Source organism: Drosophila gunungcola, unplaced genomic scaffold (assembly GCF_025200985.1).
Source record: "Drosophila gunungcola strain Sukarami unplaced genomic scaffold, Dgunungcola_SK_2 000063F, whole genome shotgun sequence".
NCBI classification, from domain to species: Eukaryota; Metazoa; Arthropoda; class Insecta; order Diptera; family Drosophilidae; genus Drosophila; species Drosophila gunungcola.
In genome coordinates, this window is record NW_026453226.1 from 212,650 (window position 1) to 356,828 (window position 144,179).

At 37.9% G+C, this 144,179-nt stretch overlaps 2 protein-coding genes and 5 long non-coding RNA genes across 9 annotated transcripts; 4 read left to right on the forward strand and 3 right to left on the reverse strand.

The window, feature by feature from the left end:
- Positions 1–29,235: 29,235 nt before the first annotated feature.
- LOC128264273 (serine/threonine-protein kinase GA29083) lies at positions 29,236–47,700 on the reverse strand. The gene is made up of 6 exons (XM_052999683.1): positions 47,473–47,700; positions 31,452–32,097; positions 30,366–31,392; positions 30,150–30,295; positions 29,931–30,080; positions 29,236–29,863 (listed from the first exon to the last, which is right to left on the reverse strand). The coding sequence occupies exons 2-6, from the start codon at positions 32,094–32,096 to the stop codon at positions 29,585–29,587; spliced, it is 2,247 nt and encodes a 748-aa protein (XP_052855643.1). The 5' UTR covers position 32,097; positions 47,473–47,700; the 3' UTR covers positions 29,236–29,584.
- LOC128264282 (uncharacterized) lies at positions 46,069–48,982 on the forward strand. Its single transcript, XR_008268706.1, has 2 exons — positions 46,069–46,668; positions 47,898–48,982. It is a non-coding gene; the product is annotated as an uncharacterized LOC128264282 (long non-coding RNA).
- A 13,153-nt stretch (positions 48,983–62,135) lies between these two features.
- Positions 62,136–62,502, forward strand: LOC128264281 (uncharacterized). Its single transcript, XR_008268705.1, has 2 exons — positions 62,136–62,190; positions 62,291–62,502. It is a non-coding gene; the product is annotated as an uncharacterized LOC128264281 (long non-coding RNA).
- Positions 62,503–83,175: 20,673 nt separating this feature from the next.
- LOC128264278 (uncharacterized) lies at positions 83,176–85,541 on the forward strand. 3 transcript variants are annotated; one of them, XR_008268700.1, is made up of 5 exons: positions 83,176–83,190; positions 83,454–83,758; positions 83,868–84,180; positions 84,246–84,643; positions 84,840–85,541. It is a non-coding gene; the product is annotated as an uncharacterized LOC128264278 (long non-coding RNA). The 3 variants fall into 3 exon arrangements; XR_008268701.1 differs by lacking the exon at positions 84,840–85,541 and having other exon boundaries at positions 83,868–84,065; positions 84,119–84,180; positions 84,246–84,784; XR_008268702.1 differs by lacking the exon at positions 84,840–85,541 and having other exon boundaries at positions 83,879–84,180; positions 84,246–84,784.
- On the reverse strand, positions 83,777–84,894 carry LOC128264279 (uncharacterized). Its single transcript, XR_008268703.1, has 2 exons — positions 84,764–84,894; positions 83,777–84,705 (listed from the first exon to the last, which is right to left on the reverse strand). It is a non-coding gene; the product is annotated as an uncharacterized LOC128264279 (long non-coding RNA).
- Positions 85,542–88,963: 3,422 nt separating the features above from the next.
- On the forward strand, positions 88,964–89,771 carry LOC128264275 (60S ribosomal protein L21). Its single transcript, XM_052999684.1, has 2 exons — positions 88,964–89,108; positions 89,189–89,771. The coding sequence occupies exon 2, from the start codon at positions 89,207–89,209 to the stop codon at positions 89,684–89,686; it is 480 nt and encodes a 159-aa protein (XP_052855644.1). The 5' UTR covers positions 88,964–89,108; positions 89,189–89,206; the 3' UTR covers positions 89,687–89,771.
- Positions 89,772–106,375: 16,604 nt separating this feature from the next.
- On the reverse strand, positions 106,376–108,437 carry LOC128264280 (uncharacterized). The gene is made up of 3 exons (XR_008268704.1): positions 108,257–108,437; positions 106,594–106,748; positions 106,376–106,529 (listed from the first exon to the last, which is right to left on the reverse strand). It is a non-coding gene; the product is annotated as an uncharacterized LOC128264280 (long non-coding RNA).
- Positions 108,438–144,179: the final 35,742 nt, after the last annotated feature.

Here is a 144,179-nt window from a genome sequence, read left to right on the forward strand (position 1 = left end):
ATGATTGCTCAATTTATTTGACAATATATCGACAATTTTTAAATTGCCAAAGTTTTCCAGCCTTGAACTACAGCCTTTGGGGGCCTCATCGACACGGTCACAGCTCTTTTTGACTCCTTTCTGTCTTTTGGGGATGACAGACGCATAATAATAAATTAAGTAATGATTAATTACTCATCTTTTAGTAATGAGCAAGGTCGATGCAAAAACTAAATAAAAATGGGAAGAACAGTTCGAATGCACTTTGCTTCCACTTTGGGGCGAATTTGAAGCGGCACTGAACAGGCGATACCAACACAGCGCCGAACATCAAATTGGGATTTGAGCTTCCTTCGCAGAAAAGATTCGACTTCGTAAAAAGAGAGACTCCAAATTACAGGAGGGAACGTGTGCATGAGCATGCGAGGCATTGGTAGGATTAATGCCCAAGCTACAAATAAAATACACACGATTGTGAAGTCGGGAGTAACTTTGGCAAATTCATTTATCCCCCAAAAAAAGGTATGCTTTTTTTTGGACTTTTATTAGTTGACCAGCTTTAGCAGGGGCCTGAGATTCCTGTTTTACAAAACACAAATCTCGGCTGGACAATGTCAGAAAAATGTTTCTGTAAATAAAATAAAGCCTAAAAAATGGTACATTTCAGGTGATTGGGAGAACCATTGGAGTCAAATGACTAAACTTTGCAGAAATGTTGGTATATAGAGGACTCCTGGGCAGCACTTTGTTAATTCGAATGCCGATCAAATCTGACCCAAACCCTCTTACTTCTTGTCGCTAGAAAGTAATTTTGTTAAAGAACCCTTCGCTGAAGAGGATATATCTTGAATTAATGGAGGAATATGTTTCAATGGGTATTTTTAATACAAAAATTTTAAACGAGAATGAAATTAAAGAAATTTACAATCAAGAAAAACAATCTGACCTAATGGACATATCAACTTTTAAAATTTTATTAAATAATGATTTACTTGTAGTTTACATAAAATATCCCATGATTAACGGTAAATGTGAACTTTACAAACCAAAGCTATTGCAAAATCCGATGGAAAATTATTAATAAATAATGATGTTGCCATATTTTTTTTTAATATTTATACTTTATATAAAATACAGAAATTTTATTTTTGTAACCAAAAAACAATGGCCAGAACCAGAAATCAGTACAAACCAAAAAAAAATTTTAAAAGAAGAAAATACAAACCAAGAAGAAATTTTAAAAGAAGAAAATACAAACCAATAAGAAACTTTTAAGACAAAAGATACAGACCAAGACCAATGTATTTTCTTCAAAAATAAGAGAACGCTTAAAAGAAACTCATAATGAATCGGGACGATCCATTTTAGAAGGGGGAGAGTTAACCAACCCGTGAAATCGGGCCGCTTATGGAATTAATTAACAATTTTCAAAATTCAACTTAAGCGATCTTTGCCTATGCCATTGCATTGCCTTTGTCTTTGACCATGCCTTTGGCTTTGGAGTCCGCTCTTGGTTTCCCTGCCAAGATAAACAAACCAAACTTAAAGTAAACATAAGCTTCCGTTTAAAGCCCAATCAATTGCGTTCCAAGTTCAAACTATTGCGATCCAAGCCCAAACAAATTTCATCGGTCAGCATATTTGATTTTCACAATAGGATACCATGATTTCACCCTAAGCTTATATTCCAAACAGAAGGAAAAGTTCTTGAAGCCCAAAGAAAAGCTGCTGGCCGAGGCTGGATAAGATTTTAGAATTAAGCCGGCAGTCCATTTGGATCAAGAAAGAGATCGGAAAATAAGAATTCGAATGTAAGAAATAAAGTGTCTTGAATTAATGAAATAAAATAAAAGGTTTAACACCAAGTTATATAAAATAAAAAATATATTTTTTAACAAAATTTCCCCTGACAAACTTATTTTGAATTCCTTTATTATCACACCAAGCTAACCTTTCATCCAAACCATTTTGCCAGGGGTTTAACACGACGCAATGACCTTCCAGCGCAGCAATAGTTTACTGCAAGATAGCTTTATCATTTACGAATTATTGTTAGTCTCCCTAAGGAGAATTTTTTTAATAAATAAAATGTAAATGTAAACAAAAAAATCCTTGGAATTCAGTGGAATCTATGTCGCGATGTGATGTTTATCAAAATAACTGATTTTAAACTCAGCTCTGATCCAACAAATCGAGAATTGCTATCGCAACTTTCCAAGATTTATGATTCCCTCGGCCTTCCAGCGCCCTCTACAGTAATACTCAAACTCGTCGTTCAAGAAAGTTGTACGGCTGTTACGCACTGGGACAACCCGATTCCCGAAGCCTTAAACTCACGCTGGAGAGCATTAGTTAAGGATTTTTCCTTGCATCGTTGATGCACCATTTCAAGAAATCCAATTGCACGGATTCGCCGACGCATCCATGCGCGCGTAAGGGGCGGTCGTCTACAGTCTTGTCGCAATTGCGAACAGGTTCCATATAACTCCAATTTCCGCCAAAACATGAGCGTCACCTATAAAAGCAGAATTAAACGCTGCCCTTCTTTTTACGCGATTTCTTACTATTATCAAGACGTCATTAACAATACAACACTAGCTGCTGGACGGACTCAGAGATAGTGCTCCACTGGCTGGCTGCAACACCATGGCACTGGATAACATACGTCTGCAACAGAACGACTGAGAACAAGAACGAATACCCAAGTAACTGCTGAAGCCATGTCCGTTCTGAGGACAATCCTGCCGACTGCGAGTTTCGCGGACTTTAGCCATCCAAGCTTCTCGGGCATAAACTTTAGTGGCAGGGCCGCCCATGTTGGCTGACCAAGCCTCAATACGATTGGCCGCCGTCGACTAGCAAGCATCAACACCGATGAACGTGCATCAAAACCTATCACTCTACATACCTTTTCTGGTTAATGTATCGACAACAAGATTTCATCATGGACGCGTATTTTAGGAGTAACTATCTATTGTTATCGCTTCATCGTACGCCTTTGTCTACTGCAAAGGCCTGCTTCTGAGAACCTCAGTTTAATGAAGCTGCTGGCAGCACGTTGCTTACTTCTCCGGCAAATTCAAAAGGAGTATACACAGCTCAAAAATGGACGCCAGCTAAACGCAAAATCACAGCTGATTCGATGAGAATATAATGCGTGTTGGTGGACGAATTGAGAAGTCGTCTCTTAGCTACAACGCCAAGCATCCTATTCTTCAACGAACAGGCACAAGTAACCAGATCTACATATACCTCGATTTCAGCCGCTGCTTGTAACATACCGGCTTGGATTATGCTGACCCAATCTCGATCAAAGAAACAAGTGATCACTCACCACGGATTGTTAGGCGTGCTTCGCTTCGGGGGAATAGTAAAGACGGAGTTCGATCTATCAAGTTGCACATGAAGCGGATAATGGGATCGGCAGCCTTAACCTTCGAACAACTTTAAACAGTTTTAATACAGATTGAAGCCCTACTGATCTCCTTTAATCTCTGCTCATCGGGGGATCTTTGGATCCGCTTACTCCTGCACTGCTCTACCGTAACCATCCCGTTCATATGTTCCTATCAACCGCTTAGAACGATGGAATCAACTGCAAGCAATGGTCCAAGGCTTTTGGAAACGTTGGCATACGTAATTCCTCAACTCGTATCATGAGCGTACCAAATGGCAACAGCAAAACGAGAACTTGAAAGTCGACACCCTGCTCGTACTCAAGGAACCCCATTTACCGCCATCCAAATGGATTCTAGCACGTATTACGGAAGTGCACACCGGCCAAGACGACAAGGTCCGGGTTGTTACAGTAAAAACCGTTCAAACGTCCAATAACCAAAATGGCTGCCTTACCCCTTTCAGGGTTTCCGGTATGTTTGGGAACCCGACACCCTATACGTTTACTTTGTTTATCTTATATTACAAGCGCGGTTCGATGCGTTATCTATCATTGTATTATATTATATCCACACACACACGAGCGAACGAAGCGCAGCTTATTTCGTATGTCTATGTAAGAGCTTAGACCAAATGCATTGTCTTAGTCAGTACCTTTCCATTTATCTCAAAACAATACCAGATTATTTTTCTATGACTCTGCCTATTTTTGCTACCAACGCAATTACAGCGCAGCGCGTGTTTCAAACTATTTAATTTGGAATGTTCGGTGCATGCAAATAAAAATCAAACAAAACAGTTACGCTATTGGCGTATTTCAAGTCACTGCGGAAAATTACTCCAAGGTCCTGAATAGCCTGAAGCGGGTGCACGATAATGATTGCTCAATTTATTTGACAATATATCGACAATTTTTAAATTGCCAAAGTTTTCCAGCCTTGAACTACAGCCTTTGGGGGCCTCATCGACACGGTCACAGCTCTTTTTGACTCCTTTCTGTCTTTTGGGGAAGACAGACGCATAATAATAAATTAAGTAATGATTAATTACTCATCTTTTAGTAATGAGCAAGGTCGATGCAAAAACTAAATAAAAATGGGAAGAACAGTTCGAATGCACTTTGCTTCCACTTTGGGGCGAATTTGAAGCGGCACTGAACAGGCGATACCAACACAGCGCCGAACATCAAATTGGGATTTGAGCTTCCTTCGCAGAAAAGATTCGACTTCGTAAAAAGAGAGACTCCAAATTACAGGAGGGAACGTGTGCATGAGCATGCGAGGCATTGGTAGGATTAATGCCCAAGCTAAAAATAAAATACACACGATTGTGAAGTCGGGAGTAACTTTGGCAAATTCATTTATCCCCCAAAAAAAGGTATGCTTTTTTTTGGACTTTTATTAGTTGACCAGCTTTAGCAGGGGCCTGAGATTCCTGTTTTACAAAACACAAATCTCGGCTGGACAATGTCAGAAAAATGTTTCTGTAAATAAAATAAAGCCTAAAAAATGGTACATTTCAGGTGATTGGGAGAACCATTGGAGTCAAATGACTAAACTTTGCAGAAATGTTGGTATATAGAGGACTCCTGGGCAGCACTTTGTTAATTCGAATGCCGATCAAATCTGACCCAAACCCTCTTACTTCTTGTCGCTAGAAAGTAATTTTGTCAAAGAACCCTTCGCTGAAGAGGATATATCTTGAATTAATGGAGGAATATGTTTCAATGGGTATTTTTAATACAAAAATTTTAAACGAGAATGAAATTAAAGAAATTTACAATCAAGAAAAACAATCTGACCTAATGGACATATCAACTTTTAAAATTTTATTAAATAATGATTTACTTGTAGTTTACATAAAATATCCCATGATTAACGGTAAATGTGAACTTTACAAACCAAAGCTATTGCAAAATCCGATGGAAAATTATTAATAAATAATGATGTTGCCATATTTTTTTTTAATATTTATACTTTATATAAAATACAGAAATTTTATTTTTGTAACCAAAAAACAATGGCCAGAACCAGAAATCAGTACAAACCAAAAAAAAATTTTAAAAGAAGAAAATACAAACCAAGAAGAAATTTTAAAAGAAGAAAATACAAACCAATAAGAAACTTTTAAGACAAAAGATACAGACCAAGACCAATGTATTTTCTTCAAAAATAAGAGAACGCTTAAAAGAAACTCATAATGAATCGGGACGATCCATTTTAGAAGGGGGAGAGTTAACCAGCCCGTGAAATCGGGCCGCTTATGGAATTAATTAACAATTTTCAAAATTCAACTTAAGCGATCTTTGCCTATGCCATTGCATTGCCTTTGTCTTTGACCATGCCTTTGGCTTTGGAGTCCGCTCTTGGTTTCCCTGCCAAGATAAACAAACCAAACTTAAAGTAAACATAAGCTTCCGTTTAAAGCCCAATCAATTGCGTTCCAAGTTCAAACTATTGCGATCCAAGCCCAAACAAATTTCATCGGTCAGCATATTTGATTTTCACAATAGGATACCATGATTTCACCCTAAGCTTATATTCCAAACAGAAGGAAAAGTTCTTGAAGCCCAAAGAAAAGCTGCTGGCCGAGGCTGGATAAGATTTTAGAATTAAGCCGGCAGTCCATTTGGATCAAGAAAGAGATCGGAAAATAAGAATTCGAATGTAAGAAATAAAGTGTCTTGAATTAATGAAATAAAATAAAAGGTTTAACACCAAGTTATATAAAATAAAAAATATATTTTTTAACAAAATTTCCCCTGACAAACTTATTTTGAATTCCTTTATTATCACACCAAGCTAACCTTTCATCCAAACCATTTTGCCAGGGGTTTAACACGACGCAATGACCTTCCAGCGCAGCAATAGTTTACTGCAAGATAGCTTTATCATTTACGAATTATTGTTAGTCTCCCTAAGGAGAATTTTTTTAATAAATAAAATGTAAATGTAAGCAAAAAAATCCTTGGAATTCAGTGGAATCTATGTCGCGATGTGATGTTTATCAAAATAACTGATTTTAAACTCAGCTCTGATCCAACAAATCGAGAATTGCTATCGCAACTTTCCAAGATTTATGATTCCCTCGGCCTTCCAGCGCCCTCTACAGTAATACTCAAACTCGTCGTTCAAGAAAGTTGTACGGCTGTTACGCACTGGGACAACCCGATTCCCGAAGCCTTAAACTCACGCTGGAGAGCATTAGTTAAGGATTTTTCCTTGCATCGTTGATGCACCATTTCAAGAAATCCAATTGCACGGATTCGCCGACGCATCCATGCGCGCGTAAGGGGCGGTCGTCTACAGTCTTGTCGCAATTGCGAACAGGTTCCATATAACTCCAATTTCCGCCAAAACATGAGCGTCACCTATAAAAGCAGAATTAAACGCTGCCCTTCTTTTTACGCGATTTCTTACTATTATCAAGACGTCATTAACAATACAACACTAGCTGCTGGACGGACTCAGAGATAGTGCTCCACTGGCTGGCTGCAACACCATGGCACTGGATAACATACGTCTGCAACAGAACGACTGAGAACAAGAACGAATACCCAAGTAACTGCTGAAGCCATGTCCGTTCTGAGGACAATCCTGCCGACTGCGAGTTTCGCGGACTTTAGCCATCCAAGCTTCTCGGGCATAAACTTTAGTGGCAGGGCCGCCCATGTTGGCTGACCAAGCCTCAATACGATTGGCCGCCGTCGACTAGCAAGCATCAACACCGATGAACGTGCATCAAAACCTATCACTCTACATACCTTTTCTGGTTAATGTATCGACAACAAGATTTCATCATGGACGCGTATTTTAGGAGTAACTATCTATTGTTATCGCTTCATCGTACGCCTTTGTCTACTGCAAAGGCCTGCTTCTGAGAACCTCAGTTTAATGAAGCTGCTGGCAGCACGTTGCTTACTTCTCCGGCAAATTCAAAAGGAGTATACACAGCTCAAAAATGGACGCCAGCTAAACGCAAAATCACAGCTGATTCGATGAGAATATAATGCGTGTTGGTGGACGAATTGAGAAGTCGTCTCTTAGCTACAACGCCAAGCATCCTATTCTTCAACGAACAGGCACAAGTAACCAGATCTACATATACCTCGATTTCAGCCGCTGCTTGTAACATACCGGCTTGGATTATGCTGACCCAATCTCGATCAAAGAAACAAGTGATGACTCACCACGGATTGTTAGGCGTGCTTCGCTTCGGGGGAATAGTAAAGACGGAGTTCGATCTATCAAGTTGCACATGAAGCGCCATCCAAATGGATTCTAGCACGTATTACGGAAGTGCACACCGGCCAAGACGACAACCGTTCAAACGTCCAATAACCAAAATGGCTGCCTTACCCCTTTCAGGGTTTCCGGTATGTTTGGGAACCCGACACCCTATACGTTTACTTTGTTTATCTTATATTACAAGCGCGGTTCGATGCGTTATCTATCATTGTATTATATTATATCCACACACACACGAGCGAACGAAGCGCAGCTTATTTCGTATGTCTATGTAAGAGCTTAGACCAAGTGCATTGTCTTAGTCAGTACCTTTCCATTTATCTCGAAACAATAACAGATTATTTTTCTTTAACTCTGCCTATTTTTGCTACCAACGCAATTACAGCGCAGCGCGTGTTTCAAACTATTTAATTTGGAATGTTCGGTGAATGCAAATAAAAATCAAACAAAACAGTTACGCTATTGGCGTATTTCAAGTCACTGCGGAAAATTACTCCAAGGTCCTGAATAGCCTGAAGCGGGTGCACGATAATGATTGCTCAATTTATTTGACAATATATCGACAATTTTTAAATTGCCAAAGTTTTCCAGCCTTGAACTACAGCCTTTGGGGGCCTCATCGACACGGTCACAGCTCTTTTTGACTCCTTTCTGTCTTTTGGGGATGACAGACGCATAATAATAAATTAAGTAATGATTAATTACTCATCATTTAGTAATGAGCAAGGTCGATGCAAAAACTAAATAAAAATGGGAAGAACAGTTCGAATGCACTTTGCTTCCACTTTGGGGCGAATTTGAAGCGGCACTGAACAGGCGATACCAACACAGCGCCGAACATCAAATTGGGATTTGAGCTTCCTTCGCAGAAAAGATTCGACTTCGTAAAAAGAGAGACTCCAAATTACAGGAGGGAACGTGTGCATGAGCATGCGAGGCATTGGTAGGATTAATGCCCAAGCTACAAATAAAATACACACGATTGTGAAGTCGGGAGGAACTTTGGCAAATTCATTTATCCCCCAAAAAAAGGTATGCTTTTTTTTGGACTTTTATTAGTTGACCAGCTTTAGCAGGGGCCTGAGATTCCTATTTTACAAAACACAAATCTCGGCTGGACAATGTCAGAAAAATGTTTCTGTAAATAAAATAAAGCCTAAAAAATGGTACATTTCAGGTGATTGGGAGAACCGTTGGAGTCAAATGACTAAACTTTGCAGAAATGTTGGTATATAGAGGATTCCTGGGCAGCACTTTGTTAATTCGAATGCCGATCAAATCAGACCCAAATCCCTTTACTTCTTGTCGCTAGAAAGTAATTTTGTCAAAGGACCCTTCGCTGAAGAGGATATATCTTGAATTAATGGAGGAATATGTTTCAATGGGCCATATTGTATTTTTAATACAAAAATTTTAAACGAGAATGAAATTAAAGAAATTTACAATCATGAAAAACAATCTGACCTAATGGACTTGTAGTTAACATAAAATATCCCATGATTAACGGTAAATGTGACCTTTACAAAACAAAGCTATTGCAAAATCCGATGGAAAATTATTAATAAATAATGATGTTGCCATTTATATTTTTAATATTTATACTTTATATAAAATACAGAAATTTTATTTTTGTAACCAAAAAACAATGGCCAGAACCAGAAATCAGTACAAACCAAAAAAAATTTTAAAAGAAGAAAATACAAACCAAGAAGAAATTTTAAAAGAAGAAAATACAAACCAAGAAGAAACTTTTAAGGAAAAAGATACAGACCAAGACCAATGTATTTTTTCAAAACTAAGAGAACGCTTAAAAGAAACTCATAATGAATCGGGACAATCCATTTTAGAAGGGGGAGAGTTAACCCACCCGTGAAATCGGGCCGCTTATGGAATTAATTAACAGTTTTCAAAATTCAATTTAAGCGATCTTTGCCTATGCCATTGCATTGCCTTTGTCTTTGACTATGCCTTTGGCTTTGGAGTCCGCTCTTGGTTTCCCTGCCAAGATAAACAAACCAAACTTAAAGTAAACATAAGCTTCCATTTAAAGCCCAATCAATTGCGTTCCAAGTTCAAACTATTGCGATCCAAGCCTTAACAAATTGCATCGGTCAGCATATTTGAATTTCACAATAGGATACCACGATTTCACCCTAAGCTTATATTCCAAACAGAAGGAAAAGTTCTTGAAGCCCAAAGAAAAGCTGCTGGCCGAGGTTGGATAAGATTTTACAATTAAGCCGGCAGTCCATTTGGATCAAGAAAGAGATCGGAAAATAAGAATTCGAATGTAAGAAATAAAGTGTCTTGAATTAATGAAATAAAATAAAAGGTTTAACACCAAGTTATATAAAATAAAAAATATATTTTTTAACAAAATTTCCCCTGACAAACTTATTTTGAATTCCTTTATTATCACCCCAAGCTAACCTTTCATCCAAACCATTTTGCCAGGGGCTTAACACGAGTTCTCAACCGAACCCGCCTACAACGCAATGACCTTCCAGCGCAGCAATAGTTGACTGCAAGATAGCTTTATCATTTACGAATTATTGTTAGTCTCCCTAAAGAGAATTTTTTTAATAAATGAAATGTAAATGTAAACAAAAAAATCCTTGGAATTCAGTGGAATCTATGTCGTGATGTGATGTTTATCAAAATAACTGATTTTAAACTCAGCTCTGATCCAACAAATCGAGAATTGCTATCGCAACTTTCCAAGATTTTTGATCCCCTCGGCCTTCCAGCGCCCTCTACAGTAATACTCAAACTCGTCGTTCAAGAAAGTTGTACGGCTGTTACGCACTGGGACAACCCGATTCCCCAAGCCTTAAACTCACGCTGGAGAGCATTAGTTAAGGATTTTTCCTTGCATCGTTGATGCACCATTTCAAGAAATCCAATTGCACGGATTCGCCGACGCATCCATGCGCGCGTAAGGGGCGGTCGTCTACAGTCTTGTCGCAATTGCGAACAGGCTCCATATAACTCCAATTTCCGCCAAAACACGAGTGTCACCTATAAAAGCAGAATTAAACGCTGCCCTACTTTTTACGCGATTTCTTACTATTATCAAGACGTCATTAACAATACAACACTAGCTGCTGGACGGACTCAGAGATAGTGCTCCACTGGCTGGCTGCACCACCATGGCACTGGATAACATACGTCTGCAACAGAACGACTGAGAACAAGAACGAATACCCAAGTAACTGCTGAAGCCATGTCCGTTCTGAGGACAATCCTGCCGACTGCGAGTTTCGAGGACTTTAGCCATCCAAGCTTCTCGGGCATAAACTTTAGTGGCAGGGCCGCCCATGTTGGCTGACCAAGCCTCAATACGATTGGCCGCCGTCGACTAGCAAGCATCAACACCGATGAACGTGCATCAAAACCTATCACTCTACATACCTTTTCTGGTTAATGTATCGACAACAAGATTTCATCATGGACGCGTATTTTAGGAGTAACTATCTATTGTTATCGCTTCATCGTACGCCTTTGTCTACTGCAAAGGCCTGCTTCTGAGAACCTCAGTTTAATGAAGCTGCTGGCAGCACGTTGCTTACTTCTCCGGCATATTCAAAAGGAGTATACACAGCTCAAAAATGGACGCCAGCTAAACGAAAAATCACAGCTGATTCGATGAGAATATAATGCGTGTTGGTGGACGAATTGAGAAGTCGTCTCTTAGCTACAACGCCAAGCATCCTATTCTTCAACGAACAGGCACAAGTAACCAGATCTACATATACCTCGATTTCAAGCAAGCCGCTGCTTGTAAAATACCGGCTTGGATTATGCTGACCCAATCTCGATCAAAGAAACAAGTGATCACACACCACGGATTGTTAGGCGTGCTTCGCTTCGGGGGAATAGTAAAGACGGAGTTCGATCTATCAAGTTGCACATGAAGCGGATAATGGGATCGGCAGCCTTAACCTTCGAACAACTTTAAACAGTTTTAATACAGATTGAAGCCCTACTGATCTCCTTTAATCTCTGCTCATCGGGGGATCTTTGGATACGCTTACTCCTGCACTGCTCTACCGTAACCACCCCGTTCATATGTTCCTATTAACCGCTTAGAACGATGGACTCAACTGCAAGCAATGGTCCAAGGCTTTTGGAAACGTTGGCATACGGAATTCCTCAACTCGTAGCATGAGCGTACCAAATGGCAACTGCAAAACGAGAACTTGAAAGTCGTACTTAAGGAAACCCATTTACCGCCATCCAAATGGATTCTTGCACGTATTACGGAAGTGCACACCGGCCAAGACGACAAGGTCCGGGTTGTTACAGTAAAAACCGTTCAAACGTCCAATAACCAAAATGGCTGCCTTACCCCTTTCAGGGGTTCCGGTATGTTTGGGAACCAGACACCCTATACGTTTACTTTGTTTATCTTATATTACAAGCGCGGTTCGATGCGTTATCTATCGTTGTATTATATTATATCCACACACACACGAGCGAACGAAGCGCAGCTTATTTCGTCTGTCTATGTAAGAGCTTAGACCAAATGCATTGTCTTAGTCAGTACCTTTCCATTTATCTCAAAACAATACCAGATTATTTTTCTATGACTCTGCCTATTTTTGCTACCAACGCAATTACAGCGCAGCGCGTGTTTCAAACTATTTAATTTGGAATGTTCGGTGAATGCAAATCAAACAAAACAGTTACGCTATTGGCGTATTTCAAGTCACTGCGGAAATTTACTCCAAGGTCTTGGATAGCCTGAAGCGGGTGCACGATAATGATTGCTCAATTTATTTGACAATATATCGACAATTTTTAATGAGCAAGGTCGATGCAAAAACTAAATAAAAATGGGAAGAACAGTTCGAATGCACTTTGCTTCCACTTTGGGGCGAATTTGAAGCGGCACTGAACAGGCGATACCAACACAGCGCCGAACATCAAATTGGGATTTGAGCTTCCTTCGCAGAAAAGATTCGACTTCGTAAAAAGAGAGACTCCAAATTACAGGAGGGAACGTGTGCATGAGCATGCGAGGCATTGGTAGGATTAATGCCCAAGCTACAAATAAAATACACACGATTGTGAAGTCGGGAGTAACTTTGGCAAATTCATTTATCCCCCAAAAAAAGGTATGCTTTTTTTTTGGACTTTTATTAGTTGACCAGCTTTAGCAGGGGCTGGACAATGTCAGAAAAATGTTTCTGTAAATAAAATAAAGGCTAAAAAATGGTACATTTCAGGTGATTGGGAGAACCGTTGGAGTCAAATGACTAAACTTTGCAGAAATGTTGGTATATAGAGGATTCCTGGGCAGCACTTTGTTAATTCGAATGCCGATCAAATCTGACCCAAATCCCTTTACTTCTTGTCGCTAGAAAGTAACTTTGTCAAGGACCCTTCGCTGAAGAGGATATATCTTGAATTAATGGAGGAATATGTTTCAATGGGCCATATTATATTTTTAATACAAAAATTTTAAACGAGAATGAAATTAAAGAAATTTACAATCATGAAAAACATTCTGACCTAATGGACTTGTAGTTAACATAAAATATCCCATGATTAACGGTAAATGTGACCTTTACAAAACAAAGCTATTGCAAAATCCGATGGAAAATTATTAATAAATAATGATGTTGCCATTTATATTTTTAATATTTATACTTTATATAAAATACAGAAATTTTATTTTTGTAACCAAAAAACAATGGCCAGAACCAGAAATCAGTACAAACCAAAAAAAAATTTTAAAAGAAGAAAATACAAACCAAGAAGAAATTTTAAAAGAAGAAAATACAAACCAAGAAGAAACTTTTAAGGAAAAAGATACAGACCAAGACCAATGTATTTTTTCAAAACTAAGAGAACGCTTAAAAGAAACTCATAATGAATCGGGACAATCCATTTTAGAAGGGGGAGAGTTAACCCACCCGTGAAATCGGGCCGCTTATGGAATTGATTAACAGTTTTCAAAATTCAATTTAAGCGATCTTTGCCTATGCCATTGCATTGCCTTTGTCTTTGACCATGCCTTTGGCTTTGGAGTCCGCTCTTGGTTTCCCTGCCAAGATAAACAAACCAAACTTAAAGTAAACATAAGCTTCCATTTAAAGCCCAATCAATTGCGTTCCAAGTTCAAACTATTGCGATCCAAGCCTTAACAAATTGCATCGGTCAGCATATTTGAATTTCACAATAGGATACCATGATTTCACCCTAAGCTTATATTCCAAACAGAAGGAAAAGTTCTTGAAGCCCAAAGAAAAGCTGCTGGCCGAGGTTGGATAAGATTTTAGAATTAAGCCGGCAGTCCATTTGGATCAAGAAAGAGATCGGAAAATAAGAATTCGAATGTAAGAAATAAAGTGTCTTGAATTAATGAAATAAAATAAAAGGTTTAACACCAAGTTATATAAAATAAAAAATATATTTTTTAACAAAATTTCCCCTGACAAACTTATTTTGAATTCCTTTATTATCACCCCAAGCTAACCTTTCATCCAAACCATTTTGCCAGGGGCTTAACACGAGTTCTCAACCGAACCCGCCTACAACGCAATGACCTTCCAGCGCAGCAATAGTTGACTGCAAGATAGCTTTATCATTTACGAATTATTGTTAGTCTCCCTAAAGAGAATTTTTTTAATAAATGAAATGTAAATGTAAACAAAAAAATCCTTGGAATTCAGTGGAATCTATGTCGTGATGTGATGTTTATCAAAATAACTGATTTTAAACTCAGCTCTGATCCAACAAATCGAGAATTGCTATCGCAACTTTCCAAGATTTTTGATCCCCTCGGCCTTCCAGCGCCCTCTACAGTAATACTCAAACTCGTCGTTCAAGAAAGTTGTACGGCTGTTACGCACTGGGACAACCCGATTCCCGAAGCCTTAAACTCACGCTGGAGAGCATTAGTTAAGGATTTTTCCTTGCATCGTTGATGCACCATTTCAAGAAATCCAATTGCACGGATTCGCCGACGCATCCATGCGCGCGTAAGGGGCGGTCGTCTACAGTCTTGTCGCAATTGCGAACAAACATGAGCGTCACCTATAAAAGCAGAATTAAACGCTGCCCTTCTTTTTACGCGATTTCTTACTATTATCAAGACGTCATTAACAACACAACACTAGCTGCTGGACGGACTCAGAGATAGTGCTCCACTGGCTGGCTGCACCACCATGTCACTGGATAACATACGTCTGCAACAGAACGACTGAGAACAAGAACGAATACCCAAGTAACTGCTGAAGCCATGTCCGTTCTGAGGACAATCCTGCCGACTGCGAGTTTCGCGGACTTTAGCCATCCAAGCTTCTCGGGCATAAGCTTTAGTGGCAGGGCCGCCCATGTTGGCTGACCAAGCCTCAATACGATTGATACGTGCATCAAAACCTATCACTCTACATACCTTTCTGGTTAATGTATCGACAACAAGATTTCATCATGGACGCGTATTTTAGGAGTAACTATCTATTGTTATCGCTTCATCGTACGCCTTTGTCTACTGCAAAGGCCTGCTTCTGAGAACCTCAGTTTAATGAAGCTGATGGCAGCACGTTGCTTACTTCTCCGGCAAATTCAAAAGGAGTATACACAGCTCAAAAATGGACGCCAGCTAAACGCAAAATCACAGCTGATTCGATGAGAATATAATGCGTGTTGGTGGACGAATTGAGAAGTCGTCTCTTAACTACAACGCCAAGCATCCTATTCTTCAACGAACAGGCACAAGTAACCAGATCTACATATACCTCGATTTCAAGCAAGCCGCTGCTTGTAACATACCGGCTTGGATTATGCTGACCCAATCTCGATCAAAGAAACAAGTGATCACTCACCACGGATTGTTAGGCGTGCTTCGCTTCGGGGGAATAGTAAAGACGGAGTTCGATCTATCAAGTTGCACATGAAGCGGATAATGGGATCGGCAGCCTTAACCTTCGAACAACTTTAAACAGTTTTAATACAGATTGAAGCCCTACTGATCTCCTTTAATCTCTGCTCATCGGGGGATCTTTGGATCCGCTTACTCCTGCACTGCTCTACCGTAACCATCCCGTTCATATGTTCCTATCAACCGCTTAGAACGATGGAATCAACTGCAAGCAATGGTCCAAGGCTTTTGGAAACGTTGGCATACGTAATTCCTCAACTCGTATCATGAGCGTACCAAATGGCAACTGCAAAACGAGAACTTGAAAGTCGACACCCTGCTCGTACTCAAGGAACCCCATTTACCGCCATCCAAATGGATTCTAGCACGTATTACGGAAGTGCACACCGGCCAAGACGACAAGGTCCGGGTTGTTACAGTAAAAACCGTTCAAACGTCCAATAACCAAAATGGCTGCCTTACCCCTTTCAGGGTTTCCGGTATGTTTGGGAACCCGACACCCTATACGTTTACTTTGTTTATCTTATATTACAAGCGCGGTTCGATGCGTTATCTATCATTGTATTATATTATATCCACACACACACGAGCGAAAGAAGCGCAGCTTATTTCGTATGTCTATGTAAGAGCTTAGACCAAATGCATTGTCTTAGTCAGTACCTTTCCATTTATCTCAAAACAATAACAGATTATTTTTCTATGACTCTGCCTATTTTTGCTACCAACGCAATTACAGCGCAGCGCGTGTTTTAAACTATTTAATTTGGAATGTTCGGTGAATGCAAATAAAAATCAAACAAAACAGTTACGCTGTTGGCGTATTTCAAGTCACTGCGGAAAATTACTCCAAGGTCCTGAATAGCCTGAAGCGGGTGCACGATAATGATTGCTCAATTTATTTGACAATATATCGACAATTTTTAAATTGCCAAAGTTTTCCAGCCTCGAACTACAGCCTTTGGGGGCCTCATCGACACGGTCACAGCTCTTTTTGACTCCTTTCTGTCTTTTGGGGATGACAGACGCATAATAATAAATTAAGTAATGATTAATTACTCATCATTTAGTAATGAGCAAGGTCGATGCAAAAACTAAATAAAAATGGGAAGAACAGTTCGAATGCACTTTGCTTCCACTTTGGGGCGAATTTGAAGCGGCACTGAACAGGCGATACCAACACAGCGCCGAACATCAAATTGGGATTTGAGCTTCCTTCGCAGAAAAGATTCGTCTTCGTAAAAAGAGAGACTCCAAATTACAGGAGGGAACGTGTGCATGAGCATGCGAGGCATTGGTAGGATTAATGCCCAAGCTACAAATAAAATACACACGATTGTGAAGTCGGGAGTAACTTTGGCAAATTCATTTATCCCCCAAAAAAAGGTATGCTTTTTTTGGACTTTTATTAGTTGACCAGCTTTAGCAGGGGCCTGAGATTCCTATTTTACAAAACACAAATCTCGGCTGGACAATGTCAGAAAAATGTTTCTGTAAATAAAATAAAGGCTAAAAAATGGTACATTTCAGGTGATTGGGAGAACCGTTGGAGTCAAATGACTAAACTTTGCAGAAATGTTGGTATATAGAGGATTCCTGGGCAGCACTTTGTTAATTCGAATGCCGATCAAATCTGACCCAAATCCCTTTACTTCTTGTCGCTAGAAAGTAATTTTGTCAAAGGACCATTCGCTGAAGAGGATATATCTTGAATTAATGGAGGAATATGTTTCAATGGGCCATATTGTATTTTTAATACAAAAACTTTAAACGAGAATGAAATTAAAGAAATTTACAATCATGAAAAACAATCTGACCTAATGGACTTGTAGTAAACATAAAATATCCCATGATTAACGGTAAATGTGACCTTTACAAAACAAAGCTATTGCAAAATCCGATGGAAATTATTAATAAATAATGATGTTGCCATATTTTTTTTTAATATTTATACTTTATATAAAATACAGAAATTTTATTTTTGTAACCAAAAAAACAATGGCCAGAACCAGAAATCAGTACAAACCAAAAAAAAATTTTAAAAGAAGAAAATACAAGCCAAGAAATTTTAAAAGAAGAAAATACAAACCAAGAAGAAACTTTTAAGGAAAAAGATACAGACCAAGACCAATGTTTTTTTTTCAAAACTAAGAGAACGCTTAAAAGAAACTCATAATGAATCGGGACGATCCATTTTAGAAGGGGGAAAGTTAACCAACCCGTGAAACCGGGCCGCTTATGGAATTAATTAACAATTTTCAAAATTCAATTTAAGCGATCTTTGCCTATGCCATTGCATTGCCTTTGTCTTTGCCCATGCCTTTGGCTTTGGAGTCCGCTCTTGGTTTCCCTGCCAAGATAAACAAACCAAACTTAAAGTAAACATAAGCTTCCGTTTAAAGCCCAATCAATTGCGTTCCAAGTTCAAACTATTGCGATCCAAGCCCAAACAAATTTCATCGATCAATAGGATACCATGATTTCACCCTAAGCTTATATTCCAAACAGAAGGAAAAGTTCTTGAAGCCTAAAGAAAAGCTGCTGGCCGAGGTTGGATAAGATTTAAGAATTAAGCCGGCAGTCCATTTGGATCAAGAAAGAGATCGGAAAATAAGAATTCGAATGTAAGAAATAAAGTGTCTTGAATTAATGAAATAAAATAAAAGGTTTAACACCAAGTTATATAAAATAAAAAATATATTTTTTAACAAAATTTCCCCTGACAAACTTATTTTGAATTCCTTTATTATCACACCAAGCTAACCTTTCATCCAAACCATTTTGCCAGGGGTTTAACACGACGCAATGACCTTCCAGCGCAGCAATAGTTTACTGCAAGATAGCTTTATCATTTACGAATTATTGTTAGTCTCCCTAAGGAGAACTTTTTTAATAAATAAAATGTAAATGTAAACAAAAAAATCCTTGGAATTCAGTGGAATCTATGTCGCGATGTGATGTTTATCAAAATAACTGATTTTAAACTCAGCTATGATCCAACAAATCGAGAATTGCTATCGCAACTTTCCAAGATTTATGATTCCCTCGGCCTTCCAGCGCCCTCTACAGTAATACTCAAGCTCGTCGTTCAAGAAAGTTGTACGGCTGTTACGCACTGGGACAACCCGATTCCCGAAGCCTTAAACTCACGCTGGAGAGCATTAGTTAAGGATTTTTCCTTGCATCGTTGATGCACCATTTCAAGAAATCCAATTGCACGGATTCGCCGACGCATCCATGCGCGCGTAAGGGGCGGTCGTCTACAGTCTTGTCGCAATTGCGAACAAACATGAGCGTCACCTATAAAAGCAGAATTAAACGCTGCCCTTCTTTTTACGCGATTTCTTACTATTATCAAGACGTCATTAACAACACAACACTAGCTGCTGGACGGACTCAGAGATAGTGCTCCACTGGCTGGCTGCACCACCATGGCACTGGATAACATACGTCTGCAACAGAACGACTGAGAACAAGAACGAATACCCAAGTAACTGCTGAAGCCATGTCCGTTCTGAGGACAATCCTGCCGACTGCGAGTTTCGCGGACTTTAGCCATCCAAGCTTCTCGGGCATAAACTTTAGTGGCAGGGCCGCCCATGTTGGCTGACCAAGCCTCAATACGATTGATACGTGCATCAAAACCTATCACTCTACATACCTTTCTGGTTAATGTATCGACAACAAGATTTCATCATGGACGCGTATTTTAGGAGTAACTATCTATTGTTATCGCTTCATCGTACGCCTTTGTCTACTGCAAAGGCCTGCTTCTGAGAACCTCAGTTTAATGAAGCTGCTGGCAGCACGTTGCTTACTTCTCCGGCAAATTCAAAAGGAGTATACACAGCTCAAAAATGGACGCCAGCTAAACGCAAAATCACAGCTGATTCGATGAGAATATAATGCGTGTTGGTGGACGAATTGAGAAGTCGTCTCTTAACTACAACGCCAAGCATCCTATTCTTCAACGAACAGGCACAAGTAACCAGATCTACATATACCTCGATTTCAAGCAAGCCGCTGCTTGTAACATACCGGCTTGGATTATGCTGACCCAATCTCGATCAAAGAAACAAGTGATCACTCACCACGGATTGTTAGGCGTGCTTCGCTTCGGGGGAATAGTAAAGACGGAGTTCGATCTATCAAGTTGCACATGAAGCGGATAATGGGATCGGCAGCCTTAACCTTCGAACAACTTTAAACAGTTTTAATACAGATTGAAGCCCTACTGATCTCCTTTAATCTCTGCTCATCGGGGGATCTTTGGATCCGCTTACTCCTGCACTGCTCTACCGTAACCATCCCGTTCATATGTTCCTATCAACCGCTTAGAACGATGGAATCAACTGCAAGCAATGGTCCAAGGCTTTTGGAAACGTTGGCATACGTAATTCCTCAACTCGTATCATGAGCGTACCAAATGGCAACTGCAAAACGAGAACTTGAAAGTCGACACCCTGCTCGTACTCAAGGAACCCCATTTACCGCCATCCAAATGGATTCTAGCACGTATTACGGAAGTGCACACCGGCCAAGACGACAAGGTCCGGGTTGTTACAGTAAAAACCGTTCAAACGTCCAATAACCAAAATGGCTGCCTTACCCCTTTCAGGGTTTCCGGTATGTTTGGGAACCCGACACCCTATACGTTTACTTTGTTTATCTTATATTACAAGCGCGGTTCGATGCGTTTTCTATCATTGTATTATATTATATCCACACACACACGAGCGAAAGAAGCGCAGCTTATTTCGTATGTCTATGTAAGAGCTTAGACCAAATGCATTGTCTTAGTCAGTACCTTTCCATTTATCTCAAAACAATAACAGATTATTTTTCTATGACTCTGCCTATTTTTGCTACCAACGCAATTACAGCGCAGCGCGTGTTTTAAACTATTTAATTTGGAATGTTCGGTGAATGCAAATAAAAATCAAACAAAACAGTTACGCTGTTGGCGTATTTCAAGTCACTGCGGAAAATTACTCCAAGGTCCTGAATAGCCTGAAGCGGGTGCACGATAATGATTGCTCAATTTATTTGACAATATATCGACAATTTTTAAATTGCCAAAGTTTTCCAGCCTCGAACTACAGCCTTTGGGGGCCTCATCGACACGGTCACAGCTCTTTTTGACTCCTTTCTGTCTTTTGGGGATGACAGAAGCATAATAATAAATTAAGTAATGATTAATTACTCATCATTTAGTAATGATCAAGGTCGATGCAAAAACTAAATAAAAATGGGAAGAACAGTTCGAATGCACTTTGCTTCCACTTTGGGGCGAATTTGAAGCGGCACTGAACAGGCGATACCAACACAGCGCCGAACATCAAATTGGGATTTGAGCTTCCTTCGCAGAAAAGATTCGACTTCGTAAAAAGAGAGACTCCAAATTACAGGAGGGAACGTGTGCATGAGCATGCGAGGCATTGGTAGGATTAATGCCCAAGCTACAAATAAAATACACACGATTGTGAAGTCGGGAGTAACTTTGGCAAATTCATTTATCCCCCAAAAAAAGGTATGCTTTTTTTTGGACTTTTATTAGTTGACCAGCTTTAGCAGGGGCCTGAGATTCCTATTTTACAAAACACAAATCTCGGCTGGACAATGTCAGAAAAATGTTTCTGTAAATAAAATAAAGGCTAAAAAATGGTACATTTCAGGTGATTGGGAGAACCGTTGGAGTCAAATGACTAAACTTTGCAGAAATGTTGGTATATAGAGGATTCCTGGGCAGCACTTTGTTAATTCGAATGCCGATCAAATCTGACCCAAATCCCTTTACTTCTTGTCGCTAGAAAGTAATTTTGTCAAAGGACCATTCGCTGAAGAGGATATATCTTGAATTAATGGAGGAATATGTTTCAATGGGCCATATTGTATTTTTAATACAAAAACTTTAAACGAGAATGAAATTAAAGAAATTTACAATCATGAAAAACAATCTGACCTAATGGACTTGTAGTTAACATAAAATATCCCATGATTAACGGTAAATGTGACCTTTACAAACCAAAGCTATTGCAAAATCCGATGGAAAATTATTAATAAATAATGATGTTGCCATATTTTTTTTTAATATTTATACTTTATATAAAATACAGAAATTTTATTTTTGTAACCAAAAAAACAATGGCCAGAACCAGAAATCAGTACAAACCAAAAAAAAAATGTTAAAAGAAGAAAATACAAGCCAAGAAATTTTAAAAGAAGAAAATACAAACCAAGAAGAAACTTTTAAGGAAAAAGATACAGACCAAGACCAATGTTTTTTTTTCAAAACTAAGAGAACGCTTAAAAGAAACTCATAATGAATCGGGACGATCCATTTTAGAAGGGGGAAAGTTAACCAACCCGTGAAACCGGGCCGCTTATGGAATTAATTAACAATTTTCAAAATTCAATTTAAGCGATCTTTGCCTATGCCATTGCATTGCCTTTGTCTTTGCCCATGCCTTTGGCTTTGGAGTCCGCTCTTGGTTTCCCTGCCAAGATAAACAAACCAAACTTAAAGTAAACATAAGCTTCCGTTTAAAGCCCAATCAATTGCGTTCCAAGTTCAAACTATTGCGATCCAAGCCCAAACAAATTGCATCGGTCAGCATATTTGAATTTCACAATAGGATACCATGATTTCATCCAAAGCTTATATTCCAAACAAAAGGAAAAGTTCTTGAAGCCCAAAGAAAAGCTGCTGGCCGAGGTTGGATAAGATTTTAGAATTAAGCCGGCAGTCCATTTGGATCAAGAAAGAGGTCGGAAAATAAGAATTCGAATGTAAGAAATAAAGTGTCTTGAATTAATGAAATAAAATAAAAGGTTTAACACCAAGTTATATAAAATAAAAAAATAGTTGACTGCAAGATAGCTTTATTATTTACGAATTATTGTTAGTCTCCCTAAGGAGAATTTAAATAAAATGTAAATGTAAGCAAACAAATCATTGGAATTTAGTGGAATCTATGTCGCGATGTGATGTTTATCAAAATAACTGATTTTAAACTCAGCTCTGATCCAACAAATCGAGAATTGCTACCGCAACTTTCCAAGATTTATGATCCCCTCGGCCTTCCAGCGCCCTCTACAGTAATACTCAAACTCGTCGTTCAAGAAAGTTGTACGGCTGTTACGCACTGGGACAACCCGATTCCCGAAGCCTTAAACTCACGCTGGAGAGCATTAGTTAAGGATTTTTCCTTGCATCGTTGATGCACCATTTCAAGAAATCCAATTGCACGGATTCGCCGACGCATCCATGCGCGCGTAAGGGGCGGTCGTCTACAGTCTTGTCGCAATTGCGAACAGGCTCCATATAACTCCAATTTCCGCCAAAACACGAGTGTCACCTATAAAAGCAGAATTAAACGCTGCCCTTCTTTTTACGCGATTTCTTACTATTATCAAGACGTCATTAACAATATAACACTAGCTGCTGGACGGACTCAGAGATAGTGCTCCACTGGCTGGCTGCACCATTATGGCACTGGATAACATACGTCTGCAACAGAACGACTGAGAACAAGAACGAATACCCAAGTAACTGCTGAAGCCATGTCCGTTCTGAGGACAATCCTGCCGACTGCGAGTTTCGCGGAATTTAGCCATCCAAGCTTCTCGGGCATAAACTTTAGTGGCAGGGCCGCCCATGTTGGCTGACCAAGCCTCAATACGATTGGCCGCCGTCGACTAGCAAGCATCAACACCGATGAACGTGCATCAAAACCTATCACTCTACATACTTTTTCTGGTTAATGTATCGACAACAAGATTTCATCATGGACGCGTATTTAAGGAGTAACTATCTATTTTTATCGCTTCATCGAACGCCTTTGTCTACTGCAAAGGCCTGCTTCTGAGAACCTCAGTTCAATGAAGCTGCTGGCAGCACGTTGCTAACTTCTCCGGCATATTCAAAAGAAGTATACACAGCTCAAAAATGGACGCCAGCTAAACGCAAAATCACAGCTGATTCGATGAGAATATAATGCGTGTTGGTGGACGAATTGAGAAGTCGTCTCTTAGCTACAACGCCAAGCATCCTATTCTTCAACGAACAGGCACAAGTAACCAGATCTACATATACCTCGATTTCAAGCAAGCCGCTGCTTGTAACATACCGGCTTGGATTATGCTGACCCAATCTCGATCAAAGAAACAAGTGATCACACACCACGGATTGTTAAGGCGTGCTTCCCTTCGGGGGAATAGTAAAGACGGAGTTCGATCTATCAAGTTGCACATGAATCGGATAATGGGATCGGCAGCCTTAACCTTCGAACAACTTTAAACAGTTTTTATACAGATTGAAGACCTACTGACCTCCTTTAATCTCTGCTCATCGGGGGATCTTTGGATATGCTTACTCCTGCACTGCTCTACCGTAACCACCCCGTTCAGATGTTCCTATCAACCGCTTAGAACGATGGACTCAACTGCAAGCAATGGTCCAAGGCTTTTGGAAACGTTGGCATACGGAATTTCTCAACTCGTAGCATAAGCGTACCAAATGGCAACTGGAAAACGAGAACTTGAAAGTCAAAACCCTGCTCGTACTTAAGGAACCCCATTTACCGCCATCCAAATGGATTCTAGCACGTATTACGGAAGTGCACACCGGCCAAGACGACAAGGTCCGGGTTGTTACAGTAAAAACCGTTCAAACGTCCAATAACCAAAATGGCTGTCTTACCCCTTTCAGGGGTTCCGGTATGTTTGGGAACCAGACACCCTCTACGTTTACTTTGTTTATCTTATATTCCTAGCGCGGTTCGATGCGTTATCTATCATTGTATTATATTATATCCACACACACACGAGCGATTGAAGCGCAGCTTATTTCGTGTGTATATGTAAGAGCTTTGACCAAATGCATTGCCTTAATCAGTACCTTTCCATTTATCTCACAACAATAACAGACTATTCTTCTATGACTTTGCCTATTTTTATGGCCTATGACTCTGCCTATTTTTGCTACCAACGCAATTACAGCGCAGCGCGTGTTTCAAACTATTTAATTTGAAATGTTCGGTGAATGCAAATAAAAATCAAACAAAACAGTTACGCTATTGGCGTATTTCAAGTCACTGCGGGAAAATAACCCAAGGTCCTGGATAGCCTGAAGCGGGTGTACGAAAATGATTGCCCAATTTATTTGACAATATATCGACAATTTTTAAATTGTCAAAATCCTCCAGCCTTGAGCTACACGGTCACAGCTCTTTTTGACTCCTTGCTGTCTATTGGGGATGACAGATGCATAATAATAAATTAAGTACTAATAATTTAGTAATGAGCAAGGTCGATGCATAAACTAAATTAAAATGGGAAGAACAGTTCGAATGCACTTTGCTTCCACTTTGGGACGAATTTGAAGCGGCACTGAATAGGCGATACCAACACATCGCCGAACATCAAATTGGGATTTGAGCTTCCTAGGCAGAAAAGATTCGACTACGCAAAAAGAGAGACTCCAAATTACAGAAGAGGACGTGTGCATGAGCATGCGAGGCATTGTTAAGATTAATGCCCAAGCTACAAATAAAATACACACGATTGTGAAGTCGGGAGTAGCTTTGGCAAATTCATTCATCACCTAAAAATATGTATGCTTTTTTTTGGCTTTTTTTAGTTGACCAGCTTTAGCAGGGGCCTGAGATTCACATTTTACAAAACACAAATCAGAAAAATGTTTCTGTAAATAAAATAAAGGCTAAAAAATGGTACATTTCAGGTGATTGGGAGAACCGTTGGATTCAAATGACAAAACTTTGCAGAAATGTTGGTATATAGAGGACTCCTGAGCAGCACTTTGTTAATTCGAATGCCGATCAAATCTGACCCAAATCCTCTTACTTCTTGTCGCTAGAAAGTAATTTTGTCAAAGGACCCTTTGCTGAAGAGGATATATCTTGAATTAATGGAGGAATATGTTTCAATGGGCCATATATCTTCCACAAATGACAAAACTCCAAATACACCGCACTATTTCATTCCGCACCAATGTGTTCTACGGCCTTAAAGTACCTCCACCAAATTAAAAGTAGTTTTTTATGCATCGTGCCGTAGATCGACGCAGCAAGCGTTGAACAACATTTTGAGGCCCAACTATTCAAGAGGAGCCTGTACTCCCGCCAAGTAATGGCGGACCAAGCTGCCTGAAACTTTCAGCTTATAGTATGGAGACGAGATTCTTCTGAGTCTCTGAAGATCTTTAAGTTAAATACCGTAACATATGGAACTGCCCCAACTTTTTGGCAAATTGGTGTTTTATGCGGCTAGGAGAAATGGCGAAAGCATCCAAAAGCCGCAAAGATCTATGGGTCTATGGCTTCGAAAGTTATATTGAGAAAAGTCGCTGCCGATGCAACTGCTAAAATCGTCGGAAGCAAAGCTTCTGCAGCTGCCGAAAATTAGGGTATAGCGATGCGTCCACACAGATACGCAAGACCCTATGGTTTTGCTGTAAAGGCAGCAGATCTTGACAATCGTGTCAGGTCATTGCTAAATTATCCCATTAAGAATTTTGTCCTATGGACACATTCCAAGATAACTTTACTCTGGATTAAACCCAATCCTTAGTCGTTTTCGGAGAAAGCAATTTGGCGACACGTTACAACGAAAGTTAACACAGCAGACTTTGTGTCCCGTAGATGTGACATTGGGGAACAGCGTCTATTTGGTTCGATTGGCCTTCTATCTTGCTCTACTCAGAAATTAATTGGCTCGACATTTCGAACTGCCGGCAAGTCGTGTTGATGAAATTACATAAATTGGCGCTAGCTCTCGTCTCTCTAGTCAGCCCAGAGCCAAAGTATATGCTTCAGAAAATAAAGTCGTCTTCGTCGCACCTGAATCTTCTGAGAGTTTTTGTGTGGGTTTCAGGCTTTATTCAAAGGTGCAGATAAAAGTAATTCGCCAAGACTACTTAATTTTGCTTTTCAGAAAGTTTCACGAGATCACTGTCGACATATGTAAAACTCGGAAAATAAACCGGTTTTAATGAATATTTAAAAGATAAACCCTTGTGTTTAGGAGAATTAATTAGATTGGTGTTCAATGGAATTGCTACAAGTTGTCTTTTATTGAACGCTCATTTCCCGTGCGAAGCTAAATTCTAGTTGTTGCTGTCAAAAAGATCACAGTTCGTTAGATTATACGTTGACACGTTAAGAATTAAGTCTTCTGCGAAAGAAAAAATTGCATTCGGTTTAAGAAAAGGATGCGAGTTCACAAAGCACATGTTCCTTCGAACGGTAGGCCAAGACCTCTTGACCGCGGTGGAGCTCGGAACTCTGCTCACCCTCGGCATCTGCTCATCGGCAGCGGCACCATCGCACAGTGGTCGGTCTTGTATGGGAGCCGCTGCCATAAATACTTCTAGAAGGACTATCACTTTGAAACTTGTACCAAAAATCTAGAAAAATTTTATAAATATATGGGTCAAGAATTGGCCAGATCGTACCACTATATCCTATAGCTTTGATAGGAACAATCGAGAAAAAAAAAATTACAATTTTTTGGTTTTTACATTTTTTGTTTAGTTCTTGAAAATTTAGTAATAGTTTAATATTCACGAGTTTCGGTTTTAATATTATTAAAATCGGACAACTATATCATATAGATTTCATTGATACGACACAGAACAGAACGCAATCGTGAAAATTGGCACTCCTAAGGAAATAATAAGCTATTATTTTAAAGAAAAGAATATAAACATAGAACATAACACAAAAGTAACAACAAACAACAATACGAACCAACAAACGGTAACAAACTACAACAAACAGAAGCACGTCTTTTTTAAAAAATTGAGGTAAGGTTACCTTTTTGCATAATTGCAAGCCGTACGGCAACTTTCGGCCTTTGAATTAAACATTCTTATATTCTTAAAATGCTTAAGACTGTTACACAAAAAAAAAATCGTTTGTGCCAAATAATGGGATCACAACTAAAATTTTAACAAACACAGAAAAGACAAACCAAGAAAGCTCACAATTATTTACTCAATACAATATGGATTTACACAAAAAACCACACATACTACATTTACTTTTTGTTGTAAAATGGAAGTTAATACCTTTATTTAAAATATTAAGCACTTTCATAGCACTAAAACTTGTTTTTAAAAAGCTTAAACAATTTTTCAAGGAGAGCTTCCCTTACACGTTGCTTGCGCTGAAATACCCAATGAATATCATGCTCTCTCTTTCGATGCTATTCTTGAAGAGGACAGATAAAGCAAAACAAAAAGATGAATAAATTCAAAAAAGCTAGAAAATTACAAATAAGAATTGGTACATTTAAAATCAAAATTTGGACTTTGATTTTTTTATTTATGGCCTATGGAACCGACCACTGTGCATAGGTGCTTGCGATGGCGCAGTGTCTCTTGTCTCAGGTTCTGACAGCGATGGTCCTCCAGACTTCAGCAGAGAACCAAGTAGCACCAGGAGGAGCCAAACATTGGCGAGGGAGCTTTATCGTCGTCGCCAAAGACAACCTTCCGCCCCAACGGTGGATGATCGGTCGAGTGGTAGCGGTGCACGCCCGCGCTAATGGAAAGGTTCGGGTGACGGACTTACGGACGCAGGATGAAAAGTAACGGCGAGCCCATCGTGCACTTTGCCCGTGCTGTCCTTTCAGAATTCATTCGAATCCACTCTGTCTCTCGCCCTTCAGCTTAAGCAGAAATTTAGCTTGGTGGTTAAAGTTCTAAATTTTAATTGACGTCACCGCATATTTAAAAAACATAGTTCGTGCATGAAGAGCAGCGGAGAGCAAACATAATATGACATTTCATTTGGGTATGTAATTTTTTGGAGGATCTTGTCAATGCGTGTATGGTAGATTTTGTGGATATAAATTTGTAAGCCATGGTAATTAATGTTAATAACTAATTTAATTTTGGCCAATTTTAAACAACTGTTTTTGTCAGAAATAAAAAGGTTCCTGCTTAACATTGGCCGACGTGAAAGTTTATGATCCTTTCAACCTGCCTCAAGTTTTTTGGCAGTGTAAAGGGTCTAAGGCAGTCCCCTGCTACACGCTAGAATTCTTCTTCGGAGTGGAAATAACTTTGCCTGAATCTTTTTCCTCCTAGTATCTTTTCCCCCTGGGTAAAACCACAGCTATTATAAGGCAACTTACACACAATTTACAGACTATTACCTGGCTGTTGCACTTAGTTTTAAGTAGGGAAAATATTCCTTATATAAAAGAGATAACTGCTAATTGTCCGTTCTAGACAAAAAGTTTTTTTCCCAAGTTTTACTGCCAAAGGTCTAGTCACGGTTTTCCCGAATGTGTTTTTGTCTGTGCTTTTAGTGCACTTTATTCATAAAATTTATTAATCAAATCAGAAACAACAAATAAAAATGGTTAATTTTTTTGTTACATCCCAAACCTTTACTTATCGCAAAAAGTTTTGCAAATGCTTGAGAAAATAGCTAGTGAGGTGTACAATAAATCGAGCGGTAGTTTTTGAAGTTTTAAAAGGCAGTAATTAACAAAAAAATATGTTCAAGAAAGAAATTATTTGCATATAAACGATTCTCAAAATATTTTAAAACTGAAAATATTTTTCTTTGAAAAGAATTTTTGGCTTAAAGTTTCCGTGAGGTTTCTTTTGACATTTAGCAGAGTAGTTATAGATGGATCAAAAACTCCGCGAGAAAATGTTGGAAAGTAAGGATCCTATGTCCAAAACATTTTAATTAAAAAAAAAATAATATTCACCCTTTTTCTTTATTTATTCATTAATAAAAATATGAACTGAAAACATTAGAAGAGCGATACAATAATTTATGTACTTATACATGTACCATATAAATATTTTAAAATAAAATATGATGGAAACCACCGTAAAAGGTGTGAATATTGGAATAGTAGAAATGCTCGTTTTCATTTTCTTCAGTGTTGTTCTATGGTCGTGTTTAGATTGTGGTATCCGCTATACGACTATCATAACGTATTGTCTTAGAGAATAGCGTTCTAAGATACATGATACAAAATTACTTGCGTCTAAAAGGTCAAGGGGAGTATAATAAACACTCCACACGACTACGATTCATCTATTATAATCGTTGCAAACGTTTTCATTTCCCATCGTCCAATAATGATCAAGGATGTCCTCGCTTGTGAACCGAACGTCCGGATCCGACTGAAGCATATTGGCGATTAAATCGCGCACGCCGTCGCCTATATCTGACCAGTAGGGATCGGGAAACTCATAAATTCCCGATATAATAGCGTCAAAGAGAGGTTCCTGTTGGTTGTCAAGCGCCACAAATGGCGGGAACCCGCACAGCAATATATACAAAATGATACCAGCGGCCCAAACGTCGATCTTTTGGGAGCAGAAACGAAAAAAATTTAGCAAACTATTTCCCGTTCAATAGCTATTTATTTCCCACCTTTAAGCCATATCCGACTTCTAACAATATCTCTGGTGCTACATATGTGGGAGTACCACAGACAGCAAATAGAGGTTCGGTTACCTCACACGCCAATCCAAAATCAGCTAGCTTAAGTTCAAGAACGTTTCCATGTTCATCTAATTCAACCTGAAAAAATAAATGATTTTAATTATAATTCGCATCATAGATAATTATTTGTAATTGCAAGTGTCTTACTAGGAGGTTCTCCGGCTTAATATCTCGGTGTACAATGCCCATGGAATGTAGGTAAGACGTGGCGGAGCCCAAATGCCTAATCATAATCCGCGACTGACTTTCTGAAAACCGCGTCACCTGGGTAATTGCATCGAATAGATCGCCACCTAAAATTAATTTAGTTAGAACATACTTTTGCTGGAAAATGCTGTACAAAAATTCTGGCTTTTAACATACCACTAACATACTCCAGAACCAAATACATATTTGTATGTTGGCCCACGTCCATTATTAGTGATATTATATGCGGATGATCTAATTTTTTCATGACTCGAACTTCGGCATCAATGTAGTGCTCCTTGCCCTTACACTTGCTTTTATCTATAATTTTCAGGGCGTAGGGATGGCCCGTTTGGCGATCTTTGATTTTGAGCACAATGGCAAAGTTACCATCGCCAATAATTTCTCCCAGAGTGTAAAGGTCCCGAATATTAGCTGGCAAATCATCGACCTCTACGCCAGTTATTTTTAGTAAGGCCTGCTGCTCATCATCTTTAAGCGCGGGAGCTGCTTTGAACGACTCCGAAACTACCAACGGAGGATACACCTTTTTGCTTTTGACAGGCATCTTGGGCTTTGGTCCCTTGCATGTGGTCCCCGCGGTGCGCAGGGTCTTACGTATGACATTGATAGCACGTTGCTCGTCACCCTCAAGCTTAAAATCCTCCGCTGTGTTAATACGCTCTGTGCCATACGCAAAAAATACGTAATCCGGCCCAAAAAAATCAGCGAGTTGGACTACTGGTGACCCTGAAAGGGTAAATACCTTTCTCACATAACCTGTATCTAGGCGAACCACTTGCGTGATGGCGGTCAGGACGTGATCGAAGCTTGGACTGTTACGCTTGTTTAGCAACAAGCGCATGATGCGTCGTGGCTTAGTGCCATTCCGTATAAGCGTAACGATACGTGGATGAACCACAGTGTCAAGCTCGCTGAATCGGGAGGCAATCAACGGACTTCCATTGGCCGCTCCTCCAGCATAAGCTGCAGCTGACCCATTGCTGGAGAGTGATCCGTTCTTAAGGGGTGAGGAAGGTCGATGAAATTTAGCCAGCCGCTGATTGTTCGAGCGACTAGTGTTGGCCAGCGTCAGATTGGCCAAAGCCTGGGAACTAGTGTTATATTCTACCTTCTTAAAATTCTCGTTATTACAGGAACAAACGTAACTCTGACCGTCCTCCAACTCATCGAAAGTGGTAACCTGCCAAGGCAAAATCATAAAATTCCCTGCGAGCTATGATATTACCGAGCAGTACTCACCTTCTTTCCACACATGCTATAGATGGAGCGAACTGCACCTGGTATCTTCACGTTCTCCTCGAGCAACCGGGTAAGATCTTCGTAGAGACTTTCAAAGGATCGATACCGTTCGTTAGAGACAGGAATTGTTACGCCCGGATAAAAGCGATCACCGTTGCGGTAGAATTTAATCCGATGCGCCTTGCGTGTCGGCGTGCGGCTACTCGAGATGCGCTTCTTAATTTGGGCGATGTTGGGTACAACGGCCAAGCATGTCGTCGAAGCAGAGCCAGTGGCGGCGCCACTTCCAATGATGTTCATTCCAGGCGTGACCGATGTGTTTGAGGAGGCACAACTTAGCGAGCCGTTTGATTTTTCCATTATCTCACTGTCTGTTAGAGAGCCAAGAAAGTTCTTATGGTCATTGAACTCCTTATCGACCTCCGAGATTGAACTCTTAAGGCTATTACGGCTATTGAAGTCTACCTGCCGCTTTTGCTGTGGATTCAGCTGCTCGAAGAAAGTGGTTTCGCCGGCGGCAACTTTGGCCACTCTCTTCTTTGGCGTAAGGTTGGGAGATGATGTTGCAGAAACAGATGCTTGGAGGGAAGAGACCACGGTGGTGGTGCAACGCAGGTTATTCACCTTTACTGTCTGTAATTCCATGCTGGGAGGAATAGAAGAACAAGGGATAAGCAAATATTGTATGCGCGTGTTCATTACAAAATTATTGGTGCTTTTAGCTGAATACCCTTTTTGATTAATTTCTTAATTTTTTTTTTTGTTTCTGTGTTGTTTTTGAAATGGTTTTTCCCTCGAACTAACTGTCAAGCTACGAATTTTACTTGTACTTGCAGTATTGGGTTTTTAATTGAACAGCTAAACGTTTTATTAAAACTGTCAAGAAATATATACAGGGGTGGTCAAATGAAAAATGCTTATAAATTGTGTAAATATTTATGATTATCCCTGTATACTAGCAAGTTTAATAAAAGCGTTTATTGTATTCCTTCGAAAGTATAAATATTCATAATCAGGATAATCAGCAGTGCCGATCGAGAAATACTCAATAACGTCACATCACAGCTAGAAAATAGGTCCTCTCTGTTGATTTCAATACAAATAGAATTGAACTGAAGGCCATCTAATAGTGCCATATTTATTTAACTATTATCTGATAGCTTTCGTTTCTTATTTTGCTTTTATTGATTCTTTTCATTTTTAAATAAAAATAAAATACAACATATATATAAGAACGGGACGGATCGGACGACTATGTTTTAATAAAAAAAAATAACATAATTTTGTTTAAATTTATACGAATATATCTTGCGATGTAGAACTATACTTCAGGTTTAATTTCCAAACAAAAAGATATCCATTTCTCAACAAATTTCAAAATAACTTCTGAAACAACACTGGCTTACAAATTCTAACCAACAAATTCCTCCAGAGATCAATCGTTGATTTTCGGCGCAGTTGGATTAGGTGTAAAAAACGTTTTTCACCTGTTTTCATGCATAATTTGGTTATATATCGAGTTTTGCAGAAACGATTCGGTTCATCGGCAGCGTATTTTAATAAAAATATAAAGTTCTTTATCTTTCATATACAAGTTATAAAGATTGGTGTCCTTACATAGATGCTAGGATTTGGAGTGGCCGGAATTTAAATAAACTTGCGCTGCGTCAGAACTTCGAGAATCTACATGTCAAAAACCAAATCCCTAACATTTATAGTTCGCCGTTCATACGGACGGACAGACAGCCGGACATGGCTAGATCGCCTCGGCTATCCCAGACTATATTTATTTAACATACTTTTTAACAAATACAATAAACTCTACGAGTATACAAATTCTCATGGACTCGATTGTTTTCACTGCCGAATCTTGGTCACTCTGCGTGCGTGCGGCATATTACTGTCGCAGGGCTTATAAAAAATTATAAAAACCCTATTTAGATTTTTTTACTGTACTTCTCGGCATTTAGCTCCCCTACACTGCGTGCGTTCGGTATATTACTCGTTTGGTTTTTTTAGATTAATAAACAAATAAATAATATTAATAAAAATAAATATTTAACAAAAATAAATACAAATAAACGCAATGGCAAACAAGTATATCTAAGAGCTTAAGCACGAACGAGATGTTTGCATGAAAAGTATTAACCGAACGTATCGCTATTTAAAATACGCTAAATTATCTGTGAATCCGTTTGAGCTTGAGTGTCGATTAGAGATTCTAAGTACGCACATTGAAAATGCTTCACTTTTTCAAAACCAAATAGAAGTGAAAGATATAAAAGATGTATATGCGAAAAGTTGGAAGAGAATACCGTATTGACAAACACACTTAGAATTTAAAAATTCTATAAGCTTTTTGAAACTTTCGTTGACAAAGACGACACATTACACGATATTGAACAATTCAATCATTTAATTTTGTGTTTAGCTGGAGACGCTTTAGGAACAGTTAGTGCCTTGCAAGTCACTGCGGAAAATTATCCCAAACTCCTTGCTAGCCCTAAAGTGGTGTACGCTAATGATTGTCTAATTATTTTTTTGACAACATATCGACACTTTTTAATTTGCAAAAAAAATGTTCAGCCTTCAGCTACAGCATGACTCCTTGCTGCCTATTGGGGATGATAGACGCATTACTAATGCTATTTTAATACATCTGGTAAAAAGCATGGTCGATGCATGAACTAAAAGAAAATGGGAAGAACAGTTAGATTATACTTCGCTTTCACTTTGGAGCGAATGTGAGGCGGCCCTTAACAGGCGATACCAACACATGGTAGCGGAAGAGGCTTCCAAGCCCAACACTGTTCAGCAGACCCAATCTAACCCTAAGAAGAATGGAAATAGGAGTCTTTCGTTTGTCGCTGCCAGGAACGACTCTGTTCAATGCGTGTATTGCAACTCAGCTGAACATCAGATTGGAAACTGCGCTTCCTTCGCAGCCCTAACAGTTCAGCAAAGATTCGATTTCGCTAAAAGAGCACCCTTATGAATGAACTGTTTAAGAAATGGTCAAACGGACAAAAATGCAAATCGAGCAGATGTACAGAGTGCAATTCCTCACATCACACGTTGCTACACATATATTCGCCAAACACAAATCTCGCGTTGCCACCCCCTTCTCAGTCCACGCTCATGCAGGAGACTCCATTCACTTCGCATGTTTTGCATGCCACTGCATCGGATCGAGTCATTCTTGGAACTGCTGTTGTGAGCGTTCAAACTAAAAGTGGCGAGTTTGTATAAGCTCGAGCGTTGCTTAACTCTGGTTCACAAATAAATTTTGTGACCGATGAGCTCGCTCAGAGGCTCAAAATTACAAGAGAGGACGTGCCCAAGCCACAAAAAAAATACACACGATTGTGAAGTCGCGAGTAGGGAACAGCCAGTTGTCGTCCGATTTTTGAATCATGAAAAATATTTCTGGTTGTCATCCGGATCAAGCGGTGAATACCAGCGGGTGGAGGGTGCCTGAAAATATTCAGTTGGCAGATCCATTCTTTTTCAAGCCCCAAAAATAAATATGCTTTTCGGCGCTGATACGTTCTTTGAACTTTTATCTATTGGCCAGATAAAGCAGGGGTCTGAACTCCCCATCTTACAAAAGACAGTTCTCGGCTGGATAGTGTCAGGGAGATGTGCATTTGAAAAAAAAGTAAAGACTGAAAAAATTGTACATCTCAGCTGCCAGGAGGAAGCGTTGGAGTCAATTGGCACAACCCTGCAGAAATTTTGGTCTGTGCCGCCCAAGGGTAAAGTCCATACTCCTCGCCCGGCAGACTTTCGGTTTGTTTGCCGTTCAAATCGGACCCAAATACTCTTGGTTCATCATACGAAGTTTCAAAACGTAGATTTTTGTCGCTAGAAAGGAAATTGTCATTGAATTCATGGAGGAATATGTTTCAATGGGCCAATGACAAAATTCCGAATACTACGCACTTTGGCTACAAAGTACTTCAACTAAGTTGAGAGTAGTTTTCGATGCATCGATCCATACTTCCCCGCAGGTAGCGTTGAATGACATCTTGATGGTAAGCCCAACTATCCAAGTGGAGCTGTACTCGACTCTTCTTCGGTTAAGAATGCATAAGTTTGCTCTTGCGACCGACATCAAAAAGATGTATCGCCAAGTGATGGTGGACGAAGCTGACCGAAGCTTTCAGCTCATTGTATGCAGACGTGATCTTGTCGAGTCCCTGAAAATCTTTAAGTTAAACAGTTACATATGGAACTTCGTCAGAACCCTTTTTGGCGATTCGGTCTTTAATGTGGCTAGGAGAGATGGCGCAAGCAACTCATCCCAAAACCGAAAAGATTATTCAGAATGATTTTTATGTTAACAATTTGTTGAATTGCGCCAGGAGCAAGTTTTGAATTGGAAAAGTGGTTTTTAAACTGCCCAGAGTTATCCGCATCTGATAGGGCTGTAATGCCACTTATGGCATAACTGAGACCCTTAGCGTGGTTTGGTTTCCGGTTAACGATTACATTCAATTTCGGTCGGATGACTCTTTCCAGGATCTTCCCGCGACAAAGACAATGATGTTGTTACAGGAACTGTGTGTCGCTGACGCTTCCATGCGAGCGTACGGAGCGTGCATCTACGTTCGTACTCTAACTTCTGAAGGTTTGAAAGTGTCGAAAGTAGCTCTCCTCAAGACGAAAACTTTGCCTCGCCTTGAGCTGTGTGCAGCTCACCTTTTAGCAGATCTCTATTATCGTGTCAGACCATTGCTAAATTTTCCCACTGAGAATGCTTTCCTGTGGACAGACTCCGAGATCACTTTACACTGGATCAAAACCAATCCCTCGTCGTTATCGGTTTTGCAGAAAGGTGTCAAAGTATTTCGCCTAGAGAACTGGATTTCGCTTTTGAGAAAATTGTTGAAGCTATCAAATTTCAATAATTCAGGGACGACATAAGAAAAATTCTGAAAAAAACAGGTAGCAACGAATATTCAAAAGCTAAACCTTTTTAATCAGCAAAATAAATTAGATTGGTGTTCCTCGACATTGCTCCGTGTTGGGGGTCGGTTATTATATGCTCCTTGTCCCGTTGTTGCTGTCTAAAAGCTACAGTTCGTCAGATCCTATGTGTCATATCTGCACGTTACGAATTGTCACGCTGGACCACGAGCTCACGTAAGTCGTCTGCGCTAGAAAATATGATTAGTTAATTCTCAAGAAGTCTGCCAACAAACAGTTCGGTCGTGCATGCGCTGCAGCAGATAGACTTCGAGCTCTCCGCCCGTTCAATATCTGTGGCGTTGATTTTTGTGGTCCCTTCAGCAAGCCACCGTACAAGTCGTACGTGGCCTTGGTCGTCTGTTTTGCGACCAAAGCGGTCCACTCAGAATTAGTGCCTGACCTAACCACTGATGCGTTATTGCTGGCGTTTCAAAAGTTCGTGAGTCGTCGCGGGATTCCGGCCCTGAGTTCCGAGCCCGTCTGGAGAGGTATCGAAATACTCGCAGCAAAAAAGGATGAGAGTTTGGGTTTATACCGCCCTGAGCACCGCACTTCGGCGGACTATGGGAGCCTGGAGTGAAGTCTACAAAGCACCTGTTCCTTCGGACGGTAGGCTAAGACCACTTGACCGCGGAGGAGCTCGGAACTCCTCTCACCAGCGTGGAGGCCGTGCTCAACTTCAGGCCCCTTGCAGCTCTAAGCAACCACCCGAACGATCGGGGCCCCCTCTGGCCCCACCATCAGCGGCGCTCCCGGACCAGATCAGCCTGACCTGCTTGCGACGATGGCGAGGCGTCACAGGCATAGGTTTTGCCAGCAAGGGTCCCGGGAGTCCATCTCCAGCCTCCAGAAGAGGTCCAAGTGGCACCAGTGGGAGCCCAACATCGTCGCGGGAAAGCTTGTTGTCGTCGCCGGACAACCTTCCGCCCCAGCGTGGAGGATAGGCTACGTGGTAACGGTGCACTTAGCGCTATTATTTGAATCTAAACTGAAGTTACTAGTTGTAGGGCGAGAGCAGGAGCCAATAAAGCTTTTCTTCGTTCGCTCTTGCGAAATCGCCCCGTCTCTTGCCACCTTAGCATAATATAGGTTCTAAGAGAAATCGTTGGAATATTAAATTTAGTGATCATTTGAACTCCTTCCAAGCCACCCCTTTTCGTCGTCGATTTTCGCTATTTTTCTGCAAACACAAGTTTCGCGTTTCGTTTTTTAAAACAAAACAGTATTACATTTTCAAGTACAATAAACTAAATGTGGCAAATTTAAAAAAATACAATCATCAAAGATATATTTTTTTTTAATTTTGTAAAAAGATTGATAAAAATAAATGTTTTTTCATTTTTAATTTAAAAAAAGATCAGTTACTATAAACATTTTCATTCCAATTGAAAGTGCAGATGAACGACAATTTATAGTTCTTTCCTTAAATTGCTTTAAAATTATTTATTACATTTATTATTTATTAATTTCCTTAAAAAACTAAAACAATATCAAAGGCGTTTTAAGCCTCATTTTGTTTGTTGTTGTATTCAGCAAAATAATTAATTAAAAGAAAAGATGTCCTATGCTTTACATTTACATTTTTACATTTTCCCACTACTATTATTAACACCGCAGCTGTATATATAATTGTATTATATTATTTCTGTATTTCTGAAAAAATGCAGACAAATAGCATCCTTTTTTTGCCCGCAAAAGAAATATATGGGACCCGTTATGTTATGTGAGCTTATAAGCCCAACCACAATTTTGATCTCCCTTACATATCAGTAACTTTAATTTGACCGTACTTCATATTTCATATAGTCTTTGAAGTTTGTACTAATTAAGCATCAGGAAATGGTTCCAAGTAATAGATTATCAGGGTAAAATGTTTGTGTTTCATATTACATGCATACAATTCAAGCTGCGCGTGCCATGAGAAAAGTAAAGTTTTCGGACCGCAGAAGTTACAGATACATGCATATACATATGTACACGTATTTCTGAAAAAATGCATACATTTGCAAACAAAAATTACAACAATTACATTCCACATATCGGTTACCATAATTTTAATGTATTTTTATTACTTACGCTTACATTACTATACCCTTGCAGAGGGTATTATAATTTCAGTCAGAAATTTGCAACGCAGTGAAGGAGGCATTTCCGACCCTATAAAGTATATATATTCTTGATCAGCATCACTAGGCGAGTCGATCTAGCCATGTCCGTCTGTCCGTCCGTCTGTCCGTCCGTTTCTTCGCAAACTAATCTCTCAGTTTTAAAGCTATTTGCATGAAACTTTCCCAAAAGTTGTCTTTCTATTGCAGGTATTATATAAGTCGGAACGCTTGCTAGAGATGATCTACAATAGTTGCCACCAGACTAGTCCTCTGGTTTTCCAATATGCTGACTATTGTTTATTGAACTCGATCTTCGGACAGATCTTGTGAGTTTGGAGCTGTACGCTGACGCACAGGTTTGAGACGACAATGTATTTGGGCTTAACCTTGGGAGATTAGACGTGTTTTGTGCATAACTCGAACTATTATAGGTTGGTGGTCGTGTTCTGGGTATGGTACCAGTTCGTGAGCTACCAGTTTTTGCTGCAGTTGGATCTTGATTAAGTACCTCCGACCGGGTGCAATGCTGACGGCATAAGAGACATGTCTCAATGTCTTTTAGCCAAGTTAGTGAGCACAATTTGTGAAATTGGTGTCTACAAGGTGTTATATGTTCAGATTCACTGTTGACCTCATTGCAAATAGGACAAAATTTTTTTTATTGGCTGATGTCAAGGCTGCTAAGTTTTCAACGCTAAGCCTTACAGATAAGTCTTGCCCCAATTTTGAATTTTGTTTTTTTTTGTATTTGTATTTTTCTTCTATTTTTTTTTATTTAATAATACAATATTTATATTTTTTTATTGCAAGAATTTATAGCCTTGCTCAAGCTGAACTTTTTTTTATATATGTCAAAATTCTTAATTTTTTTGTTTGTGTGTGTGTAGGACCTATCCTTAAGTAACGTAACCCATTGTATTCTATATTTTATGAGTACATATTATTTTCTTCGTGTATTTGTCGAAAAATTTATTGAAAATTAAGATTGAACTTAATTTTTTGTAAAAGAGGATCATGCGCAAAAAATTTGAGAATGAACGTTTTCAATTTAACAAGATATTTAAAATTATGTTAAGCCATCATATGCGACAGCGATATATTTCGACGGAATCTAATTTTAAATACATTTGTTACTTAAATATTTCACATAGTCTATTTCTGTAGTTTTATTTAATTTATTCTGCCTATTCCAAGTTGCGTAGACTGTATGTAACTTTAGAATCTAATGTAAATGCTTGGTTGGGTACTAGTAAACGGGGGAAAAATATAAAATATATTTTGTTAAAAGCCTTAGCTCCAATTTGGGCGGCAATTCTGTAACGGACCTTTTCTTAATTTCATTCTTTGAAGTACTCAGGTCAAAGGGTGTCAGGCTATGCAAAGGGAAGAGGGAGTGGTTCAGATTTGAAGTATTGTATTGTATTGTATTTTATTGTACGTTTAAGCTTAGAGTTATACATGAGAGTTCAAACGAATTTGGGCATCTTTTGTTTTTTCGAAAAAAACATTTTTAATAGGTGGGAAAACGTTTTTTTTCGGACAATGCTGTTTAAAAGCCGTCGGCATACGTTTTTTGTTAAAAAATCATATTTTTAAGATGTGGGCAAACGATTTTTTTTCATGATAACATATTTTCTAAAGTTTTTACTTTTTCAAAATTCTAAAAGGTGGGAAAATGTGGGCAAACAATTATCTTGCGATTACAAAATAAAAAAGTCAACTTATTGGTTTTCGAAAATTTACGAGCTTCTCATATTTTCTAACCTGCTCAAGAGTTGGACATTTCGCGCACTTCCCTGCAACGGATTTTTACCAAAGACCTCCGTCTAAGACCTCCGTATAAGATTAAGTTGGTTCAGCAGCTTAAGGCGCATGACCGTCCAATGCGTTTTCGGTTCGCGGAATGGAGCGCTTAGTCGAAGGTGACCATTTCTACCGAAAAATCGTGTTTTATGATGAGGCCCATTTCCACCTCGGTTATGTTAATAAGCAAAACTGTCGCATTTGTGGTTCCGAAAATCCACACGTCGTCTTGGAGAAGCCAATGCATCGACATATGGTTTCAGCAGGACGGCGCTAAGTGCCACACAGCCAACGTCACAATCGATCTTTTGCGCGGTACGTTCGAAAATCGCATAACCAGCCGAAACGGCGATGACAACTGGCCACTTCGCAGCTGCGATTTGACCCCGTTGGACTATTTTTTGTGGGGTGCCGTCAAGGATAAGTGTTACGCCAACCACCCAGAGACGATTGACGACCTTAAGCACGAGATTGAAGTCGCCACAAAAACAAATCCTAGGAGCATTGACAAAGCATGCTCATGAGAATGAAGTTTCAATAACAATTCACATGGATTATACAATTTTAAACAAATATTATTAAAACTCTAATAGTAAGTACAGATTTATAAGAAAAACCGAGTTCCCTCCCACAATGCAGTTAAGCTAAGCTTAATTTATTAAAAAAAAACACCAGTACTTAAAATGGGTTATGAGCCAAACTGATCTCAACGAATTCAATGAACACAGAAAAGGAAGTTTTAATATAGTTATTGACGCGCTGTCACAACTGCCAGTCAGGGAAATCAGTGAACTAGATGTTGTTTTACCAGTAATCGATTTATAACTTTTTTTTTAATACTTTTTTCCCCAATATCAATTCACGAACTGTGCCCCGATCGTACGTCTATATCCTATAGCTCCCATAGGAACAATCGTATATAACTTGCAAGAATTGAAGATACTTCGCGCAATAAAAGCAATTCATATGAATATTTCCAAATCGTATTTTTTTTCTGCATACCTTGATCAGGGTAAAACAATGGGGTGAAATCGCTTAAAATTTTATACTTTTCAGGACATTTCGCAAAGTATTAAAACTTCGGCTTGCCGAAGCTAGGTTCCATCCTCGTTTAAGCTTAAATCGCGTTGCTCACATTAAAATGATAAAAAAAAAACCCTTTTTGTGATTAGCTCGAAAAATTAGGTCACGAGTTATGATGTTCACCGCAAACCAACTTTTTTTCAAGGCGCCTCCGAAGATCCACGGTCACCGGCTTTCATTTCTCTGAAAATTATTACTTACATTCTTTAAAAGTTATTATACAACTTTCAACTTTTTTAAGAAAAATAATGAAAAATAAACCGTGAATGATTACGACCTTTACATGTATGTTGACATAGATATAAAGATTTTATTCTGAAAGTTAAGATGAATAAATTTTGTTCAAGTAAATATATTGGGGTACACATCAACATACTTTAGGGTTTACATAAATTTAATATACTGAAGAGTGTAACAAGGTAGGGCGATTAATAAAGAGCACTAACACCAAGCTCTCAAAACAATACGCATGAACATAACTTAAAAAAAATTAGCATCTGGCTAGGTTAGCACAATTATCTCATGTAATTTCGTTAGCAAGTTTAGATAAAAGTTCCCCCCAATCCGACATAGTCCTAGCCGAAAACGTCCCAGTGCTAAACTTTATTAAATCAGCAAATCTTGGCGCGAGAATCATTACAAAAATTAAGACAAAATTTAAAACAAAGAAGAAAACGAGTAATAAAAAAGATGTGAAAATGCGTTAAACGTTTTCTGTTTTTACTTAAACAATAATTTTAATATTTCTACTTAAACAATAAAGGAAGAAAACTTCGTCTAGTTAATGTTTATAGGCATACTCTTGAAGCTATTGCCAAAATTTAATGTTCTTTTAATATTCGATTTACATATATGCGTGTATGTTTAAAAACAATGTCTATGACGTTTTTTAGCTTAGTTATTCGATCGTTCCTACGGGGTAAAAGAATTGACCACGAGAGCGCCAAAACTTTTTGTAGAACAGTTCAAATTGAATTTAACTTTAAAAAAAATTCTGGTTTTTATACCCTTGCAGAGGGTATTATAATTTCAGTCAGAAGTTTGCAACGCAGTGAAGGAGACGTTTCCGACCCTATAAAGTATATATATTCTTGATCAGCATCACTAGTAGAGTCGTTCTACCCATGTCCGTCTGTCCGTCCGTCTGTCCGTCTGTCCGTCTGTCCGTCCGTCTGTCCGTCCGTCTGTCCGTCTGTCCGTCCGTTTATATGCAAACTAGTCTCTCAGTTTTAAAGCTATCTGCATGAAACTTTCCCAAAAGTTGTCTTTCTATTGCAGGTAGTATATAAGTCGGAACGAGCCGGATCGGACGACTATAGCATATAGCTCCCATAGGAACAATCGGAAAAATAAATGAAAAAAAATTATAACTTTGCTGTTTTTTAATTTTTTGTTTAGTTCTTCGACATATAGCAATGTTTAATTATTTCAGAATTATGGTATAAATTTTATCAAAATCGGACGTCTATAGCATATAGCTCCCAAAGAAATAATAAAAATATATAAAATAACTATCTAATAATTGAGCTGCAAATCATCATAGTTTCAATGTTTTTTTTTAGCACATACTCAAGTAAATCATAATTTAAATGTTTTCAAAGTATTTAATTAATGCAATAGCTGCAAGGGTATATGAACTTCGGCTTGCCGAAGTTTGCTTTCCATCTTGTTTTGGTAGTGATTTTGTGGATTTTTTGAATATTAAATTAACTGAATCGCATACAATTATGGATCCACCATTGGGCAGTTGACATAATTTTAAATGATAAGTTAATATATTAGAATGTATGCAAGAAAATAAGCTAATTTACAAAATTGCATGAGATTTTTTAACTTTGTGGGCTCAGATCTCAATATGCCTTCTTATTTGGAAACTTATCGGTGAAACCTGTTACGAGTCTAAAATTTCCCCAAAAATCCCGATGCAGGACCAGCTAAGTGCAACAGTAAACGCTGGACGTTAAATCCTCACGAGGTCGAACGGCAAACAAAACGACTTTGATAAGTTGAAACGCCAAACGACGGTAGGTCTACAAGGCTGAGAGTACAACGTTGAGATCCGACGGTGCTAGGTCGTGCTTATATCGAACTTAAGGAGTCATTGAGTGGAGGCAGAACTCTATTCTACCTGTAAGGCGAACCATCTTGCCGACGAAATTTAGACCGAACTTTGTTCCACCTGCTGGCCGATACATTTTGCCTGGGACGCCGCATTTAGGTGACTAGGGTATAAGGCAGAACGTACTTTTACCTAAGTATATGCTAATTAAATTGACTTCTGAATTTCTATTTTTGTCAACTCGATTTAAGAATCATGTTGATTAGAGGTGTAGGGCGTAAGTTGGAAAGGTCTTGGGCGAGAATGGCCCGAGTTCGAATCCTGCTTGAATGCCTTATTTCAATTTGAAATTTTTTTGCTTTACTTTTTTAGATGATATTTTTAATGACGTATTATAGGTGCTCGGATTTTGAAAAACTGACTTCATAGTAAATAATGCTTGCTATTTTTGAAGGTTAAGTTCAATGAAATTTTTAACTTTGTTTGCAGAATTTGTTATTATTAAATCAGGATGCCATCACCGTTTTATAATATTTTCTTTTTTGTCGAATATTCTGCGGCATAAATAAACTTATATTTTACTTCTTTCTTTTTTTTATAAGTTTTTGTTTTTTTTTTACTATTATTTGTTTTTTTTTAATTTAATATTAGAAATTTATTTTTATTTAACCAGAAACATAAATATAAAAAAAAACATAAAACACACATACATACAAAATTAACAAAAAAAAATATAACAAAAACAAACATAAAATTAAAAAACATCAAAATATAAACAAATAAAAATAAAACAAAAAAAAAACCATTAAAATTAAAAACAAAACAAAAAAACCAAACAAAAAACATAAAAATAAAAACAAATGAAAAAAACATAAAATTTAAAAAATTTAAGGGAACACAAAAAAAAAACAAAAATCCAAATTTAAAATAAAACAAAAAAATGTATAAAAGCAATTAAAAAATCAAAGAGACAAACAAAATAAAAAAAAAAACATTTATATGAAAATTTTTTTGAAAAAACTTGTCTAATGCCAGTTTTAAACCCACGCCGTTTTGCTTAATAAACGTCACCATCAAAAATCCACGGTGAAACTTCAATCAGATGTTTGCAACGCAGTGAAGGAGACATCTCCGACCCTATAAAGTATATATATTCTTGATCAGCATCACTAGGGGAGTCGATCTAGCAATGTCCGTCTGTCCGTCTATCCGTCCGTCTGTCCGTCCGTTTCTACGCAAACTAGTCTCTCAGTTTTAAAGCTATCTGCATGAAACTAGTTCGACTATTCTAGTGATGCTGATCAAGAATTATAGGGTCGGAAATGTCTCCTTCACGTCGTTGCAAACTTCTGACTGAAATTATAATATCCTCTGCAAGGGTATAAAAACAGTGGAGTCAATTGCATAAATCAATTAGCACGCTCGGGTAATACATACAAATCGTTTCTACATATACAGTAAAATCACAGCTTACTTAAACCAAACACCATCCAAAACTTAAACGACCTATAAAATCTAAACCGAACCGGCTCACTTTGGGATAAATTCTCGCTTTTTTGGCATAAAAGCTAATTCTCGAGGTTTCTATATAAAAAAAGCAATACTATTTAATTTTAATATCAATAAATATAAAAAAAAATTTTACGCGCTACGTACTATTATTTTTCATAATCGCTAGAATAATTAATGGCCTCATAGTAAAAGAGGCGCCTTTTTTACTCCACTATTTTTGACGACGTACAAAGTTTTCCAAAATTAATAAAATATACAAAATATGGAAAACCTTGACGTTGGTTGTGTGTTTTAACACTAGCTAAATTTTGTCGTAACTGTTTGTTTTTTCTAATTATTACTGGTTTGGTATTTATACATTTTAGCCGAAAATTAACAAAAGTTAATTTTGATCTGTTAAGTTTTAGGTTAGAATCCACGCGAATCAACGCAAGGTTTTAATGTAAATGTATTGACAAAATAGGAAAGAATCATGTGCTATTGTTCCATTTTAACCCATAAAAAAAACAATTAAAAGCTATTTACTTGTTTATTTACTCAGCGTTGCTGGACGTCTGGACAAGCACGCACAACAATATCCTCTTAAAAGAGTTGTAGCGACCATTCACTCAGGCACCCGCTGATTCAAAAACAGCTGATCGGCCTACTAGAAGTAAACAAACCTTAATAGAAGCATATAACACAAAATTCAATTTTACTGCCAAACAAAATGGATATTAACGCAAAACTTAATACAATTTGGACATTCGCAAGTGGAAAGTTTTTCCTCTGCTAATGATTTATCCGATGATGTTGGCCTATAATCCATCCATTAATTTCTGCTGGATTTTCACAAAAATATGAGTGCTTTCCGCGCCAATTGTAGGTAGTCCAGCTTTTTGCCCCGCAGGTCAAATGAAAGCCAATACCTTCCTATTTTTCCATGTTATAGAGTTGGCATTTGGTATTTTAATTACCGAATTAATTGCCAAAATGCATCTCCAAAAAATCACAAAATAGCCAATCAAAAATAATCTAAATACTTAAAAAATACTGAGTCACAACGGAATGTACAGCATACTACTCGCAACAGCGAGTATATATATATAACACCTGTTTTTTATTTTCACTTTTGATGAACCTGCAAAAAGTTCTGCTGCCAAGTTTTAAATATTTTTTTATTAATTTCAATCAATTTTTTATTGATCATGTATCTTTAAATTAAAAAAATATTATATTCAAACATCAAAAAATTTCATGAACCATACCATGGATGAGTTCAGCTCGCCTGTATACTAGCTGAATGCGTCTTATAATGCATTGAATCCCGCAAATATTATGACAAATGATGGGGCTATAAAGAACATAATTGATTATAGGCTTATGACACCACATTGCTGGCCTCATTCATTCCTAATTTTAATTTTTTTTAACTATACGATTTTAGGTAAGTGCGAGCAGGAAAAAGGTATGACGATTCCAATGAATGAAGAAAATTGACAGAACCCGATACCCGATAGTAAAAAATACTAGACTGAGTTGGGTAAAAAAATGCCATTTGATAAAATACCACCAGGGCCGATATATCACTGGACAAACTTGCATTTAAAAGTAAAATTTTGCTCATTCATTGGAGTTGACGAAAAAACGGATGGAAAAGCGAGACTTAAGTGTATACGAACTATTTTTTTACCATTTAAAGGTAACAACTGAAAACCGTTAAACGGTCAAATGAGCGGGATAAACAAAATATAATAAACAAAACAACAAAGTTTGAATACTATACAAATAACAAGAAAGAAAGCAAACTTCGGCAAGCCGAAGTTCATATACCCTTGCAGCTATTGCAAGAATTAAATACTTTTGAAAACATTAAAATTATGATTTACTTACGTATATGTTGAAAAACATTGAAGCTATGATAATATGCAGCTCAATTATTAGATAGTTATTTTATACATTTGTATTTTTTCTATGGGAGCTATATGATATAGTCGCCTAGTGATGCTGATCAAGAATATATATACTTTATAGGGTCGGAAATGTCTCCTTCATTGCGGTTCAAACTTCTAACTGAAATTATAATACCCTCCGCAAGGGTATAAAAATGTTGCTAGCAACGATTATGCGGTTATATTAATATCAGGTTTCTACCAACTTGTTTCGCTCTAATATTTATATGTACATGTTAAAAAATCTTGCGTATCAAAAGCTTTTAGATAAGTTATATGATCGTGGTTTTTATTTATTTTTTGGAATCTGAGTAGCGAATTTAAATGAGTAGTTTATTGGGTCAACACGGCAGTTTTTATACACTCATCCAAGTTAATAAATGGTTCCCTGTTTTTGTTGTCTGCTTATTTGTTCTATCTCCAGCAGCTGCGGGTACTATATTCGAAAACTTAAAGTAAGGCAGTCAGAGGGCCGCGGATGAAAGCTGAAGCACGAATATTTATAAATTGCAAGTTACTGGCAAAATCAAATAGAAAGCCGTCATCGTTCATACCCTGTTTTTGCACATTCATATGTATGAATTTGGGCTACTTCCGTGCACCACGCTGCTTGCGCCACTTTCAGATCACAAATTATTGGCAAACCACGGGTTCAAAACGGGAAATTGGCAAACAGCGTTCCATTAAGCAAATTTAAGTTTTTTAGTTAAAATGGTTTGCGACATTTTGCAATGAAGCAAACAAACTTTTAGTAAAATTTGAAACTGTCGATTCTGTGTGACCACCTATCGCTTACATTTGTTTCCAAGCACTTATAAAAAAAGGTGCGTCAAGCTATCGTCGGTGATTTAGTGGCGATAATGGAATTGTGGAAATTAAAACTGGTTGAATAGCCTTGCATAGGGTAGTATAATTTGGTAAAGCCTAATACTCAGATGGACTAACAGTTTCACTAGCAAAAAAACTTTACTCTTTCTAGTGAGATCGAAGTTTTCCGAGTTGAAATCGGAAGGTGGATGTGCTCTGTGGAAACCGGAGTTTCACTTTTTTCAAAAATCACAACGGTTTTTCAAGGATGGACTGCGTGGAATGAGGGTCGCATAAGCTAGTCCGTTGAAGTCCGTAAATTTTAACGGCGGACTAACTGGGAAATTTTGGAACGCCAAAACCCTATGGACCATCCCTTCAAAGGATGGTGGAAGGTGGATGGATCTCTGTGGAAATAGCCTATAAATCAGCTTTTGTTGTTGTTTAGCGAGCGGATGGTGCCTGCATACCCTACCGACGATTGATTTTAAGGAGAGCGGGTAGAAACAAAAACATCTGCTGGCTTTTGTTTTGTATACACTTTTTAGGGCACTTGTTTTGAATGTTATGTTTAGTGATCTTTGGTTGAGTGATTTGGTTAGTGATTTGGAGTGTAATTTTAGTTGTCTTTAACAATTTTAACTGTCTTTAAAAAATTCGTTATAATCCAAGATAATGGTACAATTAAAATTATTATCATTTAAAAAAATATTTAAACAAAATATGAGGATGTTTGCATTTGTTCCATTTACCTTCACAAAAATATAAAAAAGTATTTCATTATTTATTTCTTGCATTGCCAAAAATCAGCATCCCTCATAGAAATAGCAAAGGAAAAAGACAACAAGTTACACTGCCAATCATAAAAACAGATATCAACCATAGATCATTAAACAAAACATTCAAAACAAGTGCTCCAAGAAGTGTAAACAAAACAAAAGCCAAGCAGCTGTTTTTGTTTCTGCCCGCTCCCCTAAAAAACAATCGTAGGTAGGTAGGGTATGCAAGCAACATCTGCTCGCAAAACAACAACAAAAGCTGATTTTGTTTGAAGTTTTCTCAACCACTCAAGAGCAGTCGGTGTTTAAAGTGGCACGACTGCGATATGCCCTGTTCCCATCTCAGCAGACTGATTTCTATTAATTCGAAAACATACATGTATGCAAAACATTTTACTGCTACCACTGATAGGAACTTGTAAACAAAAATAAGATGCATGTTGAAATATTACAAAATATATTATAACATAACGGAGAAGGAGTATTTTCTTGATCTGCCACTTCGGTTGCGCAGTAAGTCCCGATCGCGCCAAGAGCCAAACTCAAACTGACCACCGCTTAAAATACCAGAGCTCATCTTCTTGCAACTTCTTGCTCTCCGGTTCTCTCTCTCTCTCTCTCTCTCTCTCTCTCTCTCTCTTGGGCGACCGGGCCTCACTCGACGACTACGCCTCTCTTTAAGAGTTTTGGCAATACCGTCGCGCCACGAGTAGAGCAGGAGGGATCTCACTCTCTCAACGAGATGGAATTCCTAGAATCCGTGATTTACCAGGAACCAATGTCTTACCAGGAACCAGCTACGTATACTTAGCTACAACCAAATCTGACCGCCAAATAACTTTTGCGTTCATCGAATTCAAACACTTCTGAGAACTTCCACACGGCCTTTTTGACCTGCACACATCCTAATGCATGCGTGATCATGACCCAATAAGCTTTACAACAACTATTCCTTTCAATTATTTATTGACAACAGCTTCCAATCTAAATCATTCACATATTTCATAAACATACAACCGATAACAGCGTTATATATATCTCAACAACATTCATTTTCACAATTTATCTTTATTTTCAATTGGACACCAACTCGTCCTCCTGACTCCCGCCACGTATCCACGCAGGATCATGGTGCAGTCTCACACAATTGTGCTCGCATCCTCATAGGATTTACACATACGCTCCCGCCAAGCATCCCCACAGGATCATGGTGCAGCCGTATATGCCCCCGCCACGCATTCACACAGGATCGTGGTGCAGTCTCACACAATTGTTCTCGCCAAGCATCCTCATAGTATTTACACATACGCTCCCGCCAAGCATCCCCACAGGATCATGGTGCAGCCGTATATACATATATTAGCCTGATTCCATTGGCGCATTAAAACGCATTTAGCCTAATGCGCATTTATTTACACAGGGAATCCCATAAGGCTAAATGCCGCATTAAAAATAAATGCGATTATTAAATGCGATTAAAAACCATTCGCCACGAACGTTTTTAGAAAAAAAAAAACCGAAAAATACCAATATTTAACGATTTTTTGTTTGTGCCACCACTACAATAGCTGTTTTCTATATGAAGGTTGGCGCAATTTTAGATGTTTTTTGAATATAAAATCTATTTTTTATAAATATGACTGAAACCTAGAGCGCACGCTGGAAATTCTGCTCACAGTACCACAATGCATTACTGCTGGATCTCTGGCAGGAAATAACTCCCACATAAACGGGGATCCTTGCCTTTATTAGAAACTGAGGTGGTCTCCATTGCAAACCCGTCATAACAAAGCAATCAGCTTCTCTTCCTTGTCGTCCAAGTTGGAAAATGCCTCGGTCGCATTATGGATGTCCTGCTGATTATTACAGAGTTTAGTAAACTCACTCATGTTCATTAATTTTAATTAATTTCTTTTGGATTTGCCAAAATTCAAAAGTAAACAAACCCAGATCAGCTGTTCGTGCCACTCACATGTCGGAGTATCATTAGCTAAATGCAGGCACAATCAGGCACATTTAAAAAGTCCACTAATGCGGCAATGGAATCAGGCTATAACTTATCTTTCCAAAAATCTTGCCTCTTCGGAGCTAATTATTTTCATCAATCGTACTATCAAATTCTTCATCTATTTCTGCAAGTATTTGTGTATCCGGTAAAGACCGTAAATGTTCGTGTGCATATTTATGCTGCCGTGTACTAGTTTTTAAATGGCACCTTAAATATTGGATCTAGCTTCGTTTGATTTCTCTCTTCATTTTTAATCAAAAGATAGTCACCAACCCGGTGCTTTACAATCTTTGCTTTGTTTTCATCAAATCTCTTTTTATCGTAATAAGCGTTCCGATCAATTTTTTTTTTTGGCTTGCGCTCTAATTATGTCCCTATCTATTACCTCCTCTTCTTCTGCCGATCATTATTTCCAAAGTACTTACTTTGGTGACTCGTACTATTAATAACTAACTGGACTTTTTATAGCGCATCTTGCCAGAGGCGCTGGCTTGTTTCGACCGCAGTAAGCGTAATTTTAAGCGTACTCATTACGCGATAGTTTGGATAGTTTGCATGTAATGCAATTTTCTACAAAACCCCTAACAAATTTTGACATGTGGGCAAACCTATAGTGCGCATAAACTTTATCTAATATCTTCTCCAAACCCAAGTGCATCACACCTTCGTGTACGTCGTTTATTACAGCCCATCTGTAAGCTCTGAATATTACGGACAGACAACGTGTTCTTTCGTTGCGTTGGATTTGGGATTGCAACAAGATTTATCCCCATTGCTCATCTCGATTTTCAGCCAGCTGAACCCCAAAGCCAATTACATTTTAGCCATAAATATCGAGTGCATGCATTTATGTACCTTTTCTCAACTCATAAGTTTTTACTAAATCTTCTTCTAATTCGTCATTACGTAGCTATTCGATAATTTCAGAAACTTCTGGATCTCGCTGTTGCTCGGCGAGTAGCCAGTTGTCGGAGACCTCAGTTAAATTTATGAGCTTCTCGACTACATTTTCTAATTGGGAATCTTTTTCGACGGATAGAGGATTCCGAGACAGAAAATCGGCATGAGCCACTCCTTCCCCTTTCCTATACTCAATGCGAAACTGAAAAGCCTGCAAGTACCCCAACCACAGGTGTACCCAAGGCGTCAATGTTGTCTTGGAACGGCTCGCCCTCAATGAATCGCAGTCCGTAAAAATCACAATTCGAGTCCCTGCTTATAATGCCTGAAATTTTTAATACGTTCAACACTGCAAGAGTTTCTAACTCGTATTAATGGTATTTGGACTCGACTGGAGTTGTGCATTTACTATAATACTAGATTACATACGGCTTTTTATCTATTCGGTGCATCAAAATGGAACCCTAACCAACCATACTTGCATTTGTATGCAACTGGAGAGGGTGTTTGGGATCGAAGATGGTTAATACTGGAGAACTAGTCAAAATTTCTATTAGTTTCTGTCTTAGTTGTTCATGTTCGTTTTTCAATTTTCCATATTCTTGCATTTTTGAGAAGTTAGTAAAAATATTGGTTCTAACAACTCTGAAAATTTTGGCACAAACTACCGGAAGTAGGAAGCCAATCCTATGAACTGCCTTAACTGCGGTACCGTCTGAGGAGGTGGTAGTTCCACAAGTGCTTTTATTTTGCGACCATTTGGTCGTATTTCTGCCGCACTAACTTCATACCCTAGGTAATTTATTTTCTGTGTGAGGAATGTACACTTGTTTATGTTAAATGAAAAACCGGCTTAAGATTTAAGGACTTCATCTAATCTTTCCATTGCCTGATCTTTCGTTTCTGCAACTATCAAAACGTCGTCAATGTAAACAATAACATAGGTATGGGCTGATAGTTAACTATTAATTATTGCACGTTGAAACACCGGTGGCGCGTTTTTTAACCCAAATGGCATGGCGAGAAATACATAACGTGATAACGTATTTGTGTTTAGTTCCCTGTAGTCTACGCATAAACGATCTGAACGGTTCTTCTTCTTGACCACCATTATCGGACTAGCAAAAGGGGAACTACTAGGGCGTATAACTTTTGCGTATTTCCCTAACATTAGCCTTTTCTTTTTCATATGGGTCCATATGGGCGACGCTGAACAGTCTTATGGGCCGTATGCTGAGCAGCGCTGTTGTTACTCGTGTGTGTGGAATGTCCACTATATTTGATTTTGAATATTTTCCTAATATTTCACTTAATTTTTCAATAACAATATTTCAACAAAAAGTTCCTTTATATTAACATTACAAATTATCTGTTCTATGCTCCACACCGGTTCGTTTCCGATGCCCCTTAAACCTGACGCTTGCCTTGTAACTTCGCTGCTACATTTTCCTTTACAAGAGAACATTCAGCGACTGAATCAAAACAAAATATAATTGACTCACCAAATTGTTTCAAAATTCCCTTTGGTTTTATGGCCACCATGTTCACTCTTTTGTTAAGCTCGACTTCCTTGAGATTATGGCGATTCCGTGGGCATTCCAAAGCATAGTGCCTAAACTCCCCACATTTGAAGCAGGTCCTGTTGTTGACTGCGCGTTGTTGTTGTCCTAGAGTTGAGGTGGTCCGGTGTCTCTCGTCCGTTCGCCTTTTTTGACATTCTTATGGCCAGTGATGACACTTCACTAAAGATGGCAGCTTCAGTTTCTTCCTTTCGACTTCGTTTCCAAATTATTCGTTGCGTTTTATATAAGCATACGCCTTTAATTGTTGCTGCAGATCGTTCCGGGTTTTAACAGCGCCCGTAAACATTGACTTTAAAAGGCGAGCATCCAAGTTTGAAAGGTGCGTCAAAACGATGAATTCGGTGATTTGAATTTGGACATAAGCGACGTCACCAGGAGACTTCCATTTTCGGGTAAATTCACTGCTGGTTTTGGACGCCCATTAAAGATGTTCATAAATGTCGCTGCCGCGGTCTCGATACCAACAAATCTTTGCACAAACAAACATGCCGCTGAAACAAATTTGCGCCAACCACTGAGAAGCACTTCCTTGCATAGCTCTGCTGTGTGCCATGACAAGAGCACTGCCTTGTAATATGTTTTCAGCAAACATTAATGCAACTGTATTGCACCACGCACTTGCATCCGCCCGCACTATCAGGGACATATTTCGGCAATGATATGGAATTCGTTTTAACTTCCTTAATGGCTCTCGCGGTGTGTTCATTGATTTCACAAGTTCCAACAAGGCACGATTTTGAGCTTCTAATGCAGCTATAACACTTTCATTGTTAATACGCACGTATTCTAAGGGTGCCAAGTTTAAAAAGCAGCAAAAGACCAAATATTCCAGATGCGTCGAAATGAAATAAACGTACACATGAGAATCCCAGTCGGAAAAAACATGCTTCCAGGATGTGTTCTTTTACGCTTCCTTTGCATGCGAAAAACACATTCCAGATCCCTGAAAGCTCCCTTTCCTTTTTGTTCGAGACGGGACAAGAAGCAATCCTTCTTTTAGAACCGATCTAAGAACGAATCTTAATACGTTCCATTGGAAGGTAGTTCCAACTTCGGAAACGCTCGGCTTTCCCTTCCAGTTCTACAGCGCACTGTTAGAATGAAATTAGAAACGTTCCTCGGGGACCTTCCTGGATAGCTTCCAAATCAAGCATTGGGTTACACATCTTAAGAATGAATATTGATCCCTTCCTCAAGAACACATTTAGAATGATTCCAAAACATGCCTTCTAATAGTCTTATCCAAGAATGCAAATACTATCGTTCCCAAAAAAGCTATTGGGAACCTTTCGATTTTTAGATTTTAATTTTTGTTTATTAAATTTTTTATATAAATATTTGATTTAAAATTTATTGTTTACTCCGGGTCGTTTTTTTCTTCTCTCTTCCTTTTTGCTATACTTTTAGCCTAGTAAGTTTTGTTCTTAACCCTAGTGAAGGCCAGTCAAAGATCTTTTATGTGGTTGGTGAAGCGGTAGCCGTCCCTCCTTTGTGACTCTGAAAATATAATAGTGAGAATATATAATATAAAATATAATAATGAGAAGGAAATATGCAATTTTTTTAAAATATGATTGCAAGTTTGTAAAACTCTTACCGATTAATGCTTCATTTGAATGTAGGACGCAAAACCTTCCCTGTCCCTAGTACCGCCATAATTAAAGTCCATTATCAAACTTGGACTTAATATCCTAATAAAAATCTAGATTTTCCGAATTCAAAATTTGAAAAAAGTGCATTACGTTGATCTCTAGTAACATTATTATTATGGTACCACTCTAATAATTTTTCACGGAGATTCGGTTTGCATTATTAAGATCATAGGTTTCATATTAAAAAAAATAGTTTGATGCACTTTTATCCGATTCGGGTTCACATAAATTTGGGCATTCATTTCCAGAATTATTATCTGTATCAAAAGTAAGAGCTCTAGCAGCCGATTGATAAAGCTCTTCCTTTTGTTTTTTCGTTAAACGGTGAATATTTGACCGCGACATTCCCGTCATTTTAAATTATATTAGTTTTGTTTATTTTGTAAAATATTTTTTTTCAATTAAACTACTACATTTTTTATTTATGTAATGTCTAATTATTTAAATTTATGTTTATTTTTCTTAAAATTTTGTTCACTTAATTTGAGTTCTTAGGGCCACCCTAATAAAACACAACGTGTATGTAGATGTAAGTCCACCCTAGGTGGAAGTAAAAGGAAGAGAGAAAAAAGAGAGCACACAAATAAACGAAACGAGTTCACAAAACAAAAAATTTAATTTTATAAAATATATATAAATTACCTTTGGTTTTGAAATAGTTTTTCTGGAATTAAACGAAAATAATATTTAAAACGCATTAATTAAATTAAAACTCAAGTCTTATTGCAGTGTACGCTCAAAAAAATAATTCTTTTTATTTGTTTGTACGCGGTCAATCACCCCCAGTTCGACTGACCTCTTGAACGTAACGAGCGAGAGAGCGCGCTCTTGTTCTCCCGCGCTACCATCGATGTCTATAAAGCCAAAAAGTGCCGAGTGTACTCCAATGCATGTATGCACTGACCAACGCTTATCAGCAATAAGTAGCACAGCAGTGTCTTTAACCACTGCAACGGTAACAACAAAAACAACAACAACAGCAGCAACGGTATCGACCAACCGTTTATTATCATCACCAGCAACTTCGCCATCGATAAACAAACCCGTAGCCAACACAAAAACGGCGTTCGCTGCGCTGCCCGAAAAATACACAATAAGCAACGAAAATAAAAGGCCGGCTGTGCAGACGGGTATGGATCGCTACATCCAAATCAAAAGAAAGCTGAGCCCCCCAAATTCTAAGCGAAAAATAACCCGTGCCAATTATAATTCAGCTGAGACTGAAACGCCCATTAATACAAACAGATTTAAAATTTTGGAAGACGCTACTGACTAAGAGGTTGGCGAAGCTACCGAAGCTGAGAAGAAGAAACCGAAGCCCCCCCCCAATATACATCCGGGAGAAAAGCTGCAATGCACTTGTTAACAAAATAATTGAGCTTATTGGAAAAGATAACTTCCATATAATTCCCCTTGTGAAGGGCAGCATACAAGAAACAAAAGTTCAAACGAAGAACCAAGACAATTACCGAGTGTTGTCTAAATATCTTAATGACAAGAAAAAGAACTTCTACACGTACCAACTTAAAAGCAGCAAGGGTCTGCAAGTTGTACTTAAAGGAATTGAATCCGATGTAACACCTGAAGAAGTAAAAAATGCACTACAAGACAAAGGTTTTAACACTAAGACAGTCTTCAATATCTTGAACAGGGATAGGAAACCGCAACCACTCTTCAAGATAGAGCCCGAACCGGAAACTAAGCCCCTTAATAGAAACGAAGTGCACCCCATATACAAACTTCAGTTCCTTCTCCACCGTAGAATCACAGTAGAGCAACCACATAAGCGCAATGGGCCGGTACAATGTACGAACTGCCAAGAATATGGCCATACAAAGTCATACTGCACACTACGCCCAGTGTGTGAAGTTTGTGGAGACCTTCATGACTCAGCACTCTGCCCAGCGAGCAAAAACGACTCCAATGTAAAAAAGTGCGGCAACTGTGGCGGCAATCATACAGCCAACTACAGAGGTTGCCCAATATACAAGGAGCTAAAAAGTCGCATCCATCAACGAGGAACCACTGCCCGCTCCCACAACGCACAGCTCACAGCATCAAAATCAAACCCTGAAGTTTTTTTTTCGACTGCACCCAGCTCCTCACTAGGACCCGTAACCCTCAACAAAAATGTGACATTTGCACGCGCTCTAAAATTAGGACTGGCTCCTCCTGTATCTAAAACTTCATTTCCACAAGCAGCATGTCTAGAACACAACATGACTCAACAACGTCAAGTTCGGAGCAGACACAAAGCAACTTTGAAGCAATGATAGTTAGCCTGCAACAAAGCCTAATGGAGTTTATGTCGTTTATGCGCACAACTATGCAAGATTTAATGCGAAACCAAAATCTTCTGATTCAAATGCTGGTCTCACAACAACCAAAATAATGACGTCCCTACGAATTTCTACGTGGAACGCTAACGGCGTCTCACAGCACAAACTTGAGTTATCTCAATTTCTACTCGACAATCACATCGATGTAATGCTACTTTCAGAAACACACCTTACAAACAGATACAATTTTCAAATAAGAGGCTACTCATTCTATGGAACAAATCATCCGGACGGTAAAGCACATGGTGGGACTGGCATTCTAATCAGAAGTCGTATTAAGCACCACTATTATAACAAAACTGCTAAAAACTATCTACAGGCCACATCTATAAGCATACAACTGATTACCGGCAACCAACTAATTCTAGCCGCCGTATACTGCCCCCCTCGTTTCAATATAACCGAATATGAGTTTTTGCAGTTCTTCAACACATTAGGTGACCATTTTATAGCAGCAGGAGACTACAATGCCAAACACACACACTGGGGTTCTCGCCTCGTGACTCCAAAAGGGAAGCAGCTTTACAATGCAATCATAAAATCCAACAACAAGCTTGACTATGTCTCTTCTGGTAGACCAACATACTGGCCGACAGACCCAAAGAAACTACCCGATCTTATTGACTTAGCGATAACCAAAAATATTCCCAAAAATCTTATAAGCGCCGAATGCCTTTCGGATCTTTCATCTGATCACTCGCCGGTCTTATTTCATCTTCTCCAACAACCAGGAACATTAGAACCTGACCTCACAAAAAACCAACTGGCTCAAGTTTAGAAAATATATTAGCTCACATATTGAGCTATGTTCTCGCCTCAACGACGAAGCTGACATAGACAGCTTTGTACTCGTCACTGCGGCTCGAGTTTCCACACCCCAAACCTCAAATATTCAATGCAAGCAAAAGAAGACAAATCTACAAATCGAACAGCTTGTCCTAGAAAAGCGGCGCTTACGTCGGGAGTGGCAATTCTTTAGATCGCCATCTGCTAGGCAGAACTTGAAATACGCCTCACGGCAACTAACTAAAGCTCTAAAACAAGAAGAATCATATGCCCAGCGCCGTTATATAGAGCAACTGTCATCAACTTGCTCAAAACACTCACTTTGGAGAGCCCACCCATCTCTTAGCTCACCGAAAGAAACCGTGATGCCTATTAGAAACCCCTCAGGCGGCTGGGCGCGCAGCGATAAAGATAGAGCCAGCACATTCGCCGACCACCTTAAAAATGTCTTTCAACCAAATCCTGCCACCAATGCATTCACTCTGCCGACTTTTGCATATGACACCCAGCTTCACCATGAGCCAATCGAGTTTCGCCCATTGGAAATCGTTAGCATCATCAAAAACCATATGAACCCGAAAAAATCTCCAGGCTGCGACCTCATTACCCCTAAAATGATCACGGAGCTTCCATATTGTGCCGTTCGCACCATTACACATCTCTTCAATGCCATCGCTAAACATGGCCACTTTCCAAAAAGATGGAAAAAGTCAATTATTATAATGATTTCGAAGCCAGGAAAAGACCCCACAATCCCCACATCGTACAGACCTATAAGCCTACTATCATGCTTATCTAAACTCTTTGAAAAATGCATATTGACTCGGATAAACACATATCTACGAATCCAGAATGGAATTCCATCACAACAATTCGGATTTCGAGAAAAACACGGAACGATTGAGCAGGTCAACCGAATAACATCAGAAATTCGAAACGCGTTCGAAAAACGTGAGTACTGCACCGCCATATTTCTGGACGTCTCTCAAGCGTTTGATAGAGTTTGGCTAGAAGGCCTAATGTACAAGATCAAGACAATGCTTCCCAGCAACACTCACAAACTTTTAGAGTCTTATCTACACGACAGAAAATTTGCTGTGAGATGTAACACTGCCATATCTGACGATTTTTCTATTTTGGCTGGAGTCCCCCAAGGTAGCGTGCTCGGGCCAACATTATATGTCCTCTACACAGCAGACATCCCGACAAGCAGTCGACTGACAACATCTACTTTTGCTGATGATACAGCTATACTCAGCCGTTCAAAATGTCCAATACAAGCAACTGCGCAACTAGCTCTTCACTTGGCCGACGTTGAAAAATGGCTATATGATTGGCGAATTAAAGTAAATGAACAAAAATGCAAGCACGTTACTTTCACCCTGAATAGGCAAAACTGCCCACCCCTCACATTAAATAACACCCTGCTTCCGCAATCAAACGAAGTAACGTATCTAGGAGTACATCTCGACAGAAGACTCACATGGCGCCGGCACATTGAAGCCAAAAGAACACACTTAAAGTTGAAAGCCAGTAGCCTACACTGGCTCATCAACGCTCGATCTTCCCTTAGCTTAGACTACAAAGTCCTGCTGTACAATTCAGTACTAAAGCCTATATGGACGTACGGCTCCCAGTTATGGGGGTATGCTAGCAATAGCAACATCGACATAATCCAGAGGGCTCAATCAAAAATCCTGAGAACGATCACCGGGGTACGTTCGCAACGAAAACATACATCGTGACTTGAACATCCCACCAGTCAAAGCAGTTATCGCAGAACAAAAGGATAAGTACCTCACCAAGCTATCTTTGCACCCCAACCACCTTGCAAGAGGTCTAACAAGGTTGTGCAACCAATCCCGTCTTCGTCGCAAATTACAGTCCACTGTTAGTTAATGTTTAACTTTTAAGATTCGAAAACTTATTGTTAGTCTCAAAGCTAAGAGAAGATTCAATAAATAAAGCAAAGTTAAAAAAAAATAAAAAAAAAATTTGTTTGATTAACAGCCACACACAGTTTTAGGAACAATTTGTTAACATATGTTTTGACCGTACACTGTTTTTAATACTGTTAATAAGTGTTTATAAATTTAATATTTTTTTTGGCACAGGTACACATCACTTATTGTTTTAATTAATCCATTGTTTGGCTCATGTTATTTTATTAACAGTATTGGAACTCCTATTTAGTTTGTTTATATCAACATACCTACTTGAAAATTAAAACCGCAAAGAATATATTAATTTCACAAATCACAGAGGCACCAGCTATTTCAAATGAAAATCAAAATGCAAGTGGCGAGAAATGCAAAAGAAACGAAAAAGACCGCGCGCATTTTTGCATTTTCCCTTTTTTTCTTGTCGTTTGCTTTTTAGAGTACCGTTTTGTCCGGTTACTCCTTGTGAATACAGTGGCGGAGGAAACTATAGCGCCGGCAATGTAAAATAATAATTTAAAACAAAATCACGCTTTGAAAAAAAATCATGTAATCGTGTATATATTATTACCTTAAATTAAAATATATAAAAAACTGATTCAAATTAATAATTTTCTAATACAATATAAAATATATTAAATATTATTATTAATAAAATTAAATATTAATATTTTTTACAGGCTTTACAGGCTTTTTTATGCATTATAGTAGAAGGGACGATTTCACAAATACTCTTTAGAATGCATAAACAATGCTTCTTTATAGCTTCTTACATTCTTTTTCACTTGCAAAGCATGCATGAAAGAAAGGTCTTTTTCGTTTCTTTTGCATTTCTCGCCACTTGCATTTTTATTTTCAATTGAAATAGCTGGTGCCTCTGTGATTTGTGAAATTAATATATTCTTTGCGGTTTTAATTTTCAAGTAAGGAGTTCCAATACTGTTAATAAAATAACATGAACCAAACACTGGATAAATTTAAACAATAAGTGATGTGTATCTGTGCCAAAAATATATTAAATGTATAAACACTTATTAACAATCTTATGTACAGTGTACGATCATAACAAATACTAATAATGTGAACGAAAAAACATGAACAAAAACTGGTTTTATTTAAAAACATGTAAAGTCTACCTGTGCCAAAAAAATATTAAATTTATAAACACTTATTAACAGTCTTAAAAACAGTGTTCGGTCAAAACAATTGTAAACAAATTGTTCCTAAAATCGTGTGTGGCTGTTAATCAAACAATAAAAAGAATTATTTTTTTGAGCGTACACTGCAATAAGACTTGAGTTTTATTTTATAATAAATACCTATCCATAAATTGTGCTAAATTAATTAATGCGTTTTAAATATTATTTTCGTTTAATTGCAGAAAAACTATTTCAATAAAAATTTATATATATTTCAAAAATTTAAATTTTTTGTTTTGTGAACTCGTTTTGTTTATTTGTGTGCTCTCTTTTTTCTCTATTCATTTTACTTCTACCTAGGGTGGACTTACATCTACATACAAGTAGTGTTTTTTAGGGTGGACCTAAGAACACAAATTAAGTGAACAAAAATGTAAGAAAAATAAACATAAATTTAAATAATTAGACATTACATAATTAAAAAATTTAATTGAAAAAAGATGTTTTACAAAATAAACACATATGATACCTATGAATCTCCTATACTGGGCAGCCGAAACAGGCTGGCCCTCAGATGGATTCCGGGACATAAGGATATATCCGGAAATAAACTTGCCGATAAAATGGCAAAACTAGGAGCCGAACAGCCCCTGGTAGGCCCAGAGCCCTACTGTGGCATAGGGAGGCACACTATAAAAGAATACCTTAGGAAAGTGGAAGGCGCCATGAGACAAGAACACTGGAGAAATACCCCAGGCCTAAGGCAAGCCAAAACTCAAATAAATAACTATAACAAGAAGAGGTTCAAGGAACTTATTCAACTGGGGAAAAATTCACTTAGGATTGCTACCGGATTACTAACCGGGCACTGTAGACTGAAAAGTCACCTAGGTAAGATGGGAATAACCAGCAGTAGAACTTGCAGATTCTGCGACAAAGAGGACGAAACCTCTAGACAAATCATTGCAGACTGTCCGGCGTTAGCAAGTATAAGATGTAAAATCTTAGGAACCAGAACTCTTACACCTGAGCTCCTAGGAAGAATCAACCCACTAAAACTCCTCGACTTTATTCGAGGAAGCGGGTTGATATCTGAGCTGTAGGCTCTGAATGGGGGTACAATAGATCTTATAGGTCGCGGTACACTGGACACCCCGATATTAATAATAATAATAATAATATGAATCTCCTTGAAAAATTATTAGAATGGTACCATAATAATAATGTTACAAGAGATCAGAGATCTTAAGTCCAAGTTTGATAATTGAGCTAAATTATGACGGTACTAGGGACAGGGAAGGTTTTTCGTCCTACATTCATTTAAATGAAACATTATTCGGTAAGTGTTTTACAAACTTACAATCTTATTTTAATAAAATTACATATTTCCTTCTCATTATTATATTTTATATTATATTTTCTCATTATTATATTTTCAGAGTCACAAAGAAGAGACGGTTACCGCTTCACAGACCATATTAAAGACCTTCGACTGGCCTTCACTAGGGCCAAAAATAAAACTTATAAGGCTAAAAGTATGGCCAAAAAGATGAGAGAGGACGAAAACGGCCAGGAGTAATACAATAAGTTTTAAAGCATGTTTATATTAAAAAAAAATTAAATAAATAAAAATTGGAATTGAAAAAAGAAACGGTTCCCAATAGCTTTTTTGGGAACGATAATATTTGCATTCTTGGGTAAGACTATTAAAATGCATGTTTTGGAATCATTCTGAATGTGTTCTTGTGGAACAGATGATCGATACTGTACACGTGGCCTTGTTAGCTTCGAAAACAAAAGTCGCTATTCTAAATTCAATTTCGATTTCACGTAGGGAACTACGGCCGCAATTGCAGGAGTGCGTGTGGCAAAATATGAACACATCGTTCCAAAGGCCAAAGTTTTTTTTAAAGCCTCAACATGAAAGGCCGAAATTTAATTGCGATATTTTTGAACTCGACTGTTCTTAATGTAAATGAAAAATACTTTTCTGGATAACCTACTGCTAAAAATAAAGTGAAACGTTCATACGATATGAACCTTTACGAGGATGCCAAAATACTACCAAGAAAAAGCTATATAACATTTTTGGTTGTCAAGAACATGTGTCATGAAACTGTTCCAAAACTAAGCGCCCTTTATAAGTCGGTACGCAGATCATGTCCAAATGCAAGAGAGGTGCTGCAGTTCCAGAGCCTCCACAAATGGCTCCAATACCGGCAGCAAGGTTTTCCAGCTACTATAAACGCTTCACATGCATTAAACAACTCCTGTTGGCAGACATAAGGAAAAAAACGGGGAAGCCAAGCAATAGTTTACCCAATTAAAATATTTTTTCAAAAATGTTGATTGTTTTCGCAGAACATTTTGCCAAAACAGTGCAAGCTTCTTACAAATATAGTTAATTCATAAAAAAATTTTAAGACACTCTTAATTTAAAAACAATTAGAATAAATATATTGCTGCCTATTATGTATTATGTATTATGTATTATGTATTATGGGTCTATTTTGATTGCTCTCTCATCTGAGTTGATTGCTCTCTCATCTAAGCGCAATCGTTCCTATGAAATCTATAGGATATTGTGGAACAATCTGGCCAATTTTTTTAACCAATTTTTAAAATCATTTTTTTCAATTTTTGGTAAAAGTTGTTTAGTAATATCACATCTTGAAGTATTTATAGCCGCGGCTCCATACAAGCCCGACAATGGGTCGAAAAGTTACCGTGTTTACCGCTAGGGACGGCCAAGTTTGAAGCGTTTCTATACCAACAAGCCGAGGCATCATGGAGGGACCTGCCACTAAAATAGGATATCAGTACAGAAGTTGGCAAATGATGATGAGGAGTGGATCATGTACGGAATTGTTGTTACCAAAATTAGATTTTAGTTTTTTAATTTATGTTTTCTTGCAACAGTAAATTAAGGGCCTAGATGGTTTGCTTCATTGCGTCCGTGTCTAGAGGCAGTTTTCTTTTTACATAGGTTTTGTATAGGCAGATAGAGATAAGGACAAAGTGCGTCAAAGTGCATCATTCTATAAAATTTTGATTTTTACCGATGTTTTTTCGATGTTTATTATATTCTATCGTGGGAAACTATCAACACTAACGACCGAAAACAACAACAAAAATAGGTAAAAAAAGACGGGAGGATTTTCCTTGACAAAACAAAACAAAGAACAGCTGTCAAGACGCAATGAAGCACGTCTGTCAAATGTAACAGCCTATTCTGCTTCATTGCGTCTAATCCGAAATCGATAGGAGACGTGCGTGAGTATAACTTGGCTATAAGTTGATAATGTATCGGGAAAGAAGTCATCGATTAATTGCCGACACTAGGAGGTTATTCGGAAAAGAAAAACAAGAAGCAATTTTTTTCCGCTTGCTTATATTCCTTAACTGTGAATTTTATAATAAATTGTTTAAAAATAAAATGAAAATTAATAAAAACACGGAAATTCTCCGGTAAGACGCATCATTGTATTATTTTTACTGAGACATTTTCTTTTCACTCTTTAAACCTAGTATTCAGATCAGAAAACCGTTTCGCTAGGGGAAAACTTTATTGTTTCAAGAGTGACCAAAGTTGCGTGAGTTCATCGGAACTGGAAGTGCTACGGTCTTAATGTCGTATTATTTATTTTCTATATGTATAAATTAGTTTAATTTTTGATCCGGTGGGTGATGAGTGCCGTCGGTATCAGGAAGTTCCTTTTCTTCCTCTCAGGCGAACGGTATGTCCGCTGTTGATTGCTGGCCGGCTGGCCGAAGGTGTCCCAATGCTTAATTATGATGATTACGTTGGAGGGGTGATTGCCCCTCTTACCTGCTGATCTATGGACTCAGACAGTGAATAAATTATACGCAGTTAACGACTGTTGGTCGGAGTTGAGTTTACGAGCGATGGCTTTTTATTATTTGAATGTCAAATCAGAACTAAAACTTAAAGCTAACATAATTGAACTTCATAGCGGCCACTCCAATGGGCAGTGCTTGCCGGCTATGCACGAGCATCCGGCCAGACGCTGTGTCAGCAGTTTGGCCGGCGCGATGTTTACGTAAACTGTGGTCAACAACTTTGGTTTTGCTGGCCACAGTTAACTACTCCCCCTTTTAAGTTAAGGCCGCCCTCGGCCGATCCTAAATTCGCAATCACTTCTTTTATTTGGATGACAGATCTTTTTGCCCTACTAAGGCGCTGGTAAGTAAGACCAATGCAGATGAGCGCACAGCACATTGTTCCTACAATAATTGCTGCGAGATGCATTTGGTTGTCGTCAATCTCGTCTCGGAACTCCTTGATAAACTCCAAGTTTCGTTCACTCAAGCGGTGAAGGTACGGGAGGCTGAGAACATCTTGGTGGGCAGTGATGTTCAACAGAGGGGAGCTGGCTGCCCCTGGAGTTATCTTCTGGGCGTTAGCGTGATTGATGAAGAGGGTTTCATTTATCATGGCCTGTTTATCGAAGGTGATGAGGTGAGTGCCATGTATCCAGACTTCTGTCCCATTATCCACTCGAACATTGGCAGACCTGTCGTTGATGATTACGATCCCTTAGTCCACATATGTGATTGGGTGCAGGTAGCTCTGTTGTGTTTGGCAATGCGCCATCCCACCAGCATGCAGTTCTTTGGCGCATGAACTCTCTGCCAAACGGCAGAATGTGGCTCCCGGTGACACGGAGCAGTTTTTAATGGCGTGAATTTCTCCGCCGCATTCCGCTATAATGTTGTCTGTTATCTGCAGCATTGTCTCACCACGAGCGACTGGAAAAATAGTTTTTTTTTTGAATGCTAATTTTATTTTAGGAAATTTTATGATAAAATTTAACACGTTAAAGGACTGCAGAACCTTCACGGACGAAACGGGCAAAAGATCCCCTATGGGAGTGTTGGTTGGTTCCTCAAGCAAAACTGATTTTAAGTCTTCGTGGTCTAAAATGTTTGGACTAACAATATTAATTTTGACAAGGGTTATTGCAAGCATTAAATTCTGTAATTTCATCATCAACATTCTGTTTCTAGCAAGTAGTGTCTCATATAGGTGTCCAGTGTCTACTTGTGAATTTTTGGCGGATCTCAGAATTTGATTAACGGTCGATGTTAGCTGATTAATTTGATTTTGAATTTTAGTGTTTATTTGAATTTGCCTATTGCTTGACTCAACTAACTTCATTTCGGTGAATCTGATTTTCTCTAAATCACCGGCGTCCGGTGTCCCTGCTACGACCTTTAGCGCTGACCCTAAGAAATCTAGACTCCTAGCTACTCGATGATGAATGCCCAACGACTCTAGCAAGTCCTGGAGGTGGGCGGTATCTACGCTTAGAAGCTTTTTCATGTGGGATAGTGGAAACATGTTTATCATGTTGTCTGTTTCTTCCACCACGCGCGCATACTCCGAGAGGTTCGCTGTGTGAGTGACAAACGCGAACTCTATCCACACTAGTATTTGGCCGTCAACGATGGGGATATACTTGGCCTGGGAATAATCAGTTATGTAAGCCGACGCCAAGGATAGGAAAAAATAAGGTATGAGTCCGAACCTGTGGAATTGAACTTTAGCTATTTTTTTGTTCATCGAGAGGTATCCCACCATCAATAAAATAAACTTTAACTAAAAGGCATGCCGGTGGCAATGAAACTTATGGCTAGTACGAATTTGCGCCAAGTGGCTTAAAAGTGTAATAAAAATGGTTAAAGAAGGACATTATCTGATTGTACTATTTAAGATTGTCCTTGTGGACCACCCTCCCCTTAATGAGGACCGTGGTCCCCAGGTCCGCTTCTACAGTTTTTCTCCTCGCACAAGGGTGTAAGTTTATTTCCTAGCCTTTTGTTGGACTTTACGAAAACTTTTTCTCCAACTTCGAAGACCCTATTCTGCCGAGTCGCGTTCTCCCTGTTTCTTAGCGCGTCCTGTGCGTTTTTTATCTTTTCCCGGACTTCTGTTTGTAAGTCGTCCGAGTTCGCCTGCACCACATAAGCTGGTCTTTTGTCAATGACCGTGTGGATTGATTTGTTGTACCTGGTAGTGGCTAATAGAATTATTTCCACGGTGTCGGTTATTCCGGTGTCGATTTTTAAACATCGTCTGAGTTCCGATAGGGTACTATGGAACCGCTCTACCTGCCCGTTTGAAACACTATGTAGAGGCGGTGCATTTGCAATGCTAACGCCAAAATGATTATTGAGCAAGGTTGAGATTGTCTGCGACTTCAACGACGGTTCGTTGTCGCAATAGATTACTCTAGCTTTTGGAAAATAATTCATCAGCTGAAGTAAAGCTGGTTTAAGATCCTCAATGGTCCTTGAGTGGACGTGTTGCACGACAGCAAATTTCGAGAATTTGTCGATGCAAGTGAGAAAATATTTCCTGTCGGTGGAGTATATGTCTATGTGCAATATTTCTCCTATATGAGAGGGGATTGGTGTCTCACCCAGCTCCTGTTTTTTTGGATGTCTGTCGTATTTGGCTCTCGCGCATGTCTTACAGTTTGAGACGATTTCGCTGGCCAATTTTGCCATCTTCGGGAAGTAGTACTCGGAGAGCACTTGCTTCACATTTTCCTGGGCCGATTTATGGGTCCTATTATGCTCAGCTGTGATAATTTCTCGTCTCTCATCAACTGCAAAAATGTCTGTTACTCGGTTTTTGCAGTGCCAGAATTTTGTTACTGGAAATTGTCGAACCAGTTGGTCCTGTATCATGGCCAACGCGTTTACGCCATTAGGAACGATAATATCTGCGATTTCTCTGAGCAATGATTCTTTGCAAGAGAAGCTAACTAAGAGACGCCTTTTGTTCCCAAACAGTATGAAGCTGCGTTTCAATGGGGAGCGCGCCTCTTCGAGAACCAATTGGTTCTGGAAGCAATTCAGTGGTTTGTCCGTAAAATCAATGGTGTGGGTCAGGGAGAGTTCGCTGTGTATCGTGGCTATGCATGATTCAGCTTCCTGCTCATCCATGGTATTGAGTTGTTGTCTGGACAGCGCGTCCGCGACCAAGTTCTCTTTGCCAGGCTTATAAAAAATACGCGCACCTGACTCATCGATGCGCGCCTTCCACCTCTTGATTTTAGCGTTCGGATTTGACTCCGAGACCGCAAAGGTCAAGGGCTGATGATCAGTAAAGATATTTATGTCTTTTACTGCGTACAGATAGTGCCGTAATTTGGCTAATGCCCAAATAATAGCTAACAATTCCCTTTCATTTGTAGCATAATTTCGCTGTGTATCGTGGCTATGCATGATTCAGCTTCCTGCTCATCCATGGTATTGAGTTGTTGTCTGGACAGCGCGTCCGCGACCAAGTTCTCTTTGCCAGGCTTATAAAAAATACGCGCACCTGACTCATCGATGCGCGCCTTCCACCTCTTGATTTTAGCGTTCGGATTTGACTCCGAGACCGCAAAGGTCAAGGGCTGATGATCAGTAAAGATATTTATGTCTTTTACTGCGTACAGATAGTGCCGTAATTTGGCTAATGCCCAAATAATAGCTAACAATTCCCTTTCATTTGTAGCATAATTTCTTTCCCTGTCTTTCAATGTCCTTGAGATTATTGTGATAGGACGACCCTCTTGGGACAATACCGCGCCAATGCCATAGGCCGATGCATCTGTCGTTAGATCAAATGCTTTTTTAAAGTCGGGGTATCTTAGCATGACGTCTTCAGATGCCAAGATATTTCGCAGCTTCTGAAACGCTTGTTGCTGCGCCTCAGAGAACTGGACCGAAATGTTCCGTGACCTATGTATACTAACCGTTCCGTTTTCCCCTTTCAAGATTTCCAAAATGGGTCCCTTATGAAACATCTGTAGTAGCTCGCCAGGCAAAGGAATGATCTGACTTCAAACACGGATTTTGGTTCCGGGAAGTCTTTAATGGCTTTGACCTTCTCTGGGTCAGTTGTTGCACCATTGCTGGTGACTATGAATCCCAAGAAGCCTACGGTTTTTTTTAAGAAGCGTGATTTTTCTACAGACACCCTCATGTTTGCTTCGTAGAGGGTCTTTAGAACCCAATCTACGTGTGTGACATGTGATTCTTCATTTTCAGAAAAAATAATCACATCATCCACGTATACGTGACAAAATTTGCCGATTTGCTCTCGCAAAATGTCGTCGATTGTCCTTTGAAAAATTCTGGCAGCATTTTTCAGACCAAAAGGGAGTCTGCGAAATTCATATTTCCCTCCGTTTACCGAAAATGAAGTTTTTTCGCGATCACGCTCTGCGAGCATGATCTGGTGGTATCCTGACTTAAGGTCCAAAGTTGTAAAATATTTGGCCTTGCCTAGGTTTCCCAATATCATGGAGATATTTGGCATGGGGTACTTGTCAGGTACCGTTCTTTCATTTAGCTTGCGAAAGTCAATTATTAGTCGCATGTTTTTGTTGCCCATTTCATCAGTGCCCTTCTTGTCCACTACCCATATTGGGTTGTTGTACGGAGACACTGATTTTTGGATTATGCCCAATAGATTTTGGATTTCCTTGTTAACAAAATCGGCCGCACCCATGGGGTACGGATACAGTTTTGCATAAATAGGTTCTTCATCCATTGTTCTTATTGTGGCTACTACCGAAGTGTTATATGGTAGTGCCTCATTGGGGTCTGCAAATGCCCTTTTTCTGCTTTTAAGCATTTTTATAAAGGCATCTTTGATTGCAGGGGGTGCATCAGAGCAATCTACGTTAATAAAATTGACATCAGCACAGGTATGGAAGGAAATTTCTTCGACTTCCGTACCCCATTTAAGACTCCCAGATTTTAAGCAAAGCGATGCCCCAGCCTGTGTTAACAGGTCGAGGCCGATTATCCCATCTAACGTTGATAGGTCCGACAGAATAAAGAATGTTGCTTTTATATTGAAAATTGAGACAAGGCATTTCTGTGTTATTTTGTGTTGCGCAATGGATTGAATGAATATTGAAAGGGGCTTCTACCGGGCGGACGCCTTTTAGCCCCTTGTAAGGTCTAATAAAGTTTTTAGACGCGCCCGTGTCTATGAGGAATTTCATGGAAGCCCCCTCTACTCTTCGTCTGAGGACGGGTAGCAGGGATTTCCCCCTAAAAAATTGATGGCATCCGAATCATAATCTTCAATGGCATCGTCATCAACTTTTGCCGCTGCACTGGAGGCTGCGCTAGAAAAATTTTTGTCGACTTGCTCGCTCATTGAGCGACATGATTAACTCTTTGTCTTTTAATAGGGCCTGAACGGCCGGACGTAGCCGGTCTCCCGTTTTGGTAAGCCTGTGCTTGGGTCGGTTGTACAAATTTAGAAATGGATGAGTCAACAACCATTGGCTCCGGAGTATTATTTTGCGGTGCAGAATGCACTTGGGCCGTATGTGGTTTGCTAAAGTGCGGGTTTTTACCGGCACCAAACTGCTGATTAGGCTGCGGGAAAGGCTTGTCCTGTTGACGATCTTGTGGCTTTGGATTTTGCCGACGATCTTTGTCCTCCTGGCTTCTTGCAAACGTAGTTGCGAAAATATACCTTTCGTGGTTCGATTCCACATCTTGTGCCAGGGCCAAGGCCGATGGCATGTCTTTCGGCTTTGCCGAGAAGAGCACATCCGTGAGGTTTCGCTTGAGGCCTGAAATGAACACGCGTAAAGCGTCGTCGCGGAATTTGGCGCACAAAATTGTTGCCATTGACGTGTCATACGACATATTGACTTTATTTGTCAATAAGGTAAGTTTTTTCTCAACCTCATCGTAATACTGTAGAAGGGTCATGCCATTCTGTCTTAGGGTTCCCAGCTCTTGTTCAATGACATGCATTGGTCGCTTGTCACTGAACGTGCAGTCAAGACGACTTATTATCGCGTCGAAATTTAGTAGCGTCGGCAGGGCCCCTAATCTTACTTCTAATGGTGATAACTGCCTGGTAGTGGCGCGAGCTACCATCATACCGTCTGAAAATATGGTAAGCGGCACCCGCAAATTCGGGCAAGCATTTTACAGCATCTAAAGGTTCGCTACATTGTATATTATCATCTATTTGAATAGCCGTGTATGTTTTTATTTCTGCGGCCGTTGCTGGTGAAGTATTTATTGCTACCAGCCAACTCCTCGATTTGTTGTCTTAACCCCTGCTCTCTTATGTGGTTCTGAGCGGCCTGTTCTGTTAGGGCATTATTAACCGCTGCCTGTATAACGGACCTAAGTTGCTCGGGATCCATGACGTCTGTAGGAGGGACGGTTGGCTTGCGTTTTGGGGTTGAGGCGTGGACTTGCCCTATACTCTCTGTTCCTATATTGGAGAAACGGATCACTCATGTGCAGTTGAATTTAACTGCACAGAAACCCGTGCACGTAAGCAAAAGCGCTGCATAAACAAAGACAAATTCGAAAGACTTTGGGGGTCGTATTTCCTTTCAACATGCAACAATGTCTGCAGAGTGAGAGAATGTGCCGCCGCTGTATAAAATTATATTTAGTACACAGTGAGAAAATAAAATCACCGAAATGGCAGGCGAATAAGCGATGCGCCGTTACACAGAAAGAAAAATTATGGGGCATAATTTTAATTAATAAATTTATTATTTTGTTAAATAATTTCGCATTGAAAATTTCCTCCACCGTACATAATAAAAAAAAACTTAACTGTGGCTGTCAAATTCTAAATTATAAAATTCTAAATACCGAGATTTTCCCAAAATTCACTTCACACTCGTTTATTTATTTATTTGATTTTTTTTTTTTTTTTTTTACAATAATTAAATGAGCAGAATTAAATGCTTGTTTTTCTTGAGACAGTGGTCCGAATTATATAGATAACTTTGATTGAAGACATAAAAGTTTTGGCCGAAGGGCCCATTTACATGTTTTGTGAATTTTGTGTCTTTTTGCAGCTACGTTTTTCCCGCGCCGCCGTCACTTTTAATTTCCAAGCTTTAGTTTTATTCGGTCGGGTAATTTGTTACCACTAGTTGAGCGCCAATTAGTTTAATTGTTGATCCGAGCGTTTCCGAAGTTGAAACTACCTTCCAATGGAACGCATTAAGACTCGTTCTTAGATCGGTTCTAAAAGAAGGCTTGCTTTTTGTCCCGTCTCGAACAAAAAGGAAAGGGAGCTTTCAGGGATCTGGAATGCGTTTTTCGCATGCAAAGGAAGCGTAAAAGAACGCATCCTGGAAGCGTGTTTTTTCCGACTGGGTGGGAATGCATGATCACCCATACATACAAAGATTAATTCCAATTTCATTCACGTACAGATGATCGATACTGTACACGTGGCCTTGTTAGCTTCGAAAACAAAAGTCGCTACTCTAAATTCAATTTCGATTTCACGTAGGGAACTACGGCCGCAATTGCAGGAGTGCGTATGGCAAAATGTGAACACATCGTTCCAAAGGCCAAAGTTTGAAGCGTTTCTATACCAACAAGCCGAGGTATCATGGAGGGACCTGCCACTAAAATAGGATATCAGTACAGAAGTTGGCAAATGATGATGAGGAATGGATCATGTACGGAATTGTTGTTACCAAAATTAGATTTTAGTTTTTTAATTTATGTTTTCTTGCAACAGTAAATTAAGGGCCTAGATGGTTTGCTTCATTGCGTCTGTGTCTAGAGGCAGTTTTCTTTTTACATAGGTTTTGTATAGGCAGATAGAGATAAGGACAAAGTGCGTCAAAGTGCATCATTCTATAAAATTTTGATTTTTACCGATGTTTTTTCGATGTTTATTATATTCTATCGTGGGAAACTATCAACACTAACGACCGAAAACAACAACAAAAATAGGTAAAAAAAGACGGGAGGATTTTCCTTGACAAAACAAAACAAAGAACAGCTGTCCAGACGCAATGAAGCACGTCTGTCAAATGTAACAGCCTATTCTGCTTCATTGCGTCTAATCCGAAATCGATAGGAGACGTGCGTGAGTATAACTTGGCTATAAGTTGATAATGTATCGGGAAAGAAGTCATCGATTAATTGCCGACACTAGGAGGTTATTCGGAAAAGAAAAAACAAGAAGCAATTTTTTACCGCTTGCTTATATTCCTTAACTGTGAATTTTATAATAAATTGCTTAAAAATAAAATGAAAATTAATAAAAACACGGAAATTCTCCGGTAAGACGCATCATTGTATTATTTTCACTGAGACATTTTCTTTTCACTCTTTAAACCTAGTATTCAGATCAGAAAACCGTTTCGCTAGGGGAAAACTTTATTGTTTCAAAAGTGACCAAAGTTGCGTGAGTTCATCGGAACTGGAAGTGCTACGGTCTTAATGTCGTATTATTTATTTTCTATATGTATAAATTAGTTTAATTGTTGATCCGGTGGGTGATGAGTCGCCGTCGGTATCAGGAAGTTCCTTTTCTTCCTCTCAGGCGAACGGTATGTCCGCTGTTGATTGCTGGCCGGCTGGCCGAAGGTGTCCCAATGCTGAATTATGATGATTACGTTGGATCTATGGACTCAGACAGTGAATAAATTATACGCAGTTAACGACTGTTGGTCGGAGTTGAGTTTACGAGCGATGGCTTTTTATTATTTGAAAGTCAAATTAGAACTAAAACTTAAAGCTAACATAATTGAACTTCATAGCGGCCACTCCAATGGGCAGTGCTTGCCGGCTATGCACGAGCATCCGGCCAGACGCTGTGTCAGCAGTTTGGCCGGCGCGATGTTTACGTAAACTGTGGTCAACAACTTTGATTTTGCTGGCTGTAGCCATATGTATATGTTACTGTTAAATTATAACTAAAATCTCTATAAATGTTTGTAGCTATTTCTGGAACTCTTTTCACAAAAGGGAAAGAGACTTTATAGCCTGATTCCATTGGCGCATTAAATCGTATTTAGCCTAATACTTATTTATTTACAGAGGGAATCCCATAAGGCTAAATTTCGCATTTAAAATAAATGCGATAAATGCGATGCAAATTCTGCCCGCAGTTCCAAAATACAATACTGCTGGATCTCTGGCAGCAAATAACTCCCACATATACGGGGATCCTTGCCCTTTCTAGAAACTGTGGTGGTCTCCATTGCAAACCCGTCAAACAACACCATCAGCTTCTCTTCCTTGTCGTCCAAGTTGGCAAATGCCTCGGTCGCATAATGAATGTTCTGCTGAGCATTAAAGAGTTGAGTAAACTCACTTATATTCATTATTTTAAATTCGTTTCTTTTGGATTTGCCAAAATTGAAAAGTAAACAAACCCAGATTAGCTCTTCATGTCACTCACATGTCGGAGTAGCATTAGCTAAATGATATTGCGGCAATGGAATCAGGCACATTTAAAAAGTCCATTCCTATCGGTTTTTCTAAGTTTTTTTCGTTCACATTTTTATGTGAGAAATACTCTGTTTTGCCAACATCAACTACCATAGATTAAATTATTTATACTTTTCGCTTGGGCCTAACGAATGTTCACCCAGAGTTCATTTCATGCTAGCAACACAATGTTTTTTACGGCGAAAAAAGACCGTGACGAAAAATGTTCGGTAGTTATCTGTAAAATGGATTTGTCGGACTGAGTACTGGGCTTTAATCAAAGACAAAATTTTTAATTCTTATTTTATTGAGTGACAACCAATCAGGATTACGAAAAAAACGAAGCTGAACTGCTACTATAAAAATTTACGAAGATGTCTGAAAGAATGTGGATAAAAGCTATGTCACTATTTTAACTTTGCTTGATCATAGCAAGGCTTTTGAAACAATAAATCATAACATAATCTGTTCTAAGCTAAGTAACTTGTATAGTTTTTCAACCTCCGCAACCAGTCCCATTAGGTCATGTTTATCTGATCGAGTGCAAGCCGTAGTATCTGAATCAAGAATGTAAATTTTCTTAAAACCTACTCGTGGTGTGCCCCTTTTGTTTTCCGTCTACATAAATGACCTACCAAATAACTTGCCTGTGTGTGGTGTACATTGTACGCCAATGACGTGCAAATACATGTAAGTCGACCGCTAACAGAAATTAACAACTTATAGCATCTTGTAATGCTGAACTTGAAAAAATAAGAATCTGGGCTTGAGATAAATCGAACCAACTCCAAAAGAATGGTTACATATATACGAGATTTAGATACAAGACAGCTGCCATCAACTATGAAAGATGGTTCAGTTATAAGTTTTATTGACCAAGCCACCAGTTTAGGCATTATTTTCAACAAATCACTTTCTTGGCATCATCACATTAACATGGCCTCCGACAGAACATACGGCATTTTGAGGCAGTTAGCGTACACGAAAGCGTTTCTGGCAATTAATAAAAAAATTTCTAGTAGCCAGATATATTATTCTACCTTCCTTGCTGTACGGTATAGATGTCTTTGGTCATTGCCATTCCTCTGGCCAGATAAAGCTGTTGGTTGCCTTTAACGCAAGATATACAGTGGCGAACTAAAGTCTACATACGACCCCTTTTCTTGGAGTTTAGCCAGCTCTGTAGAGTTTCCAGTAAAATTAATGATGCAGTCTTGTTTTTAATTTAATTATAAAACAAAAACCAAAATATCGTCTTTAACAATAACTTTCGAAGCTATTAACCAAAAACTGAAAAAAGGCTCTGACAAAAGTGAACATACGATCTATGAAGTAATATTGATATTTTATCACCAATTTATAAATTATTAAATTCTAAATACCGAGATTTTCCCAAAATTCACTTCACACTCGTTTATTTATTTATTTGATTTTTTTTTTTTTTTTTTTACAATAATTAAATGAGCAGAATTAAATGCTTGTTTTTCTTGAGACAGTGGTCCGAATTATATAGATAACTTTGATTGAAGACATAAAAGTTTTGGCCGAAGCGCCCACTTACATGTTTGTGAATTTTGTGTCTTTTTGCAGCTACATTTTTCCCGCGCCGCCGTCACTTTTAATTTCCAAGCTTTAGTTTTATTCGGTCGGGTAATTTGTTACCACTAGTTGAGCGCCAATTAGTTTAATTGTTGATCCGAGCGTTTCCGAAGTTGAAACTACCTTCCAATGGAACGCATTAAGACTCGTTCTTAGATCGGTTCTAAAAGAAGGCTTGCTTTTTGTCCCGTCTCGAACAAAAAGGAAAGGGAGCTTTCAGGGATCTGGAATGCGTTTTTCGCATGCAAAGGAAGCGTAAAAGAACGCATCCTGGAAGCGTGTTTTTTCTGACTGGGTGGGAATGCATGATCACCCATACATACAAAGATTAATTCCAATTTCATTCGCGTACAGATGATCGATACTGTACACGTGGCCTTGTTAGCTTCGAAAACAAAAGTCGCTACTCTAAATTCAATTTCGATTTCACGTAGGGAACTACGGCCGCAATTGCAGGAGTGCGTATGGCAAAATATGAACACATCGTTCCAAAGGCCAAAGTTTGAAGCGTTTCTATACCAACAAGCCGAGGCATCATGGAGGGACCTGCCACTAAAATAGGATATCAGTACAGAAGTTGGCAAATGATGATGAGGAATGGATCATGTACGGAATTGTTGTTACCAAAATTAGATTTTAGTTTTTTAATTTATGTTTTCTTGCAACAGTAAATTAAGGGCCTAGATGGTTTGCTTCATTGCGTCTGTGTCTAGAGGCAGTTTTCTTTTTACATAGGTTTTGTATAGGCAGATAGAGATAAGGACAAAGTGCGTCAAAGTGCATCATTCTATAAAATTTTGATTTTTACCGATGTTTTTTCGATGTTTATTATATTCTATCGTGGGAAACTAATAACACTAACGACCGAAAACAACAACAAAAATAGGTAAAAAAGACGGGAGGATTTTCCTTGACAAAACAAAACAAAGAACAGCTGTCCAGACGCAATGAAGCAGGTCTGTCAAATGTAACAGCCTATTCTGCTTCATTGCGTCTAATCCGAAATCGATAGGAGACGTGCGTGAGTATAACTTGGCTATAAGTTGATAATGTATCGGGAAAGAAGTCATCGATTAATTGCCGACACTAGGAGGTTATTCGGAAAAGAAAAACAAGAAGCAATTTTTTTCCGCTTGCTTATATTCCTTAACTGTGAATTTTATAATAAATTGTTTAAAAATAAAATGAAAATTAATAAAAACACGGAAATTCTCCGGTAAGACGCATCATTGTATTATTTTCACTGAGACATTTTCTTTTCACTCTTTAAACCTAGTATTCAGATCAGAAAACCGTTTCGCTAGGGGAAAACTTTATTGTTTCAAAAGTGACCAAAGTTGCGTGAGTTCATCGGAACTGGAAGTGCTACGGTCTTAATGTCGTATTATTTATTTTCTATATGTATAATAGCCTGATTCCATTGCCGCATTTGTGGACTTTTTAAATGTGCCTGATTCCATTGGCGCATTAGCATTTAGCTAATGCTACTCCGACATGTGAGTGGCACGAGCAGCTGATCTGGGTTTGTTTACTTTTGCATTTTGGCAAATCCAAAAGAAATTAATTAAAATTAATGAACATGAGTGAGTTTACTAAACTCTGTAATGCTCAGCAGGACATCCCTAATGCGACCGAAGCATTTGCCAACTTGGACGACAAGGAAGAGAAGCTGATTGCGTTGTTATGACGGGTTTGCAATGGAGACCACCACAGTTTCCAAAAAGGGCTAGGATCCCCGTATATGTGGGAGTAATTTTATGCCAGAGATCCAGCAGTAATGCATTGTGGACGACAAGGAAGAGAAGCTGATTGCGTTGTTATGACGGGTTTGCAATGGAGACCACCACAGTTTCCAAAAAGGGCTAGGATCCCCGTATATGTGGGAGTAATTTTATGCCAGAGATCCAGCAGTAATGCATTGTGGTACTGCCAGCAGAATTTGCAGCGTGCGCTTTAGTTTTCTGTCATTTTTATACAAAATAAATTTTATATTCAAAAGACATCAAAAATTGCGCCAACCTTGCATATAGAAAACAGCTGTTGTAGTGGTGGCACGAACAAAATATCGTTCAACATCGGTATTTTCCGGTATTTTTTTTATAAATGTTCGGGGCGAATGGTTTTTAATCGCATTTAAAAATCGCATTTATTTTAAATGCGGCATTTAGCCTTATGGGATTCCCTGTGTAAATAAATGCGCATTAGGCTAAATGCGTTTTAATGCGCCAATGGAATCAGGCTATAAATTAGTTTAATTTTTGATCCGGTGGGTGATGAGTCGCCGTCGGTATCAGGAAGTTCCTTTTCTTCCTCTCAGGCGAACGGTATGTCCGCTGTTGATTGCTGGCCGGCTGGCCGAAGGTATCCCAATGCTGAATTATGATGATTACGTTGGAGGGGTGATTGCCCCTCTTACCTGCTGATCTATGGACTCAGACAGTGAATAAATTATACGCAGTTAACGACTGTTGGTCGGAGTTGAGTTTACGAGCGATGGCTCTTTATTATTTGAAAGTCAAATCAGAACTAAAACTTAAAGCTAACATAATTGAACTTCATAGCGGCCACTCCAATGGGCAGTGCTTGCCGGCTATGCACGAGCATCCGGCCAGACGCTGTGTCAGCAGTTTGGCCGGCGCGATGTTTACGTAAACTGTGGTCAACAACTTTGATTTTGCTGGCTGTAGCCATATGTATATGTTACTGTTAAATTATAACTAAAATCTCTATAAATGTTTGTAGCTATTTATGGAACTCTTTTCACAAAAGGGAAAGAGACTTTATAGCCTGATTCCATTGGCGCATTAAAACGTATTTAGCCTAATACTTATTTATTTACAGAGGGAATCCCATAAGGCTAAATTTCGCATTTAAAATAAATGCGATAAATGCGATGCAAATTCTGCCCGCAGTTCCAAAATACAATACTGCTAGACTCTGGCAGCAAATAACTCCCACATATACGGGGATCCTTGCCCTTTTTAGAAACTGTGGTGGTCTCCATTGCAAACCCGTCAAACAACACCATCAGCTTCTCTTCCTTGTCGTCCAAGTTGGCAAATGCCTCGGTCGCATAATAAATGTTCTGCTGAGCATTAAAGAGTTGAGTAAACTCACTTATATTCATTATTTTAAATTCGTTTCTTTTGGATTTGCCAAAATTGAAAAGTAAACAAACCCAGATTAGCTCTTCATGTCACTCACATGTCTGAGTAGCATTAGCTAAATGATATTGCGGCAATGGAATCAGGCACATTTAAAAAGTCCATTGCTATCGGTTTTTCTAAGTTTTTTTCGTTCACATTTTTTTGTGAGAAATACTCTGTTTTGCCAACATCAACTACCATAGATTAAATTATTTATACTTTTCGCTTGGGCCTAACGAATGTTCACCCAGAGTTCATTTCATGCTAGCAACACAATGTTTTTTACGGCGAAAAAAGACCGTGACGAAAAATGTTCGGTAGTTATCTGAAAAATGGATTTGTCGGACTGAGTACTGGGCTTTAATCAAAGACAAAATTTTTAATTTTTATTTTATTGAGTGACAACCAATCAGGATTACGAAAAAAACGAAGCTGAACTGCTACTATAAAAATTTACGAAGATGTCTGAAAGAATGTGGATAAAAGCTATGTCACTATTTTAACTTTGCTTGATCATAGCAAGGCTTTTGAAACAATAAATCATAACATAATCTGTTCTAAGCTAAGTAACTTGTATAGTTTTTCAACCTCCGCAACCAGTCCCATTAGGTCATGTTTATCTGATCGAGTGCAAGCCGTAGTATCTGAATCAAGAATGTAAATTTTCTTAAAACCTACTCGTGGTGTGCCCCTTTTGTTTTCCGTCTACATAAATGACCTACCAAATAACTTGCCTGTGTGTGGTGTACATTGTACGCCAATGACGTGCAAATACATGTAAGTCGACCGCTAACAGAAATTAACAACTTATAGCATCTTGTAATGCTGAACTTGAAAAAATAAGAATCTGGGCTTGAGATAAATCGAACCAACTCCAAAAGAATGGTTACATATATACGAGATTTAGATACAAGACAGCTGCCATCAACTATGAAAGATGGTTCAGTTATAAGTTTTATTGACCAAGCCACCAGTTTAGGCATTATTTTCAACAAATCACTTTCTTGGCATCATCACATTAACATGGCCTCCGACAGAACATACGGCATTTTGAGGCAGTTAGCGTACACGAAAGCGTTTCTGGCAATTAATATAAAATTTCTAGTAGCCAGATATATTATTCTACCTTCCTTGCTGTACGGTATAGATGTCTTTGGTCATTGCCATTCCTCTGGCCAGATAAAGCTGTTGGTTGCCTTTAACGCAAGATATACAGTGGCGAACTAAAGTCTACATACGACCCCTTTTCTTGGAGTTTAGCCAGCTCTGTAGAGTTTCCAGTAAAATTAATGATGCAGTCTTTTTTTTAATTTAATTATAAAACAAAAACCAAAATATCGTCTTTAACAATAACTTTCGAAGTTATTAACCAAAAACTGAAAAAAGGCTCTGACAAAAGTGAACATACGATCTATGAAGTAATATTGATATTTTATCACCAATTTCCGCACAGCCACAGGAATTTTCTTTCGATGAGACACTTTCGCGATTGTAGCGTGTTCCAAAAAATAAAATACAAATAAAGAAAAACCAAATACCGTGTAAAGCATAATTAAAAAAAGAACGGTACTTTACCGTTAGTTATAAGCTAAAAGTAATACCAGAAACAGCTGTCTTACAAAACGTATGTTCACATTTGTCAGTGCCTTTTTTCAGTTTTTGGTTAATAACTTCGAAAGTTATTGGTGAATAAAGGCGATATTTTAAATTTTGTCTTATAATTAAATTTAAAACAAGCTTGCATCATCAAATTTACTGGAAACTCTACAGAGCTGGCTAAACTCCAAAAAAAAGGGTCGTATGTAGACTTTAGTCCGCCACAGTATGTAAAATCGAAAAAACCTGGTCCAAATTTCAGCATTCTTACACACTTTTTTGATTTTGATTTTACTAATCTCATTAAATATAGCTCATTAGTTTTTCTACATAGCCACTAAAGAACCGGCCTATCTATTTAGACTTTTTAACTTTTCTGTATCCAACAGAACAAACAACATTAACTGGTCTATATGTAATTCGACCAGCTCCATAAGGCACTTCATAATACCTGCTAATCGACAAATGAATGATTTACCGCATGAAATAAAAGCTATAACTAACGCAACGCAATTTAGAATTATGTTACAAATGAACCTTAACAGAATCTAAGATTTGAGTAATCTAGCTAAATACAAACTCTAAATAATCAAACATTAGTATAAGGAATTCAAATAAAAATTCTTTTTAAATTCATTGTGACTTAATTTATAAGTGAATATACTAGTAGCACTAGGATAATAATAAAGATAAAGTTAAAGATAAAGTTATCCTTGGTATCACGGTGAAGAGCACATAAATAAATAGTATGCGGGCATTGAATTTAAGAAGCTGGATAGGACTTAAATATTTAAATAAATTTTTAAGTACAATATTCTTTATTTTTTGTCGAAGTTTCTTTTAGATGTGAGTATTTTAGCGAACATTTTTTAAATTTTATTCTGCCTAGGGTGACCGAAGTTTTGGGAATTCATAGGAACTGTGTATGCTACGGCCTTGTAGCCTGATTCGATTGCCGCATTACTGGACTTTTTAAATGTGGCTGATTCCATTGGCGCATTAGCATTTAGCTAATGCTACTCCGATATGTGAGTGGCACGATCTGGGTTTGTTTACTTACTAATTTAGGCAAATCCAAAAGAAATTTACTATATATAATGAATATAAGTGAGTTTACTCAACTCTTTAATGCTCAGCAGGACATCCATAATGCGACCGAAGCATTTGCTAAATTGAACGACAAAGAAGAGAAGCTGGTGTTGTTTGAAAAATTTGCAATGGAGACTAAAAAGGACAATGATTCCCGTATGTGTCTCCTGTCAGAGATCCAGCACTTATGCATTGTGGTACTGCAAGCAGAACCTGCCGTTGCGCTCTTGTTTTCAGTCATTTTTAAACATAATAGATTATATATTAGAAAGAAATAAAAAATTGCGCCAACCTTGCATATAAAAAAAAGCTGTTGTAGTGTTGGCACGAACAAAATATAGTTAAACATCGGTATTTCCGGTATTTTGTCTAAAAACGTTCGGGGCGAATTATTTTTTATCGCATTTATTTGAAATGCGGCATTTAGCCTTATAGGATTCCCTGTGTAAATAAATGCGTATAAGGCTAAATACGTTTTAATGCGCCAATGGAATTCGGCTATTACTCTCAGTAAGCTTAAATTGTTGACAAACTGAAACAATTCAAATTTAATCCGCCAGCTTGCAGCTTTATTTAATAAACATCAATACTGTATAAATAATATAGATTAATAGCCTGATTCCATTGGCGCATTAAAACGCATTTAGCTTAATGCGCATTTATTTACACAGGGAATCCCATAAGGCTAAATGCCGCATTTAAAATAAATGCGATTTTTAAATGCAATTAAAAACCATTCGAACCGAACATTTTTAGAATAAATTCCGGAAACTACCGATGTTGAACGATATTTTGTTCGTGCCACCACTATAACACCTGTTTTCTATATGCATAGTTGGCGCAATTTTTGATGTCTTTTGAATATAAAATCTATTTTGCATAAAAATGACTGAAACCTAGAGCGCACGCTGCAAATTCTGCTCGCAGTACCATAAGCCATTACTGCTGGATCTCTGGCATAAAATAATTCTCACATATACGGGGATCATAGCCCTTTTTGGAAACTGTGGTGGTCTTCATTGCAAACCCGTCATAACAACGCAATCAGCTTCTCTTCCTTGTCGTCCAAGTTGGCAAATGCCTCGGTCTCATTATAGATGTCCTGCTGAGCATTACAGAGTTTAGTAAACTCACTCATGTTCGTTAATTTTAATTAATTTCCTTTGGATTTGCCAAAATGCAAAAGTAAACAAACCCAGATCAGCTGCTCATGCCACTCACATATCGGAGCAGCATTAGCTAAATGCTAATGCCCCAATGGAATCAGGCACATTTAAAAAGTCCACTAATGCGGCAATGGAATCAGGCTATAATTATGAAATACTATCTCTATAAATATTTGACGGTGTAGCTTATGCGATAGTAAGCCGATTTTTTTTTCGGTACAACTCTAAAATCTTCCAGTTGGCAGTGAGTATTAAGCATTCACAACGAAAAATTGAAAAATGGAACGCGCCAAAGCAACCGGTATGCAACAGGTCGATGATACAAGAACGAGAACGATGATACAAGAACAGCAAGCTGATGTGGACATTGCGTGGAAACCGCAAAAATATCCATGTATACATGGAGATGGCCTAGACCATGATGGAGGATGGGCATGATGTGTCCTATAAGAATGTTAGGACGAAAATTGAAAACCTAACAAAAAAGTAAAGGTAATTATTATATGCGTGCAGGCAGGAAAAAATTAAATGGTGCCAAGCGGGGGGCTTCTTCTGTGTGGCAGCAACACGAGTCGCTGAACTCATTTTTGGGATTTTTCCGCATCCACAACATGGAGCAAAAAACGGTGATGAAAATGACAGATTAAATTAAATTAAATTAATTTAAAATAGATTAAACTAATTTTAAAGAATTATTTTAATTAAAAATATAATAAAAGAAAATGTTACGGAACTGCATTTTTCCCGGAGGGCAGCGCCGGCTAGCCACGGAGTCCCAGGGCGGAGTACCCCCTATGCCCCGCAGTCCGAACAATCGATTCCGACTCATCGGACGTCTCACGTCGATTTACCATCTCTACCACAAATCAAAACAAAACAAAGTTATATGTACATCAAGCAAACTAAGACAATTCGACGAAATTGGTGGCTTCGATGTCCTTGCCACGACGCACCCACCCAACCTTGGGTGCCCCAAGAAAGATGTGGGAGGCACACCCCATCTCCGGCAGACCGGAGTCTATTCCTGGTGGATTAGGATCGGCTCATCTCCCCGCCCAAGGTAATTCACACAACCATCTCGGTAGCTTGTTCACATTTAATTCTTGGCAAGATTAATAAGTAAATACATTCATTATTGATTCCTACTGATAATCTATTCTTTTCGTTAGAAACTCTTAAGGCCGATCTCAGACCGTCGCCCAGATGAGAAGCGGTCAAAGCGGAAACAACCGAAAGGGAAATTTTTAGACGCTTAAAGTTCCAAGTGTCAGGCAAAGTCGCCGCACGGCACTAAATTGGAGGCGTTTGCCAACCGGGTCGCCTAATCCTGAGGAGCTCCAAGGGAAAAAAAGGGACGTGCTGATAAGGTAAGTACGCTAAACAAATCCCACAAGTTATTAAATTTCGCGACCCAATTTAGATGTAGTTGGACGCGCGGCTAGGGTTCGGGCTTGAGCCTCTAAATTTAGATTAGATTTCACAGTAAGTACTTTACAATCTTGACTGCATGATATCACAAAACAATAACTAAAACTTATTTATTGCAGAGTTCAACGTCGGATGTGGTTGAAACTGCAGCAGAAAAAACGCTGACGGCGAAAACCAGCGCGAGTCCGCACGGAGCCAATTGGTCCGGAGGATAGCGTAGCGTGGCCGGAAGCAGGGCGTCGGTGGACTTGGAGATGACCACGTGGCCAGCGCGGGCATTCGTTCCCGGAACGGACTCACCGAAGGAATCTCCGTATCTGGCCGTCTTGGAGGCAGTCGCTGTAGCTGCTGGCCCTTGAGGCTGCTGCTGCTGCTACTGATCGCTGCTGCTGCGGCTGATGCTGCTGCGGCTAATTCTGCTGCGGCTGATGCTGCTGCTGCTGATGCTGCTGCGGCCAATGCTGTTGCGGCTAATGCTGCGGCGGCTGGTGGACGACGACCAGGTTAGGTCCGCCTGGTAAGTTTTCACTTCCCAAATCTTTTAAATTTCCGGGGCCCTTTAGTTAGGGTCCCCGGCGGCTTCAATATAAAAAAACACTGTAATTTACAAGTTCCGGACTAATAAATAACCACTCACTTTGAGTTATTCAAACACTAATCACGAACTTAAATTTTGGGTTTTTTTCCGACCGTTCTCCTACTACTTCTTGCAGCAACTAAAGCAAAACCCTGACCTACACCAAAGTCGCTCGCCATTTTCCCTCCCGCTCTCTCAAGATGGGTCAGCGAACGTATTCAAGGCCATTTAACCCAGTTAACGAGCGAACCGGGCTAAATTTAAATAGCTAGATCCTCTCCCGCTATCAATAGTCGGTGTCACCACCAAATCTTATCGATAGCGGGACCTGCTGACGTATCGGTTCGTTTCAGTATTTTCCAGACGGCTTCAACTGAAAATGCAACAAAAATTTGAAGATAAAATAAAACAAAAACGAACAAAAAACATCAATTGTTTCCATTAAGGCAATATTGGGCGACAGCTGATCTTATTTTCTCTGCCATTTGGCTGAAATCGGCAGGCATATTAGTCCGATCTGGTTGTTCCTTCAAGTCATTTGCAGTTAGTTGCCAGTAATGATGATGCTTATGTGTTCATTCAATATATTATGTAGGACAAAACCTTTTCCAATAAATCGGAACCTAGCCTTCAAATGGCCAAACGCATTTTCCACCACTCGCCTAGCTTTGGACAGACTGTAATTAAAATTTCGCTGTCGACGGATGCGGTTGTGAAAATGGGTAAGGCTTCATTAAACGGGTATGACATTACATTGTTCGCCTCATTCATTGACGAATTCTTTGAAGCTCAGAGACAGAGACAACTATAAGAATACTACTTAAGATTTTCTGGTTAAAAAATCATGGTCACACTGCATTTTTAAAGATAAATTCAAATTTTATTGTTTTGTTTATGATATTGTGTTTATCCCGCTAGTTTTAACGTTTAAAGGTTTTCGGTTGTTACCTTTTAATAATAAAAAATAATTTGTATACAGTTAAGCCTCGCTTTTTTATTTCGTTTTGTCGTCAACTCCAAAAATTATCAATATTGTACTTTTTAAATACCATTTTGCTCATTGATATATCGGCCACAGTGGTATTATATCGAATGTTATTTTTGTTGCTCGATTCCGTCTAGTATTTTACTATCGGGTATCGGGTTCTGTCAATTTGCTCCATTTATTGCTCATTGGAATCGTCATACGTTTGTCCTGCTAATGCTACTCCGACATGTGAGTGGCACGAACAGCTGATCTGGGTTTGTTTACTTATAAATTTTGGCAAATCCAAAGAAACGAGTTACAAATAATGAATATAAGTGAGTTTACTCAACTCTTTAATGCTTAGCAGGGCATCCATAATGAGACCAAGGCATTTGCCAACTTGGACGACAAGGAAGAGAAGCTGATTGCGTTGTTTGACGGTTTTGCGCATTTAGCCTAATGCGCATTTATTTACACAGGGAATCCCATAAGGCTAAATGCCGCATTTAAAACAAATGCGATTTTTAAATGCGATTAAAAACATTCGCCCCGAACATTTCTAGAAAAAATACCGGAAAATACCGATGTTGAACGATATTTTGTTGTGCCACCACTACAACAGCTGTTTTCTATATGCAAGGTTGACGCAATTTTTGATGTCTTTTGAATATAAAATCTATTTTGTATAAAAATGACTGAAAACTAGAGCGCACGCTGCAAATTCTGCTCGCTGTACCACAATGCATTACTGCTGGATCTTTGGCATAAAATAATTCCCACATATACGGGGATCCTGTGATGGTCTCCATTGCAAAACCCGTCATAACAACGTAATCAGTTTCTCTTCCTTGTCGTCCAAGTTGGCAAATGCCTCGGTCGCATTATAGATGTCCTGCTGAGCATTACAGAGTTTAGTAAACTCACTCATGTTCGTTAATTTTAATTAATTTCCTTTGGATTTGCCAAAATTCAAAAGTAAACAAACCCAGATCAGCTGTTCGTGCTAAATGCTAATGCGCCAATGGAATCAGGCACATTTAAAAAATCCACTATCGCGGCAATGGAATCAGGCTATTATACAAAAAATAACATCGATAGTGAGAGAAAACAATCGAATTTCTCGATAGCCCGAGAAAATCTGTTCTATCGATGTTTTCATCGAAACCCGTTTGCTGCCTATGAGATAGAGCAAGAGGCAAATAACCGTACACTTTTCAAACGTGCCTTTTTGCGTGTATATACTCAGATCGACGGAAAAAATACTAGAAATGTACAGCGTTGCCAGACGTCTGGGATGAACTCTCGATGAATGTTTGTCAAGCCCTGGCGAAAAGAATAAAAAATGTAATCTTGCAATCGAAATAGTTTATATTCAACATCTTCGATTTTGCTTTCTCAAATTAATTTGTTTGTCAACAAGCCCAGCTGCTTGACATTATGACAGAATCACACGTACTCGGGTGAATCTGAAAACTTCGGTCTCACTAGAAAGAATGAAGTTTTTTCGCTGGCGAAACTGTTCGTCGATCTGAGTACTAGCTTTACCAACAAAACTTTGTTTTTATTTATTTTAACATTTTGGGAGCCTATTATAAAACTTCATTTATAAACTCTGGCACATCGAGCCAATTTATCAAACGCCTTTTAAATATTAGTCAAATTAGGTATACAAAATTGTGTATCTTGTGTCTCTTCATAAAAATGCTTTAAAAGTTTTTGCAGAATACTTGTATAATACGCAAGTGCTGACACAGATAAGAGTTAATGCGAAAAAAGGAAACAAGCCGAGAGAGAAGATTAGCAACAACAGTGCTCTTAATAAAAAGTTATGTAAAATGTATTTTGAACAAGAAAAAACAATATGTATCCGTACTTACCTTACCAATATTCAAATATCATATATATTCTCAGAGTAAAATGACAGTATTTCCTTATCTGTCGACGTTATGCCCTCTTTCCACACTGTCCATCCGTTGGAAACGGTTGGAATTTTCAACAAATGTGAAACTTCGATTTTCACAGAGCTCATCCATCTTCCACCTTCCGATTTAAGCTGATCTAAATAGCTGTGGCTCGTCAAAACGTTAACAAAGTCCACAGGTCAACCATCTTTGCTTATGTTCTCATGAGCCACAGCTGTTTAGTGGTAATATGGCTATTTAAACTTTTAAATAATAGTTGACATCGAATCTGTATATTAGCTGTTCAATTCAATTCAATTCAATTCATCGGTTACATCGATGTTTGGCAGGGCATGTTTATGCATGTTTATGATGTTTATCAATCTTTAAATGAGCAGTGGACAAGTGCATTGTAGGTATGAAAATTAATTAATTTTTTTTGTAAATATTTTACTTTATTTAAATTCAATGTTCTCTCGACGGTGGTGGCTGATGTCGTGGTGGACATAAACAAATTTCGGATAATTAAGTTTTATTAATATGCCTTGTATTAATGTACCTATGCTTAAACTTTCAGGCATTTGGGTACACTTGTACCTTCATTTGGAATCGCAACTTTAGACTCACAATATTCTTGTAATATTAATTTCAGATGCAAATTTGGAGGAGCCGGGATCGAAATGGTAGAAGTTTTGATTGTTAAAATAAGCTGTTTGAAAAACACGTTGCAAATGCAACTTATTCAGGAGATCTATAACGACGGCCAGCAACACAACAAACCTTCTCGACCATATCGCCTTAGATAGGGAAAAGGCCAAAGCTCAACTTTCAACTAATACAAAATGCAATGGAGGTATATATTGGAAAATCGCCGTTGCGTTACAGCAATAGTTCTTATTGCAAAATGGTGCAAAAGCTTACATAGCTGTAGATGCTAAAACCTTCAGTTGTATAAAGGATAATGGGTTTCTTTAACTTCTTTGCAACGGCCGCACAAGACTTTGCTTTACTGTTGTTGACAAGCACCTATTTTTAGGCAAGAACATGCGTTAAGATATAAAACAAAAAAGTTATGTGAAAAAATGTATATTATTTTCCACCAATAATATCGAAAACTTCGATGTCTGCAAAAATCAATATTTCTTCACCTCTAGTGTTTCATGATTCATTGAATCTGCTGCGAAATTCCACCGTTAATGTTTGCGTTTAAACAACAACAAAAAAAGTCGGTAAATTATTCATTTCAGTCTCGCCGAATTCACTTAAACAATCTTTGTTTATGTTTCGATGGGCCACTTCTTTTCATATCAGCTGTTATAGGAATGGAGATGCTGGATGTGCTCTGTGTAAACTGGAGTTTCACATTCGCAAAAATACCAACTGTTTCCCACGGATAGACTGTGTGTGAAGAGGGTATTAATCGTTAGGTCCCGATATGAAAGCCTAGATAAATGTCACAAAGTGGCATCTCTATAGAGGTAGCCATCTTTCTTTCTTTCCCTAACTTAACGAGCGCGTGGACGTCAATACGTAAAAGGTTAGTGAAAAATTTTTCGTAATTGCAAACATAATTTTTAAAATATTGTTAGTTATGTTAAAATTTTCATACTGTTGCAGGGAATTAGATCAGATAAAATGACCAACTCGAAAGGTTACCGCCGCGGCACACGAGATATGTTCTCCCGCCCCTTCCGCAAGCATGGTGTCATCCCACTGTCCACATACATGCGCGTCTTTAAGATCGGTGACATCGTGGACATAAAGGGACACGGAGCCGTACAGAAAGGTTTGCCCTACAAGGCTTATCATGGCAAGACCGGTCGGATCTTCAATGTGACTCAGCATGCTGTTGGTGTAATTGTAAATAAACGTGTTCGCGGTAAGATCCTTGCCAAGCGTGTCAATGTGCGCATCGAGCACATCCACCACTCCAAGTGCCGTGAGGATTTCCTGCGTCGCGTGAAGGAGAACGAGCGGCTGCTGAAGGAGGCCAAGGAGAAGGGTCAATGGGTCAGCCTTAAGCGTCAGCCTGAGCAGCCGAAGAAGGCGCACTTCGTTAAGAAGCTGGAGGATCCCATCGCTCTGGCTCCAATTCCATACGAGTTCGTTGCCTAAGCAGCTTTTATTTGATTTGCTATAAAATTTGTAGAGTGATTGGTTCAAATATAAATGAATTGATTTTCTATATAATTATTGAAAACCACTATTTGCAAACTTTTGCATTTTGGGTATTCTGATTAAGCTGGTATAGATGTTTGTACCCTTGCAGAGGGTATTATTATTTTAGTCAGGAGTTTGCAACGCAGTGAAGGAGACGTTTTCGACACTATATAAAGTATATTTAATAATGATCAGCATCACTAGGAGAGTCGATCTGGCTATGTCCGTCTGTCCGTCCGTTTCTGCGCAAACTAGTCCCTCAGTTTTAAAGCTATTTGCATGAAACTTTTCCAAAAGTTGTGGGAAAAAATTGTAACTGCTGTTTTTAATTTTGTATAGTTCTTTGAGATACAGTGGTTTATCGTTTCTGTTTTAAGTTTGATTAAAATCGTACGATTATATCATATAGTAGCTTCCTTGGAAACAATCAAAATATTTACAAAAAATAAAGTTAAAAATAAACAGTTCTCTAATTTTCAATTTTTTGTTTTCGTTCTTTTGGACATAGTAATAGTTTTATAATTCAGTATTACTTTTTTTTTTTTTAGTATAAAACTAAAATCGTAACTCTAAATTATTAAACCATTACTATGTCCAATAGAACAAAAATCAAATCAGAGAACTATATATATAGCTGCCACAGAAACGATCAAATAATTTAGCTGAAAATTATTAAAGTTCAATGTTTAAACAGACAAGACTAATTTACTTTTGCAATAGTTGCAAGGGTATATAAACTAAGACTAGCCGAAGTTTGCTTTCTTTCCTGTTTATGCTGGTCTAGCCCCCTCGGCAAGCTTTCTTAGTTATACTTTTTAATCAAACATAAAAGCTGCAAAATCTTAGCTTTCAAAACGTTCAAAAATACACCAAAAAAAAATTTGTTGATATTCAGTTTTTTTTCCAGTTCATGGCAGTGATTTATTATGTTTATGTTCCCAAAAAATTTCTTCTATTTAACGCGGTTTCTTAAATTTTGTACATCAAGAGGACGCAGTGTGGCTGCGTTTCGGAATACAAATAAATAGGACTGATTTCCAGTAAAAATAGTGCTCAAACCTCAGTCAATAAATAAAAGTTTAATATTCATTAAAAGGACACGTTAAAAAAATAAAAAAAACCTTTGGCAAGCCTAATATGTTTATCTATATTATGGGTTATGAATTGCAGGTTTTTGTATATGTAAATTAGCGGTCGACTCACACACAACTGGCATAACTCCCTATTCGGAAATTATGACTTGCAACTAACAAATGGTTCCGTTTCAGTGCTTTCACTTTATTTTATCTTTACACAAGACGGGACAAGGACAGGAAAGCAAGCATTCTTTATTAAGTCATCTTTTATCGTTCTTAATCCGTTTCAGTGTAATGAAATTTTAACTTCGGAAACGCTCGGCTTTCCTTGTTATTTGAATTTTACGAAATAAGCTTTCTTCAACGAACTATTAGAACGAACATAGAACCGTGTCTGGAATTGTTCCAAAACAAGCATTGCGTTACACATCTTTAGATTCGTTCCAGAGCAACATGTATAGAATGTTTTCAAGAATTTAAAAAATATGTTTCCAACTTTTTTGAAAGCTAAAGCTAATTGAACTCAAATATCAAATGTATGAATGTACAAAGAGCTTAAGTAAAACTGAAAAGGCGGACACCTTTTGAGCAACAAAACAAAATCTTCAAAAAGAAAACGTAATTGTTGTTGAACTTGATGCAGCCTTTGTCGTTAAAGCTTCTATAGTGCGTGAAAGTTAAATGCATTACCTATTTGTGAGCGATCTGCTTTCCAATATATAGACTTGAATGCAATTTCGGAAAATGTACGTAATTTACATGCATTTTCCACATGCGACAATTTGGGCGTGTAATTCCCCTTTTGATATTGTTGCTGGTGTCAGCGACCTTGTGTTTTTGTACACATTAGTGAAAAACTTGAATTGATAGTTGGCTATAAATCTTTATAACACATATTTTTTAATAACTTTCATCACACGAGCACTCCCTAGTGAGTAATCCCCGGACTGAGATAGAAATAGCGCTAGTTTCGTCTGCACGTCACCGCGAAAACTTCGCTTAGGCTCAAATCCGAAGCTTTGCAATTTTTGGCGTTGCCATACACTTTTGGTTCTTGAGCTTGATGCAGCCTTTGTCGCTAAAGCTTCTATAGTGCGTGAAAGTTAAATGCATTTCCTATTTGTGAGCGATCTGCTTTCCAATATATAGACTTGAATGCAATTTCGGAAAATGTACGTAATTTACATGCATTTTCCACATGCGACAAATGTTGGGCGTGTAATTCCCCTTTTGATATTGTTGTTGGTGTCAGCGACCTTGTATTTTTGTATACATAAATCGAAGTGCAAAACTCAAGGTTATAGTTTGTTATAAATGTAATTTTGATAAATATATAAATGCCAATTTGAAAGTATTTAACGAATAAGGCTTTAATTTTGTCCCCACTAAACAGAGGTCACTTTTATGTCGAGATCACCCTAAACAGAAATAAAAAAAGTGAATAAAGAGCACTCAAATCAAGAAAACAAGTTTATAAAACTGAAATTTAAAACAAATTTAAATAAGAAAAAACTTAAATGACCATATGTTTTTAAATTTGTTGTTCTGAAATTAAACAAAAAGAAAATGCAAAACGCATTAAATAAATGCATAATGAATTAAAACTGATATCTTTTTGCAGTGTTTGCTAAAAAACGAAGTTCTTTTAGTTTTAGGAATTAACAGCCAATTAGTTTTAAATTTGCGCTTTTTTTTATTTGTTTTGAGCGTACACTGTATGTATGAAAACTTATAATTTTTATCTTATTCAAAACAGGTACACTTCAAATTTTGTTTTTATAAGTCCAACTTAATATTCAAGTTGCTTCAGTCACATTTTTTCTCACTTAAATTTCAACAGCAACGAAATTAAGAAGTTTACAAAATACATTGTAAACATACATACATACATACATACATAGTTGAAAATCAACATGCAAGTGGCGACCAAAGCAAAAGAAACAAAAAAGACCGCGCGCATCTTTGCATGTTACCTTTTGTTCTTGAAAATTGTTTTTCAAGAATACCGTTTGTTGGGTTACTGCTTGCAGTCACAGTGGAGGGTGTGTTTTAACTATCTGAGGTTTTTTTTTTGTAATTTCTATACCCTTGCAGAGGGTATTACAATTTCAGTCAGAAGTTTGCAACGCAGTGAAGGAGACATCTCCGACCCTATAAAGTATATATTTTCTTGATCAGCATCACTAGGAGAGTCGATCTAGCCATGTCCGTCTGTCCGTCCGTCTGTCCGTCCGTTTCTACGCAAACTAGTCTCTCAGTTTTAAAGCTATCTGCATAAAACTTTTCCAAAAGTTGTCTTTCTCTTGCAGGTAGTATATAAGTCGGAACGAGCCGGATCGGACGACTATAGCATATAGCTCCCATAGGAACAATCGGAAAAATAAATTTAAAAAAATTATAACTTTTCTATTTTTAAATTTTTTTTTTAGTTCTTCGACACATAGTAATGGTTAATTATTTCAGAATTACGATTTAAATTTCATCAAAATCGGACGACTATAGCATACAGCTCCCATAGGAACAATCATAAAAATAAATAAAAAAAAATTATATAATATATAAAATTATTATATTTTTAGTGCTTCGAGATATAGTATTGGTTAAATATTTCAGAATTACGGTTTAAATTTCATCAAAATCGGACGACTATAGCATTTAGCTCCCATAGGAACAATCGTATAGCTGGCATAGGAACTATCGAATAACTAAGCTGAAAATCATCATAGCTTCAATGTTTTTAAACATACACGCAAGAAAATCATAATTATAACGTTTTCAAGAGTATTTAGTTTTTGAAATAGCTGCATGGGTATATGAACTTCGGCACGCCGAAGTTTGCTTCCTTTCTTGTTATATTTGTTTTAAAAAAGTAATATATAATATATTTTGTATATTTCTTACTTTTAGTTAAAAGTACAAACTAGGGAAATATATTTTTGTATGTTTTTATACCATTGCAAAGGGTATTATAATTTCAATCAGAAGTTTGCAACGCAGTGAAGAAGACATTTCCGACCCTATAAAATACATATATTCTTGATCAGCATCATTAGGAGAGTCGATCTAGCCATGTCCGTCTGTCCGTACGTTTCTACGCAAACTACACTCTCAGTTTTAAAACTATTTGCATGAAACTTTCCCAAATGTTGGCTTTCTATTGCAGGTAGTATATAAGTCGGAACGAGCCGGATCGGACTATGGCATATAGCTCCCATAGGAACAATCTGAAAAATAATTTAAAAAAAATTAGAACTTTGCTGTTTTTAATTTTTTTTAGATCTCCGACATATAGTAATGGTCAAATATTTCAGATTTACGATTTAAGATTAAATTTAAATAAACGGAAACACAAAAAAAAAATAAATTTTAACTATTTTATTTTGTATTTTTTTTTAGCAATTCTTTTTGACTAATTAAAAATTTGACAGTTCAGAATTACGCTTTTCATTTTATTAAAATTGGAAAACGATATCATAAGCTGCCATAGGAACTATCAAATAATTGAGCTTCAAATCATCATAGCTTTAATTTTTTTTAAACAAATACGCAAGTCAATCATAATTTTAATGTTTTCAAGAATATTTAATTTTTGCAAAAGCTGCAAGGGTATATGAACTTCGTTTTGCCGAAATTTGCTTCCTTTCTTGTTTGTATATCTATACTTGATCGGCATCATAAGGGGAGTTGATCTAGTCAATTCCGTTTGTCCAACCGTCTTTCTATTGCAGGTAGTAAATAAATCGGAACGAGCCGGATCAGACGACAATAGCATAACAAATAAAAAAATAATTTTAAACAAGAAGGAAAGCAAACTTCGGCAAGCCGAAGTTCATATACCCTTGCAGCTATTGCATTAATTAAATACTTTTGAAAACATTTAAATTATGATTTACTTGAGTATGCTAAAAAAAAACATTGAAACTATGATTATTTGCAGCTCAATTATTAGATAGTTATTTTATATATTTTTATTATTTCTATGGGAGCTATATGCTATAGACGTCCGATTTTGATAAAATTTATACCATAATTCTGAAATAATTAAACATTGCTATATGTCGAAGAACTAAACAAAAAATTAAAAAACAGAAAAGTTATAATTTTTTTCATTTATTTTTCCGATTGTTCCTATGGGAGCTATATGCTATAGTCGTCCGATTTTGATGAAATTAAAACCGTAATTCTGAAATATTAAACCATTACTATATCTCGAAGAACTAAACAAAAAATTAAAAAACAGCAAAGTTATAATTTTTTTCATTTATTTTTCCGATTGTTCCTATGGGAGCTATATGCTATAGTCGTCCGATTTTGATGAAATTTAAACCGTAAATCGGAAATATTTTACCATTACTATATGTCGAAGAACTAAACAAAAAATTAAAAAACAGCAAAGTTATAATTTTTTTTCATTTATTTTTCCGATTGTTCCTATGGGAGCTATATGCTATAGTCGTCCGATCCGGCTCGTTCCGACTTATATACTACCTGCAATAGAAAGACAACTTTTGGGAAAGTTTCATGCAGATAGCTTTAAAACTGAGAGACTAGTTTGCATATAAACGGACGGACAGACGGACAGACGGACGGACAGACGGACATGGCTAGATCGACTCTCCTAGTGATGCTGATCAAGAATATATATACTTTATAGGGTCGGAAACGTCTCCTTCACTGCGTTGCAAACTTCTGACTGAAATTATAATACCCTCTGCAAGGGTATAAAAATGTAACTTCCTAACTTTTCAAGTTTTATATTTGTTTTAAAAAAGTAACATATTATTGTTTTTAAACTAATATATTTTGTATATTTCTTACTTTTAGTTACTAACTTTACGGAAATAAAAAATATAAAAATCTTTCTGTTTGTTTTTTGTTTTAAGAATAACAATTGCCGCTGCTGTATATTGCGAAAATTGAGTATTTTCTGAAAAATTATTTATTTTTAGTTAAATAAAACCGAAAACGAGTGGCGTAAAGTTTTATTAGTGGCGGAAACTTTTATTCGGAGACGAGGTGAATTTGTAGAGAGAGACAGCTTTATTGTGCTCCCGCCTTCGCCCTAAACTAACTTAGATGTTAAAAAGAGAAACAAAGCTCAAATGAGCCAACACCGGTCCCGTTGATGGCCTGTAACGCTTCAAGCAACTGGGAGCGTCGTTAGGAGCTTTGAATAAAATTTCAAAAACGTATAAAAAAGGAAAAAAATCTAACGAAATATTAAAAATTGATTGATTAAATTGGTAAAGAAAAAATTAAAAACTGGATTTGTGGCCAATAGCATTTACAAAATAAAAGCTTAACTGTTATCAGACACTGTATATCTGTGCAGCAAGAAGTGATTCGAAAAACATTTCGTTTGCACTTTACAGCAGAGTTACCTTTTCGCAGACACTTGGAAAACAATAGATATTTGGGACCATCGATATTTTAGATTTTTTTCAAACAAAACATCGATAAAACATCGACGTTTTTGGTTAAAGTAAAAAAAAAATTATTTAACAACTCAAAAATGTATTCTTGTTTTGAGATCAGGTTTTAGTTCTTGTTAATGAATAACAATTCATCCACAATATTTGATTTAAGGCAGTTCCTGCGATCGGAAACAATTTGCCCAGCTTTGCTTAATACCAGTTCCGACATACCTACAAACGCATGTACAAAAATCTTTAAAATAATACTTGTCACAAATTTGTCCATCGCCAACTTCTTTGCATGCAACCAACACCACCGTTATTGAGGTAACGTAAACACTTTACTAAAAATGGCCAAATACATAAGAAATTAAAATTAATTAAAGACAAATTTAACTTTACTTATAGCCTGATTCCATTGGCGCATTAAAACGCATTTAGCCTAATGCGCATTTATTTACACAGGGAATCCCATAAGGCTAAATGCCGCATTTAAAATAAATGCGATTATTAAATGCGATTAAAAACCATTCGCCACGAACGTTTTTAGAAAAAATACCGGAAAATACCGATGTTTAACGATATTTTGTTCGTGCCACCACTACAACAGCTGTTTTATGTATGCATAGTTGGCGCAATTTTTTATGTCTTTTGAATATAAAATCTATTTTGTATAAAAATGACTGAAACCTTGAGCGCACGCTGCAAATTCGGCTCGCAGTACCACAATGCATTACTGCTGGATCCTAGCCCTTTTTGGAAACTGTGATGGTCTCCATTCCAAACCCGTCATAACAACGCAATCAGCTTCTGTCCTGCTGAGCATTACAGAGTTAAGTAAACTCACTCATGTTCATTAATTTTAATTAATTTCTTTTGGATTTGCCAAAATGCAAAAGTAAGCAAACCCAGATCAGCTGCTTGTGCCACTCACATGTCGGAGTAGCATTAGCTAAATGCTAATGCGCCAATGGAATCAGGCACATTTAAAAAGTCAACTAATGCGGCAATGGAATCAGGCTATTACATGCTGTGTTCATTGCCCAGATAAACTAAAAACAATCGATAGCAAATTGACAAAACCCGATACCCGATAATAAAATACTAGACGTAATTGGGTAACTAAAATAACGTTCGATAAAATACGAAAATTGTATTTAAAAATGGAATAAAAAAGACAAAATATTCTTGATGCGCCGAAATGAAATAAACGCACACATGCTCCCGTGTATGAGAATGCATGATCACGCATACATACAAAGACGAATTCAAGCGCAGGGCAACCTTCTTCAAAAAGCGCCTCTCTGCGACTGAACGACTGAACTCGTGCAATGAGTGCGCGTGCATAAAAATGAGAATAAGAATGAGAGAGCAAAAAACCCGAACGCACACGAAGTGCATGGTTTGGTGCGTGGTTTGTGGTTTGTGTTTTAAGGACTTTGCCACTTACGCAACCTGAAGATCCCTAACACCCAGCTTAGATCTGATTTTTGATGGAAGGTTTAGGGAAAATTTTTGAATAGACTGTTAACGAGTACACTGCTTTCGTAAGAAAAACTTTGGTCGATTAAGTACATGTACATCTGGCTTTGTCTAGTCCGAACTTTATTCATGCACTAACATGGCTGAGGCCATTAATATCTTTTATAATCCATTGAAGTCCTTCTTCCAATAGTGTGTTCCGTTACACTATCTGTCTTACTTCAATAAGCTCCATGGATTAATAAAGAGCTGTCACGTCTAAAAATGTTAAGTCCAGGCTTTATAATAAATGTTTTTCGTCCAGATACTTTAGTGCTCGGTCGAATTTTACCGTGCTTAACGCCCAGTGTTAAAATGGCTATTTAACTCAAGTTTTTACAAGATCCAAAACACTTTTATAATATTGTTAATACTAAGCGTAAACCTGCCTCTTACCCAGCATCTCTATCGTTTAAAAATTCTACGACAAGCACTGATAATCTTAATTTGCCATGTCCAAGTCTAACTTAATCTTTTGTCCGAATTTAAGTGAAAACTTTGTTCTCGTTGATCTGAAATGACGGTGTTTCAGGCTGTGTGTTTAGATACTGCGCAGAGACCCTGTGCAGACCACTACGTAAATTGATTTCCCTATCCATAATAAACGTCTGACTTCCCACCTATTTGGAAGAAGTCATTTGTTGTTCCCCTTCATAAAAAGGGAATTAAATCAAATACAAGAGGTTTAAATATAGAGGTATTTCTCCGTTGTCCGCTATCACCAAGCTTTTTGAAACATTATTACACCCCATTTGCAACATCTCTGTATTTCGATTATATCCCCATGCTAACACGGGTTTATAAGACGCAGGACTTCGACGACAAACCTCTTGGAACTTCGTATAAATGGCTTCAGAAATAACCTTCGGACTGACAATGTTTACATTGACTTTAGTAAAACGTTTGATTCTGTAAATACCTCATTCTTGTACTGAAGTTAGACCTACTAGGGTTTTCAAATTATCTAACATGGATTTTGAGTTATCTGAGTGGTAGGACACAACGAGTACTCATTAAAAGCACTGTCTCTTAAATGATCAAAGTTACTTCAGGCGTCCCACAAGGGAGCCACCTTGGTCCATTTCTGTTTACCTTATTTATTAACGATCTCCCTCTAGTTTTGACAAGTCGTGTGTCCTAATGTTACGCCGGCAACATAGCGGTATTTCCCTCTGTTCAGATTTACAAACGGACCTTAATGCTTTTAAAGCATGGGGTTCTGTATATCTATTGGACTTAAAAAGCGCTAATTGCAAAGTAATGACATTTTATCGGGTCAAGCCTCAATGTGCCATTTATACGCTAGATGCTTGTGAGTTGAATAGAATTAGACATATTGATGACCTTGGCGTCCTTTTATACCCATAACTTAAGTTTTCTGACCATATTAATTCCGTGGTAAATTCATAAAAAGGTAATCTAAGCAATTTGATAGTCCCTATGTCACAAAGACGTTGTTCATTTTATTAGTTCGTCCAGTCCTGGAGTATTGCTTTCCAGTTTGGAGTCCATAATATAGTGTACATATAGACTGGGTCACCTACATTTTTCTGTGCCTAATAAAATTACTGGAACTATATTCCTCTTATTTTAAACCACTGTCGATCAAACTATTATATGCATAATAAACTCTCTCATAACACATTTCTACTACCGACTCTTTACTCAATAGAATTGCAAAAACATTGAAATTAAGTACAACGATGTTAATCAAATTTTTTTTCTTTCCTTAAAATTTTCCAAAATTTTTCCAAATAGTAATTAAACGATTGTCTTAATGGACCTTAATATAAACTAATATTTATGTAACAAAAAAAAAAAAAAACAAAAACTTCATATAAACTTGCAAAAACAATAGAAAAAATTAAATTAAAGGAACTTTAGTTTTTTTAGCTTTATTAGTATCTCAGCTATTGTATCAGTCTATAGCCATTGATTTTTTTTGATGAACGCTCTTTCGGGTTCGTTCGAGGTCTCCGGTATACACAAGTATTTCGATAAAAACTATAGCAATAATTAATAAATAGAAAAAAATGTGAATATATATTTATCAAGTTTGCGTACAGGGTGCTTAACGTCTCTTACTTGTAGTAAAATCATCGATGTTGGAAAAAATCCTCAATGTATCGCAAATTTTAAAAACATCGATGCCATCGATAGTGACTTCGATGTTTTTGCATCCCTAACAGAGCTGTAAGAACCGCGACAGTGCCCCCACTCGATGTTTTCGATAGTGATAGTTTAAACCGTCGATAATATAGATACTATTAATCTTAAAACATTTTTATAACCTTGCAGATGGTATTATAATTTCAGTCAGAAGGTTGCAACGCAGTAAAGGTGATATTTCCGACCCTCTAAAGATTCATCTGCAAATTCAGATTCGCATATTGATAAGTTAATGTGTCCATAGCCCTCTGAAAAACATCAGTAAAGTTACTAATTTGTCAGTGCTTCCTTGCCTGGTGAGGTCTGTCGGTTGCTTGCTTTCTCAGGCCTATTACTCCTTTTAAATGAAATGACACTTTTGGACGTTTTTATTTCCAATTAAATTAAAGCTTAGATTTTCTGCCATCCATTTCGAATATATTTGTACAAACTTCTTCTTCTTTCTAATGCCATTTTTTTTGACATTTTCGCAGTACATTTACGGAAAACATTTGCGCTTTCTCCCTTAAAGCTTTTTTGTTGACATCAAGAATACTGACATCGATTTGTTCACTTAAAAAAAAAGACTGATAGCTTGTCGCGACTGCCCATTTGCTTACGCCACACTTCCAGATTGCTTTCGAAAAAATTAAATTTGGCAAAAAGTCGCTGACGCAGTCAAGAACTTAACAAACCTAAAAATTTTCTTAAGAATTCATTTAAAAGTATAATTATTATTACAAAAGCTCTACAGGGGACACCACGTGCTAAATTTAAAAATTTTAAGAAATACACGAACAAAACAAGCAAAATACCGATAACCACATATAATACAAACCTGTATACTGAATCTCTATTTCAAATTAAAACGTTTTAGATTGCAGTTGAAGAATTATAAACTTTAAATTGCACCTCAAATGAAAGTCAAATGTAAACTCTTGCTGTTCGCTTGCAACATTTGACTTCGTCACGTTATAATTTTTGTAAAAAAACACATAAGGGCTACCGAATAAATGGGCTAAAAATCGTCATCGCTTCAATGTTTTTGAACATACGCGCATATTAATCGAAAAGTAGGTCTTATAGGGAATATTTAATTTTGAAAATTGCTGTTGGGCCATGTAAACTTCGGGTTGAAGGATTTGATTCCTTTCTTATATAAACTTTCTATTTCTAATGTTTATTTTCTTTGATTTTTTTATTTGTTGCAAGCGATATCTCTTTTTTTCCTCGTCGCTTGGCTTAGTGTGCCTTTTTTTTGTTATTTACAATATACATTAATTGAATTTGAGTTTAAAAAGCCAACATTGGGCCAATCATTACTCTAGATCGACCTCGATCTACATATATTTATAAACATCTTCAACTACACAATTTAAGAGTTATTATACACGATTGCACCCAATGCTTAAGTCTGGCAGCCTCAAGTATGCCCTTGTAATCGATCACTTGGCAATACATGGTTAATTTTATAATTCTTAATTAGGTGAGAATTTCTTACAATATCCTGCAGTAACATCTACATTTCGGATAGCTACAAAATCACAAGCTTTATAAAGAAGCGGTGCCTTATGTCGTAAAGCATATCTACCTTCATTTTGTATTTGCCGCTGTATATTCTTACTAGCTTCTATCCTTTCGGTGGTCACGTCAACGTGTTAAAGTACTCAGATTACTACCAAACAGCTAAATACTAGGTGTCTTTAAGGTACTCTCCGCTGGTTCGGACAACTTACATAAAATTGGGATTAGAACTCGGTTTATTCGCTCGACCAGGCCAGAGGGGTAGCGGTTGCAACTTTAATGTGCTATATATTTCGTTCACTAAGACTATAAAACTCAAAGGAGGTTAAACTGTTACCACGATCAGAAATAATTCGTCGCGACCGAGTACATACTCAAAGTATTTAGCAAGAGAGGGGTTAACTTTCTTAGTATTGGTAGAGTTAACTGGGAACAATTTCACGAACTTAGTAAAAGCATCGATAATAACTAATAAGTGTTTTCTCCACTTTACTCCTCATCAACCGAAACCAATACTTATTTTTCAGGTCACTAACACATTTATCGACACAAAGGTGACCTAACTTTTCATGACTTAATCTAATTTATCTCAGAGTTTGACATTTTCAGGATCTCTAGTCTGCTCGGTTTGTAAAAGTAAATCTATGTCATCAGCGGTAGCCCCAACAAAACTCACTACGGTATTGGTCTTAACATCGCACGGTAAAAACGGTGTATACAATTTATCTATTAAACTTTCGGCAACAGGTTGCTCGAAATGGCCAACAGGAATTAACGGGCTTATTGAATCACAAGTCTTTAATGGTTATTTAGAATCATATGGACATAAGTTTACGAACTCACACGGATCTAACGGGCTTACGAAATGACACGGATTTAACGGTCTTTTAACTATATCATCAAACGGTTTTGGATTTGTCGAAAGCACATGCGGATCGCAAACTTCATCTAACGCGGGATCTAATTATTCCGTTTGTCGACTCAAAGTATCGACGTTGGTCATGCTTGAGCCAGGTGTGTAGTTATAATTTTAGAATTCTAAGGACCATCGCGCAAGACGTGGATTAATTGTTTTCTTATTTAACGTCTGAACATAAGAATTGTGCTCTAAATAGACATGGAAACGACGGAGAGAGTATATTATCGCAAGGGTCTAAAGTTCAAAACTAAACGGGATTTAACGGCAGTTGCTTGGGTAAAAATTTCCATCATTTTGGCGTTGCATCATTACGGGTCTAAACCCGTGAGAGCTCGCATCTTAAGGACAGGCGGGCTTGACAAGGCTTTCTTTAAACTAGTAAAATCTTATTTTTCCAGTTTTATCTTTCGGAAACGGTCCTCTATTTTTAAGCAAATCAGATTACGGCTTAGCAAAACTTACGAAAGTATGAAAACAGACCTAAACTAGAATGGAGGGACTTGTAGTTAAGGGGGGTGTAGGGTATTTACGAATGGCTTGTATGTGTGCTTCGTTTGGAGGTAAAAATGATAGTACAGACATTGTATCCTAAATAGTCAACGCAGTTCTTTAGAAATTTAATTTTCTTGTAGTTGATTTCAAGATTTGATTTGGAAAGTAAAACAAGGTGCCGCTAGAATAATGTCATCTACATATATAATCATAAGCCTCACGTTTACGTATAATTTCATGGAGTACGTTGGAAATAAATCGCTGAAACACAGCAGCGCCATTTTTCAGACCAAATGGCATACGCAGGTACTCGAAGAGCCCGTCAGGCGTAATAAATGCGGTGTATTTTACTAACTCAGTTTCCATACCGATTTGATGAAATCCACTTTTCAGTCGACAACAGAAAATACTTTTTACCTTCAAGATAGACAGTCTTCGATTAGTGGGGACGGAAAGGTATCACTAACTGTCATTTTTTGAACCCTCCATAATCGATGCAGATTCTGATTTCCCATTTCTTTTTCTTGACAAGGGTTATGTTACAGGCTAATAACTCGGCAACGGTTGTATCACCAATGCCTCTCTTTAAGTATGACAAGTATTAGCTCCACAAATCCTTTTTATCTCAGAAAGTCATTCAGCTAGGGATTTATCAAGAACCAAGGGTGCATTCGGGTTTACAGATCTAACACTTAGCTTAAGGGTTTGCGTTTTATCTAAGGGTAAGTTTTTATTCATATTAATTAGCAAGGATGTACAGAATGATTCATTAACAAAAGAAATACGATTTTTTACTGAAATTATATTTGATTCACATTTTCCATTATTTTTTTTCAAAAAAAGTTAATTATTGAGTAATTGAAAAGGGACTCTACCAAGTAGGAGCGCTGTAGGCAAGATAAGATTGGGATTGTCATAAACTCCTAATTCATAATACTTTTCCTCGAACAAAATTGAACTCGGTGTTTTTCCATACATAGTAGGGTGTCCCTTATTTTTCATGTTTGATATATTTTTATGCATACCTTCTTAAAGCTTTCTTAATAACTCAATATGTTCTAGAAAAAAATATTAGCCCGTTGCATGCAAGAGAACCCGTGCCGACTTGCAATTTAAGCTTCCCCGTACAATTTGGTGCGGTTACAGCGCTGCGACTATGGACTACGCTTCACTCTTTATTTCATTCGTAAGTTTTGGTGTTATTGGTGCACTATTGTTTGTTGAGTAAAGATGTCAGTGGCAGTGATAAAAAAAATATTTTTCCATCAAAACGCCAGGTTCTCTCCGTTTTATTTTATAATATTCGCCAAGTCAAGCTAACTCTCAGTGAAAGTGTAAATCTTGTGACTTTGGATTTTTTTATAATTTGGGAAAAAGCGAGAATTCCCACAAGGGCATTGCCTAACTGCGTGAAGAAACTTATTGATTTATACCATGCTTGGAGAGAGCTGCAAAAAAATTGTAAAAAAATCTAGCCATTTTCAAGGACCGAGAAAAGAATTTTAAAATAAGCCTTGATAACTTATTTGATATTGCACATGCTGATGCCTTGAAAATAATAAAAATAGAGGAAGACAAACTATTTTTGAATAAACAAAGAGAACCAGGTCGACCAGGATATTTAGCTGGTTTAGACAAAAAATTGACAGAGAAAGAAGAAAGAGTTAGACAGAGACGATGAGCAAAGAAAATTACACAAAACTTGGAACATTCCGAAGATTCGGACGGGGAACAGATTCCGTATTCTGAAATCAGCTTGCCAGTGGTTCTCGGCTCTAAAACAAGTTCGAAAAGAGGTAGAAAGAAACTGATAACACCTAAACTTTTCGCAGCTTTAGACCGTTGTTAGTGAAGCATTAGAGACTCCGTTTACATTCTTCATGCGGTTGTATAAGCGCTTGGTCTGAGCAGTGATGATTTCCCAATTAATAAATCCTCGATTCAGCGAATTCGTACTCAGATGAGAAAATCTAGGGCAGAAGCAATAAGAACTGATTTTCAGAACAATGTTCCTGATGTAGTCACAGTCCATTGGGATAGAAAACTATTACCAGGGCTGAATGTGCGAGTTTCAAAGAAGAACGCTTGCCAATTATAGTTTCATTTGTCGACAAAGAACAGCTTCTTGCAGTACCAAGACTGGAGAGTTCTTCTGGTAAACATCAAGCAAAAGCCGTCTCAACCGCCCTTTGTGACTGGGATGTTAATAACAAGGTACAAATAATGTGCTGCGACACCACATCTTCGAATACTTGCCGTTACAATGGAGCTTGCGCTCTTTTAGAACACACTTTAGAAAGAGAATTGTTATTGTTTGCTTGTCGTCATCATGTTTATGAGTTGGTCTTAAAAACTGTCTTCAAAACCAAGATAAAGCACATTACTAACAGCGCAGATATTCCGCTCTTTAAGAAGTTCAGAGACAATTCTTTCATAAGAGACGATTATCGTGAATTAGTTGAACTTTGCGTAGTGTTTCTGGGAAAAGATACAAACAAGAAAATAAAAATCAGGCCCCTGGAGCTATGCATCAGGCACGGTGGATGGCAAGAGCGATTTACTCTTTAAAAATATGTTTGCTGCAATCTCAAGTCAGAATGATTGTAAAAGACAAAAGGGCCCTACAAGATGTTTGCCTATTTATCGTCATATTGTATGTAAAGCCTTGGCTTGAATGCACAGTGGCGATTAAAGCACCTAACCAAGATTTGTACTTCTTGAAGGCATTAAAAGAGTACGAAAAAGTTGACACAACAGTTTCAAAAGCTGCTTTAAGCAAGTTTAGACACCACCTATGGTACTTGTGTGAAGAGACAGTCATTTTATCACTGTTTGATAATGAGGTTGATAACCAAACCAAAATGAAAATGATTATAAACTTAAACAGGGACAAGAGGTCAGATATTGGCAAACGCTATATTCCATCAAAGGAAGAAATGTCCCAAACGTTTTTTGGTAAGCTAAAATTATTTTTTGTGTTTGTTTTTTATATATTTTACGTTGTTATTCTTTTTGTTAATTAACCCGTTTTTTTTCAGATAAAACGCTGGATGATTTTGTATCGGAGAAGAGCAAACAATTTCTAACTCGACTGCAGATTGACGACAGTTTTCTTCAGGAAGATATATCTTTTTGGGATGATAATGCTGCTTTTCTGAAAGCTAAAAGTCGGTTGAAGGTTGTAAATGACACTGCTGAGAGGGCTGTCAAATTAATGCAAGATTTTCAAGGACTTATCACGGCGGAAGAAGAACAAAAACAATACCTGTTGCGCTGTGTCAACGAACATAGACATTTATGTCCGTACTGTAAAAAAAACACACTTAATAGAAGTTAACCGCCTGATTGTTATTATTTAATGTGTTTAAATAAATATAAATATTACAATAAATTCATTTTGCATTTTATTCACTTCATTAATTTCATTTTGAATAATTTTATAGAAGATTAGAATAATAGGAAAAAAAACATTTTTTGATCAAATTTGAAGCTCGGTCGACACGGGTTGGTAAGGTTTTACTTTTATAAAAGCTACAGGGGGTATGCATTACAAAATTGGAAAAAAAAATTTTTTTTGTCATATAAGGGACACCCTATTACATAGGTATTGATGTTCCACCAATTCCACGAAAAGGACTTCTTCTTAATTGATGACTTATATTTAGGTACGGGACTTTCCAATAAACTTATTGGGCTTCCGGTATCTAAAAAAGCAAATATATTATTAGTATCGGTGCATCCAGCTGAAATACTTATTCTTAAACTTACTACTGAATAAACTGCTTGACATCCATGGTCTCTTCAGCTTCTGGCAAGGTTAATCCCACGGTGCGTTTGGGACACTCCGAAACATATGAAATACCCATTAATCGGTCTTTTCGTCTTCATGTAGCAAAAATTATTTATCCAAAAGCTGTGGATATCTGAAGTTGGATGGGATGAATTTCTGGATGAAAAAGTTGCTGGTGAATGGATAAATTTTAATGCAAAGTTAAAAGCAATAGAGAACGTTAGGATTCCACGACGAACTAGGAGGATCGAAAATGAACCTATAGAAATACATGGGTTTGCAGACGCGTCGTTTGCCTCATAAGTATATGGGAATACATCAAGTGGGATTACCATAATAGCAAGCAAAACAAAAGTTAATCCATCAAAAAACCGAAAAACTCTGCCAAAATTGGAATTGTGTGCCGCACACATACCAGCAAAGTTGTAGAATGTAGTTACTGCGACCATAGCGTCGAAAACTTATGTCTTAGCTTGGAGTGATTCAACAATTGCGTTAAGTTGGATAAAAAGTTGGAGAAATAAATACAGGTTTATACGATCAAAAGTAGAACAATTCAAGTAATTGTCCCCAACGACTGCATGGGTACTCATTGGGTCAAAGGAAAATCCTGCTGATTTAGGAAAGAGAGATATACAATTAGACAAGCTTGGAAAGTCTGAACTTTGGTGGAAAGGACCGAAATGGCTTAAAAAGAAAAGAAAGACTGGCCCTTGGAAGAGGAAAAGACAGTTCTACATAATTTAAGCATGGTAAAACAGGAAAACGTTCTGCATGAAATGAAAAATAAATTCAGCAACATGGGAAAATTGATTAAAGTAATGGCTTATGTACTGAGATTCTTAGATCGATGTAAAATAAAACCTTGTTAGGATCAAATAATTTATCAGTAGAAGACGTGGAACGAGCAGAAATGAAAATTTGTAAGCTACATCAGCTTAAAGAATTTCCAGAAGAAGTCAAAAAATTGAAAGGATAAAATGAGATAGACTCCAAGAGTAAATTAGCACCCTTACATCCATTTTTAGATAATAATGAAATTTTAAGAGTCGGAGGCAGACTACAATTTTCGGAGCTAAATTTTAATCCAATTATAATAAACAATTAAATGTTGTGGATAATGTGTTTACAAAATACAATATAATTAAAACCGTCGTGCATCATTGTGTACGGTGCACCAGATTTCGACAATTAATGGGGCAGATTCCCGAGCAAAGAGTTACTACATCACAACCATTTACGCATTCACGAGTAGACTACGCCGGACCTATTAATATGAGAGTTTCAAAAGGAAGAGGACAAAAATCGTACAAAAGATCGCCTTTTTTGTTTGTATGAGCACAAAGGCCGTTCACTTAGAAGCAGTAAGTGATCTTACTAATAAAGCTTTTATGGCAGCCCTAAAAAAAAGAATCGTAGCAAGAAAAGGACGATGCAGACATATATATTCTGACAATGGTACTAACTTTGTTAAAAAAATTAAAAATTTGTCCTTATAGAAGCAATTATACAAAAGAGTATAAATCCGAACCTAGCGGATAAACGCAAACAATGGCAATTTATTTCCCCGGCAAGTCCTCACATTGGAGGAATTTCGGTAAAACATCATTTAAAACGAGTCATGGGAGTCAGCACACTTACTTAAGAAGAAATGAGTTCATTATTAGCAGAAATTGAACAAATATTGAATTCCAGACCGTTGTATTCGATTGATGATGGAAACAATCTTGAAGAGATTTTGACAACAGCGCATTTTCTAATTGTAAGACCAACACTTGATATACCAGAAGAGATGCCGGGCATCTTAATTTTGTCCTGCCGTTTTTACGTATCGTGCCTGGTCTGGGGCTATGTCTCCGCCTATATAGGCAACGGTTAGTGTGACCAGATCGGACGATGACGATAATCACGCTTTGGGTTATTGGGCGATGAATATCGGCGATCGATAACTTCATCGAATAAGTGTGACCGGGTGCTGTTGGCTTTGGGCGCGCGTTTGAATAATGTCGTTGTACTTAGTTTTATTAGTTGTTGTGACGGTGAGTCAGTCACTTTGAATGGGTCCTCGTATTTCGGTGCTTACTTGGCTGCAAACCCAATAGCTGCCCTTGATAATGAATGTTGTCGTTCCCACACGAGATCTCCGTCTTTGGGTCTCCAGCTTCTTTTCCGTAGGTTTTACGTTATGGCTTGATCTTGTGCTGCTTTTTTCATGTTCCGATGTGCCAACTTGCTTGTTTCTTTTTTTTTTTTTTTTTTTTCTACATATGCATTTTATTTATTGAATCTTCTCTGAATTGAGACTAACAATAAGTATATAAAATCTTAAATTAAAAAGCTATATTGACAGTCAAGTTGACTGACGCGGGATGTAAGGGCTCCAATAACTATTGCTTAGCTGGAAGGTCATTTCGTTGCAATCGGGTCCGGTTGGAAACCCTGGCTAGGCCCCTGGCGAGCTGGTTTGGATGAGAAGTTAGCTTGGTGTGGTAGGACGCCTTTTGTTTTGAAATTTAATCTTTTACGGGTAGAATGCCAAGATCTCTGTGGATGTTGTCGTTCCGAACATACCAAGGTGCCCCAGTGATAGTTCTCAGGATTTTTGATTGTGCTCGCTGGATAATGTCGATGTTACTGCTGCTCGCGTTTCCCCACAATTGGGAGCCGTAAGTCCAGACTGACTTAAGCGTTGAATTGTAGAGCAGAACCTTGAAGTCTAGGCAGAGGGGGGAGCGAGTGTTTATGAGCCAATGAAGGCTATTGGATTTTAGTTTTAGATGAATTTTCTTAGCTTCGATATGTCTCCGCCATGTAAGTCTTCTGTCAAGGTGGACGCCAAGGAACGTTATTCAGAGTTAGCGGGGGACACGTTTGTCTGTTAAGAGTAAACGTTATGTGTTTACACCTTTGCGCATTTATTTTTATACGCCAATCTGATAACCACCTCTCCACTACCACGAGATGATCAGCTAGTTGTGCTGTTGCCTGAATTGGGCATTTGGACCGACTTAAGATCGCGGTATCGTCTGCGAATGTAGAAGTAGTTAGCCGCTCGTTCGTGGGAATATCTGCGGTGTAAAGGAGAAATATAGTTGGACCAAGGGCGCTACCTTGAGGAACTCCAGCCTCTATCGTGTAATCGTCGGATATTGTAGTGTTGCATCTCACGGCGAAGGCTCTGTTGTAAAGGTACGATTCAAGTATCCTGTGAGTGTTTTCCGGTAGTAACGCTCTGATTTTATGCATAAGGCCATCGAGCCAGACTCGGTCGAAACCCTGCGCAACGTCAAGGAATACCGCACTGCAGTATTCCCGAGACTCGAATGCAGTTCGTATTTCCGTTGTAAATCTGTTAACTTGCTCTATTGTTCCATGGCTTTCTCGAACGTCTTTTCTCCAAAACAAGCTGTTCGATTTCAAGGTTAGTTTTGTGTTGGTGTGTGTGCCCATCCCTCCCTTGCGGTGTAGAGACATTGGCTGCTGCGATGAGTACAGACTCCAATGCATTGGCATAGCAGTCGATGTCCTCCTTGAAGTTGAGTTACTTTTTGAACTTCAGCCAGTTGGTTCGATGCGACGTCAGCCTGCAAGGGTGCTCGATTAATTCCGGGCTTTAAAGAAGAGTTATTAGCACTGGTGAGTGGTCCGATGATAGATCCAAAAGCGATTTTGCAGATATTAGATTGCGAGAAATATTTTTTGTCACAGCAAAATCAATTAAATCAGGTAGTTTTCTAGGATCTGTTGGCCAGTATGTAGGACTGCCTGGTGAAACGTAGTCCAGTTTGTTGCATGTTTTGATGAGTGCATTATATAGTTGCCTTCCTTTGGGGGTAACAAGGCGGGATCCCCAGTGTGTGTGCTTGGCGTTGTAATCACCTGCTGCTATGAATCGCTCTCCAAGTGAATTGTAGAAGTCCATGAATTGGTCTTCTGAGACTGTAAAGCGGGGTGGGCAGTAGACAGCGGCAATGGCAAGGTTGCTGGTGCCCAACTGTAATTTTATCGATGTATCTTTTATGCGTTGCAACCGTGCTTCGATCGTCTCCTTTACTATTCCAAATCCGGGTTGTAACGTACACACCTAGACGGTGTACGATACAATGATTGGTAGTATGTAAGGTTATGGGTGTAAGCGACTTATCATGAATAATAAATATTAAGTTAGTAGTATGTAAGATTATAGTTGTAAGCGACGTATGGATAATAAATATTAAGTTGAAACCGAATATTAAGTCATAGTATAGTTCCAAACCCGAGTGGCAACGCTAGCCTATACTTAGCGAGAAAATACTAGAAAGTAAGGAATATACCAGAAATCCCGAACGCAAGAAAAGGGAGCGTGGGGAAGGTGGTCATACAACGATCGAGTTGGCGGGCTGATCAGTGTTCCGAGGTTAGTGTACATAATATTCCTCTCCGTTAAGGAAAGACTGTGTAGCGGACTCGTAGGAGGGTATTAGATAAATAAAACAATCTAGCAAAAAATAAAGAAAAGAAGTGAAAGTGAAATCCCTCGTTTGTGATTTTTATTCGTAGTCGATGAGTAGGTTTTTTCCTCGTAGTGCATGCGACCTGTACGCGGACACCCGGCCCGTCTGGTCTAGTACCCCTAGCTTCCCTCCTCGTAGTATTTGTGACCTGTACGCGGACACCCGGCCCTTCTGGTCTAGAATCCTAGCTTCCCTCCTCGTAGTATTTGTGACCTGTACGCGGACACCCGGCCCGTCTGGTCTAGTATCCTAGCTTCCCTCCTCTTAGTATTTGTGACCTGTACGCGGACACCCGTCCCGTCTGGTCTAGTACCCCAGTTTCCCCCTCGTAGTGCATGCGACCTGTACGTGGACACCCGGCCCGTCTGGTCTAGTACCCTAGCTTTCCTCCTCGTTGTGCATGTGACTTGCGCGCGGACATCATTCCCGACTGGTCGATCATACCGCCATCCTTTTCCCTTCACTCCCCCCGCGTCCGACAAATTCTACCCGGCTCGGCCTCGCCCGAAGCTCCAGCTCGGGGGATTTTTGGCCTCCGACACGCGGAAAACGACTTGTGCGCCCCAATCGCGGAAGTGACCAGTGATATCTCTCAGCGTTTCCCACTCTCGTGAAATCGTTTGCCCGCCTTGGCCTCATCCGAATGTCCAGCCCGGTGGATTTTTGGTCTCCGACACGCGGAAAACGACTTGTGCGTCCCAATCATGGAAGGGACCAGTGACATCACCCAACGTTTCCACTCTCGTGAAATCGTTTGCCTGGCTTGGCCTCGCCCCAAATTCCAGCCCGTTGGATTTTTAACTCCGGAGCAAGGTACGGCGCGACCCACTCCGACATCACTCTCTCTCCCGGCGTCCATGAGAACCTTCGGCGTGACCCCCCAAAAGACTCATTCACTCGTTGAATGAATCTCTCTAGTCCGGTGTTTCGGTGATTTAAAAATTTCTTGTAAAGGACTCCTGGATCTGACTGAGATCTGTACCCCGGCCAGAGAGCATCCTTACAGGGTGTGGTTACGTTATACAGACTCCCAGGTTGTCGTATTTCCCGTCCGTATAGTAGATACGCCGGGCTGTATCCTGTTGACTCTGACCTGCTGCTATTGATAGCCATTGATATTTCGGGTAGCCAGTCGTCCCACCGCGTGTGTTCGGTTCCGCAGAATTGAGCTATCATTGTCTTAACGTCCTATTTGCCCTCTCGGCCGGGTTCTCTTGTGGGGTGTATGGAGCTGTCAACTGGTGGACGATTCCCCATTTCTGCAGCTGCGATTTAGTTTATCTGATTTAGTTTGAAGTTTTCTCAACCACTGAAGAGCAGTCGGTGTTTTAAGTGACACGACTGCGATATGCCCTGTTCCCATCTCAGTGGACTGATTTCTATAAATTCGAATACATACATATATGTAAAACATTTTTCTGCTACCACTGATTTAAATAATAAACAAAAATAAAATGTATGTTGAAATATTAAAAAAATATATTATAACATATAATATTCATATTTTTATCATAACCCAATAGTAAATACGCCCATATTCTTAGGGTACCAAGTTTGAAAAGTGGCAAAAGACAAAATATTCTTGATGCGCCGAAATGAAATAAACGCACACATGCTCCCGTGTATGAAAATGCATGATCACGCATACATACAAAAACGAATTCAAGCGCAGGGCAGCTTTCTTCTAAAAGCGAGAAATGAGAATAAGAATGAGAGAGCAAAAAACCCGAACGCACACGAAGTGCAGGGGCCTGCTGCTGTGAGCACGGGGGGCCTCCCGCTTTCCGTTTTTTTGTGTCCAAAATCGTTGTATGAAATGACCAGTCTATATGTTGTATAGTTAGTGGTCGTACGTACTGTTGTATGTCTCTGTGCATCCCTTGCCAGTAGTATGATGCCATTACCCGGTGCTTCGTTTTTCTGATCCTTAGGTGGCCTGCTTCGCCATGGTTTTCTCGTAGAACTCGTTCCCTTTGGTTCTTTGCCACGCTTAGCTTACACGGTTGCGTATCCTCGTCTGCGGCCCATTACGGAAGATGTCTATACAGTTTTCCTTTTATTATCGTGTAATATGGCCATGTTTCTGGCTCTTTTTCTATTGCAAGGAGTTTCTGTTTTATCCACCCGCCTTCCTCGACTTCGACACCGTGTACTTGTTCCTCGAGCATTCGGGATAATGCGTCTGCGACGAAGTGGTATCCCTCCAGGTACATCCTCATTTTCTGGATGCCCCAGGCACTCTTTTTCGGTGGCCTAGTAGTTTTGTTCTGTTTTTGTAAGTTTCCGACTGGCGTATGAGATAACGTGTTCGCCGTTTTCATACTCTTGGGTCAGTACTGCTCCTAGTTCGTAGTTACTGGCGTCCGTCTGAAGTACAAAGATTCTTCCAAAGTCAAGGCAAGCCAGGACGGGTGCTTCGGTTAGGGCTTTCTTTAAGTTTCTGGTCGCCTTTTCTGTCTCCTCTGTCCATTTGAACTTTGTCCCCTTCTTAACCAGGTTGTATAGCGGTTGCGCCAGTTCCGTGAAGTTAGGGACAAATCGTTTGTACCAGGAGGCCAGGAGGTCTGTGGACTTGGCATGTTGAGGATCGCGGCTATCTTTTCTGGATCTTGCGCTGACTACGTGCCCTAGATATTTCAGTTCTTCCTTAAGGAAGTGGCATTTCTTTGTGTTGATCTTCAGGTTTGCCTTGCGGAGTCGTCTCATTACTTCTTGCAGTTTCTCCAGGTGTACCTGTTTCGTACCTCCGATCACCACTATGTCATCCAGGTATGGTTCCAGGGTTCCATCTCCGGTCCGATAACTGAGTCTAGAGCACTTTGGAAAGTCGCTGGTGCTGTGTGAAATCCGAAGGCATTACTTTCCACTGAAACAGTCCGCGTCCTAGTACAGTAAAGGCAGTGCACAGTGGTTCCGTCAGAGGCCAAAAATCAAAAAATTTTATGACATATTTTTTAAGCAAAATGTATCAAAATTGTCTCTTAAAAGTCCAAACTTCTCTTTGGCATACCGGATTTTACTATAAATCTAACGGTACTTTCTAAAAATAGATTTGCAATCGTGAACACGTGTTCATTTTGGCAACGCAGCTGCGCTTTGGAAGTTATTTCTCTCTTTCAATTCGCCCTTTAAAGTGATCAGACGTACGCTGCAGTGCTCCGATTTGAATAATTTAACATGAATTATGAAATTGAAGGTATTTACTTTAAATTGAGATATTAATAATTAACTTTCCTGAAAAAGTTTTTTCGTAAAACTAATTTCATCGAATAACCCTTTTTTGTGTATTTTTTTAAAGTATATTTTATGTTTAGTTAGACTTTTAGTTATGTTCCAAGAAAACCCAGAACTTGGTTTGTATGTTTTTGTGATCGTCTTATTTTAGGTTACTAAATATTTTAAAATTAGCTGCCGAAATTTGCCGATGTGTGTTTTCTACTAATATTACTAAAGCAGTTAAAGGTGAGTCTTTGCTTATTGTGCTGTTGCGCTTTTGCGCTGTTGCTTTGTCTTCGTCTTTAGTGGTTTGTGTTTTTGCAAAAATATTAATTTGTAAATTATTATTTAAATTTTGATTTTGGATTTTGATAGGTGCATCGCAAAAATGTGTTTTTCCACGTCTGCATATTTTTAATATGTGGTGCACAGGTAATGGAACCAACGCCGAAAAAATGAGGAAATTGATTTCCGATGTGCAAGCGGATATTGAAAACAACGGCTACATTATTCCAGAGTTGAGCGAAATATCCAATAAAATTGAGAACCTCTGCAAAACAATTGTAACTTTTTGGAAAAAATACAAACGGACAAAATCTGCAGTTATTAAATATCAATCTGGATGGCTTAATACAAAAGAATCAATTTCAATAAAACGCCCCTATTGCAAATCAAATCAAATAGAGGAAAGTGCTCATCGGGGCCGTCCTAAACTTGAATTTGAGGAGGCTTCAGAGAGAACAAAGCGACGACGTGTAGGTCAGCTCATTAAAATAGATGAATCCGCTGTTTCTTCTCTACGTAATGATGATCGAAATCAAAATTTCCTGCCGGCAGATCCCATGGAAGTTATTTCGCTTTTAATGGAGACCTCCATGACGAAGCACCAATATTTGCTGATAAGAAACTTTGTAAATACCAAAATATCCTTTGAATTTTTTCCCAGTTACCAAAGATTACTAAGTCTCAAAAAAATAAGATACCCTGATGGTATTTATATAGACGAATCTCGTGCGGAAGTCGAACTACAAAGCTTACTAGACAATACGGCATCTAGTATAATAGAGCTTCAAAACAACATCATTGAAACTATGCCTGAAAATATAGTTACGAATTTAACTTTAATTGGAAAATGGGGCTTCGATGGAAGTACAGGCCATAGCGAGTATAAGCAAAAGTTTTCAAACGGTGATTTGGACGACAGAAGCTTATTTGTAACATCCTATGTACCTCTCCAACTGGTTACTCAAATAGATAACACAATAATTTGGAAAAACCCCCGGCCATCATCGACTCGTTACTGTCGACCAATAAGATTTCAATTTAAGAAAGAGACCGCGAAAGTGTCGAAAGACGAAGCAGAATATTTTGACACAAAAATTAAACAATTAAAGCCAAAAGAATTAAGCGTCTTTAATAAAAAAGTTGTTATTACCCATAGCTTGCATCTTACAATGGTTGATGGAAAGGTGTGCAACGCAATCAGCGAATCATCCTCGGCAACGTGTTATATATGTGGAGCAAAGCCAACAGAAATGAACAATATACAAAAATGTTTGAGTAAAGAAGTTCGCCCAAGATTTTACGAATTTGGCTTATCTCCACTACATTCTTATATACGCTTCTTTGAATATTTTTTACATATTTCATATAAGCTAGAGGTCAAAATGTGGCAAGTACGCGATGAAGAAAAGAAGATGCAAGTATTGAACAGGAAGAAACACATTCAGGAGGAATTTCGCGAAAAAATGGGAATACTAGTGGACAAACCTAGAGATGGAGGTAGAGGATCTTCAAACGACGGAAATATCGCAAGGAAATTCTTTTGTAATGCAGATTTGAGCTCCGAAATAACAGGAATCGATGCATCTTTGATTCACAGATGTGCAACATTATTGCAAGCCATGGCATCGGGATTCAAAATTAATGTGGAGAAATTTGAAAATTACGCGCTGTATACAGCCAAATATCTTATAGCTGCATATCCATGGTACTATTTACCGGCTACCGTCCATAAGGTCTTAATTCATGGTTCAGCTGTAATAGAGTATGCATTAGTGTCGATAGGAGAGCTTTCAGAGGAAGCAGCAGAGTCCAATAACAAGGAACTAAAAAAATGTAGACTTCAACACAGTCGGAAAGTATCTCGTACTTTAACAAACACAGATGTCATGAACTATTTATTATTGCGTTCAGATCCATTTTTAACAGGACAGAGACAACTTCCTAAAAAAGATAGGTCGAGTTTGCTTACATCTGTCTACGAATTACTTGACGATGCTTTATAATTTTTGTTTCATTTATATTTTGTTTGTTGATTTTTATTTTAGTTTTTTAAGAATATGTATAACTACGAAAAATATCTTCCATACCAAAATTGTAATAAATTAGATTAAACAAATATGTTTTTATAATTCGGTATCGATTGTTCCTATGGGAGCTATAGGATATAGCCGATCGATAAGTCCGATTTTTGTTGCTATATGTTTAGACAAATTTGCTAAATTATTGTTATAAATTTCAGCACGTTATGACCATTATTAGTATTTTTGGCCGCTCTTCCATACAAGCGGATCCACTGTGCAGTGTACTGTTTACTATCTTCGTCCATCGGTATCTGCCAGTAGCCAATTTTCAGATCTAGTGTGCCTATGTATTTTGCCTCGCGGAGTTGGTTGAGAACGTGATCCATTCGGGGTACTGGGTACGCGTCTCGCTCAGAGTGCTTGTTCAGTTGCCTATAGTCTACACAAAGTCTCCATTCCTTGTTTTTCTTCTCCACGATTACCACTGGCGAACTGTAGGCGGAGTGCGAGGGTTCTATGAGGTTCTGTTCTATGAGTTCGTCGACTTGTTTGTTTATTGTTGATTGCATTGCTGGGTTTCGAGGGTAGTACCTCTGTTTAATTGGGCGGTCGTGCTTCATGAAGATTTTGTGGCTTGCAATGTGACTTACTCCTTGATTTGGCTCACCATCTCCAACTCCTTTTTGAGGGTCTCTTGGATCTGTGAGTGTGTTAAATCACCTGTTTCTAGTGATCCGATGCCGTGTCACTTGTGTTTCTTGCTCCTGCACTTGTTCTTTTTAATTTTGACCGGGTGCTGTTGGCTTTGGGCGCGCGTTTGAATAATGTCGTTGTACTTACTTTTAAGAGTTGTTGATGGAAGCTGTTAACAAAAATGAAGACCCATTTCTGGCAGAATGGAAGGTCGAATATCTCAATACGCTTCAGAAAAGACCAAAATGGGAAGGTTAAACAAATTAATTTGGAAAAAGGGCAAGTGGTGCATATATAAAATGAAAATACAAGTCCAACTAAATGGCCGCTTGGAAGGATAGTAGAAACTCATCCTGAAGCCCATGGAAAAGTTTGAGCCGTCAAACTCAAAACTCAAAGTGGAGTTATTAAGGGACCAATAGTTAAATTATGTCCACTAGAAAAAGATCAAAATGTAGATAGGATAAGTCCCTACAACAAATCATCAGCTTTAATAAATTGTCTTTAAAAGTTATCCCCTATTACCGGGATAAAAGCATTGGAAAACTCAGCTAGTGGAATAACAAATATGCAACCTTTGGAAAATAATACGATGATATACCTGGACAATCTTTGACTGATGGACATCGCAGCGTAGAAATGGAATTTAGTTATATATTATAATTTGGAGCCATACAATACCGAGTTAAGACAAGTAGATTAATATATCTGGGAGCTAGCAATGAATTGCAAGGCTTTAATTTTATCTGAAGGAGCTTGTCAAATAATGGTACTCAATTTTAATCAAGCTAAGGCAAATAACTAGTTGATATTTAAAACAAAAAGGCAGAAAAGAGCACCCTTTGCGTTTGTTGGAACTAAACACCATATATTATTTGGAACCATGGATACTACAGACAGAAATTTAATTGAAGCAAATATACAAATCATATTCGACAATAAACAGAATCTGCAACATATTTATATGAAACAAACATTCTTAATTTTTTCTACGGTAAATATAATGACAAAAACAATAGAGGAAATGAACGAACAGTTCAAAGCGATGGAAGACATATGGATGTCATTCGGATGGCGATAGCATATCAAACGATACTTTTTCAAATTACACAATTACTAGAAAGTTGTGAGAAAACGCAAATATAAATTACAAATTTATTAATTGATCTCAATCACGGTCGGGTTAACGGCCAATTGTTTAAACCACCACAAATAAAACGGGAAATTGTCCTAATTAACGAAAAACTACCACCGAACCTGCAGCTACCTGGATCAGCAACTGGAACAGAGATAAGGGAGATATACAATTTAATGACAGACCAAGCGATCGTTGTGGATGACAAACTCGTCAGAAATACCGTTGTTCGATCGGGAAGCATCAAACGTATATAGAATGATACCAATACCATTCGAAAGTTATGGCAAACCAATCGTTCCGCAATTAAAAGCTGGCTTGTTAATATACAACTTTAACAAGGATTCTAGTAGCTGGAATATACATGAGCAAGGGGGTTTTAACGGTTTTATAAAAAGTTGAATTTTTCCCAAATGCATTCAAATACAAAATTCATAAACAGTGCACATAATATCGTATGGAATCCACTCGTTTTTTTTTATTTCTAAATATTTATGTACGAGAAACAGAACGCCCACGTCCCCCACTCACTTGGGCGTCCTCATGACTGCTTGTGCGCGAAAGTGTGGGGGGTGCGTAAATTATTTGCGGTTTTCTTCTGTTTTTGGGTAGTAGTGGGGACTTACCTAAGCGGCAGTCGGGAGCGGCAGTCGGGAGCGGCAGTCGGGAGCGGCGGTCGGGAGGGGCGGTCGGTAGCGGCGGTTATCTAAGACACCCCGAACCCGTGGTGCTTGTCTAGGATAAGCCGGATTCCCTGCTCCCGTAAGTCCCCACTACTACTTAAAAACAAAGAAAAACCACAAATATTATATGCACCAACCACCAAAAAAAAAAAATGATTGGTATCATTTGAAATCATTTTTCAAGACTTTTGCATCGGTCGTGGGGACGCACAGGTGGGTGGGGGTTGAGATTAGAGTTCGTGGGTATGCGCGTTTACTTTCTCGGATCCTTTCTCAAATTTTACATCTCGCGCGATTGCTTTCTCGTAGACTTTCTCAAACGATATCGATCGGTCTGAACATTTGGCCGCTCACCTATGGCCCATGGTTGCATGGCAACATCTTAAGCAAATATTGACGCTAAACTAAGGACAAGGTTGATACACCATCAATATTTACCTACAGCCTGGACCCTCCTACACCAAGAACACCACCCGGTAACTTGTTATCCATCCTTGTTTTGATTTGACCTCTGATAATTATTAGACAGGTGTCTGGGGCGGATTTCGGATTGGTTCTAGGAGTAAAACATACCTGTATGCATTCCCTGTATATGCCAAACTGTTAAGTGAACATTCTACACTATAAAAATTACACCACTCAAACTGCCCAGGATCAGTTTTTCAAATGCCTCAGTACTGCACACCAATGGATTTAACTGTGCAATTCATCGACTCCGAGGACGAGATGGAAGTACCTCCTACCCAACACATTAAATCCAAATAAATAAAGGAATAAAAGCCCCTGCAGAATGTTCCCATCTGAGCATGGACAATAAGGATGTTGGTGCAACACCACTTCAGATAACACATTGACCTGAAAGTCAGATATCTAAGAAACATCTTAACTTTCCAACATAAACAGGATGGGAAACCCCAAAATAATTGACACTTAAAAGTTATTACCCGCTATGACATACACTTGTTCCCAAACTAGAGTACACATATAGCCCTCTAGAATTGTTTATACATAAGAACTCTTTAACTAGTACATAAGTGGAAAAAGATATAAAAGACGCGATGAGCGCCAAATAAAGATCAGTTCCTAACGAACGCATTCGGCAGTTAGCGGTAAAAGTTGCTAGTTGAACGGAGCGGTACGGGGTGCACCCAAGACACGCGATATACGCTGCTAACAACATCCTTTCTGTACTTGGGCGTCTGTCGTTCGCCATTTATGTACGTAAACGATTTACCCAGTGTCCTGTCCAAAAGTGAAGAGCATTTATTCGCTGACGAAGTACAATTCTATTCTAGTAGTCCAGTTAAAGCAACAAGTGTTTGCGTCAGTAAAAGCAAGTAATTGAGATTGCCCATTTCAATAGATTGGGGATAAATCCAAAAAAAAACCAAAATGTATTGTGATCGGCAAAAGGCTCGTTTTTACTTCAACTCTACAGAAATTATTTATAAACAATACACCTATTAAATACGTAGAAAACGCACTAAATTTGTGCGAGCAGTGGAGCAAGAACATAGAAACAACACCCGGTCGAACATATGGCGTGCTTCTTAAACTTTCACGGATTAAATATAAAACTATAAACTGTGACCAGCCACGAATTAGCAATCTCATTCCTGCAATATTTCAACGAACTTATAACTATATATACCCTCGTAGTCGATCTCTGTGCTCAGATAGGCAGTGCTACGTCACACGAAAATTGGGTACGCCGCTCTATTTAAAAATAAAGTAAAAGAAATTTACACTTAATAAGTATTTTAGAAATTTAAACATATAAATTAACTACCCTAAAAAAGGGGGGGAAAAAACTGAAAATTCTTTAAAATAAAATAGTTTATAGGTGTTAGTCACAATCAATAATGTTTATATTTAATTTCATAGTATAATGAACAAGATAATAAAATATTAAATGAAATTAAAAAAAAATGAATTTACAATGTGCCTTGATATTCACTTTCCTATGGAATACACTCCATTGATCTCCGTTTGAGATCGAATTTTCGGTAATCCTAAAATCTGCGCAGATTTTACCGAAATTATTGTCTTTGTGAAAGCTCTTAATGTTTAAAAACCTCCGTTTGAGGACTTTAACGAGTGCTGTAAGAATCAACGCTTGTTTTGACGTCAAAGTGTTAACTTTTTCTTTTTAATTATTTTTATAATAAATTGTATGTAGCGTGCAATGATGGGTTTTCTTGCAAACCGAACACGTATTTTTTTAAGCTGGCTAATCGTACATAACCGTTGCTCCAAAGGTCCATTGGGCTCATAATTCCCCCAAATCCCAGCAATAAGTGAAAAATCACATTTCTGGCTTCTCCCTTAAGTGAGATCTTGAGGTAATTGAATTTTAAACAAGAAACTAAGCATACTTCGGCAGGCCGATGTTAATATACCCTTGCAGCTTATGCAAAAACTAAATATTTTTGAAAACATTAAATTTATGATTTACTTGCGTATATGTTAAAAAACATTGAAGCTATAATGATTTGCAGCCAATACTATATGTCGAAGAATTAATAAAAAAAAAATTGAGAAACAGCAAAGTTATATTTTTTTATTTATTTTTTCCAAAGGTTCCTATTGGAGCTATATGATATTGTCGTCCGATTTTAATTAAATTTAAGCCGTCAATCTGAAATATTTAACCGTTACTATATGTATGTCTAAGAACTAAACAAAAATTAAAAAACAGCAAAGTTTTTTTATATATTTTTCCGATTGTTCCTATGGGAGCTATATGCTATAGGCGTCCGATCCGGCTCGTTCCGACTTATGTACTACCTGCAATAGAAAGATTTTGTTTGATTTGTAACTGCTACCATACTTGGCAAAATTTCCTCGAGTTTTGTCTTCATGTTCTTAGGCACTTTCGAAATGTTAAACTTTAATTTGTTTAACTCTTCGTCTGGTCGACTGGCTAAAACTGAACTACTTTCTCCCAATAAAATGCTATTTCTTAATCCTAATATCAAACGTAGTAATATTACCCTCTTTTATATCAGGCCGTTTGTGGCCGCTGACGTCGTTGGTTTTCGCTGATGCTTTTGGTGTTGCTGCAGTAGTTGTTATGCTGTTGTACTTTGTTGCCGCTCTTGTTGATTTAACGTAGTTTATTGACGCTCTTTATAATGTTGTTGTACTTGTTTGCCGCAGTTATTGTGGTCCTGATGATTTTCAAATTTTGAAGCAACTCTTCTATATTATTTTAATGGATTGTTTTTTACTTTTTATTGGATAAGCAAGAGTTTAGTTTTTTTTTTTAACTTTCAAAAACTTTATCAATGTTTTAGCCTTGAATACGCTCAATCTTTAGTAATCACTTGTTCGATGTTCCAAGCCACAAAAAATAATAATTTCTCGATGGCAAAAATAACTTTTTTTCTAATTTTTCAATTTATACTTTGTTTCTCACCACTGGTGAGGAAAATAAAAAGTGAATTGTTTAGTGACCTTTAGCTGCAAGCGTTATCACCTTCCATTTCTGCTGGCCTTAGCTCTGTGTCTCTTACCACTGGTGGGGGAAAACTGCAGACCAAAATGTTAGGGGTTGTCAGATAAATGAAACATATTCTTTATTTATATTATATTTTTGCAAGATTCTTATTCTAGTCTTTTCTTAGGCCTACGCAGAGACCTCATCTGCTTGCCGGATCGGGAGAGTTCTCTTTTGTTTCCCGCACAGGACTCGTGTGTGAGACACATTTTCAGCGATAATATTTGATAGCTCAATTGGGCTGCACTTAAAGATAAGAAGTGCTTAGAACTGCACCCTTGTCTAGTTTGAGTAACAGATCCTAAATTAAACAAAGAGGAAAGAAAGCAACTTTTTTGATATTAAAATTCCAATGAAAGAAAATAAGAATATATAATTACTGTTTAAATCAAATTTACAACCCACAGGAGACTTCAGAATGATGAAATATATTTTAGAGGCACTTTAAGATAGGAAAAATTGTGACAAATAAAAGATTTCGACCTTGAATGCATATTCCAAAGACATGGTCAATGGATCGAGCCGGAGCCTTTTTTTTTTAGTGCGATGATGTATTAAAAGTGTTTCCCAACAAAAATTTGGTGATTCCAGTTTTTTGGGCTACATAATTAAAAAAGGCGTTAACATCGGAATACCGGCTATACCGCAGAATGCTTAGCTGTTGGAACATAAGTTTGTATGGGACTTTTACTCAGGGGCACCTAATTATTATTAAAAAAAAAGACAAAAACCGAAAGAAACAATAAGAGCCTTCTAGGAGTCAATTATGATGATGGTAGATAGACTTCCAGTTCCTTTCTCGGACGATAAGTTGCTTAAAATACTGGAACAAAGCGTTCTACGAGAAAGATTTCTTGCAAAACAAAGTAAAAAAACATATCGCTTCAGTGAGGAAAATAAAAATTAATGGAGTAAATAATTCTAGTTTTATTGCAGCATTAATAATATTGAAATGTTGGAACTGTATCGGTGAACTGTATTGGCAAGATTGTGTTCAGGATGTAGTCACCTCAGTCGAGACATCAAAAATCCATAGAGAAAATACAATAAAGTTGAAAAATGTAGGATATTATTTCATGCCGTATCATTTACATCTACAAAATAGACATCTTGCAAAAAAAAAATTTTCGCAATTGGAGCAATTTAAAAAAGTTTTTAGTCGTATAAATACTGCAAATGCTAAATCACATAAAACAAAAGTTTGGATACACGTTGATATTCTATGTATAAAATTGAAACGAAATGAAGCTGTACATTATCCGAGCCATTTCCAAAGATTGACCCAAGGAATTGATTTTGGAAGACGTTCAACCTAGCACCGAACGTTATTTGAGCCAATAGTACCCTTGATTGTTCACCAGACGAGTCAGAAAGCACAGACTGACCTAGAACGGATACTCAAAAGCAGCATTTAGAGGCTATTAAAAAGATGTATTTTAGTTTTTCTGAAACAGAACTACGGCGAACTAAGCTCATTGAACATGACATTGAGGTTGATATTAAACCTTTTAATGTACCGGGACGGGCATTATATCAATTTGTAGTAATGCCCTACGAGCATTTGACCCTTCACGTAACCAAGAGCATGTTTTGCGTCCAACAAGTTAACTACTTGGGTGATTTTATCGGCAACGGTGGCATAGTCACCGACCCACAAAAGATCGAATCTAATCGCAATTGGCCAGCACCAAAGAATATTCGTTGGGTCAGAAGATTTTTAGGTTTCGCAGGTTTGTACATCACAGAAACTCTGAATGGCAAAAATTGTTTGTTTGGACTTCCGTAGCCCAAAGAGCCTTTAATAAGCTGAAATAAGCCTTGACTCTCACCCTGTGCTAGTAAATCTAGACTTCTTAAAATTATTCTATGTCCACAACGATGCGAGTGGTTTCGGAACAGGAGCTGTCCTTGTATCAGCTGAAGGGGAGGAGCGACCCATTTACTTATTCTCTAAAAAGCTTTCATCACCACAGTGAAATTGGTCTGTAACAAAGCGTGAAAGCTATGCTGAGATAAAAGCATTACAAAATTTCGTTGTTACATTGAAATGAAAAATATCGAAGTGATTACATTTATTGCCGATATAGTAGATGCAGGACCTGATTTAATTAAATAAATTAGCTTCTTAAAAAACGAACAAGGTCTAGCCAAAGCTTCTAACACGAACTCAAAAAAGGGGATGAATTTGTAGTTGCAAGGATAAGAAAGCATAACCTGGAATTTATAGGTTTCTCAACAGTTAAGTTCACAATTGATAGGTCGAGCACTTGATTCAGAAGAAGCAGAGCTATTTCGTAGAAATATTTTCTGGCAAAGAATTGTCAAAGATGTTCGTTCCTATATAAGACAATGACAATATTAAAACATTTGGAACTTCTATGGGACAACTTGTAGAAATGGAAAGTTCCTGTTAAATGCTTTATATTGATCTACTTGGACCATACCCACGCAGTAAAATAAGTCTTATTGAAATCTTGACTGCTATGAACCACATGTCGAAATTTCACTGCCTGTGTCCTTTAAAAAAATTTACAGCCAATATTATTCAAGACTTCTTATGTCGTGTCATATTTCCATGTACGGTGTACCAGAATTTATTGTAAGTGATAACGGATCACAATTTAAGTGTTCAGAGTTTAATGCAATTCTCATTTTACCAGATATAAGTCAAGATTACACAGCTTTATACACACCTCAATCTAACGCTAGTGCGCGTGTCCATCGATCATTGATATCAAGAATTCGGACTTACTTAAAGAATGATCATACTCAATGGGATATGAATCTGACAAGTATAAGTTGTGCACTTGAAAACCGCATTCACTCATCGATTTAAAAAATCCCCGTATCATGCTCTGTTTGGTCTAAACATGGTTTCCCATGGATCCACATACCAGTTATTACGCAAACAAAGTGCTTTTTACGACTCATCTTTATGTTTAGATCGAGATGATTATCTTACATTAATGCGCGAAGTCTTAAAGTCAAGAATTAATAAAGCACATTAAGCTAATTGAAGAGCAATACCTGTTGACTTCAAACTTTGGTCAAGGCAGTTTAAGTAAGAATTTCAATGCGAAACAAGGCCCTGTCTTTATCGAATCTCGAATTAGAGAGAAGGTTGTATCGAGCATGTATATTCTTGGAGATTTGCAAAGCCAACTAGTAGGCACCTATTCGGCTAAAGATATTCGAGTCTAAAATCCCCTTTTCCGTCTAACTTTCTATTTTGGTAGAGTAATGGAAAGTTATATGGTTATGTAATGGCCGAAGTCTAAATTTTAATCGATCGTCAGAAGTTCAGCAGCAATCAGCTTATGACAGTTAGCATTATTGAAACGCACTTCCAGTATTAAAATGCAAATCTCTGAATTGTGTACGAGACTTTCCAACTCGCTAAAAAAGCCAAAACCACGCGCCTTCAGAAATATTTTGTATTTTTCCAGCGAGCGGCAAACAGATCCCTTCTCGACACCTTTTAAACCGAATGTTTCCTGAACGAGTGCCTGAAACTGTAAAACTTTATTATCAAATTGATTGATAAGTAAATTTAAGGCCTTTTTATAATTTTCATTTGAGGCTTCAAGCGATCGTATGGTTTCCACGCCGCCTAAACTGGACCTCAAATATTTTAATTTTTCAATTTCACTTAGACCCTGGTAAAAGTTGCAAGAAAGTCTGGCCGTTCTGAATACGATCTTTGGAAACGAGCAATCTCTAGATTTGGCAATCAAGGTTTCTTAGATCGGAATGAAAGATACGCATTGTTCATATTATCAAAGGATGTAGAATTGTCCGCTGTGGAACCCGACAAATGCAGTTTGCGCTGAGCTGCTGATGCCCGATTTCGTTTCTTCTTTAAATCCATTAGGACCATTAAGAATCGAATACCAAAATCATGTTCACCCATTCCAGCCGCGCGAGAACAGCAGCTTCATCAAACTGCTCACTATCTCCAGCAGCTTAATAGTCTTTCATTGCGTTTAACTGCCGCAAAACGGAACGCACTTTGGCTTGGTAAAAATCGATGTCACTGGGAGCATCATTTTAAGGCTGAATCGAGTTTCCTCGGTTAACCATTTCTTAAATGTCTGCCGCGCAAATGCTAGAACACCGAGCGTCGCCAACTACGTAATGGAACCTTTGACTTTGTTCTTGATACCGAAAATACTGCCTAGCAACAGGTCATTGCCTTGGCAAAGGAATATATGTGACCATACGCATACACGACAATTTATAAATATATGTTTGCAATACAAATTAATTGCGATTCACTTTTTGTTAAATGTTTGCAGCACAACGCGAAATGTACCAGCCTGCAGTGTGCATTTAGTATGTTCGTGTGTTTGTGACCAAGATGCAGCAAACGACAGCGAAAATAGGTTATTGTTTAACCTGTATTACGTTCGAACGTTAGAAAAAAAAACCGACATGCAGAAATTAAAAGCACGGTAGGTGCAATTATTGTTAAAATGCATTTTTCCAACAGCTTAGACAGACACGATAATAAGCTAATTGGTCTGTAGGACGACGGAATTGTGTGGTCTTTTCCGGGTTTCGGTATAATTTTGATAGTAGATTTTTTTTCAATTTTCTAGGATAGTAGCCGAGACGTATTATCCCTTTGATGAGCTTACAAATAACGTCGATAGCAGAGTTTGGAAGTTTAATTATCATTTTTCAGGTCCCCGATGACTTTCGCGATCTCCTTTGGCTGAAACAGTGTTGGTTGTTGGTTGAAGAGCACAGATTTGGGTGAGCCCTCCACAGTGTATATTTTGTACGGGTTAACACCCAAAATAATACAAATTCCCAGAAAGAAGAAAAGAGGTAGCATTGATTGCTCAACAAACAGCAATGCAATGCCCTCAATAAAGTTCAAACGAACTTAGCCACGTGCGCTGAGCTTGCACCTTTAGGTCAGCGATCGTGGGAATGCAGAACAGCCAATTTCCAAAGTTGATCGAACTCAACTAAGTGTAGACAATAAAAACAAAAATAAAATTGCACTGGCCAATTACAATTAAGTTTGGACAACGACCAAGGGCAGCAACCAATTATATCAAACAACGTCAGCAAAAACAGCAACAGCGGCGGAGACGGGGGACGCGATGGAGCGACGCGTAGCTATAATCAATAATTGTTCATTTTAGAAAATTAGTTCTTGATCCAACGCAATGAAGAGAAGTTTGATTTATTTTTTTATAACAAAATCTTAATCAATCTTTTAACAGGGATCTGATTAAAACCTCGAAAGGATAACAAGTTCTGCGTCTCGCGAAGTTCGGAAAGTAAAAAATCTGACGTTTCGTTTCGAACCTCCGCCTAATCAGTAAGAAGTGAAAACACAAAAATCCCCAGACCCGGATGTGCAAAAGTGCCGTTTAAAAAACGGCGCAAATTGTCACTCCTGGAAAAAACAGGACTAGTGCCCAGTGGAATAACCAGGCCAAAATTCTATCGCCGTGGTCCCTTTAGTATCCATTCAAAGGGAATATGAATTAAGGTACAGAGAAAGCCCCTTAGAAAACTCACACTCAGGAGAGATCGCCGCACGACACATTTTAGTAATTAAAAAAGACCCAAAATATAGAAAAAATAAAATCCCCACACAATTTACAAAAATTTACCCCATAATAAAAAAAAAAGCCCACATTCTAATTCTTGAGTCAACAACTTCCGAATTCTGAATATATATATACCTATATCCATACCCAAAATGACCGATCAAGATTTGGCAAACATACTCGCAAATCTTACCGGACCCTCATCAGCCAGTACCCCACAAATAAACCCGCGAATCATGACCGAGAAGGACTTTGAGGAAAAATAAAAAAAGGGTTAGAGCCAAATTTTAGTAGCCTGGTAAAGGAAATACTCAATTCAAATAAAGATTTTTCAAAATATGCAGATCAATCAATTAAAAGAGATCTAGCACACAATCTTGGTAAATTAGAAATTACCAGACATTGTTCGGACTTTTCAGGATACAAAAGCGAATATTCGTCAGGGACTTTTCTTCGAGAGGATGTTAAAAATCTATGAAAACAGAATTTATTCACCAAAATATTATGGAATTCTTTTAGCAATCCGTAACAAAATTACTGGTCAAGCGGACGCAGTAATCGAATCATATAATACCCTTTAGATTGGACAGCTATTTCAAAATGCTTAACAGCACGTTTCCCCGACAAGCGCGACTTAAAAACCATTGAATATCAACTCTATGCTCTTAACAAAGGTAACAATACTGTAGACGAATATTATCAGGCAGTTTATCAACAATTATGTATCACTAATTCTGAACCAAATTTGATGCCTCACAAGAAACTATACAATCTCTGACAGCCATGTACAGGGAAAAAGCCTTGGACACTTTTGGAAACCGGCACAGTTACTGGCCATTAAAGAACCACGTGACTTCGGACACGCTCTACATTTATGCACCCATACTACCACACAAACCCCAACAATCTTATCGGATGGTAGCCGTCAGCCAAGCCATACCAAAACCTCCGCCACGACCACAACCGAAACCGGTACCTATGGACGTCGATCAGTCAGTTCGATCGCGTCATATTAATTATATGAATAAACCGGCAAATAACGATTATGCAGGGAAATGACCTATCAGCGCCGCTAATGTCCCAAATAATTAACAAGATGCCAAGACAGTTCCATATTCAACCAGAGACAGAAAATATCGCGCAGCAAAATTCAGAGGAAGCTACATCAAGATCAGAACTAGATTATTATCACTTGGTAGAAGAAAATAACGTAAACAAACTTCAAGAAGAATATGTATGGCAAAGCGATAGCGAACAACAAGAATACATAGATCAAAACTTTATTTTTAAGAATAAATCGTTCCTCACTACCTTACTTTAAAGTAACCACGGGGAACGGAAAAATTCTAAAATTCTTAGTCGAAACGGGCTCAAATCAAAATTATATTGAAAACCAATAAGTGCAAAAACCAAAGCCAAATGAGAACACTTTTTCAGTTAGTTCAGTCGGAGGTACCACTAAAATAACACTAGCGTGTTGTGTACTTATGCTCGCTAATATTTCGGATACACCCATGAAATTTTTTTTACTAGACACACTGAATACCGTTCACGGTATTTTGGGCAATGACACAATGAAAAGCCTAGGAGCAATAATATATGTAAAAATGATATATTAATTCTCGGCAATAAACTTAACATTAAAATTCAATTTACAAGCAGTAAATACAATTGGGCCGCAAGTCAGCCATATGGCCGAGTGTCAGAAATCAATAATAAAACTCCTCAAACAAAGTAACAAAACTCTCTTTGCAGATCTTGATACAAAGTTAGCATACAGAACTTCATCAGATTCCCCAGTTTACGAAAAACTTTACCCATACCCAATATCACTTAAACAGCATGTAGAAAAACAAATAACAGAGAATGTAAGAGATGGTATAAGACCTTCAAGATCACCATATAATGCACCAGTCTGGGTAGTTCCGATTAAGGCCGATCAGTCCGAAGAAAAAAAGTACAGATTAGTAATTGATTATAGGAAACTTAATGAAGTTACTATCTCAGATCAATATCCCATTCCAGAAATTGGCGAAATTATTGCACAGCTTGGGGACAACAAGTATTTTTCGGTCTTAAGAGTGGTTTTCACCAAGTAGCATTGAAATATACGGACATAAAAAAAAAGCATTCGCGGTAAATGGCGGAAAATATGAATTTACGAGACTCCATTTTTCAAAGAGCATTAGATGACATATTGAGAGAATACATAGGGAAAATTTTCTATATGTACGTTGATGGCATTAAAGTCTTTAACAAAATAGAAGTGGTGCACGGCCAAAATTTGGAAAAAGTATTTTCAACGCTACAAAACGCAAGTATGAGGGTCCACATAGAGAAAACGAAGTGCATTTCTTGGGGTACACAATATCAGAAAATGGTGTAAAAACAAACATAGATAAAATAAAAGCGATTACAAAATTTGCAGTTCCAATAACATTAAAATATATCCGTTTGTTTTTGGGCATGATAGGTTATTATAGGCGGTTCATAAAAGATAACGCGAAATTAGCAAAATCACTAACTATTCTTCTAAGAGGGAAAGAAGGCCTTATATCTAAGATAAAGTCAAGCAGAACTGCTATTAACTTGAGCAAAGACGCGATTACAGCATTCGAGAAACTTAAAAACACTCTCGTCTCCAGGGAGGGTACCCTAGCCTATTCAGATTTCGGAAAAGAATTCCATTTGACTACTGACGCTTCAATTACGCAATAGGCGCAGTATCATAGGCCCATAACGTTCGTTTCGTGCACCCTGTCAAAAACTGAAGAGAACTGGGCAACTAACGAACAGTTTAAGACATTATCTTTACGGGTATTCAAAAGTGGTAATATACACGGATCACCAACCCTTGAGTTTTTCGAATAGCGTAATGAACCATAACGCTAAGCTTAAACGCTGGAGAGACCTCATTGGCGAGTATAACTACAAGATCAGGTACAAGCATACATAAAATTAATATAAGTATTTTTTTTTTTTACCAACATGCTTGGGGATAACTTCAGTCCTCGACTACTCCAATTCACAAATCATCTCACTTGAAACCGGATTAGCGGCTAAGCAAGACGAAACATTTAAAATCATCCACATCTTTAACGCACAAAGCTATGAAGAAACTCTTGCGAAGTTAGAAGAATCATTTCACTCACTCACCTCATCTCATATCACCCGTATCTTTCCTATGAACAAAAACAGATCCAAACTGATTTACGCATACTCCACCAGATCACCACGACTACTAATGCATCCAGAGCTCGGAAGAATTCGTAAATCAGAAAGCAAATATTTTAAAGATAAAATTCAATTAATAAAAGAAGAAATTACTAACATAATATACGCAATTATATGGGCCAAATCTAGCACAATAAATGTATTTGTACTTACGAACACAGAAACCAAAATATTGGAAGAAATGTTTATAAAAGAAAATAACTTATTTTTTAACATATGGAATTATAACATGGAATTTGCTCGAGTTAAATTAGCCAGAATTAAAAACATTATTAGCCTTCCAATCATTAAAAAAGACAATTGTAGAACTTTTAACATTAGAGCAATAATAAAATCCCAAATAATCAATGATATAAAATATGAAAATTTTCCGGACTCGCCCTCTGTACTCTGTACTACTGTTGCGACCGAGGACAGTCGCGTTAACACCCAAAATAATACAAATTCCCACACAGAAGAAAAGAGGTAGAATTGATTGCACGACAAGAGAAGTTTGAGTTGTTTATTTATAACAAAATCCCAATCAATCTTTTAACTTGCGTGTGGCTTCCTTAAGACGTTGTTTTGAGGATGGCGATCTGTTGGTTTGCCAAGCCCGTCGCAGTCGCCTCTTTTTTAGTACACGTAGTTCAATTTGTAGATTAGTTTTGAAATGGTTGGCTTGCACGTCCTTCTCTTTTGGTGTTGAAATAAGGGCTGTTGCCGCAAGTTTACCTTCAAGAGCATTGGTAGAGCAGTCGATGTCTGCTTCGATGTTGAGCTGCGAGGTTAGTTTAATTTGGAAACTTACATACTTTTTATATTTTAACCAGTTTGTTTTGTGCAATGTCTGCCTGTGGGGGTGGTCTGTGGTTTTTGAGCTTTGAAGAAGAGTTATTTGCACTGGAGAATGGTCAGATGAAAGGTCCGAAAGCGCTATAGCGCTTTTTATGTTGCGTGAAATGTTTTTTGACACCGCAAAATCTTTTAAGTCAGGGACATTTCTTGGGTCTGCAGGCCAGTATGTGGCGCTACTAGGTGAAACATAGTCCAATTTGTTGCTCAGTTTTATGATGGCATAATACAATTACCTTTTTTTGTCACGAGCTAAGCATTATAGTTTCCTGCAGCTATGAAGCAATCTCCAAGTATGTTGTAAAAATCTATGAATTGTCCTTCAGAAACTGTAAAGTGAGGCTGGCAGTAGTTTCCGTTACATGGCTGCACTATGATAGACGTGGCCTGCAAGTAGTTAGTTGCAAACCTTTGGTGAAAATGGTGCTTGATGCGTTCCCTGATTAGGACGCCGGTTCCGCCGTGGTCTTTACCATCTGGATGTTATGTGTGGTAGAAGGTGTAGCCTCTTATTTGGAAGTTGTATTTGCTTGTGAGGTGCGTCTCTACCATTAGCATAATGCCGATATGATTTACAATCAGGATCTGTGTTATTTCAAGTTTGTGTCGGGAAACCCCATTGGCGTTCTACATGGTTATTCGTAGATTTGCCATCATTTATTTGGACCAAATGAGGATCTTGCAGCCGTGCCGAATAAAATCCGGCGTCGTTTTAGAGTAAGTGTACACGTTTTGAGGATTTTGATGGCGCGTGGTTGTCACTCGTCGCTTGTGGTTTTTCAATTCCTTGTAGGCCACACAGCACCTGTACTTAGCCGTGTGATTTCTTTCGCAGCTTCCACATTTCTTCGTTTGGGGGTCTTCCTTGTTGGCAGGGCAGTTTGCGGAATTGTGAAAGTCTCCACAACTACACAGGCTACTCGGAGTGTGCAGTATGTCCTGGTGTGTCCATATTCCTGACAGTTTGTGCATTGCACTGGGCCGTTCCTTTTATGTGGCTTTTCCACCGTAATTCTTCGGTGCAATAGGTATTGCAGGGTATAAAGAGGATGCACTTCATTTTTCTTCAAGAATCTGCTGCCTGGCTCCACCTCTACCTTGAAGAGTGGTCGGGCTCTTTGTTCTTGTTAATGATGTTACTAAAGTTCTTTGCAGAAAACCCGTTTTCTTTGAGGGCAACGATAACTTCATTAGGTGGTACATCGGACTCGATTCCTTTTAATACAACCTGCAAGCCCTTGCTGCTTTTAAGTTTGTACGTGTAGTAGTTTTTCTTAGCTTTCTCAAGTATATGGGCACAACTAGGAAATGTTCTTCAGATTTTTCTGAAGTGAGCGGAACAACATCAAAATTTCCGTCCCCGATTGTTGAATATTGTTTTGGTTTTGTTTAGCTGCCAGAATTTTTGTTGCCGTTGTATTTGGCGCTGTGGTCGACGACTTCGCAGTCGGTTTTGCGATAAGCCGTTTCTGTCTCTGTTGTTAACTTTGCTGCCGTCCCTGTAGTTTTTGCTATTTCTTTTGGTGCAATTGCTGACGTTTTACCGCTGCATATTGATGGTGCGCCAGTGGTCGAGTCTGATAGTGGGGGGGTTTTACACTGAGAACTCAACGCCGCAGAAGAAGGCGTAAGAGTAAATAGAGAGAGAGTATCCGTCTCCTCGGATCTCGGAGCTTCGGCGCTCTTTATTTGGTTCGTCGCTCATTCAGGCGTTTCAGCGTGGCACTATTATAAAATAATTATGCTCTTGTTTTAATCATATCATTGTTTTTTTGTGTTAAAATACTATTTTGATTTAGCCTCTTTTCGCTAATTTTGTAATACACAATACCCTTGCAGAGGGTATTATAATTTTAGTCAGAAGTTTGCATTGCAGTGAAGGAGACGTTTCCGACCCTATAAAGTATATATATTCTTGATCAACATCACTGGAGAGTCGATTTAGCCATGTCCGTCTGTCCGTCCGTCTGTCCGTCCGTCTGTCCGTCCGTTTCTACGCAAACTAGTCTCTCAGTTTTAAAGCTATCTGCATGAAACTTTCCCAAAAGTTTTCTTTCTATTGCAGGTAGTATACGGTAGGACGACTATAGCATATAGCTCCCATAGGAAAAATCGGAAAAATAAATAAAAAAAATTATAACTTTGCCGTTTTTAGTTCTTCGTTCAGAATTAAACATGTACGCAAGTCAATCATAATTTTAATATTTTCAAGAACATTTAATTTTTGCAATAGCTGCAAGGGTATTTGAACTTCGGCTTGCTTCCATTCTTGTTTAAATTTAATTACCTCAAGATCTTATTTAAGGGAGAAGCCAGAAATGTGATTTCTCAGTTATTGCTGGGATCTGGGGAGAGTTATGACTTTTGGAGCAACGGTTATGTACGATTAGCTCAATTCAGAATGAAAAGCCAGCTAAAAAAAGAAATCTTTTCTATGTAAGAACATTGTGAACTAACAAATGTCCCATTTGCAAAAGTTTGGGCCAAGTACGGATCCCTGTAAAATTCCTCTTAACACATGGTTAAAATTGGAAATAATATTTCCCGCGAATATGGCTAGTCTGTTGGACAAATACGACGTAATCAAACTGACTGCAGTCCTTGAAAATTAAAAATATGTCTTAGTTTAGTACTAAGAATGTTGTGATTCACAGAATCGAAGGCCTTGCTATGATCAAAATGAGTCAGGAGAGTGACGCAATTTTGGTCGATTTGCCGGCGATTATCCTCTACAATGTCAGTTATGTCCGTGATACAACATCTTCTTAAACAAAACCCTGACTGTTTATTGTGCAGCAAAGAGTTGCCTTCGAGGAAACATTGAATCTGTACAGACATAAGGTTTTCAATAAGATTAAAAAGAAAAGGTAGGATGAAAATTGGTCTTTAGTCTTTGTTCGGCTTTCTTCAACATTGACGGTTTTTCGTGTAGCTTTGCCTATTTCTTAGCTATTCAATTCATTACATATAGTGACATGCCCATATTCCTATGAGACTCTGCACATATTTAAGCAACACATACACAGTCCCATAACACCCTGAATATACCCATTACTTTACGTATCTACGATATACCCTATACTACCCTAGAATTATCCACCCTTGTAACAAGATCCCAAAATCGAAGGCCAACGGAAAATCCCCAAATATGTTATCACCCAAAACTGTAGACTAAACAACTCACCCCAATTGTCACGTTCACACGTTCAAAGATAATCAAAGTTCGGCTCGCAGACACATAAACTCCTATTTCAATCCAAAGACATTTCGAAGTCGTAAAATCTAAGAGCGCACTTGTATCCAAGAGTCAAGACACTTGAACCCAAGAGTAATTAAAGTTTCACTCAAAAGAAACTGAAAGTTCCTCCGAACAATTTCACAACTCACTCAAATCCCGAAAAGCTCGAGACCGACGCTTGATCATCAACAGAATCAGATCAGCAAGTTAAGTTCAGTTTGAGACCTCAAAGTAATAGGTCGGTGTTCTTCACTAATAAGTTTAAACTCTGTAAGCCATCAGTTGAATAAAATAAAATTATATTTTTTTATTTAATCGGAGTTGCAAACATTTAATTGGCGCAGCCGGTAGGATCTAAAAATAAAGTCCTTTTAAATAAGGTACTGATCAACAAAAAAAAATACTACTTAACTAGTTATCTTGATCAGCGAATTGAATAAAGTGCACTTAAAAAAGATCCGCAAAAGAATCTACGTGACGTAAAACCTACGAGTGGTCATAAGACATCCAAAAAATCCAATTCGGTCAGAAATAAAAACATTCTAAAAATAAAATTACGTGACATAAAACCTACGAGTAGTCATAAATCATCCAAAAATCCAATTCGGGCAGAAATAAACATTTTAAGAAGCCCAAAACACAAACTCAAGAAAAGATGGCAGTCCAACAATTATCAGAGATCCATCTGAACCAGTTATTGGGTCAGATCAAGGAGCTACAGTACTTCCATGGAACACCAGGAAAACTCTCAGGATTCATCAACGAAGTCGAATATTTGTTACAACTGTACCCAACCCAAGAACCAAGACAGGCACATGTCATTTTCGGAGCAATAAGAAGAGTGATAGTCGACACAGCAGCAGAATCCGTCGCACAATCTGGAGCCAATAACTGGCTAACAACGAAGACAGCTTTAATCACCGCCTTCAAAGATCATAGGCCCTACGAAACAATCATCAAGAAGCTGGCGGAAACACAATTCAAAGGGAGTCTTAGTAAGTTTATAAGCGAATTAGAAAAACAGTATAGGAATGTGTTCGATAAATTAGAATTAGAATCTGATCCATCAGATAAAATCAATTATACAAGAATGTTGGATAGAACAGTTCATATTACCATTGATCGAAAACTTCCCGATCGCATGTATATGTCACTAGCAAGAAAAGATATAACCAGTATTCCAAAATTAAAACAAGCATCTATGGAGTTAGGATTTTATGATGCAAATCCAGAAGAAGAATATACACAAAATAGAAACAACAATAAGAATCATAGGAATAAAGGAAAATATCAGAGTAATAATCAAAGATATTACGATAATCAAAGAAATTTAAGTTCGTACTACAATTCAAATTCAAATTCTAATTCAAATGCAACAACTTCCCAGAATAACCAAAATCAATATCCCCCACATTTGCAAGGCAATTACCAAACATTTAGAAACAGTTTGAATCAAGCCATATTACAAAATCCGAATAACCATCAAAATTCAAATGATCAGGCTAATACAAATAGATTTAGTGGTGCCCCAGTAAAAAGAACAGAGGGAAAGTCAAAGTGGCCAAAATAGGATGGATGTAAATTTTCATCAAACTGCCTCGGAGACCGAAGACACAATCCATATGTAAAAATTGCCTTTCAGAATAAATTTTATAAGGGAATGATAGACACAGGATCATCAATCAACATAATGAATAAAAATTTTGCTAAATTCAAAGAGACAAAAGAAGATTTAAAAGTGTATACTATTAGAGGTCCGGTAAAAATACATAAAAGTATCATAGTAAAACCAAGCGTAACATGTACAGAAGATCAATCGGTAAACTTCGCGATCCATAATGATTTACGCGAAAACAATGAATTTAGGCTCGAACATCTGAATAGCGAGGAGATTGAAAGTTTAAAGAAAGTTCTATTTGAATATGGTGAATAAGTGAAAATTTGACTTTCACAAGTACTATTAAACATACAATCCAAACTCAGCATGAAGATCCAGTTTATCGTAAGCCATATAAATACCCCCAGAGCGTTGATGAGGAAGTAAATAGGCAAATCAAAGAAATGATAGAGCAGGGAATAATTCGTAAGTCGAAATCTCCTTACTGTTCACCTATTTGGGTCGTTCCAAAAAAGACAGACGCGTCTGGCAAGAAAAAATTTAGGTTGGTTGTAGATTATAGGAATTTAAACGAAATCACTATCAATGATAAATTTCCAATTCCTAGAATGGATGAGATCCTTGACAAATTAGGAAAATGCCAGTATTTCACAACCATAGATTTAGCTAAAGGATTTCATCAAATCCAAATGGACAGCAAGTCTATCGCAAAAACCGCATTTTCTACGAAACATGGTCATTACGAGTACACTCGAATGCCATTCGGCCTTAAGAATGCCCCCGCAACTTTTCAAAGATGTATGAACAACCTTTTGGAAGATTTAATCTACAAAAATTGTTTAGTTTATTTAGACGATATAATAATTTTTTCCACTTCATTGGAAGAACACATCTTATCTCTAAAGAAAGTTTTGGGAAAACTTAGGGATGCAAACTTAAAATTACAATTGGATAAATGTGAATTTATGAAAAGAGAAACAGAATTCCTAGGTCATGTTGTAACCACTAATGGTATCAAACCCAATCCATATAAAACCAATGCTATCACAAATTTCCCACTACCAAAGACTCCAAAACAAATAAAATCATTTTTAGGATTATGTGGATTCTATCGTAAGTTCATTCCAAACTTCGCTAACATAGTTAAACCCATGACCATTAAATTGAAAAAAGGAGCAACAATAGACACAGAAAACAAAGATTACATAGCAGCATTTGAAAGGTTAAAAGTACTTATTACATCAGATTCGATTTTAATCTACCCTGATTTTAGTAAAACTTTTTCCTTAACTACTGACTCTAGTAATATTGCCATCGGTGCAGTCTTGTCTCAAAATCATAAACCCGTTTGTTATGCTAGTAGGACATTGAATGAGCATGAAATAAACTATGCCACTATAGAAAAAGAACTTCTAGCTATAGTTTGGGCGACAAAATATTTCAGATCATACCTATTTGGGAGATCTTTTGAAATACTTAGTGATCATAAACCCCTTGTCTGGCTTAATAATATTAAAGAACCAAATATGAAACTTCAAAGATGGAAAATTAAATTAAACGAATTTGATTATAAGATTAAGTATCTTCCCGGAAAAGAAAATTATGTAGCAGATGCATTATCGCGTACCAAAATAGAAGAACTAATGCTTGGCGAAGTTGCCAATAGTGTAGATGCAACCATACATAGCGCTTCTGAAGATAATCTTAATTATTAATCCATCACCGAACGACCATTCCATTATTTCTCTAGACAAATAGAATTAGAGAAAGGAGATAACGATGAAACTGAGGTAAAGCATTATTTTCACAAATTAAAAAGCAAAATAACTTACAAAGAAATGACAGATGACTTTGCTAAAAACATCATTAAAGAATATGTATGCACTAAGAAAAGCGCAATTTATTTCCATAATGATGATGATTTCTTAACATTCCAAAGGGCTTACGTACAAATAATAAGTCCCAACAATTTGACGAAACTGGTAAAATGCACGCTTATATTAAAAGATATTTTGACTTATGCCGAATTCAAAAATATGATATTAAAAATGCATAAAGAACTTCTACACCCAGGAATCGAAAAAACTATCAACTGGTTTAAAGAAGAACATTACTATCCAGATAGCCAAAAGTTAATACAAAATATAATTAATGAATGTGAAATCTGCAACATTGCAAAAACAGAACACAGAAATACAAAACTATCATTTGAAATAACTCCAGAAATACTTAACGCAAGAGAACGATATGTCATTGATTTCTATATGGTCGGTAACCAACAATTTTTATCTTGTATCGACATTTATTCGAAATTCGCTACTTTAATTGAAGTGAAAAGTAGAGATTGGCTAGAAGCAAAAAGAGCCATAATGAAGGTATTTAACGACATGGGAAAACCACAAGAAATCAAAGCAGACAAAGATTCAGCATTTATGTGTATAGCCTTGCAAAACTGGTTAAAATCTGAAGGAGTAGATATATCAGTAACAACTAGCAAAAATGGTGTATCTGATGTAGAAAGATTTCATAAGACATAAATGAAAAATTGAGAATTATTAGTAACGAAAACAATATAGAGGACCGGTGTACAAAATTCGAAGTAATCTTATACGTGTATAATCATAAAACTAAACACAACACGACTAATAGAACTCCCGCAGATATTTTCCTATACGCAGGAACTCCAGATATTAACACTCAACAAAATAAAATCAATAAAATAGACAGGCTAAATGAAAATAGACACGATTTTGAAGTTAATACGAAATATAGACAAGCACCATTAGTTAAAACTAAGATTACCAATCCTTTCAAGAAAACAGGTTTAATAACACAGGTTGACAACAAACACTTTGAAGAAACAAATAGAGGCAGGAAAATCACACATTATAAGTCAAAATTCAAAAAACAAAACTGGACGAAGCCAAAGAATTCCAACACATTGTCCAAATCCAATATTTAGTTGAAAAATTAAAAAGAGAAATGAATGGGTTAAGAATAGTCAGAAGAAGTAAACGCGGGCTTTTAAACGTGGTAGGTTCAGTTTATAAATATTTGTTTGGCACACTAGATGAAGAAGATAAGGAAGAACACGAAATGAAAATTAATAATCTAGCAGATAATTCCATTTAAAATCATGATTTGAATATGATTATTGACGTTGTTAATAACGGACTTGACCTAATAAACAAATTCGAAGAATATAAAAATAAACAAGAACAAGCTGCAGTTCTGATTTTTAATCTCCAGCAATTCACAGAATACATAGAGGACATAGAATTAGGAATGCAACTAACTAGTTTAGGTATATCTAACCCAAAATTATTAAAACACGATTATTTAAAACAGGTTAATTCAGAAAAGTTGTTAAAAGTAAAAACATCAACTTGGCTCAAAACAGACACGAACGAAATCCTGATAATTTCCCAAATTCCTAATGAAATAACGAAATCTCCTGTAAATGAAATAATTCCATATCCAGATGAATTTGACAATATCCTAACAGAAAACACATTTAATAAATATTACATATACGAAGATAAAGTATTTCGACAAATCCATAATTGGAATTCTAAAACAAGAACCAGCAAAATGCAAATATGTAAAGACCCATAAAAATTTCCAAATAAATTACATTGAACCAAATATTTTGTTAGCATGGAATATACAAAAATCAACTATAAATCAAAATTGTATAAGCACAGAAGTTTCGATCGTTGGTAATAATATTGTTAAAATAAAAAATTGTACTTTACAGTTAGATGAGTTCATAATATCCAACAATATAGCAGATTATACACAATCAATTTATGTTAACAACAATATCACAAAAATCGAACCATTGTCATATATCCAAACTAAAGAAATAGTCGAATCACATATAAAATATTACAATACATTTCAGATAATATGTTTAACCACATTTGAAATCACTATAATAAGTTTGACATTAAATTTAATTTACAAATTTAAAAATATTCCTAAGAAACTTATTGTAAAATATTCTAAACTACTGAGGAAAATATTGTAGCAGAAAATATTATGTTATACCCTACGTTATCGCCCTGAGGACAGGCCAAATTCAAAGGTTGGGGGAGTGACATGCCCATATTCCTATGAGACTCTGCACATATTTAAGCAACACATAAACAGTCCCATAACACCCTGAATATACCCATTACTTTACGTATCTACGATATACCCTATACTACCCTAGAATTATCCACCCTTGTAAAAAGATCCCAAAATCGAAGGCCAACGGAAAATCCCCAAATATGTTATCACACAAAACTGTAGACTAAACAACTCACCCCAATTGTCACGTTCGCACGTTCAAAGATAATCAAAGTTCGGCTCGCAGACACATAAACTCCTATTTCAATCCAAAGACATTTCGAAGTCTTAAAATCTAAGAGCGCACTTGTATCCAAGAGTCAAGACACTTGAATCCAAGAGTAATTAAAGTTTCACTCAAAAGAAACTAAAAGTTCCTCCGAACAATTTCACAACTCACTCAAATCCCGAAAAGCTCGAGACCGAGGCTTGATCATCAACAGAATCAGATCAGCAAGTTAAGTTCAGTTTGAGACCTCAAAGTAATAGGTCGGTGTTCTTCACTAATAAGTTTAAACTCTGTAAACCATCAGTTGAATAAAATAAAATATATTTTTTTATTTAATCGGAGTTGCAAACATTTAATTATATATATTTCATGGAGGGACAGTTGTTAATTTTTTTTTTAATGTTCCCTTTTAGATGAGCGGTTCTTCTTGGTTACTATTTCTTTAGCCATCCTAAATTGCTTATAAAAATCGTCAGTACGGTATCGCTTCCATTTAAAGTAAGCGGTATTTCATGAGTAAGCCAAGGTATTGCGCTGATAAATAAGTTTTTTAATTTCATGAGTAAACCAAGGATTGTTCCTTGGCCTTGTGATATTAGTTTTTAAAGGCACAAACTTCTTAAAAAAAGTACTTTTTGTTATTATAGAAATCATTTAATTGTATTAAAAGATGAGATTTATAGTCTAAATAAAGGTCATATGTAAGAAATATAAGGTCATGTTTTGAGAAAGCTGGTACTGAGACCTGGTCAAAAAGTAAAATCTTGTTTTGGTCATTTATGAGGAATAGGTCAATAGGATGTCACAGATGTTGCTAAAATGTGTGGCTATCGTTACGTTTATATGAATGAAGGACGAATTCGTATTGAATTGTACTATTCGGTCGATAGATACAGCCAATTACAGCATTATTACTTATGCCAGATAAGCATCAGCACGATAAGCATTGTAGCCATCACACATAATTGAAGTGGCGCACATATCAGCCGTAAGCCAAGTTTCTGACACACATATGACGTCCACATTAAACTGAATAAAATTTTTTTTATCAATTTTCGTCAAGTTTTCTTAAAAAGCTTTGCGCATTGGTATGAGCAAATTTTAAACTATTTATGAAATGGCTAATTACTTTTGTCAAGCTACCAGTCAAACAAAAACGAGCAGCTGAAGTGAGCGAACGTGGATCGAGCGAGCTCCGGTAAAAGTTGAAGAAAGTGAGTGTTTTTAAGAAATAAATAAAACAAGAACGAAAGCAAACTTCGGCAAGCCGAAGTTCATATACCCTTGCAGCTATTGCAAGAATGAAATATTTTTGAAAACATTAAAATTATGATTTACTTGCGTATATATTCAAAAACATTGAAGCTAAGATGATTTGCAGCTCAATTATTAGATAGTTATTTTATATATTTTTATTATTTCTATGGGAGCTATATGATATAGTCGTCCGATTTTGATGAAATTTAAATTTAAAATATTTAACCATGATTATATGTCGAAGAACTAAAAAAAATTTAAAAACAGCAAAGTTATAATATTTTTTTTTCGATTTTTCCTATGGGAGCTATATGCTATAGACGTCCGCTCTGGCTCGTTCCGACTTATATAAATTAATGGATTGTGTTCTTTATATTTTTATATTTCCTTTATTTCCATACACCCGTTAGGGCATAGGTTAATTATTCGGATTTATAACGAAGCTTAAGCCCCGGAGTACAATTTTAGACTGACTTATAAATTACCGCGGCTGCAACTCCAGGCCTCCCTTGTTCGACGGCGCAGTCGCGTTAGTGCAGGGTCAGCACTTTGTGTCTGCCCAGCAACGATCACTCGTCGCAGGCGTGCTGGAGTTGGGCAGGCAGCGTTAGCCCCGGAATGCGCTGTCAGCTAATTTGGCCTTGCGCGTGTGGGCTATTGTATCCGGTGCGCAATTCGGCAGATTTTCTGCATTTCGGTTGCGCGTGTTAACTCCTCCCGCCTTTAAGTGGTCGCCGTCCCGGTGACCTGTCGCCTCCACGTCGCAGTTGTTTCTAGTTTTGAGACTGTGCTTGGCTGTCCGATGATGATGGATGAGCCAGGCCGCAAAGCATAGAGATAGCGGCGAAGAAAATTACGGCATTGGTGGTAAACGGTCCGGTGGTCATCCTTTCTCTCAGAGCGCCGATTTGGTGGAGATTTGTTAGGCTCAGCTCATGGAGTAACGGAAGACTGAGTCGATTTTGGTGGGCCGTAATGTTTACCAAGGTCATGGCTGAGACAGCGGGTTTCTTTCTTGAGCTTCCCAGTTGGTTAGTGTACCAAGTTCCATTTATTGATAGGCTGTTAGAGTAGGTTACAAGGTACGAACCGGATATTTCTTGTTTAAGCCCAAGGTCGTCGACTATAGTCACTTTGGCATCGTTGATGATAAGGGTACCATGATCTATTGTGGTAACCGGATCTAAATGCCCAGGTAGGGTGGAGCACTGTGCAGTGACCCCAGAAACCATTTGCTGTGCGCAGGTGTCGCCTTGCAGTTCCTTGCAGAAAGTAGCGCCTAATGTGGCCATACATCTTCCGACCAAGTCCCCATTTTCGAAGTTCAGAATTTTGTTGTTGTGCTGAACTGGGTAGACTGTAATTTTTCTACATACTAACTTAGAGTTAGGAAATTTAATAAGGAAATGGATTATTTCAGAATTTTGAAAAACGCTAATGCTAGATACT

Coding starts and splice junctions, on each gene's coding strand:
- LOC128264275 (XM_052999684.1), top strand. CDS start 89,207: ATGACCAACTCGAAAGGTTACCGCCGCGGCACACGAGATATGTTCTCC.
- LOC128264273 (XM_052999683.1), bottom strand. CDS start 32,096: ATGGAATTACAGACAGTAAAGGTGAATAACCTGCGTTGCACCACCACC. Junction 30,296..30,365: donor GGTTCTGGAGTATGTTAGTG/GTATGTTAAAAG, acceptor AATTAATTTTAG/GTGGCGATCTATTCGATGCA. Junction 29,864..29,930: donor AAGTCGGATATGGCTTAAAG/GTGGGAAATAAA, acceptor TGCTCCCAAAAG/ATCGACGTTTGGGCCGCTGG.